The sequence below is a fragment of the Natrix helvetica genome (genome assembly GCF_964273705.1).
Source record: "Natrix helvetica genome assembly, chromosome: 1".
Lineage (NCBI taxonomy): Eukaryota > Metazoa > Chordata > Lepidosauria > Squamata > Natricidae > Natrix > Natrix helvetica.
Genome location: NC_138548.1, coordinates 62,191,196 through 62,335,374, shown reverse-complemented (window position 1 = coordinate 62,335,374; position 144,179 = coordinate 62,191,196). Strand labels below are relative to the sequence as shown.

Here is a 144,179-nt window from a genome sequence, read left to right as displayed (position 1 = left end):
TAAGATTAGTCTGGCATGATCTGTTTTTGACAAACCCATGTTGGCTTTTGGCTATTACTTTGTTTGCTTCTAGGTGTTCGCAAATTCGTTGCTTGATTATTTTTTCCAGAATCTTTCCTGGTATTGAGGTCAGGCTGATAGGTCTGTAGTTTCCTGAATCTAATTTTTTCCCTTTTTTGAAGATGGGAACCACATCAGCTCTTTTCTAGTCCTCTGGTAGTTCCCCGGTGTTCCAGGATCTCTGAAAGATATAATTCAATGGTTCTGAGATCTCGTCTGCTAGTTCCTTCAGAACCCTGGGGTGTAATCCATCCGGTCCTGGTGATTTGAACTTGTCTAGGGTAGACAGGTGCTCACTTACCATTTTCTTCCCTATTTCAATTTGTGTTCCTAATCTGATTTTTGTGGTGCTGCTTTTGATAGGTTGGACTGTTTTATCCCTTTGTGTAAAGACAGATGCAAAACATGAGTTAAATAGTTCTGCTTTCTCCCTGTTGCTAGTCACCTTCTTGCCACTTTCTCCTAGCAATGGACCAATTGTTTCCTTAACTTTTTTCTTGTTTTTAACATGTTGGAAGAAGCTTTTTTTGTTAATTTTTACTTTTGTGGCAAGCCTTTCTTCATTGTGAGCCTTAGCTTTCCTCACTTCATCTTTACAGGCTCGGGCTATTTGCTGATATTCTGTCTTAGTTATATCCCCCTCCTTCCACTTTTTATACTTACCTTTTTTGTCTTTCAGTTTGTCAGATAGTTCTTTATGCAGCCATGCTGGTTTCTTTTGGGAGCTGTTATTTTTCTTCTTTATTGGTATTGTGCTAGACTGGGCTTTTGTAATCTCATTTTTCAAAATTTCCCAAGCTTCTTGAGTTGTTTTCCCCTTGAGGATTCTCATCCATGGAATTTTTCCCAAGCTCTCTCTAAGTTTATTGAAATTAGCTTTCTTAAAGTCCAAGACTCTAGTTTGACTTTGTTCTACTACTTGTGTTTGGATAATGTTGAATTCCAATATTGCATGGTCACTTGCCCCCAGTAATGTACTTGATGTACAATATGTATTGATGTACATGTTCTAACAACTCAATTTATTTGTATCAGAGTAGACCTAAGTCTCTACATCTCTACATTAATTTGCTTACACTTCCTCTGTTTTCCTATTTGGCCAGTATTTTTAGCAAGGGGCTATATTTAAGGGTATAAGATAGCCATATTTTGATCTTTTTTTTAATATGCTTGGGAACAAAGGAGGTTTTTTTTATTCTTGTTGTTTTGTTTATTGGTAGAGCTCCAGTTATAGAATATCATCCTCAGATAAAAGGCTTTTGTTCAGCAAGGCAAAGCCCATTTGAAGTGAAACACAATGGTTCTGACTGCATATTAGCAGACCGTCAGAAAGTGGATCTTCTAGTTACAACAGCTCAAATGATTCCCAGTACATACAGTTACAAAAATATATGAACGCCATGTTTTGTATAATTATACAAAGCATGAAAATAAATATGCCATGCTAGGAATTTCTTTATAATGTCTAAAGGTATTGTGAGACTATACTGAGTACTGTGTATTCAACATCTTAGAAAGGTATTATGGAGCTGTCAAAGTTGCAGAAAACAAAAGCAAACAACCCTACAATATGGTAATCCCTAACAAATGGTTTCCTTAAAATTAGTTGTGGTCATGCTGTATTTTAAGCCTTATTAGGATTTGCTTAATGTCATATAAATCACGTGAGGGCCCAGATTGTGACTGAAGTGGAGCAATTTGACTGTTGTTTATAATTAGGTCATATTCTTAAGTAATGTACTGTAAGCAAGGTATGCTGGGTCATCTGAACCCAGATAGCCAACAGTGAATTCAAAGTCTATCCAACCATCCTTGAGTACAGGAGTGGTCTTCAAAAATTTCAGCAATGGGTTCTCTGCCCAGTTGCTGGGTGGGCGTGGCCATGGTGGACGTGGCCTAGTCGGCCTCCTGTACCGGGGGGGGGATGCGTTTTCGCCTTCCCCAGTTTCTGAAGGCTCTTCTCAAGCCTCTAGGAGGGCAAAATCGTCTTCCCCCGGACTCCGAAGGCCCTCCAGAGGCCAGAAATGGACTCGTTTCTGGTCTTCCACAACATCCATTTTTCCCCTCCCTGAGCCTCCGCGCAGGCCCTGCACCTACCTTGCATCCAAAATCGGCCGACTGGAAACTCCTGGGAGGGGTGGGGGGAGGGGCCAGCCAGGGGTGGGATTTGGAGGTTCTCCAAACCCGCCATAACATTAGCTACGGGTTCTCCCGAACCCAGGCAAACCCATAGCAGCCCACCCGTGCTGGAATAGGTATAGAAAAATAGCAGGAAAACATTGGCTATGCTCATTGCGAACCTTTCCTATATCTGTTCCAAATCACTACTAAATAGTATTGCCCTCATTTTTTTATGTGCCAGTCCCTATAATAAGCAAAGTCATTTGTCTTCTCTGCTGGCATTTCCTTTCCACACAGCACCAGCCAATAGGGAAAACATCCATCAAAAAGGCACTACCACCAGAATGAGGAGAATCTGACTTTGGAACTCTGCCTGGGCTTCTCTAAGCTGCTAGGTTGTCTTCCCCTTTCCCCACATCCCACATGGGTATCTCCCAAGTTAAAATGCTGAAAAGTAAAGAAACATATGGAAAGAGACAAGCGCAGAAATAACCTCAGAGTGGAAATCACCTCAGAGTAGAAAGAAGGAGAGGCTGCAATGATTGTACAACTAGCTAAGTCCTATAGAACTGAAAGGGATTAGCTGCTAGAAAGCTTAGTTCTTATTTAAGAAAAGGGGATATGATTGAAGCTGACCAAAAAAAGGAAGAGAAACGGATAAATAAGCAGCTAAATAAGCAGCTCAACATAGTTTTCTAGTCACTACAGTGGGGAGAATGGGATTGCTATATGTAAAAATGAACTTTAAAACAATGCTAATAGAATTCAGAATAGAGTTATAATAAAATTCTCCCTCAACAATGGCTGAAATGTTTGTAAGCCACCTGGAATCATCTCTAGGCAAGTTGGGCACAGCAAACAAGTCAAACAAACAAACAAATCGCAGAGGGGAAACTCTCTGTACTACCCAAAACTTCAAAACATATGTCTGAAAATGAATGTCAGATTTTACACACCGAAGTGGCCTGGTGTCCGCTTCAAAAGAAAACTACGGTTAAAATCACAACACTTAAAAGTGATTTAAGGCTTTTTCTGTCAAGGCTTGGGGATGAGTTCAAGCTAATATTATGTGATTTAGTGAAAAGATTGGTATTGTCAGAGAAGAATTGTGTCATGTTAAAATGCAAGTAGGGGCAGGACCATAGAACCAAGTGTTAAGAGCAGTCCCAAAGAAGTGCTATTTCTACACCAGTGTATCCACTGCTCTTACTTTGCTTTCATACACACACATACACACACAATGAATCACAAACACAATAAGATAGAAAGGAAATTCAGTCTTCCCCATCCAATATATGGCAGGTGAAACCCAAAACAGGCTCTTTCATGATATGTGCTAGTTTATTTCTCACCTGCAGAAATCCACGTTCCTACTAGATGGGAATAAAGAAGTAGCACTGACTTTTTCCTCTACTTCATTTAGACTTTTGCAATCTAAATCTGGCAGCCATCATTTAATTACTTACCTGCCTTGTTTCAGTCCATAATATTCAAAAACTATTCACAGATCCATTCAGGATATTGGATGAAGAGGCTCAATACCCTGAATATTCAGTGTAATATCTTACCCATGGTTATCGCTTAGTTATATTGAAGATGATTTCATGCAATTTCCTTAGCCAGTTATTGAATTAATCCATTTTCTGGAGTTGCACAATATATTTACCATGAATGAATCAGGCTAATGAGAGAGAGGGAGGGAGGGAGGGAGGGAGGGAGGGAGGGAGGGAGGGAGGGAGGGAGGGAAATGTTCCCTGAAAATGGGCTTAGCATGAATCCAAAAGCTTGGAAGAAGAAGAAGAAATCTCTGGTCCCAGTGACCAACTTAGATTGGATTCTGCAACATTATCCTATATTCGGATAATTATATTGTATATTTGCCTTCATTTGTGAATCAGGTTCATGAATGGCTAAAGTCCATACAGTACATTAATCTATGCAGGTGCCCCAAACCAAATATGTAACAAGGACTTAAAACTAACCAAGCTAAGCATCTTCCGCATGTGTTAGATCTTTTTTTGATTAAGATGATTTTAAGAACACCACATTAGTGTTGTGCCCAAGCACTTCCATTATATGCCATGGTTAGAAATGTTGGAGGATGGTAGAGATAACTTACTACAAAGGCAATGTACACCTTACTAACACCACAAGAATTGTTCAGCGTGGTCCGAATTCAAATGTTTCAAACAGTTTCAGGGTGGCAGTTGTAATGTATAAAACTAACCTTGTAAGAGAAAAACAGGGCAATATAACACTGCTGTCTCCCATTAAGATGCTTTAGTTTAAAATACAAATATTTTAAACAAAGCATGCAATCTGCCTTAAAGGTATTAACAAAACTCAGGATATTAACCAAACATACAGAATATGATGAAAGTCATGGAGACTTTAGGCAACTGTTTTTCCTATGTTTAAATTTTAAGAGCTGTTACTATAGCAACTGCAAGATACAGCATATGGTATGTCTACTACCTCTGAAATAACAGAACAATTTCTAAAGAATTTACTTTACAATATGGTGTGAACACTTGTACTTTTTACCAATTTTTCAGAGTGTTATGTAAGGTACTTTTGTTCCCTGACATACTTTTCATGTTGAATGCTCTTTTTTCTTTTGATTTCTTTTCTCATGGTAAATAAACATTTCCCTTTTTTGTCTTTCCTAATCTTACAGGTAAAAAGTTAGAAAGCAAAGAATTTCAGTCCAGAAAAAAAATATTCCTACAGAAATTCCTATGGAGGGAGAGAGGGCAGGGCAGGGGAGCAGCATCGCAAGTAAGAAAGAACAGGGTTTGCTAGCCTTTTTGTAAAAGTTCCTTTTATATTTCACATAATGGGACATAATAAATTTAGAACAGTTCTCAAACCATTACATTTACTCTGGGAATACAGAAGGGGAATGGGAGGTGGAGGCTTTGCTCCAGCAAATTCTCAACCCATCTCCTTTTTTTTTTTTTTTTGAGATTTGAGATTGTTAACCTTTTAAAGAGTTGGCCTCAAATGCTAGCAGGCAGGTGGGAGGAGAATTGTTCTCCAAGGTTAAGAGAAAGGTAAATATTTTTTTTCTTGTACTGCATTCTTCCAGGCTGTTTCTCAACTATCCAGTTAGGCTTAAATGTAATCTGATGTTACATATTCTGAAAGTCACAAGGCAATTCCCCAAAATAACAAAGCTGTACTGATTTCTCTTGTCAGATTCATAATGTATATTATGAATTTTACATGCTTTTTCACCACTATACCCTTTTTTCTGTTCTAATTACATATTATCACCTGGGTAGATAAAAACATTCACCTAAATGGCATCAGGGGACAGAGGTTTAATTACAGTGACCATTCTTCCATAGGAAAAGCAAGAAAAAAAAACTTCTGTTGTTATATCCTCGACATATGACCTGACAGCCGGCAACAGCCAAGTGGTGCCTGATTGGCTAAGATGCAGCTTGGCTGAGCGCGGGCTGTTCGGGCCGTTCCTATTGGCTGCCCTGCTTGACAGCTCCATATAGATAGCTGTCAAGCAGGGAAGGTGCTGAAGTTGCTGTAAATAGTTCTGACTGTTGTCTGTTGTTAATAAACCTCGTTTAAATCACCTCCGCGCCGCCGCGCCTCATTCCTTCGACTAATACACAAAATCTGTAAAAACAGGTCACGACATAAAGCTATGGTAAGCATACAGTGAAGGATTTATCTGATTAGCCAAGGAGAAAGCTCAATTCGCTGTAATGTTTTAACTGCTCCTTAATCTGGAATAGCTCTTACCTAAACTAGTCTTAAATATGGAACAAGTCTCAGGGATGGGAGAAAAACAGAAAAAAAGAAAAACACGGATTAAAGGAAAGGATGATCTTAGTGATTTAGGGGGCTTTCAATCCAGTCAGCTCCAGATGAGAAATAAGGCAAGGGATAGCTATAGATTTTCGGATCCTGTGGCTTGACCAATCAAAATGCATGTGTCTTAGAATTAAAAGTAGTATATGAAGAACAGCATATCCAGGGAAAATGTAATTATGTTGCAATAAAAATTCAAGACATCATCACTACTTGTGCAACAGAAGATTTTCCATTTACAATTATTTAGAAAATGCAACTTTCTTCTGGGGAATTTGTGTACTTATGAAATCAGAGATTCCCACAATATGTGTTTATCAGCCCTTTGAGCTTTTCCAGATCAAGAAACTAATTACAGAAGGTTAGAACTATGCTTTATTGATATACGCTACATTAACAAAATCTCGCAAATTTTATGTTTTTTTCTCTTTCTCATTCTTACACCTCAGGAAGTCAGAGAAGAACAAACCTGTCTCTTTTTAATACGTTTTACTTTCCCAGAGCTTTTGTAAAAGTTCAAACAGTACTTCTGAATGTTTGCCATAAGATTATCTCTGTGGCTCCCTGTAGTACTTAAGCAGTAGAAGTCTTCTCATTTCAACAGAAAGCTAGATTAAGAACAAAGCTTTCTAATTTGTACAATCTAGCAGACAGAAGTTCTCCATTATGCTGGAGGCCACTTAGGAGCAAATAATGTGTTGGCTAAGAGACATAATGCTTTTCCTATGTCAACAGTGAAAGCCCAGCAAACATTATCAGGTCTAAAAAGTATAGAAGACAAATTCAATATCTTGGCAATGCTATTTACTAAATCACAAAATCTTTGCACTGTTTGCCAGACAGAAATAACTTTTACCCAATTTCCTATACAAAAAATAAAGGTGTTAAGGAAACTGGATAATTGAAGTGGCTGTAAGAAGTAGTGGAGGCCACTGAATCATTTCCTCCCCGCATGCAAACTTCTGAATTACCTTTAAACTGAATAAGACAATAAGTGACTATAATATATAGTTTAAGTACTCTGGATGCTTTGCAAGAGAAGAAGATGGAGATAAAACCTGAAGCAGTTGACTCTGCCAACCATTTAACAACCTGTCCTCTGCTCTACCATTCAGAAATGTTTCTGAAAGATTTTAGCCCACGGAGTGGAGTGGGCTTAGATTCTTTTTTTTTCCTTCCCCACACACAGAAATTCAAAGACGAAAAGCTTACCATAAATTCCTCCTTCATTTTTAAATTCAAGAGGAAATACTAACTTTATTAAAGATAGAAGGCATTAAACTACAGGTGAGTTGTTCCTCCGAACTGCTGTTATCCTAAAATTGCACATATAATATTCAGGTTACATTCCATATATGCAAATATAAATAAAGTAGTCTACAAGCTGTATGAAAGTTATGTGACAATACATAGATAGACATTAAGGTACTATACAATTCTTTGTTGCATATGCTTCAAAGACCAACGTTTTGTTGAATGCTTTCCTATATGTCTATGATCCTTCATGAAATGAAATTTTTTTGCAGAAAGATTGCAATTATAAATGCAGAAAGATTGCAATTATAAATTCTTCAACTCTATTGTTTCCATTCTTTTTACTCTTAAGTTAGGATTCTAAAACATTCTGTGACATGAATGTCTTTTAAAATCATTTCCATCAGTTCTTATAGCTCTGCTTCATTGGAATACGATACATAAATCTGCTTTTACACAAGATTTATGCATTTAAGTATATGTATAAATGGAGGAGACGTGGAGCCATGTTGTTTTGTAAGCTAGTTATTTGATTTCAAGATACTAGGGTACCATCTTTTGTGAGGCATTAAAACTCCATTTTACTCCCTGTTTTTCAATATGTTTCATACAATGATCACCTTTTCAATTCACTGATGCCTTTAGAATAGAAAGGGGAGAATGTTCAACTTTTAATGATATCATTCCACCAAAAATAATTTGTAAACGTTTATAGGCTATTAGCAGATAGGATTAAAGCCAGAGGGACAGGGCTTGAACCAAAAGTGAGTGCATTATTTTTTCCCCATCATCCCTTCTCTGTTTCCAATTCTTTCCTTCCCTCCCATCTTTACCCAGAGAGATGATAGGGGAGAAAATTATTGTTCTTGTTTAAAGAAAAAGTTTGGACTTACTGCCTTCAAACAACTGTTGGAATTAAGCCAAGAGCTGTTTCCTGGCCATCTCTGCCCTTTCATAATGTTGCATCATACATGTCATTTTAATAGTTATCCTATGTGGGAACTTTGGCCTTATGAAAGGCACAAACCTTCAGGTTTACAGCCCCATTTAAATCCCAGTCCACATGGTGAAGTCTCAACTACCCAATAGTTGAAATTTCCGTTTGTATTTTTTTTCTTGGCCCTTTTTAAAGATCCAAACAAAATAGTTATCCCCTCTGTTACAATGGAATATTTTCAGCGTTATCTTTCTTATTCAGTTCCAGGAAGGTTGAATTATACCCCTAGATCACCAATGATTTGCAGTAAATTAGCTGAGCATTCTGAACTATAAATAATTGAGCCATTTTAGTGTGGAGGCTGTAGTAATAAGGGATAGATTAATGGGTGCTCAAAAAGATTTGTGCACAAGCTGCACCGTTGACAATGAAAATGAAGAGAAACCAAATAATGATAATACCTTTGTGTTATAGAATTATTCATGACACATTTATGTTGAAACGGAATATAAAGTTCATTACTATAGTGGACAGAATGGAAGTATTAAGCTAATATTTAAGCGTGGTTTTAATGGCAAAGAGCTTCTGAACTGCTTTTTGCTTTCTGTGAAGTTTAAATTACTATTGTATTTAACGTGTTACTGCAAGGTGCCATTCGTACTGAAGGTCTGGCAGTGTATAAATTCATTATTCAACAAAAAAAATAAGGTAAACTCTCTATCATCAAAGCCTGTGAAAGGGAAGTCTAGAAAGGGCTGTTGATTGTTAAATTGATTGAATAATTTTAATTGAGAACTGAGAACTGAGGTTGTGATTGTGTTCAATGAGAGACTAAGTATTTCTCTGGGCTGCTTTCGTTCTGGTTCCTACACTGAGTTGGAAATTGGACTCAGTGTATACGGTCCTTGCCAATGCTATGATTACGTTTTTTTTGCTCCCTATAGTTGAAATTCCTAGTCCTATTGATCTGCATACTTTTCACTTCGTTTCCTTCAACTTTAGGTGCTGAGCCTCTTTCACTTCAGGACACATAAGTGCGCTCTCAGTCAGTGAACCAGTTGTTAAACTGATAGGATCCCACCCCTGGGTATAGGGTCTCCTGCTTGAGCAAGAGATTGGACTAGAAGACCTCGAAGGCCCCTTCCAGCTCTATTCTGGCTAAATAAATATAGAACTATAATATAACAGAATGAATTAAACTTCTTCCAAACCATTGTGACATTTTAAATGAAATATAGTAAAAATATTAATAACATCATATACTTTTACATGCATGAACTAATATAATTTTTGTTTTGTTCCATTTTTTTTAAAAAAAAATCTTTTCTTCCCCAACCTGTAATATGTCACTCCCTTTCTAGCGGGTTGATCCCAGGAGGTCCTGTAACTGCAATTACCACATTTAAATATTCCACGTATCTGTCAAGATTCAAAAGTATTCTGTGGTGTCAGTTTAAATATAAATATCTATAATTCTAGTTAATCGCCATCACTTTTAGTCAGTTTTGAAAACTCACTTGATGTCTGTTTTGTGCTTGTGGCCACATGCTGTTTAGACTGCAGCATTTGACATTGATTTATTGGTTAAGATGTTACCCAAAGCAGGTCTGGCACACAACAGGGTTCTGATAGAGAAGAGGCTGAGCCTCTCACAGAAGTAAACTTGTCAATAACCACTTTCCCCTAATTGTTCAAGAAGTTGTCCTGCTTTTCATACCAAACTGTAAATGAGTTTAGAGTTGTTACACAAACCCTGTACACCGGGCTCTACTTACAAAATACAAGACCTTCTTTCTAAAGAAATCCCATCTATTTACCGGCGACTCGCAGGCTATCGATATTCCTCAATGATTTTTTTTCTTTCTGTAGCAAGCACGGATTCTGTATAGCCTGTAATGACATCTTGTAAACAGCCTGAATGACCATTCAACAGAAAACAAGCATTTTAGAGGTTTCTGAAAACTGCAGACACTTCATTTTGACCAGCGATGTGTCAGAAAGCCAGCATGTTTATCTTTAAACTTAGATGTGTCCGTGTGTCGACATGTATTTATCCTACTTCAATAACTCTTATAGTGCAGATAAAAGTGCAATTATTTTTACAATGCAAGATTCAGGGTGCCAGAACTAATATCCTCATGCCCAGCACTAGAACTAGTACCAAAGAAAAGCACTTCAAAGCTTTTAATCTCCATGACAACCTACATCCCATTCTTCAATAAATGCCACTGTACATAAACATATTATTTATGCATACTTACTATCTATTCATATATATTACTTGTCAGTAGTATAAATACAATCAAGGCAGGGGTGGCAGCTACCCTCGGGCACCAGTATAGTGTGGCTCAGAGAGGGCTTCACTCTTTCAAAAATCAAATCTTGTCATAGGCTGCCAGAAAGCAGCACCTGCCCATAAAATGGGCAGCAAAGGGGAAAGCAAAAGTAGTGGCAGGCAAAAATGACCACAAGTCTCATGTGCATTGACTGGGATGACCTTTGGGTGGTAGCAAAAAATTGCAAAACATTGTCATTTTTTGTTAAGTATTCAGAGCAAAGCAAACAGGCTTCGCAAATAACTTCAGTCCAGTCTCTTCCATTCACCCCATCTAACATTTTTGCTATGTAATAACATGTTACCTGTGGAACCGCCTTTGCCCATTACATCAGCCTATCCTACTTAGTCAGGCAGGAAAGGGTATGTTGCTGCCTGATCAGTTAAAGAATTCTGTCTGGTGGGAATCAGGAAGAAGGCCTTTTCTTCACAGTGGAGATGATGGAGTAGAAATCAGGCCTGTCAAACTGGCAGCCTGCAGGCTGGTGGCATCACGTGCAGGCCACACCCTCCCCGACGCTGCAAAAGCAAAAAACATTGTAATACATCATAATATGTCACGTGACACGATCGAGTTTGACACCCGTGGAGTAGATGGATGATAAATTGAGCTTCTTAGGAAAGCTGAAGATTGAGTAGACTCATTATATGCAGTCAGAAGATAATAGCTGGGGAATGTGATTTGTGGGAAACCTTACTGAACAACAATTGCTGCAGAGATTGTCTCAACCAAGGCTTATGACTTTGGGGAGTGAGGTGCAACCGTTGGAAAGATCCCAGTTATACTTTCAAGCAAAAGTTTTATTATCAAGAATCAATCGAGGATATTTGATCCTGGACGGATCAGAAATAATGATTGCAGTGGGTTTATTAGAAGCCGTTTGTGGACTTTCTGTGAGTTATACCGTAATATAATAATAGATCATTAGCAGAGGGCTCCAAACTTAATCTTTTTGTTGGGATTACCTGTTAGCTGCTTTCTTTTACAGTAGATAGACGGTAGGTCAAATTCATTGAGTGATAATAGATTTTCATATTGAGAGAGATGGGTGGTTTCCATATTTGATAAATAAATATCAAATCAGTATTTGCAATCCAAATTTGGGGTCACTAATACTGGCCCAACACGTACCATTAATGCCGTTCTGCCCCTAAGAGTTCTTTTTTTATAAAAGTTTTTTTTTATTTTTATTTTCAAAACAAACACAACACATAAACTCTTCCTTCTTTACATACTGTAGAAAGTGTATCAGTTGGTTACACAGGACTTTCGTGCATCTCTTCCACAGTCATCAAGCATAATTCATATTAACTCAAGTATTTTAACTCAGATATTTATACATGTTATCGTCATCATACCTCCATTTTCATTTGACTATAATTGTTTAAACGTCCTTCATCATAAAATATACCAAGATTTAATACATAACCACATACTGGCATTTCATTTACTATTTCTAAAATCCTCCAATGACACTAAATCCTTATGTCCTATTCTAGCTAAACATCCATAATATTTAATAACAAAGTTTTCTATCCTTCTTTCCAAATCACTGTTTACAATTTACATCCCATTTCCTTATGTTGTACCCATACATATGTATACATTGTTATCATTATCCCTCCTTTATTTGACTATATCCTGCATCATATCATTTTCCCCCTAATAATCTAGACTTAACTGAATCTAACTTAATTCTTTTTTTTTATTAACCTTTATATATAATCCAAAAGGGTTTCTAATCTTCCTTTCATGGATACCATTCAATATTCATATCCAGTTATTACTTATCATAACACTACACATTGTATACATTATTATCATTATCAATTGTTTATTTATCTATATCTATTATCACTAAATTTCACTAAGTTTAGCTAGTTTTAAATTATACTCTTCCATCTGTCAACCTGTATCTTTCCAGTAGCAAAACAGTCTCATATCTTCTGCCATTTGTGGTGTCAGTCCTCTAACCATCTCCTTAATCAACTTTGTATGGACTCCTCTTAGCAACTCTTTGCTTATAAAATCTCTCATGTAATTTCGATGCCCTTCTTCTGTTTCCTTAATCAGCTTATATTTGATTGTCGGTAGTGTTATCAATGATATTGCTAATAAAATTTCTCTCTTTAAATCCATAAATTCTTTTGTTTTCTCTTCTTCTGTATCTTGCCATGTGAGGTAGATTTCCCCTCCATTTAATTCCTCTTTCAGTATTCCACTCTTTCCCTTTTCAGAGACAAGCCAATCACCATAAATATCAGCAATTTTAATTTCTTTTTATTCATTTTCCTCTTTGATTTTTAGGATTTTAACCACCACTTTTTCCATTTGATTAGCATCTTCAACTTCTTCATCATATTTTGCTGTTAGGTGCACTAAAACTTCCAACTTCTTCTCTATCCTCTCACGTGTATCTGATAATTTCTGTATTTCTGAGAGTATCTTTTGCAGACTTAAAACTTCTTTGTGCTGTTGAAATTATGCCATTATCTCCAGCTAACATACACTGCTGCTCTAGCTTAGAAGGTTTTAACAGGATTAAGCATCACAATAACATTTCACCTTTCTCTGGTTAAAAATATACTTCAAAGGAACATCTGTGTGCTTTTCTTCTTATCACTCTCTATAAACAAGCTGTGAGACCTTGAAGTGCCAAGCCAGGATAATCAGTGAAAAAAGTGTTTCGTTTCCAATGCACAAACCTCCAGCGTCCGAGTAGCAGTGTTACAATGTTAATTTCTTTGATTCTTTTTGCATCTTTTTTTGTATTTCAAGTTTTAAAAAAGTCTGATTCTTAAATGAGTTAGAAAAACATCCACAGTAATGAAAGAGGAGAATTTTAGTCCATAGATTACAGAGAATAGTAAAAGAAAAAAAAATAGAAGAAGGAAACTTAATCCATTCGTTTTAAAAGGCTTGCATAAATTCCATCAGTGAAGATAGCATTTAAAAAGTAAGATAACACACTGCCCAAAATCAGTCCAAATTTAATTCCGCTGCTTATTTCTTCTGTTCTCCAATTTAAATTAATTTTAAGTTTTTTTTATAGGCAGTCACTTTTAAAACAGTAAAAATTCCTCACCAGCTGGAAACACTTTTTCTTTCCATATCCTTCCATTTTGGAGCCACCTCAACTTCATCAGCCAAATGGCTGGATTTTTTGTCACCGGTTTGAAGAACTTCTCTTGGATCAATCAGGGACTTTGCGATGTCCCTGAGATCAGCAAAATGTATTCTTCCTGTTCACCGTCTCTGCGGGATGGTTTAGGTCTGTTTGGACCACCGAGTGGCAAAAGTATCATCTGCAATCTCAGAGCATTGAGATCACACGTTGTCTCGTCGCGACTTCGACTCCTCCCTCCCCTAAGAGTTATCTTGCTGCCATTCCTCTTCTATAGCAGCCTGGGTGTGGCAGCCTGAGGCTCCAGAACAGGTTTCTACCACTGTTTAAATGGTGCAAAATTGTCAAAACCTCTTTACTGTAATTCAATATCATTGTCTTCCCTGGTTTATTTGCAAATTGCAAAGCAATTTTTTGGCTTTACATAATTTATTTTTACTTCTATTTATCTTACTCTTAACACAGACTGTTGTCATTGCAAAAGCTTGATTTGTTGAGAAATACTTCTCTGAAAATTTCTTTAATTATTCTTTTTTTCTCTTTATTTCATTCAAAATAGCATGTGTTTTCATTTGACTTTCCTTTTTAAGTTCACTATTATGTTCTATAAAATAACTTCTAATAAAACTTAATTTGTATCCCAAACCATTCTTAAATAGTGCCTTCGCTTAAATTATTTTTTAAAATGTTCTGTTATTTTTAGAAACCTTAATTTTACAAATGTTCACTATTTCTTTTTTGTAACATTATCTTTGATCTGGCCAGGATCAAATATCATCAACTGATTCTTGATAATAAAACTTTTCCTTGAATTTATCTTTCTTCTGTCTAACATTTCATTTGGAAGAATTTAAACCATTTAAATCCATTTAAAAGAATTGGATTTTTTTTTATAAACCAAACCCCCAAAAAGTCTACTTTAGAAACCTTAGTAGCCAAGTTCCTAGAGCTCTTTATTAGATCTTAAAGTTTGAGCCTACTAATATTGTCTTTTTCTTTGGTTACAGACATATTAACAAACAATTGAGTACCAACCAAAGTAGGAGTCTCCAATCTTGGCAACTTTAAGACTTACGGACTTCAATTCTCAGAATTCCCCACCCAGCAATGCTGAACAATGCAGGCAAAATGTATTCAATTAATGGCCTTGGTTCATAATCTGGTGAGTAATAAAGTTTGTCTCCGTGTGAAATCTCCTTCTCTTGATCAGACATATCTTCCTTGGTTCTTAAGCATTCAAAGGCGTTTGTGCATGGATATCAAAATACTTTTAACATATAGCACTGAATTTTCAGCATAACATTTTAACTACTCTGTGCTGCAACCAAACCTCATAGTCTCAAGCTGAGCCTGACTTTCAGTGACAATACGGACACATGCCTTGAGTTTCCATGGAATTTGTTTGCCACTGATTTTGTTTTGCTTTGTTTTGTTCTATTTTCCAATCTACCCTACAGTTTGAGGATTTATCAGTCATTTTGCATTCACATACTAGTCAGCTTTTTTTTTAATCAGCCAAGGTTAGCTAAATGCTGCCATCTACCTGGCTCTGAATCTAAACAAAAGCTTATACATAATCTCCGTATCATTTTTTGAAAATGGCACAAAAAATCATTCTAAAATAAATGAACAACTTCTTTTTCACTTTTTTCAGAAGAACAGAGGTGGAGAACAGTGTTTCTCCCCCCCCCCTTGTTGTTGAATTAAAACTCTTATTATCCTTTTTTTTTAACTGACTAATGCTAAAGAGAGGTTGGAATCAGTAATAAAAGTGTTTAAAGACATAGACTTTAAGGTCAGTTTTAGCAAATCATCAAATTCATTATGAGGAAAAAATATTCCTAAAGAGAGCATACAAATCTGTTGAGGTAGTCCCGCATAATTACCAGTCAGACTAATCATTCCATTCCAAAATAACAACACAATTAAATGTAAGATCTAGACTAGGAACGTCAAACTGGCGGCCCACAGGCCAGAAGCATCATACGCAGACCACGCCCACCACAGCTGCATGAAGGAGGAAAGGTTGCGATATATCACGTGACAGCAATGTGATGCCGCGGGTATGACACCCGTGGCCTAGACCATGGGCTTGTGTAGATTACACATTTGTTATTTGCATGATGATGTCATTATGCCTGTGACATCCTCATGGCTCATACTGAACACCTGCAGCCTAGACTGAATTTAGAAACAAATATATTTCTATGGAGTGTCTTTAGTAGAATATGAACTTTTGTTTCAAAATTGAGTGTTCATGCATATGCGTCCATGTACATATATTACTTAACTATACTTCATTATGGAAATGGTCTCTGAATCAAAGAGCAGGTTTGCAGAAATTCACTGCTGACGTTTACAGGACCTTCAATTAACTAATCAAATCAAATCTTGCCTCCTTTTTGGCCATATTATATTTCTGTGAAAAAAAATTACATACTTTGCTGTTCAGAAATGGTCTTATTCTTTTTCTAGCAAACTGCTTAAGGAGAACAAAAAGTTTTAGATATGGGGTGAAGGTAATACTTTAAGCTATGGTTTTTTGCCATATGTAATTATTTTCAATGGAGCAAAATCATAGTAAGAAAAGATTTATTGTCATTTTTTTTTCACCAGTGGGAGTGAAGAATGATTTCAGTTATAGGTACTGATTATGCAATTATGCCTACTCTGCCTTGTGAATCATCTAGACTGACATGAGAACTCCCCACATAACTTGGGCTTCACAAAAGGAGAAAGGTGCATTCTTGGGGAGCCATTACATAAAGGTGAATATGTCATTGCCATATGGAACCATTATGGAAGTGAATGGATAAAATAAACCACGGCAAACACGTAGCTCTCTGAAAGTAAACTTGTGAACATAGCACTTTAAAGGAGATCTTCATATCACCTTAGTCTTGTAGGCATCTTCTACTGTCCTTTGAAATAAACATATACAAATTACTAGCTCACTAGTAATGTTTTACTGGTTTGCTTTCTAATCTGCTGAACAATCACTAATCTGCAAGCAGGCAAGGAAATGGAAAAGAGTGCAGAGAAGAGTAACAAAAATGATTAGGGGGCTGGAGGCTAAAACAAATGAAGAACAGTTGCAGGAAGTGCTTAGTAAAAAGAAAGACTAGGGGTGACATAATAGCAGTGTTCCAATATCTAAGGAGCTGCCACAAAGAAGAAAGGGTCAACCTATTTTCCAAAGCACCAGAAGGCAAGTCAAGAAGCAATACATGGAAACTAACCAAGAAGGGAAGTAACCCAGAGCTAAGGAGAAACTTCCTGACATGAGAATAATCAATAGTGGAATGGCTTATGTTCAAAAATTATGAGTGCACCATCACTAGAGGCTTTTAAGAAGAGACTGGACAGGCATGTATCTGAAATGGGATAGGGTCTCCTGCTTGAGCAGGGGGTTAGACTCGAAGACCTCCAAGATCTTTTCCAACTCTGATGTTAAACACTCCATATTCTTTCTATGATCCATGAAAGAATGGATCTATTTTAATTTACATTTTTTGAAATTACATCATGGCCCATTGTGACTTTTTAATGTTATTGTTTAACAATATATCCATTCCTAAAGAATTGAGGACAGATTAACTTTCTACTTAGTCCTAATAAACCCATTATCTTGTAAATATTTTCATGTGTTTATTTTAAAAAATTAGTTCATCAGCCAGCATTTTATAAATAGATCTATTTACACTAAAGCTTTATTTTTCCTGGCAAAATAATCGTTTTCTCTGCAAAATAATTTCATTTGCAAGTTCACCCTCAAGAGGTAAAATCATTAAGTAGCTTATCCATTCTTCCACCATAAATAGACCATGTATTTATAGTCAGATGTGGCCGTAAGAAATGTTAGTGAACAGATTAGCTAAACATCTAGGTTGTGTCCTAGACACATTTGGGAATAAGCCTCATAGTACAAGTTTAAGTATAGGAAAACAAATGTTACAGAGTTTTCAGCTTAAAAGTTGTTTCCAAAATGCTTTGAATTAGGTAAAACAGTCAAAAGACTCTAGTAAACATGGCACTATCTTAATATATAGTAGTACAGAGAATAAAAACAGTCGTCCTAGTACCAAATATTGAGTTGCCAGATTTTTTTTTATTTTTTTTTGAAAGAATGACTATTTTCAACATTTAGACTTCATTCATTCAAGCAAATGTCTAGGTAGATTCTCAGGCCATCGACATCACGGTTATACATTTAGCTATGCATTTTGGGATGAACACACTTCAGGATTTCGAGGAAAAAAATGGCAGACCACAGGATTCAGGTAACCATGAGGACACAGATAAACCTCCAAGTGGCCTCAATGACTCAGAAAGAAGACTAACAACCACGTAACTGCAAGGAATGTAAATCCTTCCATTCTCCACCATTCAGTCAGAACTGAAGAAGCTTCTTGGATGAGAAGCAAAACATCTCCTAGCAAAACAATAAAGTCCAGTTGCCTTTTGAAAGAAACCACTTTTGGGACAAGTGTTAGTATTAACAGTAAGAGCAACCTAAAGTTCTTAATGGAAGTAATTTTTACTGAGTTAAATCATTGCATCAAGGTAATGTGATAATCTCATCAAGCTAATCAATGGAACAGCTTGCCCCTGGATGTTATGAGTGCTCCATCATTGGAGGTTATTAAGAAGAGATTGGGCAGGGGTGTCAAACTCATGTCGTCACATCATTGTCGTCACATGATGTACCGAGATTTTTCCCCCTTTGCTAAACCGGGGGTGGGGGTGGCCAGCACATGAGACATCTGGCCCTTGGGCCACGAGTTTGCCACCCCTGGTGTAGGGTCTCCTACTTGAGCAGGTTGGACTAGAAGACTTTCAAGGTACCTTTCAAATCTGTTATTCTGTATGACCAGTGTATCTGAAGAGAAGGACTAGGAGTGACATGATAGCTGTCTTCCGATATTTGAGGGGCTGCCACAGAGAAGAGGGGGTCAATATTTTATTCAAAGCATCTGGCAGTAGGACAAGAAGTAATGGGTGTTTTAAAGCTTGTTTTAAAGTGAGATCCAACCTAGAAGTAAGGAGAAAATTCCTGACAATTAATCAGTGGAATGGCTTGCTTCCAGAAGTTGTGGGTGCCCATCACTGGAGGTTTTTAAGAAGAGATCAGACAGCCATTTGTCTGGAATAGTATAGGGTCTCCTGCTTGAGCAGGGGAGTGGACTAGAAGACCTTCAAGATCACTTCCAGTCCTAGTATTCCATGATTCTATGAATTAGAAAACAGTATCTAAAATAGTATGTCTTTTAAGATCAATTGCATATATAATTATTCAGAAATAAAATCACTATGTTCAGTTGTAAATGTAAACATGCAAATATGCAAAGGATTGTACATATATATCTATATGCTAGCATTAAAAAGTGTTTAGAAAAGCTAGCTGAAGCTCCAAGTACTGTAAATCTACTGATATAGCATGAAATAAAAAGAAAGATAAATCAGAAAAGTATAAGAACTACACCATAGAAATTCTTCAAAGTTAGCCAAGGAATTAGCCTGCAGAATAAATTTTGAAAACGTAGAAGAGAATATTTGCTAGTTTGAATGATGGCTTGGAAAAATCCTTGTGTCTGATAATCTATCACATCAAACAAAATATTATAAAATGATTAATTTTAATTTATAATTAAATTTTATTTCTGCTTTTTTTAAAAAAAATTGCAACTCTTCAAGCATAGTCAACTAAGAAATTCTTATATAATTGATTATAATATGTAGTTCTTTTCTGAAAATTTATTTCAATTCATTTAATAATGAAATGATTATTTTAATTATTTTCATCTTTCATAATCTGCTCCAGAATTTTCTTCGGCACTGAAGTTAGTGTTAATAATAATAATAATAATAAATTTGAATTTATTAGCCGCTCCCTTTCCAGGCAGGACTCGGGGCGGCGTACAATGGGCATATAGAACATAGAAACATGTGTACAAACACATAAACATACAAAAATACAAAGACACACATGCACGGAGGAGGTAACCAATTACAACATTTAGACAGTTAAAAATCACCATTAAAATACCCCAATTGTAAAAGACCCAATGTACAATTAAAATTTAAAATTTAAAAAGACAGTCAGGAGGAGTGAGAAAAATTACGGTTGAGCCAGGCCAGATAATTGAAAGAGGTGGGTCTTCAGCTGTACACGGAAGGAGCGGAGATCGGAAGTAATCCTGATGTCACGGGGGAGGTCATTCCACAGGGCTGGGCCCATCACAGAGAAGGCTCTGCTCCTGGGTGTCGCCCCCCGACACTGTTTGGCGGACGGCACCCGGAGAAGTCCCTCTCTGTGTGAGCGAATTGGTCGTAGGGATGTGTGGGGCAGGATGCGATCCTGCATGTAACTAGGCCCTGTGCCATGAAGCGCTTTAAAGATCATAATCAAAACCTTGAAACGCACTCGGTAGACCACAGGAAGCCAGTGCAGCTTGCGCAGGAGAGGTGTTACAGGGGAGTATCTAGTCCTCCCCATAATCACCCGCGCGGCCGCGTTCTGGACCAACTGTAGTCTCCGAGTGCATCTCAAGGGAAGCCCCATGTAGAGAGCATTGCAGTAGTCCAGGCGAGACGTCACTAGCGCATGGGTGACTGTGCGTAGGGCATCCCGGTCCAATAAGGGGCGCAATTGGCGCATCAGGCGGACCTGATGGAACGCCCCCCTTGCCACGGCTGTTACATGGTCATCCATGGACAGCCGGGCATCTAGGAGGACGCCCAAATTGCGCACCTGTTCCATGGGGGCTAGTTGCACGCCCCCGATGGCCAGAGATGGAAGCACCTGGTTGAACCGGGAGGCCGGAAGCCACAGCCACTCCGTCTTGGAAGGGTTGAGTTTTAGTCGGTTGCCATCCATCCAGACCCGTACGGCCTCCAAACACCGGGACATCATTTCGACGGCCTCATTGGGGTGGTTCGGGGTGGAAATGTATAGCTGAGTATCATCAGCATACAGATGATATCCCACCCCAAAACCACGGATGATCTCGCCCAGCGGTTTCATGTATGTGTTGAACAGGAGAGGCGAGAGCACCGATCCCTGTGGCACTCCACATGTGAGTGGCCTCCGGGTCGATCTCTGTTCCCCTGCCAACACACGTTGCGTCCGGTCAGAGAGGTAGGAGCCAAACCACCGTAAAACGGTGCCCCTGACTCCCAACCCCTCTAGCCGGTGCAACAGGATACCATGGTCGATGGTATCGAACGCCGCCGAGAGATCTAATAGGACCAGGATAGAGGAACAACCCCTATCTCTGGCCCTCCAGAGATCATCAACCAATGCGACCAAGGCCGTCTCGGTGCTGTGCCTGGGACGGAAGCCGGACTGGCGCGGGTCTAGATAATCATTTTCCTCCAGGTGACGTGGGAACTGCTGTACCACCACACTCTCTACAACCTTCGCTAAGAAAGGAAGGTTGGAGACTGGACGATAATTGACTGGGTCCGTTGGGTCCAGGGAAGGCTTCTTGAGCAGGGGCCTCACCACCGCCTCTTTCAAGGCGGCCAGTAGAGACCCCTCACCCAACGAGGCGTTCACTAGGCCCAGGAGCCAGTCGCGCGTAACCTCCCAGGATGCCAGTACAAGCCAGGAGGGACACGGGTCCAATAAACATGTGGTGGGTCGCAGACGTCCACGCAACCTGTCCAAATCCTCGATGGCAACCGAGTCAAACTCCTCCCAAAGCAGTCCCTCAAGACTCGCCACGGGCGTCTCTACTGAACTACTGAAAGGGGCCCATCCCATCCGGATTTGAGCGACTTTGTCCTGTAGATATTTCCCAAACTCCTCTGCTCTGCCCTGTAAAGGGGCTTCCCACGGTCTCTCAAACAAGAGGGAGCGAGTCACCCGAAACAGGGCGGCAGGGCGGTTATCTGCGGACGCAATAAGAGCGGTGCAATGTTGACGTTTGGCCGCTCTTAATGCCACGAGGTACGTCCTCAAATAGGCTCGTGCCTGTGCTCGGTCAAATTCGGAACGGGAGGATCTCCAACGACTCTCTAGGCGTCTCTTGTGGCGTTTCATCACCCTTAGCTCCTCGGTAAACCAAGGGGCCAGGGTGGTTCGTTGCCGCAGGAGAGGCCGCAAAGGCGCCACCCGGTCTAGGGCCCCGGTAGTCGCACTATTCCATGCGTCTACCAGGTCCTCCACTCGGGGGCGGGTCAGGTTATGCATTTTTAATTACTGGATTGTTCTTCTACTTTTGAAAATACATATTTTCTATTGTACAAGACTAAGACAAAATAAGAGTTGAGTAATTTCACCTTTTCTTCATTACCTGCAACTTTTTTGCATTTTTGCTAAACATATTCATTCTTTTCATCTGAACCTTATTCTTAAAAGCCATTTTTTTTCTTTCAACCCCAACAGAATGTTGGAAAGTAACTATGTAGAGTGTGTCAGAACTCTGCCCATCTATCCCTTAGCAGGTTACCTACCTGAAATTAGAAACAAATGGGACCATAGCGGTGTGGTAGAAGAAACTAGCAAAATAAATATTTATTCCATAAAATTTGAAGTTTTTTATAGATTTATAGATTTTGTTCAATAAATATTTTTTGTTATAACCTTATAATGTGCCTGGAAACATTTTAGTGAGATAGGCGGCACTATAAATTATTTAAATAGATAAGTAAACAAATCTATAACTGAAATGTATGTATATACCGTATTTTTCAGTGTATAAGATGCATCGGAGTATAAGACGCACCAAGATTTTGAAGAGATAATTTTTTTAAAAAAGTTTTTGCACTCTGCAGACCTCCCAAACCCTCTGCACGTCTCAGTTTTTGTGAAAAACGGGGCATGCAGAGAGTTTGAGAGGCCTGTAAAGTGCTCCTGGGGATTGGGGGGGGGGGGAATGAGCAAAAAACTTCCCATTTTTTTTGAAAAATGAGCCCATTTTTGCCATAAAAAAGGGCATGCATAGCCTTTAGGAGGCTTGTAGAGTGCTCCTGGGGGCTGGGGGCAAAAATGAGCAAAAACGGCCCATTTTTCTTCTCTCCAGCTCCCAGGAGCATTTGCAGGCCTCCCAAACCCTATGCACATCCATTTTTGTGAAGGGGTGGGTTTCGGGAGGCCAAAAATGCTAGATTCAGTGTACAAGACGCACCAAGTTTTTAATCCTCTTTTTTTGGGGGGGGGGGGGAAAGGTGCATCTTATCATCTGAAAAATACAGTCTACAACAAGACTCAGTAATTGTTTACCCAATACATTTTATTACTGTCTATGAAAGTTGTTTCTTAAGGCAAGGCAAGCACCATCAGCATACATATTTATTCTTTTTTCCTGTTTCACTTTACAATTAATACCAGTTGCCAGTTGTTCTCGTGGGCTCTCTTGGAGGATTTCCAGCGTGGATGGTGCTTCTGCTTGCTGGTGTGGAAGGGGTTGGGGGGCCCTTGATATCCTAAGTCTGCGGGTACCCCCTTGCCACCAGATAGTTGGTCCCCACTTGTCTAGCCAGGAAAGTCCCAGTATGACTGCATCTGTCATTTTGGGGGCTATTATGAATCGAATTACTTCCCAGTAATCCGCTAGCTCTAGCCTCACTGGTTCAGTCAGGTTGGTGGCATAGGCTCCTCCCATTAGGGACCCGTAGACCTGCTCGAACCGGATCGGGTGGGCCAGTCTTTTTGCTAGGATCCCCAGTTTCAGGACTGTGGTTAGATTGATCAAGCACCTTGTGCAGCCTGAGTCTATTAGGGCTTGAAAATCCCCCTGGTTTCTCTTTTTGGGGCTGTGAGGCGTATTGGAAAAAGGAAAGGGTGAATTGATTCACTCACCATTGGGTCATTTTCTCCCTCGTCCTCGCTGTCATATGATTCAGGCGACTGGTTGTCGTTGCCTGGGGTCCATCACTTTCGCCTGAGGGGGAAGGGGCCTTTGCAGACTGGAGGGCTTTCCTGGACATGTTGGTGGTCCATTTGGGCCCTCGTTCTGGTCGTGCCCTGGGCAGTGGGTCTGGCCTTGGTTTTGGGGCTGGGGTTGGGCATGCAGCTGCCATGTGGCCCATCCCCCCACATCTGTAGCATTTCAACGGAGTTTGAGGGAGGGCTGGTCTCAGAGCCTGCTGTGGTGCTGTGGTTCCCTGCCGGCTGGGTGGTTTCAGGTCGGGTTGACCTCTCTCTTGTGTGTCGGTTGCTTTGTCATGTCATTGGTGCACAGCCCGCTGTTGACTTTTGTTGCTACTCGGAACCACTCAGAGAGTTGATTTGGGATGTCGCAGTATGCAGTTACTTGGGCAATTTGCTTGTCCAGGCTTGTCCTGAAAAAATGCACCAGCAGCCGCTCTGGTAAAGGAGGTAGCCTTCCTATAACCCTCCTAAATTCATGGATGTGCTCTTTGATGGGGCGGCCCCTCTTCTTTAAGTTGCTGAGTTCCTCTTCTGTATATGGGTCCTCCTCCTCCACCTCCTGAAATCTGGCCTCTAGCAGTTTCAGGAAGTCATCTATGTCTTGCAGTTGGGGGGCTCTCTTCTTGGGAGGGCTGCTAGCCATTCCCTTGCTTCTCCCTCTAGACCCTCTGCAATGGCATTCACCATGGCTCTGGGGGATGGGTAGAGGTGTCCATAGCATTCTAGGTGGATATCAGCTGAATCAAGGAATAGGGCTAGCTGGTCTGAGTCTCCATCAAACTTTCCCCTGAATTGGGGTGGGTCATTCAGCCCTAATCCCCCAGCCTCCTGTCAGCCTTGGTATGCTTGCACCTCATATGGCTGGTCATCTTCTTCACTCCTAGTTCGGAGAGAGGGAGGGGGTTGCCTGCTCTTGGCAGCCTGCCTGCTGCGTGGGAGGGGCACTGGTTGCCATTTTGGGCTCCTTCTCCTTCTATCGGGTGGGGGAGGGGGCTGTGTCTCCTCCCTTCAACAGGATCAGATGTCCCTCCCCTCTCTTTTGGGCGGCATGATGGCCCCTCCTCCTGAAGGGTGGCCCGGTCAAACTCCTCCCTCAGTTGCTCTATTTCACTCCCCAAGGGTTCCCTCTGGGGCTTTGGGAGCCTGGCCTGTGCCCAGTCCCACATCCAGTCCACCTTTGCCAGTTCACTTGAGACCCTTCCCTTTATTTGGGAATTGGGGTAAGGAAACTAAAGTTCAGCTGCTTTAGGGGCTAATTTCCACCAGTACTCATCTTTTCTTGCTTCTGCCACTGGAAAAGGAATCGCAGGTTGAAAGTCTGGAGCCCTGATGTCGAGGACTGGTTGAACTCCTCCAGCTGAAATCAGGCTTTCTTCCGATAATCCACCTTCTGCCATGGTTGCCTGATTTTCCCTCCAAGCACTCCAAATATTGGAGAGTGACTGGAGAGCCTGGGATTCAGGAAGCCCGGAAATCTTGATAGATGTTTAAAAGTGAGTTTCAGCTATCTGTGAAGTTTCCAAGAGTTGGCCTAATTAATTTACGAGCCCCAAGACAAAGTTTTTAAAAAATCCCATTCATTTATTAGGACTAACATCTTGGCATGGACTTCTGTGTAGCCGAAACTAAATCACACTTAATGGCGTCTGAACTTTACCCCTGTGCCCCCTCCCCTCTGCCTGAGGTCATCAATCACATTCTCCAACAGGACGTTATGGCAGAGTTCTGGACATGCACATTCAAATCCCAGTACAGAAATATGAGACTTTTACTCTGGCCAAAAGTATGCATGGCATTCCCTCCGCCCTTCTCAAGTTGATAGTAGTCATGGAAACGCCTTAGGCGTTGACACTGGTTTCCATCTTTTTTATTTTTCTCACCTCTACAAAATGGACTGATCAACCCAACTGTGAACAGTTTTTTTCAATGGTCAGCCTAGCTATAATTTTGTTCTTGCAAAAACAAACTTTTATAGTAGGCAATGCAGCGCCTGCAAAATAGATATAACAAGGCTGATTTTTACCCATCAGCAAACCACTGTATTGCATCAGTTTTGCAGTCATCAAAGGTAACCAATGAAAAGTATATTGCAATAACCTAGTCTCAAGGGGATGAAGCCTATGCCAGAACGCACAACGTTCCCAGGGAGGTACACATTAAATTTCTTAGAAAAAGTACAAGAGATGAAATTCTGAGTGCGCAAAGGGGGCAAGCCCTGACATACAAAGATAAGGAGATAACCATTCTGAAACAGATCCCCAAGAAAGTGAGGGAAAAAAGAAAAAGCTATTCGCAATTAGCAAATAAATTATACCAGAAGGGGGTGTGGTTTAGATGGTTGATGCCTGAAGGTATGCTAATATTCTGGGAGGAGACAAGAGTTAGAATCAATACACCCATAGAGGCACAGGCCTTTATGGAAAAAAACAAAGTACTCCTAGAAAAACCAGATGATTCTTCAACAGACACACAGGACACGGGAGGGCCGGAGCTCTGTCGGCGGGGGGAGATGGGGCAATACCAAGAAAGCTCAGATCACAAAAATGAGTAAGAAAATCCACCTGATATAAACTGACCGAAATTATTAACTGAATTTATATGCTGACTATATGTTACTACTTAATAATGAATTTTGTGTAAATGTATACTATGAGTATGGAGGGGGGGTGCACCCACCGCACATCGCAACTGCCAAAATTTGTAACCTTTCCCTTACCTTTTCCCTTTGTAAAATATTAAAAAAACCAATAAAACTTTGTTTAAAAAAGCGGGGGGGGGGGGGATGAGGGCATGAATTACTGTTACTGTTAGTTCTCTCATCTCAGAGACGGCTGTGACTGACCTAGCAGCCAAAAATAGGCCAAAACGTCTCTGGATATAGACATTATCTGCTAATAAAGCAGTAGCTGTGAGTTCAAAAGAATTTCTCCCAGTCTTAAGTTATTGATTTGACCTTTGTTCAGGGATAATGCAGCCCTATATAAAGCCAATACCGCAGTGGTAGGATCCAAAAAAATTTACTACTTGTTTTGTGGGCGTGGCTTAGTGTGCATGGTATGGCTTGGTGTGCATGGTTTGGTGGACGTGGTAGGGGAAGGATACTGTAAAATCTCCATTCCCTGCCCACTCCAGGGGAAGGTTACTGCAAAATCCCCATTTCCTCCCAACTTGGGAGGCAGAGAATAGATGGGGGCAGGGACAGTCAGAGGTGGTATTTACCGGTTCTCCGAACTACTCAAAATTTCTGCTAGCAGTTCTCCAGAACTGTTCAGAACCTGCTGAATACCACCTCTGCAACACTGGAACCAGCAGCAAACCATGCTTATACCTTGCAGGAGTTGTTTTAATTTTTTTTCTTCCCATCCAATCCCCTAGTGTCTCTAGGGACCACATCTCCAGCTTAGTCCAGGGTAGAGTTGTAGAACTAGTTTTTATTAACATATTAGAATAGAATAACCGTTGGAAGAGACCTTGGAGGTCTTCTAATCCAACCCCCTGCTCAGGCAGGAAACCCTATACCATTTCAGACAAATGGTTGTCCAATCTCTTCTTAGAAATTTCCAGTGTTGGGGCATTCAGAATTTCTGGAGCTAATATCTCATCTCAAACCTTTGGAAAAATTTCTCCAATAGCTTCATATTGATTTTGAGCAGTGGTTTGATTATTTTTCCTAAACCACTGGCTGTTCAAGAAGATACAACTACTACTGCAAAACTGTCACACCACCCACATCCAGGTCCCAGTGTAAGTTGTCCATCAGAAAAACCAATTGATTTCTGCCTGCCTCATACTCAGGACCCCTGCTGAAAGAGGTCCAAGTAATATATTTTATCTGGGATACTCTGCAACTGATAGGCCATTTTCCCAGAAGAAAAGGTTGAAGATTAGGCACCAGTTGTCTGATATGGTTAGATTGAGAAATGATTTCTTCTGCATTGCTTTCTTAAAGGCAGTTAAAGACAGCCCTCGTGTGGCAAAACTCATTCTAGATTGGTTTTTAACTACCTCTTTATAAACCACAGGCTCAAACAGAACTCAAATGAAAACACCAAACATTACAATTTAATATTTGTAAAGCCAAAGCAAAGATATCTTGTTTACTAAATGCTACACATTTATTCCAACAGATTAGGGTCTTTAGCATTATTGTGTAATTATTGTAAATTGTGCTTTTGTGATTATAGTGTTAATACCACTTTATAATGCCTTGGTAAGACCACACTTGGAATACTGTATTCAGTTCTGGTCGCCAGGATGTAAAAAAGATGTGGAGATTCTAGAAAGAGTGCAGAGAAGAGCAACAAAGATGATTAGGGGACTGGAGACTAAAACATATGAAGAACGGTTGCAGGAACTAGGTATGTTTAGCTTAAGAGAAAGAAGGACTAGGGGAGACATGATAGCATTGTTCCAATATCTCAGGGGTTGCCACAAAGAAGAGGGAGTCAAACTATTCTCCAAGGCACCTGCGGGTAGAACAAGAAGCAATGGGTGGAAACTAATCAAGGAGAGAAGCAACTTAGAACTGAGGAGAAATTTCCTGACAATTAGAACAATTAATCAGTGGAACAGCTTGCCTCCAGAAGTTGTGAATGCCCCAACACTGGAAGTCTTTAAGAAGATGTTGGATAGCTATTTGTCTGAAACGGTATAGGGTTTCCTGCCTAGGCAGGGGGTTGGACTAGAAGACCTCCAAGGTCCCTTCCAACTCTACTATTGTATTGTATTGTATTGATTCTTGTTTTAATGGCTATGCTGCCTGCATTTAGGATACTTGCAGAACTACTTTATTCATCTAGGTCATAACCAGGTCATAACTTCCTTTTTTCAGGTAGATAATAACTTTCAATGATCACTAAATGATCGGTCATAAACTGAGGACTAACTACACATCAAGTTAATGATATAATGGCTGTGTCTAGATGGCACTCCACACTCATGCAGTGTCAAATGCAAACATCTATTGCCCAGACATCCTATCAATAACATAGCACATTTCAAATATTGGTTAAAATGTGGCATGCAGTGAGGAGTAAAATGGTGAAATGCATTGTTTATTAACTGGCTGTGGCATGCAAACATTGTCATGATTTATTTTGGTCAGTGTATTGTATGAACATACACATTAGGATTTGTGAACCATGGTTTATTGCTCAGTATATTATATAAATCCAGCCAGTTATTCAGTAAACCATAGTTAAATAAATCATTGTTTAGCATGATGTATGAGCTAAGGTGAAAATCACTCAGTAATGAGCCAAGAAAGATAAAGTCTTTAGCTCTGAAAAACACCTTAGCAGAATGTATACACACTGTAACTGAACTATTTCTTGCAGTTGGCCCTTTTTAAAACAAAGTAGAAGTCCCAAGAGAACATACATATTGTATTGTGACAGAATCCTTATCCAAATATCCTAGAGGAAAAATATTTGGTTTTTTTCTACCAAATATTATCCTTTTATGGGGAAATTGTCTACCTAAGAGAAAAGAAACATTTTCTTCAGCTATATATTTCTTTTCATTGTTCAAAACTCATTATATTATTATTTTTTCTTGATATACTTAGAATTCTTTATTGGCCAAATGTGATTAGAAACACAAGGAATTTGTCTCCAGTGCATAAGTACATACATACAACAAAGTGATAGGTCATATATCATAAATCATAGTTACAATCATTAATCAGAAGATTTTATCTAGCTGCACCTGCTGCTTCCTATCTGTTAGAAAGCTCATAATCCATCTGTAAGTGTGGTCAGGCACAGCTAGCTGAGTCAGTTTAGAGCAAGGGTGTCAAACTTGGGGGTCCAGATGCATCACGTGCTGGCCATGCCCACCCCGTTTAGCGAAGGGAGGGAAAGTCGTGATACGTCATGTGATGACAATGTGATATTGCAAGTTTGACACCCATGGTTTAGAGAGAGGGATTTCTGGAATGATGGTGTTGAATGCTGAGCTGAAGTCTTCAAAAAGGATCCTTGCATAAGTTTTGGGGGATTCGTGTTGTAAGATGTAGTTCAGTGTCATACTGACTGCATCAGCTGATCTATTTGCACATTAGGCAAATTGCAAGGGGTCTAGCAACAGATACAATACAATACAATAGTAGAGTTGGAAGGGACCTTGGAGGTCTTCTAGTCCAACCCCCTGCCTAGGCAGGAAACCCTATACCGTTTCAGACAGATGGCTATCCAACATCCGTTCTTCATATGTTTTAGTCTCCAGTCCCCTAATCATCTTTGTTGCTGTTCTCTGCACTCTTTCTAGAGTCTCCACATCTTTTTTACATCGTGGCGACCAGAACTGAATGCAGTATTCCAAGTGTGGCCTTACCAAGGCATTATAAAGTGGTATTAACACTTCACGTGATCTTGATTCTATCCCTCTGTTGATGCAGCCTACAACTGTGTTGGCTTTTTTGGCAGCTGCTGCACACTGCTGGCTCATATTTAAATGGTTGTCCACCAGGACTCCAAGATCCCTTTCACAGTTACTACTACTGAGCAAGGTATCATCTATACTGTACCTGTGCATTCCGTTTTTGTTGCCTAAATGTAGAACCTTACTCTTTTCACCATTGGATTTCATTTTATTAGATAGTGCCCAATGTTCAAGTTTGTCAAGATCCTTCTGTATCTTAAGCCTATCTTCATTATGGTTCTCAGGTGGGCCAGCACTTTCTATGCCATTACATATTTTGTGCTGCTCAATTTATATTGTAATTTGTGATTACAATTACGTTTGCATGAGACACTATGCAAAAAAGGGGGGGAGCAGGAACATTGCCATTCTCTTCCATCCCAGTTGTGCATAACCTGTTAATCAGGCAACCTGCATTGATTACTAATAGACTTCCAGATATAATTCAATGTGCCAAGTATCACCTACATTATCACCAATAAATCTCTTCATGATATAGTGACCATTTATTTGCATAGCCACCTATTTCTAATCAAAAGTACCCATCCCACGAGATCCAACAGACTGGGCATGCTTCCATAAAACTATGTCTTTTTTTTTTTTTTAATTTAAATTTATTAGCCGCTCCCTTTCCGAATAGGACTCGGGGCGGCGTACAATGGAGTAAAAAACACATAACATTTACATAAACCCATGACATACATAAGTACAAAGACACACATGTTCGGAGGAGGTTAACAGATGCAATACATAGACAATTAAAAACCATTAAAATACCCTAATTATAAAACCCCATGTACAATCCAAATTCAAAATGTTAAAAACAGACAGTCAGGAGGGGTACGAGAAAATTACGGTTGAGCCAGGCCAGATAGTTGAAAGAGGTGGGTCTTCAGTTGTACACGGAAGGAGCGGAGATCGGAAGTAATCCTGATGTCCCGGGGGAGGTCATTCCACAGGGCTGGGCCCATCACAGAGAAGGCTCTGCTCCTGGGTGTCGCCCCCCGGCACTGTTTGGCGGACGGCACCCGGAGAAGTCCCTCTCTGTGAGAGCGGATTGGTCGTAGGGATGTGTGGGGCAGGATGCGATCCTGCATGTAACTAGGCCCTGTGCCATGAAGCGCTTTAAAGATCATAATCAAGACCTTGAAACGCACTCGGTAGACCACAGGAAGCCAGTGCAGCTCGCGCAGGAGAGGTGTTACAGGTCTTCTGTTGGTGTCAGCCCTATAGTTCAGACTTAGGAAACAGACTTAGGAAACAGACTTAGGAAACACATAGACTTAAAACCACTTGTATTATGTTAGCTATAGTTACTGATTCTTGTAAGTCTGAATGTGTTTTCCTCCTCCCTCGGTCTGAGACTAGTCTCAAATTAGTTTCTTGGCATGGACTTAAGCCTAGTTTGTCTGATAACCCCTCCCCACACTTCAAGTGGAATATACTAGTATATACTAGTTACACGGAGAACTCCTTACCGCAATGGTTTATTACAATAATATCCACTAAATTTAGTTAACTTGAATTTGGGCCAGTCATTCTCTGTCAGACCACCTCACAGTTGTTGATATGGGAGAAACAGGAGAAAGGTGTGTTGGCTATGTTCGCCAATTTGTATGTAAAAATAATAAAAAATAAAACACAAATAAATGTTGATAACACTGGAATAAAGATTCAGGGTTAATAATGGAAAGCTGCAATTCTTTGCTAATTAAAATAAGCCTCACTAAAATCTATGGTTTTTTTTTTAATGGGTGGCTGGGTAGACAGGACTTTGCTGAATAAACCCTTACAATCTATGCACCTCTTCCAACAAACATGGGCTGGGTTCATACAAGGCGGCTACTCCCAAGCAGGAACTAGGTATGTCTAGCTTAAGAGAAAGAAGGACTAGGGGAGACATGATAGCAGTGTTCCAATATCTCAGGGGTTGCCACAAAGAAGAGGGAGTCAAGCTATTCTCCAAGGCACCTGAGGACAGAACAAGAAGCAATGGGTGGAAACTAATCAAGGAGAGAAGCAACTTAGAACTGAGGAGAAACTTCCTGACAGTTAGAACAATTAATCAGTGGAACAGCTTGCCTCCAGAAGTTGTGAATGCCCCAACACTGGAAGTCTTTAAGAAGATGTTGGATAGCCATTTGTCTGGAACGGTATAGGGTTTCCTGCCTAGGCAGGGGGTTGGACTAGAAGACCTCCAAGGTCCCTTCCAACTCTACTATTGTATTGTATTGTATTGTAAATGTTTTCTATACTGTATACGTTTTGTTTGTTTGTTTATTTGTCAACAAGTACAAGGAGACAAGTATCAGTATAGACATAGATATGGACATATGAAAAAAAAATGGCACAAATAAATGAATATAAATAAGCAAAACATAGCCATAAACACATGAGTACATATAAATGGGGACGGTAGGCACTCTGGTGCGCTTCTGCACGCCCCCTTAGGGATCTTTTAAGAAACGCGTAAGGTCCACGTTAGACAGTTTAAGGTAAAAGGTATGGGGGGGGGGAGTTCTCCTGCTTCAGCAGGGGGTTGGGCTAGAAGACCTCCAAGGTCCCTTGGAGCTCATTCTATTTTATTCATTGCGTTGAGGGTTGCTTATTTAAAGGTCCCGAAGCGATGAGGATTTGAATCACGGACGATTCTGCCAACTTCACGTACTGAGAACCGTTCCTTTGTGGAGGCAAGGCTCAAACTCTGGCAAGACCAACTGGTTTTCCCTGCTGACAAATTCACATGGCTGAAAAAGTCCACCCCCCCCCCCCCGGAAAACCTAATGGAGAGAGACGGAAAATTAGCCCAGCCTCTTTCGCCCTCCCGACATAGTTAGCCAATAGCAGCTAATCATCCAATCAAAGACTTCCTCACTACCAGCCCCTCCCTCCGCTCTAAGGATTCTATTCAGACCTTCGCAGTAGAAAATCGGTTCAATGGATGTAGCTTACAACGGAGAAAGGGGGAGGGGCTCTTTTCTTCCATTCGTGCCTCTATTTGTGACGCAAGCGGATGTCGGAGTTTGAATACTGCGGCGGTTATTTTCGAGCGGACGTGGGCGTGTTACGCGTCTTTGAGGTGAAGCTTCCAGATCGGGCTCTGTGTGCTGGGAGAAGGATCTGCGGCGGGGCGGCTGGGGCGAACTGCTAGGGCACAGAGAGGGTGAAGGGTTTTTCTGCGTAGGGATTGGTTGATTGATTTTATTGTACGGCGCTTCTTTGCACTCCGAATTATCCCTCGTGGCTTCGGAGGAGCTGCTCCGCGCGACTCCTTGGCTACTTTCCCTGGTTATACTAAGTTAGGGAGCTGCTCTCTATGGAGTAAGCCCGTCAAACTCGGCGAGATATACTCCCCGAAAGGTGAATGCTAGGATTAAAACAGGAGCAGTACAAAAGGAGAAATGGAGAAAAAAAGGGCTGCAGTTTGTTGAGACTCGGTCGCCTTAAAAGAAGAAATCCCGGAATCGAGGGTTTTTACTGTTTTGTTGCAGCGAAGCCAAAGACTGAGAATTTTTATGGGTAAGCGAGATTCCCCATCCCATCACCTTTTCCTTTCTTTTTTTGCCTCTTTGGGCAGTTGTTTACTCGCGTGTTGGTGCGTTCAAATCGGTCCTACTTCCCAAGTAACTTGAGTGAGAATTGCAGAAATAGGATGTATTTCTTTCCATTCTTGTTTGCAAGGATAAACATAAATAAGATTTAAAACTCTCTTAATCGATTATCTGCACTACTGAAAAATTTTGTTACAATCTGCCATAATAATCTAGATTCTATGATATCTGGTAGGGTTGGGTGTTTTTCCAGCTTTGGAGTGATGTGTTATTTTAGTTTTTAACTAGTTTAATTGTTGAATTATATGATTATCTTGTACTTTAATTGTTTATTGGGCCAGAGTCACATATGAGGTGGACAGCTATGCAAATAAATGTCTTGAATGTGTCACTAAAATCCAAAAACAATTGGCAGCTTTGAATATTAAGTTAGATAATAGATGAGAATGAAGAAGCTGAAATTAAAGCCCGATAACAGTGCTTTTGGTCAATACAAAAGCTGGACTGGAAGTAGTGATGCACAGTATTTGGATCTGAACAAAGCAAAGAGGTTGGGATCCATCATGAACACCTTTGTATCTGTTGGCTGCTCCTTAAGTAAATTGTGCAACTCTATAGTACCCATGTAATCTCAGGAAAATTGATACTCCTTCCTCGGTATGTTTAATCTTAAAGTAACTAAAGTGGGGGGAGGAGGTTCATTTACTCCCAGCACTGCATAGCCTATCTACCTGCTCATTATTTTCTCAGTATCTTTCCTCTCTTCACAGAGCTTTTGCTAATACTCAAATGTAACATATCTTAGCTTGTCCATCTCCCTGAAAATCTTCCCAGGACTTTCTCTGCCTCCCTAGAGCAGTGTTCCATAATTAGGGCAATTTCTTGCAATAAGTATATAACATGTCTGGTTTAAATATTAAAAACTATAAACTATTTTACTCGAAGTGTTGCTGATCTTTTCATGCATTCGTCTGAATGTTGACATCTGTGGTATTGGACTTGAATGGAGGTATTTTAATATACCAGGAAAAGGCTTTCTCCCTCCCCTGTTTTATTGTATAATATAATAATTCTTTGAATTTCAAGATAAATTCCTGCAGTGATTACCATTGTTTCAGTTATATTTTTGAATTATTTTTGTAAACATGTAAGAATTTGTATTGTAGGGTTTTTTTTTAATAGTAGCCTAAAATATTTTTCTCAAAGACATGGTCTTTGGTTAGAAAATGAGACAAAGGGCAGAGTAATTGCAAAAGACTTATTTTAAAGCAAGTTGCCATTTTTAAGAAGAATGACAAAAGTGGATTGACTGTTGTGGTTCTGAGATCTGATAGTGTTGGCTATATGGTGGTTCTGTCAAAAAAGTATTTACTTAAGAACATCTGGGCATCTAATATTACTGTATAGCCGTGATGGCGAACCTATGGCACGCGTGCCACAGGTGGCACGTGGAGCCATTTGTCGAGGCACGTGAGGCGTTGCTCTGTCAGCTGGCCAGCGTGCATGTGCACACTGGCCAGCTGACTTCAGCCTTCCTTTTTTTTTTTTGAATTTTTTTATTGTTTTAATTAAACAAAAACACAAAAAAGAATCATTCTTCATTACATCTTGTAGAAAGCGTGTTGATTGGTTACAAATAGATTTCGTGCGTTACTACCACAATCATTATTTATACTTCCTTCATATTGAATTGTACATTTTAAATCAAAAATCTTTATGTATTTTACTATCAATGTACCACCATTCTCATTGAACTAGAATTATTTAAACATGCTTTTATCTGGAATCATTTGTATTTAAAGACACAACCACCTACTGGCATTCATTAGCTATTTCAATAAACCTCCAATAGGTACCCTTTTATAACATATTCTAAAAAAAATCAATGATATCTAAATATTTCCCCCCCTTTCACCCCCCAACACTATTTAAGTCTTATATCCAATTGCTTTTACCAATGCCAACACATGTAGAAATCGTTAAACATTATCCATTAACATTTCCTTGTTATTGTAGTTAGCTAAAAATTATTTACTATTTATATCACATCTCCTCTCCTCACACCCAAGAAAGATTACATCTTTATAACAAAATCTAAACAAGAATTTATTAGTAAAATTAATAAATCTTTTTCCCAGGTCCCGATTTGTAGTTTATATCCAAGTTGCTTTTACTAGTTAAGATTATTATGTCATTATTATTATCATAATGAATTATTTGTTAACGAATAAACATTTAAAGAAACATTCTAAAAGCATCTACAAGGTCCTACTTATTAATCACCAAAAATTAACTAAGTTTTTTATTATCAACATTCATTATCAGCCTGTATCTTTCCAGTAACAAAACAATCTTATCTCTTTTGCCAGTTGTGTCAATTCTCTTATTAACTTCTTTATAAGGTTTTTGAAAAATTCTCTCCGCACTTTTTTGCTTAAAATAGTCTTGTTGCCCTTGAACTGGTATTGAAATTAGCATGTCTTTAATTATCAGACGTATTTCTGAAACTGTTTCTCTTCTTAATTCCATCATCAATTCCATATCTTGACACGAGGGATAGAGCTCCAGATTATCAAATTCACTTTTCCATATTCCCTTCTTTCAGCTTTCATTCATGAATGCTCCATTAGTAAGTTCATCTATTATCTTATCTTTATCTTTTATATCTTCATTCTCTTCTTTAATTTTCGGAACTCCAACCCCTTCATCTTTTGCTGTACAGACAATAGTCTACCCAACTTCTCAAATATCCCAAATCCTTCCAATATGTTTTGAATTCCAAACAAGAAAATCTTGAAAACGTAAGGTTTCCTCATCCGCATATTGATACATATTTCCAAAAAGGAAAAGAGAGGAGAAAGAAGAAGAAAAAAGTCTAAAATCCACTGCCACTCTAGCCTTCAATGTCTCTTATATATATAAAAGTACATTTATTTTAAATTGACTTAAACACAAGTTCTTTTAATTTTTTTCAAAAAGGAAGAGTTATATCTTTTTCTTTTCTTTTTCTTCCCTTACCAAAATATTTCACAAAGGCACCTGCAAAATGAACAATCCGTGTCCTTGGCTCCTTATCAGTCTCCACAAATAAGCTGCAAACCCTCCAGTTACAAAGTCAGTAAAATCAAAGGAAAAAGAACAAAGGATACATTGTTTCAAAAAAGGGGGAAAAACCCAAGTTCTGGCTTCCAAATGCAGATTCAACTTTCTCCTGTTTGTTTCAAGCTTATGGAAAACAAAGGTCTTTAAATGTCTTTAATAAAGTTTAATAAGCAATAGAAGGAAGGATTATTAGAATAAAAAAAGGTTTTAGTTCAACCCAAAAATAAGGTAGCAAAGAATAGGAGAAAAAATCAATTCACTCACTTGAGAAGAAATGGGAAGCATTACAATCAGTTCAATCCACATTGCTACAAAGAAAAAGGAAAAAAAAACTTTTTAAGGCAGTCCAATAAAAATAAATTTCACCGCTTTATTCTTTTGCTTAAAGGACTAATTTATCTTTTTAAAAAATTTTCTTTGGGCAATCATTCTCAAAGAAAAAAATCTCACCAGATGGACTCACTTTCACTGCCTTCTTTCCGGAGCCGCCTCTGACTTTGTCAGCCTTGGGCTGTCTGTTCACCGCCGGCTTGGAGAGCTTCCCTTGGGTCAATCAGGGACTTTGTGATATCCCTGAGACCAGCAAGGATTTGTCCCCGTTCACCGTTTCTTTGGGACGGTTTAGGTCCATATGGACCATGCAGCGGTAAAAGAATCAACGGTGGTCTCGGACTGTCGAGACCGCACATTGTGTCGTCGCGACATTGGCTTTTCTCTCTCCTGACTTCTTTTGAGGCTGTTTATCGCCCTCCGGAGGCTTCCCTGAAGCCTCCAAAGCGCAAAAAACTGGCCCTATGGGCAAACCCAAAGTTCAGGAAGGGACTTCCGGTTTGCTCGTAGGACCGTTTTTTGCTCTCCGGAGCCTTCAGGAGGCTTCCCTGAAGGCTCCGGAAGTCGAAAATTGGCCCTACGGACAAACCGGAAGTCACCATTCCCAAACTTCCGGCTTCCCAGTAAGTCCATTTTTGCCCTCTGGAGGGTGTCCAGGGAGGCAGGGAGGCTGTTTTCGCCCTCCCCAGGCTCCTAGAAAGCCTCTGGAGCCTGGGGAAGGCAGAAAAACTGCGGCAAAAGCAGAAGGGGTCGCTGATTGCGTGCATGTGTGCATATTGGGGAGGCACGTGCACATAGCATGGGTGTGGCACGCCGGCACACAACCCCCCTGTGCTCCCCCCGCTTTTGGCACGGCCAAAAAAGGTTTGCCATTTAATAGGTTATCTGATCTAGCTGGGCTGCTCCAGTATTTTGCCTATTTAATTGCTACCCAGGTATTAAAAGCAAATAATCCTATGCAGAAAAAAAGCCACTCTGGGAATAGGATAATCTTCTCATACCATTTGTACATAGAAAGGAGATGACATTTCCACCTTCCTAACATTTTTCAATGTCAAGAATATAAATGCTATAATAAAGCAGCAGAAAAGTTTGTCTAAATATAACATACTTCCTACAATAATCAACACTAAGGCAAACTCCTATGCAGAGCATAAGCATACTGATACTCTGCTATTTATATTCCTCAATATTTGATATTATGTATAGCACATTGCTTTGGATCATAGAAGTAATATGTCATCCCCATTATTTTGAATTTTTATAGTTGATCACATGATTACTTGGTCTAGCACAGTGGTTTCCAAACTTTTTCAGTCCACCGCCCCCTTAGTGCTACAAACTGATCCTCAGTACCCCCCACCCTGTGGTGGAATTCAAATTTTTTACTACTGATTCTGTGGGTGTGGCTTGGTGGGCAAGGCTGGGCGGAGACATGTGACTGGGCGGGTTGCACGACGAAAGGAAGATAGTAACAGTAAAATTCAAAACTGTAACAATTAATTGCACATTCAAAATCCAATTTAAAAACCCTTTTAGTTAATGTTAATTCAACAAAATTGAACATGATCCAGTGATACTAGGTTTTCAAAGTCTGATAGTCATTTTTCAAGAACCTTAGTATGTAACTTAGTAAACTGTAACATTTAGTAACTATTTCACTGTTCAGTAAATTCTGTGTAATACAGTACATGCCTGATCATTTACACACACACTGCTGCCTTTGGGGTTTTTTTTCAAAATAACAGGGTGGGGTGGGGGTAGAGAAGGAAGAAGACTTTGTTCTGTGGTATCTGCCATTTTAGAAATGCTCATTAGACTGCCCCACGTGATCTGTCTTTCCGTATTTCTCAATATATTGATGCCCAGTAGCTGGTCAAAATCCTAGTAGTACTTATGGAGCGATAGATGATACTATGACAAAATACAAGCCTTGCAGCTCATGTATACTCACACAACATAAGAATGATGCCATTATCCAGATTTATCTGTGACAAAGGTCTCACTGTGCATAAATATCAAGATAGGAAGGCACTTTATTAAAAAAAAACCTGCAGTGTTTTGACTCCATTTGGTTATAAAACATCTTGTTTGGCATACTGGGAACATTTGGACCGCATTTTCTTCTAATATGGGACGTTGTTCTATCATAATTTTGTTTTGCTTTGTTTTTTCATGTATGTGACAATATCCAACTTTAGACAGTATTTAGACTACTTTTTAATTTACTTTTTATTAAACAGTATATGTTGGAAATACTTATCCTTTTTCCACAATCTCCCCTATATTTCAGCCTTCAATGAGATTACTTTGCAACTCAAAGTTTGAGAAACCACCCCAAGTGCCCTTCCTCCCGCTCCTCACTTTTTAAGGCCACCTCTACGAATGGAGTGAAGAGGCAGAGGGGGGGCTAGCCTCTTCCCCCCCCCGCATGTTTATTTGTGTTGCATTTCTAAGGTGGGAGGGGTAGCGGCAGGCGAGAGTGGCATGTCCGTGTGGAGCAGGTGCAACAGGGATTTGGGGGTGGCTCCGTTGCAAACGCGTACTACGGCGCAATCCTCATGGAGGCAGCTCACAACACAGTCCCAAAAAGGGAGTCAGAAGTAAAGTCATTTATAAAAGCGCAAGAGAGGCAGGCAAGCAGGCAGGCAAGCGCTCTTGTGCAGTGACATCAGACTCGCTGAGTAATGCAGCACCAATTCCCAATCTGAAATGCAGGCCCAAGGACAGCCCCGTTCAATCCCGCAACTCTTCTCCGTGCACAGCACACGCAGAGTCGTATCGGAGAAATGCAAGCAAAAGGCTCTTCTCTTCTTTCTCTGCCCCCTCTTTGCCGCCCCCGGCCTGACATGCTTGTATGCCTCCTGAGCGAGCGAGCAAAAAATCCTTCCAGTCTTTGGGACATTAGACTGAATTTCCCCCCTGCCGGAAGTACTCAGATGACTGGCGGCCAACAGAGCCCCAGGCAGAATTGCACCCTGCGAGGGGGCGATCTCCAGCATTCCTCTGCCACCTCCTTTGCCTCTTAGCGTCCCCCTGCCGCCGCCTTGCCTCTTAGCGCCCCCCCCCCCCCCCCAAAGTCATCCCACTGCCCATTTTGGAAACCACTGGTCTAACACATTACATGGTGCAGTAGTAATTCTATATCAGGAATGGAGAAAAGCTTTTGTTTTCTGTATTTTATGAATAACCATAGTTATTAATATGTTTTGCCTACTTTTTCTACACTATACTAAGATCGTAATTATTCTTTTTGGTCAATTAAAATTAAGATTATTCTCTGGAAATTGCTCCAGGTTCTTTCGTTTTGATTGCTGTTGTCAGAGAAAAGGGGCAACAGCTTTTTTTCAACTCTACAACAGCCTTTTTAGATCTGCAGTTATCTGTGCATAATTTGCCAGGTATAGGTTTTGCCCCGTAAAACTACACAGAATATTAATCTAGTTTTTAGTTCTGAAAATCTTTAAGAAGGAGTTTGTGTTTTTTTATGGCATCCATGTACAGGAGTGTTGAAAATACGGTGTATAATATGTTATACCATCAAAACCATGTGCTTCATACTGCAGACTCCCATCAACCTAAGGCTGGATTTACATGGTTAATCAAGACTGAACTTTGGTTTTAATTCAATATTTTATCTGAACAAAACTATTGTGGTCTGTAAATCATGGTTTGTTGTTTATCCTTCCAGTTTATTTGCCAAAACTTATATGTTTAAATAGAAGAGAACGTGAGTTTTATAGTTCTGCTTTAGGCATGAAGTCAGCTAGGTGACCTTGGGCCAGTCACCTTTTGTCAGCTATAGGAAAATGGCAATGGCAAACCACTTCTAAAAAACCTTGCCAAGGGAACATTAGGAACTTGCCCAGGCAGTCCTTAAGAATTGGACACAATTGAACAGAAAAACACCGCTTCGAAGCTAGAACTCTGAATCCAAATTACTAATTGTTAGGAAATATCCAGTGCAAGTGGGATTTAATTCTGAATGAAGTTGAGCATTAGGAGGAAATATTTTGGTACTTTCGAAGTTCAAAAATTGGATATTTTCTAACTTGCAGAACATAATACTATATACTCTAGATAATTTTTCTTGGACACTGCTGTTCATCTCCCCAAAGCTTTTTGCTGAAAGATAAAAAGGTAACATTAGCCTGTCAGAAGCTACAATGTAAACTTAAGACCCTTTCTTATTTAAATGCAAAGCACATACTGTGAACTGAGATGGCATTTGTAAAAACAGCTGAAGCACACATGCTGTCTTTGTTGCTCCTTAATGAAATGGAAAACATGCATCTAAAATTCTGCTGCCTCTTGTTTTGTGTGTTACAAATAGTTTATTTAAAATTGACAAACTTGGAAATGTTTTGTTCACGGCAGTGTAAACTTGATTTTTAACACCGCTTATGTTCACTACCTTAGATTGTCTTTTTGATTTTTATGATTATAATGTACAGCTTTATTTTCTTGATACTGTTAAAGCTGCAATGAGCAGGTGTTGAATTGCTTTATTTGATGCTATAACAATATTTCATTTAGAATGTAATTAAAGCATGAATTGAGAAGATAGGTGTCAAATATTAAAAGCTATTTAATATAGAAAATAAAAAAAGGAAATCTACCTTTCAAAAATTGCTGTCTGATTTATTGTTCAAATCTGGAATTATTCCAAGAATTTAGTGGAAGTAAAATACTATCTTAACTTCATTTTAGTAAATTAATTTGATGCCATTATTTCCAGATGATTATTTAATTGAAAAGTAGGTCAGTTGCAATAATTTGTTTCATTTGCAAAATTTTAAATTTTTTGGTAAATGATATTTGTTTAGTCACATTGTGACACAAATGTAATTAATCTTTGTGGAACATTTCTTCTCATGTAAAATCCATCGATCAGGTAAATTGAATTATATGTGCAAAAGGTTCCAGAGAGATGCTTTGTAAAGCACATCAGCAACAACTTGCTTTGTAAGGCTTCCTGGTTAATCTTTGTCTGATGGTCTGTGTGTACAGCATTGGAAGCAATAATGGTCAGCTGATGAAACAAGAACATGAGGCTCGCAAGGGATATGGTCACTTTAACACTTTGACAAAGTTTTGCTCATGTTAAAGCACTGTTGTGCTGGCTTCTATTACAGCCCTAATACCGAAATCACATTTACCAGTTCAGTTTTCCATATCTTTGCACATAGAAATGTTGGAAGGTCATAGTGTAACAGAATCCTACAATATTTCTTCTTTGAGAGAAGTGATTAAAGATAAGAGTGCAATTTCTTCACTCCATGATATTCCAAAATGAGTTAGAATTCTACATTCCTTCATTGTCTGTCCAGGAAATTTTATCTGTACAAATGGTACACTGTTCAAGTACTTGGAACTTGTCGATCCTGAATACCAGAGAACCTTACTGGGAAAAGAATCTCTGTTTAGGGGCACCAGAAAAAGTAAGGTTACTTGTAATTTGAAATCATCCAGCAAAGAAGAAATAGTTAAATACCTGAATTGCCCAGACGTGTATTATTTAATATTCTGTTTATTTGCTATTGGAATGAAATTCTTCTTTTTCTAATCTGAGGTTGGTATAACATGTTGCAAGCATATTTCACTGGATAATTCCTTAGTTCTTCAGAAAGGGTTGTCCAAACCCTTTTCTCATCAATGAAATATATTTAATGTAATAAATATGTCAAGTTGGTCTTATACATATAAGAGCAGCTGCGGTTTTATGAAATACAGCCACCACATTTATTTATTTATATTTCAACGTATATGACTGCCCATCTCAAATATGTGACTCTGGACAATTGATTGATTGAATATATTCCATCGTTGTTGACTCTTAGGAACCATATAGATTTTCTTCGTGAATTGTCAATCATTTTCTATCCATGTGTTGTTTAGTAAAAATATAAGAATAGTTTGCCATTGCCTTCTCGCACAGTATGAAAAAAATGTCTTTGCCATTGCTGATAAAGTGATAATCTGCATCCAGCATCTTCCTATTTTGTTATTAGCACAGGTACCTGTTTGCTTTTGCTGGATAGCTGGAATGACCTCTACATCTTGGGTCATCAAACTGAGAATATATATTTTTGGCATACATTTGCAATGTTCTTAACATATTTTTGCCAGGAATACCCCCCCCCCCCCCATGAAGGAGGCAACATAGTATGGCTTGTAGGCAACTAACAGCAGTTAAAAACACAACAGAACAACTTCAATTGTGTGTGGACGTCTAAAATTTCCAACCAGCTTGGTAACTGCTAAAAATTATAAAAATTGATGTCCAAACATCTGAAGACTGCTCAGGTGATAGAAGGCTGACATACCCTAGAATCAGATTCTTTTGAGTATTATTTTTGATTCATGGGGGTACTAACATTTCACTTTGTAAGATTTTTACTACTAATAAAGAATATGCTTTTCAGATAAAAAATAATTGTCATTGTGTTTTTCTAATCCTTAAATAGTGCAGATGGAGCAAGATTGATGATCAGACTTACTCAAGGCGGACAACATAAGACCCCTATCATTTACACAAGTTTATAAGAAAACATTTTAAGTTCTGTGAGTACTTTGAAAAGTCATATTCAGTTATTGTTGAGCTGATTTGTCTTGGAGATCATAAACAAATAAAATCTGTACTTTTTTTTATAATGTATGCAAAAAAGCAGACCAGACTATATCCCCTCGTGAATGAACAAGGAAGAAGGAAACATCCTAGAATTCATATATATAGATATATGTATGTGTATGCATGTATTATGCAAACTTTTAAAATTTGTTCATTCTTGCTCATTCATTAAGTTATTGTATAGACCCAATAATTAACTTTCCAAAACCTCTTATTTTATTTGAAAGACTTACAAACTAAATACAAATTGCATGTTCATCAGTAGTGCACTAGTATTGTATTCAAAATAATCATGGGAAAACCGATCATTAATTATTTTTCTCAAACACCAATTTCGTATGTTACTTTTTACTAGTGGAATACTGACTGATAACAAGATACTTATTTTGAAAGTGTGAGAGGGGATTGTATTTTTTTTTTTTTTGTTATTCTGTATTTCTAGAAAAGGTGCTCTGGGAATTGGGGGTTAATCCTCAAATGTGGGACTGGGAATGATTTGAAATGCTGAGATAGGCTTTTGCCTGTTTCTGTAGGCACCTCTGTATTCCTCTATTTTCAAGAAGAATACAGGTTCCATCTGATTTACAGTTTTAACCAAAATAAAAGCCTTACATATGTTCCATGAACAAATATTGAAGTTGTTGCATGTATATTATATTCCTAAACCAATAGCAGTTGTATTATTTTCTCACGTTAAAAGTATTTAAGGTGGTGAAAGATATTACTGCAAATTCATTTGTTTTATTTTCAGTTGACAAGAATAAATTGTTTTGTCTCCGCTTGTTAGTTTTGCCTTTAAAACTCTTATCTCCAAACACATAGCATAAATGTAGCATAAGTTAACATTGCTAGGTTTAAAAAAAAAAACCAAGCAGAATAGTATAATTTAACTTCATAATTTTGTAAATTTTCCTTTGTTCACTTAATTATTTTCCAGTTCTTTGGATCCTTTTAAAAGCATAGTTTGGATTTGACGCTTAGCATTGTATCCCTATAGGGTTTGCTACTCTGCTTTATATAACTGTATTGACTTATGAGATCCCTGACTTGAGTGGTTGGGTGACAACAGTAATGCCTCAGAGAAACACCTTTATGACCTAATTAAGCCAGAGTAGTAGCCTTTATGATCTATTTTCTCACCTGCCTCCTTGCTTGTTCATTTGATATAAAACATTTAACTCCCCTCTACTCTACTCCCCTCCCCTACCCCTCCTTCCCTTTCTTTTTTACTCTGTCTTTTTCTTCTTTTGCTCCTCATCATCTTTCTTATCTGGATGAAGACTGAATGCAGGACTGTCCACAAATTTGCAGAGACAAAAGAACAGCAAAGAATACCTTATTTTTTTTTCCAGGTAATTTTATGTAGTCAAAAAGAGACTTTATTTGCATTTCTGACTTTCAGGTTTATGCTAAATTGTACTGCTGCTCTCAATCATTAGCTGTAATGAAAAAGTTTTGTAAGTTACCGATCAAAAACAAAGCTACACTTCATGTTGCTGTCTCTGTGCATGCGTGCCTGTGCGCACGCAGTTCTTTGTTTTTCTTACCATATAATTTGCTTTTAATTAAAACTGTAGAGAATTAGATAATTCACAGACTAAACGTTTAATATTACATAGCAACTGATTTCTTTCTCTCATATGACTTAGTTGAATGGAGAACACTAGAATGAGTAAGAACATTATTGGATGCTTCCAGAATCTATGTAAGTATTTCTAACTATGTTTGATTTAATTAATGTAGCTACTAGCCTGGTGCCTTCAATTAGTGGGTCTGCAATAGCCATGCTGGTTGGGTTTTGTGGAAATTCTATGATTCCCACTTTGGAGAACACAACTCTTTCTGTCCTTTCCTGTACTTAGTAACCTTGGTGACAAAAGAACTGATACTAATTTAAACATGTGCTTTGGGGTGTTTTTACAATCAAGCCCAGTAGTAATTATTACTAATCATCATTGCATTTTAATGACTATACAAACACTAAAAAGTTAAATGTTTTGAATTCTAATTGGATTAATAAAGTTTAATATTAATACTAAGTTCTCCAGATCAGTAACTATGCCTTGTTCTTGATCAAAGATAATACAGTCCTAGTAGTTTTACAAGCTGCTCTTTCTTGAGGAGATGGTGGTAGAGTTGGGGCTCCCAAGGTTTCTGGAGGAAATAAATTTATTTAGATCTGTTTCAGTTGGACTTCATGTCAGGTTACAGCGGTAGGATGGCATTAATCATTTTTATGGAAAGTTCATGACTGTGTTGTATCTGTTCTAGCCCTTCTTGGTTCCTTCAGCGGCTTTCACTACTGTAGATATGACATTCTTCTGGATCATCTAGGAGAATTGGGAGAGGATAGACAGACACAGCTTTTGTGGTTATTTTCCTTTCAGTCTGTGTTATGGGGGGGGGGGGGCATTGGTTGACAACTAGCCCTTCACCTTCTATCTACTCCTATTCACATCTACAAAAAGCCATTGGTATAGGATAAAGTATCAGAATGCTGATGATACTCAGTTATGGATTCCTGCCCAATTGTCTTTTGAAAAATCTGGATGGGGAAGAAGAGGGCTTTTTCCCCTCAATTCTAGCAAGACTAAATGGCAGGGGGTTCAAAAGCTCCCTTCAGTTGGACATCTATTGTTTGTATGAAATAGCATGCCCACAGACAGAGTGGATGTGCAGCCTGAGAGTTCTGTTGGAGCCACATATCTCTCTAGAGCAGATGGCAGCTGTGCCCAGGAGGCCCCTTGCACAAAACCATGTTGTACACTAGATACATCCATTTCTAGATCTGGAGGCACTGTTCACAGTCATTAATGCCTTAGCACAGTGATGGGGAACCTTTTAGACACCGAGTGCCCAAACTACTCTCTTGCACATGCCCAAACTGAAAGGTGTGTGCACACTCGTGTGAATGTGTGCACATGCACGAACGTGCAAGGACATGTACACATGTACAAACTTTCACGGACATGCGTACATGGGCAGCAGAGACCCAAAGACGAGCTGGCCGGCGGGAGGCGGGGCATCCCAACACCGGCTGCACAGCAAGAGGTAAGATCTTTTTCTTTTGTGAGCTTCTGTTTCGGGTTTGCGGGGAAACAGAAGCTCATGAAAGAAACGCCATGGAGATCTGACCTAGGACAACGGCACGCATGCCAGCAGAGAAGGCTCTGCGTGCCACCTCTGGCACGCATGCCATAAGTTTGCCATCACGGCCTTAGCCATGTCCTGATGGATTATGTCAATCCACTCTGTATAGGGCTGGCCTTGAATTCATTTGGTAGCAGTGGAGAACATCCACATAACCCCACCGCTACATGAGCTGCGCTGGCTTCTGCTAAGTTTCTAAGTGTAATTCAAGATGCTGGTTGTCACCTTCAAAGCCATACATGATATGGAACCAAGTACTTGAGGGCCTGCCGGTCTCCAGTGGTTTCAGTCCATCACAACAGATCTGTATGGTGGGTACGTTCCACATACCTTCATGGGAAACATGCCTTTCAGAAGGCTTTTCCATCACCCACTGAACCAAGTTGCTCCTAGAGCCGAACATGAACTATTGCATGTTTTTTCTGGCTACCTTGTTATATGTGCAATAACAAGTAGAACTTCATAGTGTCCACATACCATTATTTTTATCTTTTAGCCTGTGAATTCTGTCAACGGGCTGATGACTCTCCTGAAAAATATGGGGAAAAAAGGACCTATGAGGACTGTAATCTCACTGTTCATTATTACTGTGTAGTAAGTACTTCTTGCTGCCCCCCAAAGAATTTTTGGAAATCTATTAGAAAGTTAGATTTCGTTGTATTTATTTTGTACAATGACAATAAATATTATACCATACTAGATAATTTACAAGCTGCTCTTATGATATCTTGTGTTATAATATATGTCTATTTAACAAAATCAAATAATAAATATGTGTTGAGCTCAGTTTCCTTTCAAATTAGTAACTAAAAGGAGTACAGATAGGTGCATAAATGTGATATAAGGTTTTGTTGTTCCTTGTTTCAATCTAGGAAATTCAAGAGAAGTGCAAATCTTGAAATACTCTCAAACTGTATGCATAGTCTATTTGTTTTTAACATCATTAAAAGCATGGAGCATCTGCCACTTTTGTTGAGAAATGTCACCCTTCACAATAGGCACCTCGGTTTTCTCTTAATTCAGTTTAAGGTTGCTATTCACATTCAGCCAATTACTGGCCATATGTAGTATTCAGCAAGCCACATTGTTACCTGAATACATGTTATTCTTGGCTGAAAAGATATCCTCAGACAAAAGGTGTCTTAAAGAAGAGGTCAAGGAATGACACAGGAAACTGAGCCTCAAATAAGAGCAAAGGATTATGTCAGGCATGGGAACAAAGGGGTACAACCCCACTACAGGAATAATGCCAAATGCCATGTGCAAATGTGCCATCTGAGGGTCAAAAAGGATGCAGGTTTATTCTGAATTCATTGAGAATGAGTCAGAACAGAACCATGCAAAGATTCTCGGCAACAAATACTGTGCAAAAGCAGAGAAAACTTATTTTTAGGATGGAACATTGCTAAAGATCTTTTATTTGTTTATTTATATGCTGGCCATCTCCCCGATAGTGTGAGTGGGCAGCTTACAGAACATAAAAAAGGATAAATAAAAAGCAATTGAAAATTAAAACCATGCACTTTAAAAATTCAAAACTATGCCACTAGAAGGAGATGTGATGGCTCAGTGGCTAAGATGCTGAAAGGCCGGCAGTTCAGCGGTTCGAATCCCTAGTGCCACGTAATGGAGTGAGCTCCCGTTACTTGTCCCAGCTTCTGCCAACCTAGCAGTTCAAAAGCAGGAAAAAAGTGCAAGTAGAAAAATAGGGACCACTTTGGTGAGAGGGTAACAGCGCTTGGTGCGCCTTCGGCATTGAGTCATGCCGGCCACATGATCATGGAGGCGTCTTTGGACAGCGCTAGCTCTTGGCTTAGAAACAGAGATCAGCACCACCCCTAGAGCCAGAAATGACTAGCACACATGTGCTGGGGAACCTTTACCTTTACTATGCCACTAGAAAGTGGCAAAAGGTCTGGATATCATTTTATACAATAAAGTTGCAATGCTAGCTTTATAAATGATAGTGAATCTCTTTGAAAACAATGGGAATTGTTATGAAATCATGTCTGTATTTCCTTAGAAGCAAGTGCTGCCATAACTATCTGAACTTGTTCTAATCCTTTATATATTTTTGGTTGGCTGGGAAATGTGGACCAAATACAAAAAGGTGTACTGGTAGTCCTTGCTTACTGGCCATTTATTCAGTGACTATTTGAACCTACAATGGTACTGGAAAGGAGATTTACAGTAGAAACAACCTTCAAAGCTACAGTTTTCATAGGTCCCCATGGTCACATGATCATGATTCAGGCATATACAACAGTCACAGCATCCCATGGTCACATAATTGCCATTGGCAACCTTCACAGTCATTTCTGACAAGCAAAGTAAATGGGGAATCCAAGCAGGAGTTGCAATCATGTGACATTGCACTTAACTAATTGCGGCGATTTGTGAAAACTAATACATTAAGTCACATGACTTTTCAGTTTACAACTGATGCATAATTAAGGCTCCCAAGTGTAGTTGCTAAGTGGGGACTACCTGTGCTGAATAAATGCCAACTTTTATTGCCATATTTGCGAGGACAAATATATTGCAAACATGATTCAATAATTTGCTGAAAATCACATATAATTATACTGCAGGTAAACCTCCGTAATGATTAAATTACATGCTTTCTTATTGTGAAAAGTTAATGCAGATATGTCTGGAATGTCACGATTTAATTCATCATTAAATTTATTATAGTTAATGTCAAGTGGGATTTGGCAGAGAGGTGAAGATGAAGAAGGCTTTTATGGTTTTTTACCTGAAGATATCCAAAAAGAAATTAATCGAGCTGCAAGACTGGTAAGAGATTTTGAATAATGAATCTGTTCCAAGGAGTTATAAATATTCATAAATTTAAATATATCCTAAGCTCACATTAGCAGTAACAGATGTAATTAAGCTATTTTGGTTGAAAAAGAAAAAAGTAAGATTTTGTTCTCAACTATACAACTGGAACTGTATTACTTTTGAATCAGCTGAGTTAATCACTTCTTTGCCTTAGATATGTCCAAAGCAAGTTTATAGTTTCCTGCAAAATGAACTTTTCATACAAGGGTTTAGAACAGCCTTTCTTAACTGGGTTTCCATGAAACCCAAGGGATTTCATGAGAGAGTGTGATTAAAAAAATAATAATTAAAGGTTGCATGCCACACAATGCAATCGGAATGTTTAGTACTGTGACTGTTGTCAACCTCTGCTTTGCTAATGTTATGAAGATGGTGAAACATAGAGTAGAGGAGAATTTTATTGTGAAATGTTTATATTTGTTGTGATTTTCGTATGGAAGTTCTGTAAGGCCTGAAAATTATTTCAAGGGTTCCTCCAGGATAAAAAGATTGCAAAAGACTGGTTGGAATAAGATTTAAATAGTGGTATATATCTCTTTCTTCCTGTATGTATCCTTGCTGTAATACACAGAACTGCCATACATTTGGGAACCCATTTGAAGAGGGAGAAGCAAATTGGGATTAGATTAAGCTAGACAGACTAACAACCATTAAGTACTAATTTAACTTCAATATTGTGGCTACGTTTTATAAAATCTGTTGATTAAAATTGGTGTTCAGAATAGCAACAACAATAGTCTTTGGCCCATTTACCAGATTTTGGGATTGCTTTCATCTACTTAACTACAAATTACCAAGTTGTGATTCCATGGGAGTTTGTTTATCAGTTGGTTTGCTGCAAAGCCTGATGTTGATTAGGGCTGAGAGGGAATAACAGACTAAAGGTTAATATAAAAGAGGAGATACTTTTTACTCTATGGGATCGCATTCTTGAAAACAAAACAGTGATATTCTGGATTGGCTTTGCAATAGAGTTTATAGGATTATTGTTTATAGGTGATGGAAACGAAAGAAAAAAAATATGCTTGCAAGTTATAGGAGTTGATAATAATGTATTAAACAATTTATATTAATATTAGAATGTATGCAAGTATATTACATTTATGAATTCAATAATTTATTAAAAATTGTCTTCTGCAAATAATAAAAAAATCTGGTTGAAATTTGACTTATCAGTGATGAATTATTTCACTATAAGTGTTTTTTCTTGTATAAGCTTTGATGCAAAATAACTTTTCTATAAATGGTAATAAAAAAGACTAAAATATAAATTAAGAAAATAAATTGTTCTTAAATATTAATTTTATTGGGTTTTTACAATTGGGGTATTTTAAAGCAGATTTTTAACTGTCTATTGATGTAATTTGCTTCCTCCTCCGTGTATGTATGTGTGTTGTGTGTGTATGTACGTTTGGTGTTGTTATATATGTTTCATGTTATATGCTCCATTGTACGCCGCCCCGAGTCCTACTTGGAAAGGGAGCGGCTAATAAATCTAAATTTATTATTATTATTATTATTATTATTATTATTATTATTATTATTATTATTATTATTATTATTATTATTATTATTATAGTGCTTAAAATATTTAAATTTATTACAGATTAGATCCATAAGTATTATGGTGAAGTCTACTTAGTTATAATGATTTAATGTATTTTTCTTTTAGAAATGTGCTATCTGTAAGAAAAAAGGTGCTTCAATTGGTTGTATAGCATCCAGATGCAAACGAAGCTACCATTTTCCTTGTGGAATAGAGAAAGGGTGCATTTTCCAATTCAGAGAAACTTTTCCGTAAGTTTATTTTGCTTCATTATTTCAAAACTATTTCAAAAGTACTAAAATTATTTTTTTCTAAATTTACAAAGTTCCACTTAATAATACCAGATTTACTTCAGTTAATATAAAAGCAAATTAGTCCTTACAAGCTTTATCTGAGAATATATATTTCTAAAGTACATGATTTACCTGAGTAACAATTGTAGTTTTTTTAAGTGATGTGATTGATTCTATGTAATTCTACCTCTCTGATTTAAGGTCATATTGTTGGAAGCACCGACCCACTCAAAAACGTCCTTCTAATTGTAAAGGATCATCACAATGTACAATATGTTTGGAGCTGGTTGAGCAAGCACCTACATACAACATTTTGACAAGTCCATGCTGTAAAAATGCTTGGTTTCATAGGGAATGCTTGCAGGTATGTCTGGATTGACATAGCAGAAGTTCCTTTTTATTACTAAAAACAAAATCTGTAAATTGTTATTGTTAAAAAGTATGTCTGCATTCAGAGTAGGTTGGAAATGAGATAGAAATTAGTGTATGGCTTGGTCCAGGCAACTCTTTAAAAACTTGATCTACAAGGTTGCAATGAAAAGTAATGCCTCCATCTATAACTTTAGTTCATATGAGGATATTTTAATTAATTAAATAGGAAAAATATCTTTGAAATGAGCTCTTTTGTTACCTATGTTTACTTATCCACATAATCACCACCATTCACTATAACCTTATGCCAACGATGGACAGGCTTCTGAAAGCTGTCATGAAAGAACTCCATACTTTATCTTCAACCAGGTCCTGACAGCTCTTTCCATTTTTTCATTTGACTCAAACAGATGCCCATAATGTTATTCCTTCAAATTGCATAATGCTAAGTCTGGACTGTATGGCAAATGGGGTAAGGTGGTAACATCCAGCTTCACAATTGTCTCTTGGGTGGCTCATGAGCTACGAGGCCTACCGTTTACAATGCAATAACATTTTCCAGTGACTCAGGTGGGAGGGGCTACAACAGGGTTTGTTACAGCCTGTTTGGTCCAAAGACTGAGGGATTTTTCTTAAGTATTCCTCCTTTCCCTCTTGGCTCCCAGTTCCCTCAGTCTTTGGTCCAAGCTATAGCTTTGGCTCCTATTGAGGTATTATTTAATAGATTTTTCTGCTATAATTCGACTAATTGGCTTTCTAAATTAATTCAGTGAATTTGGTCATCAAATTGATTTAAATTTCTAAGGATTTATTCCTATCCAAGCGTGGGGAGGCTTCCCTACGCTCTCAGGAGCGCTCTAGGGCTTCGGCTCCACGGAGCGTGTTATTTCCAAGCCGACAGAGAATTCTCCAGCCGGCAACAGCTTGCAGCTTCTCAGGGCGGTTACTTCTAGCAGCAAAAGCCCTGCATCGGCTCCACGCGGCGCCGCTTATCTCAAAAGCCGATCAGCGCGCGGCGCCGCTTATCTGAATTGCCAATCATTGCCGCTTGCTTCCAACGCGGGAGCCGGATCGCTGGCCAGCGATTGCCTGCCAGCAGCCCAGGAGGAAGAGGGCAGCAGGATGCGAGGCTAACCCCTCAGAGCCATTTTAGCAGCGAGGAGAAAGATTTGGGAGATTTGAGGCGCAGTGGCCATTTTGTCTTCACCCACGAGGCGCGGCGGCCATTTTGGTGCGACCTCGTGGGCAGCTGAGGCCTACTCATAGGCACAAGAGCAGAGAAGCTAAACTGAACTGCAGGCATTGCAAACTCAACATCCAAAGGACACGTGAGTTTTCCCCATGGCCACCACTAATCCAGAGGCTCCGATCCAAACAGAAGGGGTGGAGGAGGCCCAGGGCAGGCTTAGGCCTAGAACAGCGGCCTCCAAGCCTATGGCTGATCACCGGCCCTCACGGGCAGCCACCAGAGAGGAGTCCAGAAGACAACGAGCCATTGAAAAACAGGTGGCCAGGGCGGAAAAGCGTGCTCAAGCCTCTAGGCCTGGTTCTCCTGCCTGGTCCAGATCTCCTCATGATGCCAGATCACAGGCCTCTAATTCCCCTGCCAGGGGTTTTAGTCCTTCTTCCCCTTCTGTCTCCCCAGTCAGGCCCAGAAGGGAAGTCACCTCTCCCTCCCCTTCCATCTCACCCAGAGGTTACAGGGCGGGAGAAGAGGATCCTGGGGAAGGGGGTTCTAGGGATTTCCTGCCTCCTGCTCAATTAGCTCCTCGTGGGCCCCTTCCTGATCCCTCTGAAGAGGACCTGGAGGATTTAGAGAACTTACCTTCCAACATTAAGAGATTGATTTCAGCTGCGATTTACAAAGGTGTTTCTTCTGGTCTAGCACAGAGAGACATTCCCCAGGGCAGGTCTTCTCACTCTCAGGCTCCTAGGGGATACTCCCCTCCTGCAACCAGGCAACTCGATAGTCTCAGGCACCCTTCTCCTTCGGTGGTTAGCGAGGGTTCAGTTCTGGGGGAGCCTTCCCCTCTAGACCTGGGGTTCTCTGAAGATGAGTCTGCCTCTCCTGATGCTCCAGTTTTTCCCTCCTCCATGCTACGAAAGGCCAAGAGGACCACCCAAATTGGCACAGGGGCTCCTCCAGTTTTCCAGCGCAAGGACCCTAATTTGGCTATGTTCATTAACCCTAACATGGATAAAGAGGAGGTTCCTGCCCCCCCAAGTGGTTCAGAACCAATGGGCTAGGCCTTCTTCCTTGCCTAACCCTGGTGCCAATGACAAAAAGTATTATAATATGGAACATGCTTTTTCCCAGGCACTTCAGCTTCCTTCTGTGGATGCCCCAGTAGCCCTTCTCGCAAATGCTTCCTCTGTGGTCTTGGGTGACGTGGCTGATAAGCTCAAGCCGGAGGACAAACGATCAGAGTTAATCCTCCGAAAAAATTTCACAGCTTCTGCCTAGGCCATTAAAGCTGCAGCTGCAGCGTCCTACTTTAACCGCTCGGCGGTGATGTGGCTCAGGCAGTTGCAGGACCGTATCCCTATTCAGGATGAGCGTCTTCATCAAGACCTCACCAAAATCATTTCAGCCACTCAATTCTCAGCAGACGCCACCCTTGATTCCATTAAGTTCGCTTCCAGAGCCATGGCCACATCTGTCTCAGCCCGGAGACTCCTGTGGCTCCGGAATTGGCAAATGGACAATAAGTCCAAGTGGGGCCTGGTAGCGGCTCCTTTTTCAGGTCCCAATCTTTTCGGTGCCTCCTTGGATCCCATCCTTGTGGAGAACAAGGATAAGAAAAAGGTTCTCCCTACTAACACCAAAAACTCAGATAACCGATCTTCTTCCTATCATAGACCTTTCTCCTATAGGCCTCCAGAGCAGGATTCCAGGCAACAGAGGTACACCCCGTACAGGTATGACAGGCAAGGCCAGCGTTCCTTCTACCAGGACAGGAATAGATTTCAAAGTCAGTCCAAGCGGCCCTTTCGTGGGGGGGGCGGCCGTCCCTTCCACAGGGGGAAGTGACTCTCATCCAGATCTCCCCATTGGCGGCCGCCTGTCCTACTTTGAGCTTCACAATTGTCTCTTGGGTGGCTCATGAGCTACGAGGCCTACCGTTCACAATGCAATAACATTTTCTTCTTGTGCTTCCGAATTCTGGTTAAATCATTATTTCAAAATGTTGTGTATTGTAGTGAAGTACCATATTTTTCAGAGTATAAAACGCACCAGAATATAAGATGCACCAAGATTTTGAAGAGGCAAATTTAAAAAAAAAAAAGCTTTTGCACTCTACAGACCTCCCAAAAACAAGATCTTTCCTGTTCACCATTTTTTTTTATCCAGCAGCACACAGTAATGTCAAGGCAGTCATTGCATAAAAAAACCGTAGTCTACAATGAAAGCCTAAGAGGGACTACTTCTGTCAAAAATTAATCATGGAATGTTGCTTAAAGTTCACTGATGAGGAGTCACAGGCTTCCATTTCAAAGAATGAACAATATCAAGGCAACCTTTTCTCATAGCGATATTGTACCAACTGAAGTGAAAGGACATATGTTAAAGAACATGTTAGAGAAGCATTAGTATTGCCATCTGGTGACATTAAAGGCATTACTTTTCATTCATCCCTTGTTAGTATTTGTAAAATTTAAAGAAAATAGAAAAATGTTATACGTGCATCATTTATTTTTTCAGATATTATGCCTTAATTTTCAAAGTGATTTAGTTGTTTCTGTATGAGGTAAATAAGTTCTATTGATCATTCTTTATTTTTCTTTTGGGTTTAGTGTCAAGCTCTCAGTGCAGGAATATATTTCTTTCGATGTCCTGTATGTAATAATAAAGAAAAATTTCAGAACGAAATGTTAAGAATGGGTATCCATGTTCCAGAAAAGTAAGTAATTTAAATTACATTGAATACATTTAAATGTGTATTATCTTATATTGTGTGAGTGTATTTTTATGCTGTATTTTGCTGTTATATCTTGTTTAACAAGAAAAGAATTAAAGTATTCTAATAAATATTTAAATGATTCCAGAGATGCCTCCTGGGAACTAGAACAGAACGCCTATCAAGAACTTCTTCAACGTTACCAACATTGTGATATTAAAAGATGTCTTTGCAAAAACGGAAGAGATTACAATGAGCCTGATAGGTAGTAATATATCCTGTCTTTATCACTGTTCATGTCTAATTTCTTCATAGTTTTTCAAATGTACCAAACACAAAATTAGAATTAAAAAATTAAGGCAGGGAACATACTGTATATCATACTTATTCCTCCTCCTATTTTCTCCCCAATAACCATCTGGTGAAGTGAGTTGGACCGAGAAAAAATGACTGACCCAAGGTCACCCAGCTTACTTTGGTTCCTAAAATGGGACTAGAATTCTCAGTCTCCTGGTTTCTAGACCAGCTTATTAATCACTACATCAAATTTATTGTATTTGGCAAACTCTTCATTTCTTTGAAATGTTGAACAATACTTTTTATTATAATAAACTTTATTAAAAAGTTATATTTTAAAGGAAGTATAAGTATATGCCTATCTGCAACTGGATAAAGATGAAGGATCATCTATATACTACACTTTGAAGTTAATGGGAAGTCTGGGGAAGGCTTTTTTGTCACTTCCCATTGAAGCTTCATTATTAACAGCTTTCTGTCAAATGGTGAAAATTTGGCTTTTTCAGAAAGCTTTTAAGGATGACAGCGTAGATTATCTGTAGGACTGAGTTGCCCATAGATTAGACTCTAAAGGGTTTGTGATTGTTTGTTGCTGTAGCTTTTTCTGTGACAGTTCTTATTTGTAATGTATGCCAGCCTATTTCTTAGCAGTTATTCAATAATAGTGCATTGCAGAACAAAATGTAGTTGAACAGTTGCATTAAGTATCAATACATTCATTTCCTGATAGAAAGGCAGCCTAGAATAATTTAAAATGCTATTACTCTTTCACTCTCGTATTTTGTTACATCCCAATAAATGTGTAATCTCATTCATTTTAAGAAAGAATGATACTGCCTATGTAGCTTTGCTGAATTAAAGTTATTGTTATAATTAATAATACATTTTTCCTTCCTTTTAGCAAATGGGAAATAAAACGCTGTCAATATTGTGGTTCGAGTGGAACTCATTTGGCGTGTTCCTCACTAACAAGCTTGGAGCTAAACTGGGAATGCATTGAATGTAGGACCATCCTTGCCAAATCAAATGGTAAGAACCCACTGCTCGTAAAGCTTGAATTAAAAGCTGAAAGCTCTTAATAATTTATGGGAAAAAAACACCCCACATTTGATTACTTTGTTATACAGGAAGTACTCAGAAATGGCGAAAGCGTTCTTTGAGTATGCCAGAAAAAGCAGATGGAGACAATCTGATGGAAGATCCATCACCCAAATGCCCTAGACAGTCTCCAGGATCCCATCTTGGAATCCATATCAGGCACGTGATTTCCATCTTCTCACAAGCATGTGAAAAAGAGCCAGTGTGGTGTAGTAGTTAAGGTGCTGGACTAAAAACTAGGAGATCATGAGGTTCTCTAGTCCTCTCCTAGGCATAGCAACCAGCTGCATGACTTCGGCTGTCCAAAGCCCAACAATCTTGTTTCACAGGTTGGTGGTTGTGGGTAAAATAGATAGAAAAACGTGCATCATCTTAAAGCAAAGGTGTCAAACTCGCCACATCTCATTGCCGTTACATGACATTTTGCGACGTTTTCCCCCATTCTTAGGGGGGTGGTGGCCTGTGCATCCTGCCCGCGGGCCACCAGTTTGACACCCCTGCCTTAAAGTCTACAAAATAAAAGTAAGAATATAAGAACAACAATAATATTACCCATAAGTTGTGCTTATGCTAGTGAATATTATATAAATAAGCTGAAATGTGCTACAGTGAGTTCAGACTCATTCATTTCTTTTCATTTTCGTATATAACCCATAACAGCAACTTGATGCTTTTATTTTCTTAATTTATACTGTTATGTCACTCATACTGACAATCTATAGTAAATATTTCAAAATCCAAAAAAATGTTAAATTCAAACCATATATTATGAAATTGTCAAGTATAATAGATTAGCAGAAGTTTTGAGTTAAACAACACTGTACTGCATCAAAAGCTTCCAAAGATATGTGCTCAAGCTACAGTCTTGCATATCTGTATTTTGCTAAATTACAACTAATCAGAATGTATGTTGCAAGCTAAAAAAAAAACAAGTATTTTATGGTGAATTCTATGCGTCTCTTAGAAATTGTTTAAAGAAGCTTTTTTAACTATCAGAAAAGTTGCGCTCTCAGCAAGTGATGTACTCTTGTGTGTAAGGGAATCTGTAAACGTTTATGCAATATTAAGCTTTTCTATGAAACCAGCATAATTCATTTAATGTCTTTTTTTAAAAAAACCGCATTATATATTATGGATAGAACTATTAGGGGTATGAAGAACTGCCTTCAAAGTAGGTTTGGAATGAAATATGCTTGAAGTTGTGTGTTTTCAGATTTTGATTTGTAAAAATAAATCTGTAACGTGAGTAAAAATTAAATTATTCTTGGGGATGTTTTTTTTCCTTTCAGGTCCCCAAAGATGGTGTGTTCCAATGGTTTTACTCCGTGTTCCCAACTTGATCTCCCCTCTTCTAATAACAGATTTTTATCCCCATCTGCCTTCATCAGTCCTTCAGTAAGGAATTTGTCTTTAAAAAAAATGTAAGTTAACAAAAGAGTTAATGACTGAGTTTTAGAAAACAAGGAGAGTTGGGTACTTTGCATAACTTTTTTTAGATCATATTGCAAATAGCTTTTGAATTCTTTTATCCCCCAAGATTCCTTCCATTCATACAGAGATCAATCAAGTTGACAAATAAAAATTTATTCAGTATTTTAAGAGAGAACGTCCTCCAACCATACCTCAGAATTGGCCCCAGGAAAACTGAGTGGGTATATGGAAGCACTCATTGAATGCCACTCTCCCTTGCAACAGTTTCCCATTACTTTTGGTTGGACTCAACGGGCTCAACTAGTTTGGTTTTTAAAAATAGTTTGCCTTTTATGGGTACCATAAAATAATAATAAATATAATTTTAGCTTTTATAATCCTACACATTGTTTCAAAATTAGTGATGTAGGCTTGGAATCTAAATGGACATGCAGATAGACTGGGTCTTCCATTACGAGACAGGATTACGATCCAATGATCTCAGTTGTAGAAGGGAAGTACTTCACCCACACAAATATTTGGAAGTGACTACACTGTTCCAAGAAGATTACTCTCCAGTGCACATTTTCAAGAAGTACTATATTTCTATTGATAGAAGTATTACTTAATCAGAATTCCATTCAAGACTTTCTGTTACAACAATACCACAACCCACATTTGCTATCTCAATAGAAATGTGATTTTAGATACTTCTTTAATAAGACTAAACTGGTCTCAGATTAGAATGCAGAATAATCTTTTTGTTTCCCTATCTAAAATTAGGCTATTATAACGATTAAATAATTTTAGACATAATTTTATACAAAATACTCTTGGTACTTGCTTGCCATCAGAATTATTGCTGAGGTACCTAAATAGATGCTTTGCTATTCATATAGGCAACTTGGAATGCAGAAAAGAGAAGTCTCCAAAATTCTGAGAGAATTAAGATTACAGATTAATACCAAACCAACAAGACTGAATATCATCAGACAAAATATCTGGGGTAGTGCTCTAAAAGGATTTCAGAAGCGGAACTTCAATCCTGCTAACACTATTGAAGTAAAGTATATAAACTGCAGGAATAAAATAGAGGTGGATCTCTGTTGCTCATCAAAGGAAGATTTTTTTCAATTGCTGATGCTTCATCTTCAGAATTCATCATTATTTGAAGGGGGCCACTCAAAGAATTTGTCCTTTGATTCTCAAGGTAAGCTTGACCTGGTAAATATTTGGAATTTACACCATGAGGGGATGCAGCTTTGATTGCTAGCTATGTTCAGACATAAATAATGATGGCAGAGCCTTTATTCTAATATTAACTATTAGAATATATTAAAATTGTTATTTCAGATGTTTGGCCTAACTACAAAACAAAACCGAGTTTATTTTAAGTTTTCTCTCGGGTTCAAGGTAAAAGTTTCATATTATTTTAATTATTCCAGATACTCTGGAATTGGTATAGCTCATTTTAAAAATTATTTCATACAATTCAGAACAATTGCAAAAAAAGCACACACACACACACCAAAAAAGCTGGATTGAGCCTTTTTACTGTTCAAAAAGTAATGGTAGCTAGGTTTCTAGGTAGAAGGCTAGTGAACACAATGTTTTTGAATAGTAGAAAGACTGGAAAGTCTTCCCAGTGAGGGGAGGGGAGAAATTCAGTGCTGGGCCTGAAGAAGGTTTGCATCCCAAAGATTATTGTTTATCCAGCACCCACAGGAGTTCCCCTCCTTCACAGAATGTCCACATTCACAAACAAATTGTATCTTATATCTAGTTCTCAGAAGAAATAAAAGTCTTTTTTTTTTTTGGCCTAATAGGCTTCTAATTCTAACTAATGATGTAGAAAAAAGAAGACTATGTTTTGGTCTAAATGTCCATGCAGATTCGCAATCATCCAAGACATGGTTGTCCCAACGTGGTTTTCAAAAGGCAACCATACTTTTTTAGTTTTTCTTTGAAGACGTTTTGCTTCTCATCCAAGAAATGTCTTCAGTTCTGACTGAATGGTGGGGAATGGAATGGATTTTGGTCTAACCTTTTTCTCATATTAAAACAAGTTTCTGTCAGTTGTATTCAGTAAGTGTAATATACCATTTGTATTTGCAGCTCTTAAAGATAATTTATACTATGAAGCAGGAAAAATGATTGCAGTTTCTCTGGTTCATGGAGGCTCATCTCCTAGCTTCTTTTCTAAAACCTTGTTTCACTGCCTCGTCTATGGCACAGAGAATGTGAAGCCAACAGTAGAAGACGTTGCTGATATAGGCGTTTTGCAGGCAATAGAGAAGGTGAGCAATTGCTCTGTAAGACAGTAGGATATATAAATTTCCAGTAAGAAAGAGGAGAGAGAGTCACAGACGGGCTCATGATTGCGTGTTATTGTGTGTTGAAGGATGTTTTTGAGTGAGATGGCACTTGCTTAAGTGGAAGGTGGACTTGTAGACCTGCTTGGACTATTTTTGGACTTGTTCAGACTGAAGGAGCACATTGCAGGAGGAACCACTCTGCTCACTAGTCTTGCCTACCAAGCTGAGATGCATCTGTGGATCTGGCCACAGTTTTTTCAACATGACAATGTTTTTTTTACACCAGTTCAGTCTGCTCCTCAGGGACCTGTTTGCACTGGGTTGAATTTGTTCTGGTCTACGGCCATACTTCTTATACCAACTGCGCTTGTGAACAATGGTTGTGGGCATGGCTCCTTCCTGCACCATCTATTTAGCACTGATGGATGCTGAGACTTTGAAGGTATGAGGGTGGCAGAGAGATGTTACAATACAGTAGAAGACTATTGTTTACCCCTCTACTATTGAGATCATTTTGCTTATTTTTCTGGTAGCCCCAAGGAGGAAGAAAGTAACTAGATCATGTCAATGTAGATTCCATCTGATGGCCAAGTGCCTTGACTGCTGGCCTATTGGTTTCCCAGTGTGGACTGAGGACTGATTTCCCTTGGTTTCTGGTGAGAGCCAGAAGAGGACTTGATGGGGAATGAATGAGAAGGAAGCTCTCTACCAATTGGTGAGAGCAGCGGGACCAGGATCACCCTGTCAGTGCTAGCGGTGGAATGGGAGGTGGTTACTGAATATCATTGTGACACAGAACTAGTGAAGCTAAAGTGACTCAGTGTACCTTGCTTCCCCTCCCATGGATGGTTGTAGAAAACAGTGGGTGATATTTGGCCTTGAGAATTGGAGGGCCTACATTTGGGGATGGGGTTGCCATTGGGGTGATGGGATGAAGCAGAGTATAATGGTGGTGACAGGCCTGGGGAGATATGGTGGGAGAAAGGGAACAGGTTGTTCCCAGGGAATGTATTACCTTGAATGGTTCATTGATGGTGCAAATATGCTTGGTTTTCTTCTCTAGATAAAATCTGCCACAACACTGAGCAACTTAGAATCAGCAATAAGTGATTGCTCTGACTATCTTGCTTCTATTGGATGTTTAAAACCTGTAACAGCACTACGTGATAAGAACATATTGGTGAATGAGATTCTGAATCACCATGTCATCAAAAGAACTCTTTTACCATTTGAAAGGTTTGCTTGCTGTGGAAATCATTCCTATCGTTTTTGAATTTTTAACTAATTAAGAATCATTTTAACTGTTTTTCAAGAGAATATTATGTGATGTCCTGTGGGTGCCCATTAAAATATGATTGCTCATTATGTCTTAGTTATTTTCACCAAATTGTTTTTTCTCTTTAACCAAGTAGTATTGGCAAATTAATAATTTTGGTAAAATGTGAAGTGGGTTAAAAAAAAAAAGCTCAACACTTGGAAATCCTTTGAGGATCATTTCAACAATCATAAGTTGTTCAAGCAAAAGGTTATGAAGCTTTCTAATATATTTCAAGAGATTTTAGTCGATTTGAAACATATGGGTGGTATGATAAAGAACCAATACAAGCTAAGAGTATGTGAGTTTGCCTTTCTAGTTGAAGCAATCACAGGAATCATTTTAGTAAGCATAATTTTAAATACTCTTGCTAATAGAGATTATCTAGTATGTTTTTGCTTTAAAATAAGAGGAATCTGTAATAAAAATAAATAAATTTGGTAGTGTTGACAAGGTTCTTTTTATTTAAAAAAAACAGCACTAAAGACTCATAGCAGTTTCTTTCCTTGCATCTCTCTCTCTCTTCCCCCAAAAGCTTTAGACAAGGTTTGAAAACACTTGGTGTTTTGGAAAAAATACAAATGAATCCCGATGCATTCTGTAGCATATTATGTCACAAACCCGAGAAACTTTCAGCAAAACTTCTTGGTGATCTCTTTACAATTCAATGTACATCAGGAGCAGACAAGGCCAGATGCCTTGATTTTTGGATGGGTTACTTACAGGAGACAGAAGGTAAGAAAATGGGCTATTGCCTACTTCTGGAATTTTGAACTTTTGAAATATATTTGTACCTGTAAGATAAAACATCAGATTGCACTATTGGTGGAGAAAGGCTTGTTTTTGAACTTTTATTTAATATTATATTTGCAGTTACAATTTCCTGAAGTCAAAATGTTATTCCATTTCATCTGTAACTTCTTCACTAATGTAATGTTTTGATTAACTACAATAGCTTTTTCAAAACAATCTTCATATTTCTTGGTGTAGGTGGTGAGTCATCTGTAACTCTAGAGGATATTTTAGTATTTGCAACTGGCATCCGCAGTATTCCACCCATTGGCTTTGAACCTGACCCTTCAGTTATATTTCTGCATATAAAATATCCCATCGGAAAGAGAGACCTTAACTGTTTACAGCTTCCAATAACAAAATCTTATGAGAATTTTAAAAAAGTTCTGGATATTGCCATCCAACGTGCCCTATTACAGTCAAGAGTATGTTAGTTGCTACAATGGATACTGAAAACTGAATGACGAAGCACACAAGAAGCTTGCTACTTGCCTACTGGAAAACAGACATATTCATCCTCACAGGTTTAAAACTTGATCATGGAAATGCATAATTTCAGTCTTTACATTTTGAACAGTGCTTCAAAATGATGAGCAAACAAAGCTTTTAAATCAATTTTGCATTATATTTGTTCTGGTTTTTTGGTTTTTGGTTTTTTTGAGCCAAAGCAGCAAGTAACTGGTGGTTTGAGATTGTGGTGTACCCTCCTTTTTATATCATAAATGTTATACTTCAAAACTTCTGCATATACATTCAGGTGAGGTAGGACCAAATTGTAATATATCAACTTTTATATATTGCCTTTTTGTGTAAAGATTTGAAGCATGGGTTTATTTATGTGGATTCCTGATTCAGGAGAGGTTAATTTCACACACAGATTCCTTTAAAGCATTCGAGCTATTAATTATAAGCATGAAAAAGAAACCTAAATATTACCTCATGTTATCTTCTCTTAAATATTCATAATGCCTTGAACATTTGTGGGATTATGCCCAAATAACTGTGTTTCCGTTCTGTAATCATTCTTTTTTTTAAAAAAAAAAAAAGGTTTGAATATAAAAGGATTTTTAAAAACTGCATTGTAGGAATTCTATATTCAGAAAAGCTATAACTGGTGTCTGTTTGTTAACTCAGTTTCATTATTTCAGTTAGAGATAGAAATATGGACATAGAAGTGCTTTTATCCTTGAAATAACAGTTCTACCCTCGCCAGAGGAGTTCTAGCATTATTCTGACTATATTGGGAAAGGTCTAAACTTCAGTCTGTTTTAGACTAAAGCAGCTACTTCAAACCTGGAATAGGATATTTCATTCTGAAACTGTCTTCTATAAGACTATGCATACTATAGAAAATGTATGTAGATGTTTTAAGAATTATCCATACATTTATGCAAATTGAAGCAAATATCATTTGATTTAAATGAGACTTTTAGAAGAAGGCTGACGTGAGTTAGCTTCGTATATGTCTCAGAAATACCAAAGTTAGAAATGGCATTCCCTACTCGGTATTTAACTAGAAAGATTATGCATTTGATTTCATTTTTCTAAAATCTATTCTGTTGGATGCATTATAGATACACCATGTAGAGTATTGAATCGTATGAAATAGGTGATGAAATAATTTATGCACACATAACATTTTCATACACATGTATGGATACACCAACCGCTTTAATTCAAATTGATATGACATTACTTTTACTAAGAGGAGAAAAAAGCAAATTTATGTTTTCCCCTGGGCCACATTTCCCTCTTGGTTTTGTTGGGTTGTGCTGAGCTGAAAGATTAATCACAGTAGTTTATCATTTAAAAGTAATTTCTATCATCACTTATTAAATTGCACAATAAAAACTTCTGGAGCTTATCCATGCTATACTAAATTGTTTGAATTTCAATTATTGAAAATTGTGTGGGTGAAAAGTATACAGTGTGCACTATTCTGAAATGTTAGGCAAAATATATATCAGAATATAGTAATAAGGTTACTTCATTAGTAGAGTTTCACCCTTGGCAAGCATGTATATTAGTGATTTGAAATAAAGCTTACAGTAGGTATAGAATATGTAGTTCAACAACTTGAATTCATCTGTAGAGAAAGCACTCGGCATGATGGAGTTAATATTTCAGCAGAATGGATGGAATGTTTCTACTCCCACAGTTTCTAACCGCAAATTTCAATTTCTCATATTAAAGAATTAAAAAATGTGTCTGAAAGGACACATTTATATCCTGGCTTTTAGAATTCTACTTGTACTTAGATCTGAAGATTCTCCTATTTCAGTCTTAAACATACACATTCAGTCCTCTTCTGTAAGCAAGCAGTTTGGTGGGCCTTATTTTTGGTGTGGTTGAGATAATATTTCATTCAAATTCTTTCCTCAGTGTGAATTAGTTAAATTCTGGCTACCCAACCAGATAAAGCTTGTGGATCAATGACAGAAACTATATTACAAGTTTACTGATTTACAGGTAGTCCTCAGCTTAGGACAATAATTGGTGCTGGAATTTCCATTGCTAAGGTGTAAAGCACAACTGCATTGCTTAGCAAAGACAATTCCTGAAACCCTATTGTTATTAAATGAATCCCACAATTGTTAGATGAGGTAACTCCCTGGCAGCTTCCTACAACTAAAGGGAAAGTGCAAGTCCCCAACTGGCAGGCGGGTAAGTAGCTGCTGCCAGGTGGGGAGGGTCCATGAGAGGTGCTGTGCAAGGTCGGGTGTGGGGTGATGCAGTGACTTACTCCAACAACTTGCAACCTTCCCTGCAGCTTTCCCATTGATGTTTGATCACAGGATTGCAAGTGCTCAGATTACAATCATGTTACTGCAGGATTGCTGAGATAGCCAAAGCTGCAAGGACCAGTCATCATTTGTGCAAGATCAGTGTAACTGAACAGTTGCTGAACAAATGGCTGCTAGTTGAGGATTGCCTGTATGTGGTATTTTGTAATTATTTTGTGTGTTTTTTTTAAAAAAAAACTGGTTATTATACATACTTTTGAATACACAAGTACTATGCTTATGTAAATACCTTGGAGGTAATTTTTAAATATACTTTTTTCCCCCTTCCATTCAATCATGTTGGATTCTCAGAGACTATCTGGACAAATCCCTGCAGGGTCGTTCCCCCCCTCTTCCTCCCCTCCCCAGGAGGATTTTCAGTATTTTCCATTGCCTATTTCCTAGGGAAAGTGGCTAACCCATTGTTACCCAGCCTAAGGCAGAACTAGAACACATATTCTTATATGTGTTGCCTAGAAGGTGTTTCATGTTAATATAGGGTTATTTACATTTTCATTTGAAAAGTTGAGATTTTTTTATCTTGGCATTTTTGCAGAAATTTGACAGATATAGTTTACTACTTTAGGGTTTATTGATTTCCACTGAGGTTTTGATTGTATGCTGGTATGAATTAGAATATTTTAATTTAGTTTTCCAGTGGAATTAATATAAGTTACAAAATTCCATTTGATGTTTATGTGTGACAATTGAATAGGGAAACTTTCTAGGGGTGATTAGATAATTCTTGCATACTGCTTAGAAAAAATGCTTATTAACATTTCAGAAACATTTTCAGAAGTAAATAGTGGTAATTCTCACATTTCATATCTTTATAAATGTTTTACAGGATCTACAGATAGCTGTAGACAAATAGTTTTCAGTGAACTTTATACTTTCATTGTTTTGTCACATAAAAATAGCCTTTTGGTGTGAGTGAATAACATATGGTTATATCTCTAGTTTTTTTAAAGACCTTTCAACGTGACTAATGAGAAATTATAGCTTTTTAAATCACAAATCACCATGCCTTTACTAGAACATGTTTTAATGTGCTTTTCAGTATTCATGTGCTTTAAACGAAGATATATTTGCGAAATATCTTACAAATGTATAGAATTTGTAGTTTTGTTCCTGGTCATGCTTTTTCTAGATAAGGATCATATTTTGCCTAATTTCTGATTGGTTCTAGTGGAAACAAGGTAGTAATATAAATCAGAACTATCAATAATGCTAGCATATGGATGAGTATTGTTCTGTCCCGTGATTCTAATAAATATGCAGACACAGGTTTGACTATCTGCCACGACTAATTACAGAGATAAAACCACCCCTTGGCTAGGAGCCTAGAACACTATCTTCAAGAAACCAAGATTAGATTTATGGAATGCTTTCTCAACAGCTAGTAAAATGGTCTGTTGTTTTCTGCAAAGATTCCCCTCCAGTTGCTCCACCTATAAACTCCTTGGGAGGGGCCACAACCTTAGCCAGCTGTCCCTACTTCCTTCCATGACGTCTTCTCCACAGCTGTTCCTTTCTCCTCTCGGCTCTATGCACAGGCACATCAGGGACAACCTCCCTCTGTTCCTCTTCACTGCTCCCTGGCTCAGATGTCACCTGGTGGCCAACAGGCCTCTCTAGTTCCTGCTCTGATTCCAAACACCCTCCAGTCTTTCTCATCCTCCAGAGCAGTCCCACAATGGTCTTGAGCTGTCAGAGTCCAACAGCTCAGCCAGCCGCTGCTGGGCCACAACAGGTATGGTTATGAAAAAGCCATTTTTGTTTTATTATTGCTTCAGTCACAAATTATTTTACAATGAAATTGGTGCAATATCATCCTATTTCTTTGTAACAGTCATAATATATAAATATTGAGATTCCCTTTGTTGCCCAGAGTCAATGGTGCTTATGTGTCATGATTGATATTGGATGTTCTTATTATCCATGCGGATAGACTGTAAGGAAATAAGATATGCCTTAATCATCCCTCAATGTAATTTATCTGTACAGAGTATCACACATTCTTCCAATTATGATTATAGTACTTGAATTTGAACTTTGCTAGACTGTATGATACGCTATCTACTGATTAAAACAGAGAAGTATGAAACACTGTAAATCGGATTTATATGTGTGTGTTAGTCCAGTGCAACTATTCCTTTTGAGTTCAGGTACTTGAAATAAGATTCATGAATTCACTATTATTTCTTCTAACATAAGTATTGAGAAAAATACATGTGAAAAGAAATACATACAATTGAAAGATGAAACTTAGCATTAAGAAAAAGTGGAATATGAATCTTGTGTATATAGTTACACATTTGTAAATTATGGTTTGTGTAAAACTATTATTTCAAGAAGCCTTTTGTAACTTTCAATGTCTTTTGTACTTTGCTTTTAAGTTACTTGTAGCAATATATGGAACTGTCTTGTATGTATGTATGTGTGTGTATATATATATCCATGTAAAGTGCAATAAATCAAGGATTTCTAGTTAAAAGTGTTACATGTTTATTTCTTAAGTTGGTCCAAATTCTTTAGAGAATAATTAAACACTGTGAGTCTAATGATAAAATTAAATGTGGGATAAATATATAAAGGATGGATGGATGGAGATATAACACAACTTGATCAAATGTTACCGGTGTACTTCCCATGTCCAAATAAAAACTTCAGGAGGATATTAATTATAGTTCCTCTGGAATGCATGAAAATAATTATATATAACTATTGTTCCAAAGATTGTTTAATAAAGGTTGTTTGAAGTTGCCACTGTCTCACCAAAAGGAATTTAACCTGAAAGTGAAAACTTAACCATACTAACAATTCACTTTTCTGTGAAATGCAGGGATAATTAACCAATGCTAGAAAAAAAAGAGTGGTACTTAAATCATTCTTGGTATTTGGGGAGACAAATGCAATCTTGTACAGTATTTTTCGTTTTATTCCTGAAGCAATTGCGTTCAATGCCTGTCTGGAGATAGATATGCGAGTTCCAGTCGGCCCTCAGCCACCCTGAAAAATCAAGAGGTAAAGGGATTTAATTAGCATGCGAAAAAGTTGTGGTTTTGTTTCCCTTTTAAGGTGCAATAATAAGTGAGGCTAAAGTTTAAAGAACAAGTGTACTTTTTCAGTTGTAAGAATGTCGTCATCACAATCATCCTAGCATTTTTCCCGCAAGTTACCCTGGAACCTGCGGGGAAAATGCTAGGAAGGAGGATAGCTGTAAGAATGCATTGAAGAACAAACGATAACTAAAAGTCCCCTAAAAGCATCGAAGCCATAGGTTTGGTCAGAAATGAAAGCTTAAATGCGCCGATCCGCTTTCACACGCATAAAGTCCCATAAAAACAGTGCCGAGGATTATCAATCCAGCCATGCGACGAACTGTCGCCCACAAAGTGAATAATGTTCAGAACGAGGCGCAGGAACGCAACAGGAAAATGCCAAATCCCAACTCCCGTTCCTCAAGAAGCAGGACGGGGGCGGCGGTCTACTACGACGCGGGATCCCTCCCTTTCTCAAAGGAAGCCGCTCTCGGGGCAGCAGCAGCAGCGCCGACAGGTCGTCCAAGAGTTCGGCAGACTCCGCCCTCCGCGCTCCCGCAAGAACCCACGTAGTCCTCTGGCGCGCCACGTCTGCCGGGCTGGTGATGGCGCGGCGGTGAGGGGGGCGGAGTCGGCCCGAACACCAGGGGAAGATGGCGGCCAGCATCCGGGAGAAGCAGACCGGTGAGTGCCCGGCGTTAGGTCGCTCGCAGGATTGTTTGGTCTGGTCGCCTTGCCTTCTTCGGCACGCCTGAAGCCGGGACTGGCTCCAAGGAGAAGGCGAGGGCCTCCTCCTTCGTCTCTGTCCGGTGTGGCATTGCGAACCACTCTTAGTCGCTGTAGCTTGCCTCGGTGCTTTTAATGTGAGAGGACTGTTTTCTGCCCCGTCGTGGGAGCGAGCGGGCGGGCATGCCAAGTCTCGGCTGGGATGATAGAGCTCCCACTTCTGGGTTGCTTTCTTTGTGCCTCCCGCTTAGGGTGCTTCTGGAGGCCTTCGTTTATTTTCGTTTTCGCTTAGTCTTGGCGATTACCTGCTAGGAAGGATTTCGTGGGATAAAGTTTAAGGGCATGGTGCAAAACGGGAAGCTGGCTTTCCACCAGTACAGGTAGTCCTCGACTTATGACAGTTCACTTACACCAGCACTGAAAAAAGTGACATGTCCATTTTTCACACTTATGACCGTTGCAGCGTCCCCCCCCATGGTCGTATGATTTGTATTTGGATGCTTGGCGACTGATTCACATTCAAAACAGAAGAGTGTTACAATTCGTTTAACAACAGTGTTACTAATTGAAAAACTGCAGTGATTCATTTAACAAATGTGGTAAGAAAAGTCATAAAATGGGACAAACTTAACATGTTTCACATAGCAACATAAATTTTGGGTTCAATAGCAATATCATTTACACTTATATACCACATTACAGTGCTTTACAGCCCTCTCTAAGCAGTTTACAGAGTCAGCCTATTGCCCCCAACAATCTACGTCCTCATTTTACCGACCTCGGAAGGATTGGAAGGCTGAGTCAACCTTGAGCCTAGTGAGTTTTGAACTGCCAAATTGCAGGCAGCAAATAGCAAAAGTAGCCTGCAGTACTGCATTCTAACCACTGTGCCATAACTCGAGGACTACCTGTGCTGCCTTGCAAAAGAAATTGTTTCAGAGAAAGGAATACCTGAATTAATTTTTAGGCTGGTCAATCAAAAAGACAAATTAAAAATATAAGAGTGAATAGTTTATAAAAACGATGGCTAACCTTTTTAGCACAAGTGCCAAAAGTGTGTGCACACACCCATAATGTAATGCGCACATGACCCACCCCACCTGGCCTGCGTATGCGTGCACACCTTCCTCTGCGTGCAACACCCCCACGCATGCATGTGTCTCCTACATATACTCCCCCCCAGTGCATGCGTGGCAGAGACTTGAAAACCAGCTGGAGACACCGCGGAGCTGAGCTGGGGTGACAGCTCGCATGTTTGCAGAGGACACTGCATGCCATCTGTGGCACGCATGCCATAGGTTCACCATCACAGGTTTATAAGAAACATGTACTTGGAGTTTGTAAAACAGAGGGTCCTTTAACGGGGCATTCCCCAATCAGGTGTCCTCAGAGTTGATGGATGGCTTCATCTATCCCACCCGACAGTGATTATGCTGATTGGGATTATGGGGATTGTCATCTAAGCCATCTGGAAATCACTTGGGTGAGGGAAGTTGCATTCGAGTCAGTTTTTTTTTCCAATATAGACAATGCCATCTCTACTTCTACTATTAAATTATGAGACGTTGAGTTTATAGTTTGGTTTATAGCCCAATATTGTAGGTAAAATATTTTTTTCCAGATAAACTTCATGTCAGGTATGCTCTCAGGTTGAGTTTAGACGTAAACATTACTTGCTCTCATACTGACAAGAAGGAAGAATGTGTCCAGTTCAGAACAGTTAAATTATATATGGAGTTAACATATAACTTTAAACTAATCTCATTTTGCACTAATCCATATCAAACTTGTTTTGTCAATTTGTTTCAATATGTTTTATTTGGAGGGATCCTTTGGCAGGTTTCCTTGGTGTGCTTTGATTTTTTAGGATTTACCTTTCTTGCTCTCATCAATTTAGTAACCTGTAGAGAATTATACATTTACAAAGTTTAAATATTTAACTGTTTGGGACAAAAGAAGACTAATAAAGATATTTAATAAATTTACAAAGTAGATACAGAAAGTGTATTTTCTAACATTCAGATTGTTTTTAGAGATCATATATTCCTAAAAGGTAAGATGTTGACCTATTGGCAAAATGCCAGAGAGGGTGCTACCCTAACCTCCCAAGATACAATATTCCAACGCTTAGATGTGACCATCAGAGGTTATTTTTCTTGCCCCAACCGGGACATAGACAAGAACTTTTTGTCATGTCTTAGTAAGATGACAGTATGGAAGGAGACAAATCCTAAGGTATCAAGAAATTAAGCTTTGAAAAATGTCATCTAAATCTTGAATCATTCATAGAAACAAACTGGCAGTCTGTGTATTCTCTATAGGACTGGTATAATTTGTCCATTTCTATTCATCAATATTCCCAGAGATCCATTTTTGTTAGCAACCTTCATTCCAGAAGTTGCTCCAAAATGCAAGCATAACTAGAAATATTAAACTTATGTGGATTTAAATATACCAAGAAATTTTACATATAGAGGAATACAAGTCTAGTAAATAGGCTCTATTTTGTAATAAAGAAAATAAGAATGTTGAGCTTTTTACATCAAAAAAAGAGGTAATATCCAAAAACAAGCAAGATTTCTAAAGACCTATTATCCCAAGACATAATGGACATAGACTTCTTCTTGATTCATATTCATATATATTAGTTCTTGAAATAAGTCAGGGTCCTCCTTTTATGCACTACATCTAACAGGTGCTTCGTGTAATCTGATATCTTCTAGGTGTGTTTGATCACAGCTCCCATAACTCCTTGCCACTGCATCCAAAGATGGCAATTACCTATGGTAGAAATGTAATAGGTGGCAGGTTGAAAGAACACTCTTAAAGCTTTGGGAAGCATGAAGGCCACAGCCTGCCAAAAACGGACTTCGCTGAAGCCAAACAGAAAAATTTGGGCAGTCCTTCTGTCATAGTAATTGGGTAAATGGAAGAGAGAAGCACCATAAAAATAGATACCATAAATAATAAACTAAACATTAAAAATGGGGGTGTCAGGATAGGGAAGAGAGTAGAAAATATAATACCAACTTGTCTGATGGTATGAAAGAGGTTATGCTAAAAGTAGACCTCGGTTACTCATACGTTTCTCTGTAAAAGTACCAGATGGGTTTGCCTTCCTGTTCATTGAAAACTCACTGCCAAGAATCAAGGTTGAGCACCCAACCACACTGTTAGATGCAGTGGGATCACTGTTCCAAGACTTATAACTTGTTGAGTAAACCATTTTCCTATCCTAGAAGTACTCCATGAACTATGTCCTTAGCACACTCAGAGGCCTGATAAAACATGGCAGGTCTACTATACATTGTCAATTTTTGATTCCTGGGAAGCCTGAGTGGACTTTATTGGAAAAGTCCAAGACAGGCCTGTTAAAAATTTCTCCTGACCAGTTTTATTTTGGTAACAGTTTCTTGCTATATTCTACCCTAATTATTCTATTATATAATAATGTGAAGGAGGCATACTTTTTAATTGCTCTCCCTTAATTATTGATTGAAAAAAAGGTATCAATGGCACTTTCTGCATGATTAGTGCTTACCATGAAATGGAAGGTTTACACATAAACAGGTTTTTATAAATGTCTCCTCCAATATGAGGAGAGCAGTAGAAGATAACAGCGTTCTTATTTCTTTCCATATAATTATAATAAAAAACCCAAGTTTGTAAACAAATCCCCCTTTTTCTTTAGCTTTTTACATTGCTATGAGGACCCAGATTGTTGGGGGCAATATGCTGACTCTGTAAACTCCGTAGAGATGGCTTTAAAAGTACTATGAAGCGGTATATAAGTCTAAGTGCTATTGGTATTGTTATGAAAAACTGTGACTATAAATTACATGTGCCCTGTTTTCTTCTTTTTTTAAAATAAAGTTTTTTATTAGATAAATATTAAAAACATTGGACATAGTACAATATTGCTGGCATAAACCTTTCCATATAGTGATTAGATCTTACAACAATTATGTTTTATATCCATTACATAGGTAGATGTAGTCAGTCAGATTATCGGTCTGTTGATCCTTTCTTTTATATAATTACTAATCATACAAATATATCCAATTTCTACATATCACACATTCTTAATACCATATTTTCCAATTCTTAACTTGTCTGTGTTTCTCTGTCCCGGCCTTTTCCCCTTATTTCTAACCATCGGTACCACTTGTCCTAGATTTTGTGATATTCCATCTCACCCTTGTCTTTGAGTTTTAGAGTCAGTCTGTCCATCTCTGCGCACGTCAGTATCTTATTTATTATTTCTTGTTCTGAGGGAGTCCCCTTATTTTTCCATTTCTGTGCAAAAACCAGTCTTGCCACCGTTAAAATATGCAGCATTAAATATAGCCCACCTTTGCCATGTTTTTCTTTTGTAATCCCTAGCAGAAATAATTCTGGCCTCACCTCCATCCTTTGATTAGCATCTCTTCCAAATACTTTCTTATCTGGTGCCAAAAAGCCCTAGCTTTCGTTCACTCCCACCACATATGGTAGAAGGTCCCTAGTGCAGCATTACATTTCCAACATCGTGGTGATACATTTTTGTTAATTTTAGCTAATCTTGTGGGTGGGATGTGCCACTTGTAGAACATCTTGTGTAAGTTTTCTTGATATGAGGTGGCTAAAGTTAACTTTCTGTTTCTTTCCCATAAGTCTTGCCAATTGTCCAAATCTATGCTGTAACCAAAGTTCCTACTCCATGCTAACATGGTTTCCTTTACCTGCTCTTCCGCCAATGTATAATCCAATAGATAATGGTGTAATTTTTTAATCATTTTATCCTCTTCACCTAGTAAAATTTTATCTAATTCTGTAGGTTCTTGCCTAAAACCCCATTCTTTTTTGTCTTTTACATATCGAGATTGGACTTGTAAGTAAGCCCACCATTCCAGTTCTATTCCTTCCTCATATAATTCTCTTCTCGTTATAAGTAATTACTTTCCCTAAATTAATAAAATTCGGATGGACGAACATCTCCAAAGTCGATAACCAATTTGGGGCCCCTGTTTTCTTCTTGTTGGTTATCTTTTGAATAGTTGGTTTTTGCCTTTCCTTCAACTGAAATTTCTGAAAGACTTGATAAACATAATGACTGGTTAAATAAGATAATTGTCCTATTTATCAATACTGGAATTTAAGAGTATCACAGTCAAGATTTGTACAGTTAGAACTCATTTAATGTCCAGTCAAAGTTACAACGGTGCTGTAAAATTAACTGTACAACTAGTCCTCACATTTTTGACTGTCACAACATCCCTGCAGTCTTGCATTCGATATTCAGGCATGTTGTGGGTATTTATGATTGTTGCAATGCCGTGCAGTCAAATGATCTACATTTGCATGCTTCCCAACCCACTTCGAACAAGCAGAATAATTAGAAGTTGGCAGTAAAATCACAAGTAACAGTCATGTGATGTCTCACTTAATAACCCACTCTGATCTGCTTAATGATGGAAGTGAGGTTGTAAACCTGTTGCAGCAACATGATGTTTTGCTTAGCAAGTGCAATGGTTAACAACAGATTAGAGTTACCAGTCACAACTGTGGTCACAGCAAGGAGTGCACATAGAATAGATCTTCCAATTACATTTATTCTGTCTGCTGCATCTGATAAAGATGGTGTCAAGGGCTTACCAAGACATTTGTATAAATGTGTTGGGTACCTAGAGATTTGCGCAAGTTTTTATTTCCTTTATAGTTCTCTGTTTTAGATGTTAATATCCATAAACAAGAATTTCTCTAGTCTAGGTCTTTAGTTTAAAAGAAGCATTTTGGTCGCATATTCAAAAGATTGCAGCCCGTTCTCTGCAGTGCCCCCCAAATAAAAATATTTTAAGATTGTGATCATTATAATTATTAACAAATAAAATTGAATTCTTTCTTTTTTCAGGGGCTTTAAAACGCATGTTGAATTTTAATGTGCCACCTGTTAAAAACAGTACAGGTGAACCAGTATGGAAAGTAAGTCAAGTTATAAATTGATCTTTTATCCAAGATAATTGATATTGTCAAATTAACCTCCATGTCATATTTTTGAAAAAAACATTTTTATAATTCTAGCTAATAAGGTGACATAGTCCAGCAATTGTTATTTGTGAAAAACAAAGAAGTAAATAGAAAAAAATGACAATTGAAAATTAGTTGGCCTGAAATTTTGATGGAGGCTGTATAAAAAAAACTATTGTAAACTCTGAAGAATGTTTATTTTCAAAACTATTCTTAATATTGCAACTAAAACTGTTTAACTTACTGTTTTATCCTTTCTGTAAATTCATCCTTTCCTTTGTTTAAATCAAAGGTGTCCTTACTTTTTGAACGAGAGAGATATATAATGCCATATTTTGAGGTACAATATTAACTATAAAGGAAGTAGTGAGAAAAGAGCTTACAAAGAGTGTATTAAGATTATATGCATTGTGTATGCCTTAATATTATTTGTGTTTCCATTTTAGGTTCTTATTTATGACAGATTCGGCCAGGACATAATATCTCCATTACTCTCTGTGAAAGAATTAAGAGATATGGGCATTACTTTACATCTGTATGTATTGTGTATGTTTATGTCTGTGCATATATTGTAATGCATAGTATTTGAAATATTGTATGTAATTGAAAGTTTATCAGATTAAGTTGCAAATCGGATATCCTGCCAATGAGTCAATAGATGAGAAATTATAAGGGCCCAATACTAATCAGGGGCATTGCCCTGTCAAAAGCAGACTTGAAGCACTAGCATGCCAGTTAGTATGAAGTTAAACTAATTTGATGACATTGATGACAAAATTATTAGTTTGGAAAATATTGAAATGAACAAAGAGAAAAATATAAAAATATATGTTTTAATCATATGTCAAAAGAGTCTCAGTAGAGTTCAAAAGTGTTAACAGAGGTTGCTGATAGGAGAAAATATATTTCATTGAATAGTATATCTTATTTCTTTCCTGGCCATGATACAATCTCTTAGAGATTGTCATGGAATAAATAAAATGCTTTCTTATTAATTAATTAGTCCCTATTCTTGGATTTTTGAGTAGAACTTAAAAGTATCAATTTGATTTTACACATTAGTGTGCTCAATGTTGGTTTAACTTTTTAGAAAGTTTTTGTTATAGATTGTTCTGTTTGCATTTTTTGTATAATTAATTATAAACCATCATTTATGGAGAGATGATAAAAAATAATAAATAATACTCAGCTTTTTGTGATGCTTAATCCTAAGTAAATTCATAGGATCAAGTGACGTCTTTGTTCTTTAAATGACTGTTTAGTTTGTTTGCTTGGTATTAAATAACTTAAGTTTCTTTTCTTTTCAGTCTTCTTCATTCTGATCGAGACCCTATTCCTGATGTTCCAGCAATATATTTTGTAATGCCAACAGAAGAAAATATTGATAGGCTGTGCCAGGTAGATATATATTTAATGTTTTCTATAAATAGTAACAAAATTGTAATATAGAATTCAAGGGGATAGAAATAAGATGAGAAAGTGACAGCTGTATTTTCTGAGGACTTGTTAAGAGGTAGACATTTCATTTTAGTATTAAATGTGAGGGAAACATTCTGAGAAAGTGAACATCCAATGCTGGATTTCATGGTTTTCAAATGAGATAAACTTGACTATAATCAAACTTGTGACTTGAACTTTTGGATGATGAAAGTTATCTTCTTTAGATGGGGAGATAAAGGCTGAACTAAACAGCTGGCTACAATATGGTACTAGTAAAAACAGTTTGGATTCCTTGATAATGGACACATTTCCAAAAATGATGGAGTCCTTGCTAGTGCCACGTAATGGAGTGAGCGCCCATTACTTGTGCCAGCTTCTGCCAACCTAGCAGTTTGAAAGCACATAAAAATGCAAGTAGAAAAATAGGGACCACTTTGGTGGGAAGGTAACAGCATTCCGTGCGCCTTCAGCATTTAGTCATGCTGGCCATATGACCACGGAGACGTCTTCGGACAGCGCTGGCTCTTCTGCTTTGAAACGGAGATGAGCATCTCTCCCTAGAGTCGGGAATGACTATCACATATGTGCGAGGGGAACCTTTACCTTTACCTAAAAGAACAAACTTATTGTGAGGAGATGTTACAGATTTTAGACACAGTACATAAGTAATTGCATCCAAAATTTGAACAGAATCAAGTATCTTGAAAGCTTGTCTATCATGAGTTTTCAAAGGTTTTGTAGGGGCATAATCCAAAGATCTCAGTGTCTTGGGTAGGTCATCAGTTGTATCCACAACAACAAGAGTTTCCATAGTCAGGAATTTAGGGTACAAACAAGCAGAGTTTTCAGTAAACAGTGGTATTTCCACTGAAGGAAGCCAGGCTAGCAGTTGCCCTTAAATAGAACGGACTTGGTAACAGATGAGAATTTCCCTGGCATGTAAACTGCTGCTCTATTCTCTAATATTCATTGCATATGGCACACACTGGAGCTTGATGGTCTTTCCAGTTCCAGTGATTTCCCAATGAATGTGCCTCAGGCATTGGAATGTTAGATGCTTCTTTAGGATGAGGTCCAACCAACTCTTCTGGATCAAGTTGTGTCAGAGTTGGACCTGATCCTGACACTCCCGGACCAGACTATTAGGTCGAATCATTATTCATCATATACTGTATTCTTCACAGGAACTTTGGCTAGTATTCCAAGCTTTCACCCAAGCCCCCTTCAGATCTTCACTGCAGTTCCTCATACAGAAAATGGCATTTGTGAATATCTAAGCTATGATTTCAGCCAGGCATATAGCAGAAATTGGGGTCATTCTCTATCAAGTAAGACTTTTGTATCATCTAGCCAGGAGCTATCACTCTGAACTTAGACCCAGCCATGCAGTCTTTCATCAGAGCCAGAAATGGATCTTCCCATCTATCTGCTGCCTCAGTTCCAACAAAGAGACATATATTGACATATATTGAATGTCAGGAGACCATCAAGATTTATTAGCAAAGAAGAGGAATTCAGAACCTTGAACATTGACTTGTATCCCTCAAATAGTCATATCTTATCATTTTAGAATGTCATTATTCCATTGTAGGAAAATGGTACTTAAGACTTCCTTTGCGAGTATATTTTCTATAGCAGACAAAAGACATTCAAACCTTCCGTTTCAGCAATCAGTTGTATTTAATATACCTATTTCTCAATAATGCTGCTTTGAGCTCTCCAAATAGCTTTTTATTCAGAAACTGCGGACGGAGCTGTTTGTAGAACTGAAGCACTGACTGAATCTTATATCCCTCTTAGGAGCAAATGGGATGGAAACATCCACTGCATAATGTCTCTTCAGTAGAAAATGCTTCCTAGCCATAATGCAAATTATTTAATCAGCAAACAAGGTGGCCTAGTATATCCAGATTTTAAGAACTAGTCACATCACAGAATTTTGATCGATTATCCCATTTCTGTAACCCAGGTGACATTCATTTTAAAATAAGCACTTTTTCACTTAGAAGCATTTTTTAAAATTATATTAATGAATGCCAATCTTACCAATAAGGAACTAAAAATATTGTGTATCAAGTGAAATTTCAATAGTGATAGATGACTCAGCAAGGGACTAAAAAAATGCATCTAATCATGATGCAGGACATCCCAAATTTAATTAAACATACCTCCTTGGTTTGTTTTACAAAATGTCATACAACCACATCTGCTCAGCTCTTCAGTTTTATGCATCCACTTTCAACTTCTCATGGGATATGTTAAAGATAATTTCTATATGTTTAAATTAATAAGAAATTAAAATTGTACTCCTAAATAAGGCAAGTTCCTGACAGTTAATTTGTCCAATGGAGAATTGCATAAAATAATTGCATCTTTACTGTCCTGTTTGCTAAATATTTTAATCTTAAAGCACTCTTGTTCACTAAAAGCCCACTTATTTAACATTATTTGGTTTGGTCTTTTTTTCTTTCAGGATCTTAGAAATCAACTTTATGAATCGTATTATTTAAATTTTATTTCTGCCATTTCAAGAAGTAAATTGGAAGATATAGCAAATGCTGCTCTTGGTGCCAATGCAGTTACACAAGTTGCTAAGGTACAAAGAATAATTTAAGTTATATTGATACAGGCGAACATGACACACATGCTTATGTATTTCCAAAGCATGCATCTGGCACAAATCTATAATTAATTTAAAAATACATCTTTGAAAATACATTGCTTGCAGAGTGATTGGTATTGTATATCTTTAATTCCAAAAGGTACAGTAGTTTCAGCATTGGAATCTCTTAACACATACAGTACATGGATTTGTCATTACCTGATGCTGTATAAGACAACAAGACACTCAAGTTTTGTTCGTCAAGAACTCAATGGGACTGTGGAAAACAACACTGGAAGTCAACTCAAAACATCTCACACAAGTGGCCATCAAGTATGGCACATACCAACTGATGCACGTGCATATTGCTGTTCTGCATAGGCCAGATAATTCAAAGTACTGGATATGGATATGCAGACATAGAGGCCAGTTACAAATATCTTGGTATCTCACAGTTACATGAGCGCCATAATGAGGCAAGAAAGATAGCAATGTCCAAGTATCACCAAAGGATAAGCAGGTTCTGAAGAGCCATCTCAATGGCTTGCTAGTCATCAGATACCCTGCCAGTATAGTGAGCTGGCCACCATAATGTGGGCATGCAAACTGTTGATGTGAAGACGCAGAAGCTCCTCACAATGTATAAAGATTTCCACGCCAAAACAAAAACCCAGGAACTGTATACCAGCTGGAAACTGGCAGGTGGGATCTGGTGAATGTTAAAGCCACTGTCTTGGACAAACCCAGAACATCCAGGAATATATCAGAAGATGGCACTCTGTGATATGTTGCTGAAGCAGCGGCAGCAGCAGATATGAGAGGAAGATCAACCAGAGAAAGTGCCATGGCAAGACATGGGATATACTAGTGACAGATAGCTGATGTGGCAAACATTGGAGAACCTTAGCAATGACTGGAAAGGGCTGGATTAAGAAACAGTGCTGAGGCACTGATCATATCAGCACAAGAAGCACTAAGCACCAGTTCATAGAAACAGGCATCTATCACACTAGATAGCAGCTGAGGTGCAGACTATGCAGAAAAGCCTCCAAGACAATCAAACATACATAGTGACAGGATGTAAGATGCCGGCAACAACAGCATACACTAAATGGCACAACCAGGTATACCCAAAGTTCACAGGATATGGGCTCAACAGAAGATCATAGAGAACAATGGGACTAAGATCCTATGAGACTTCCAGATACAGATAAGCAGGTACTGGCCTATCAACCAGACATCATGGTGTAAATAAGGACAAGAAAACAGCAGTGGTATTAGAGGTAGCGGTGCCAAGTACTAACAGCATCAGGAAGGAGTATGAGAAGCTGGAGAAAGTACCAGGGCCTGAAGGAATAACTGGACAGAAAGAAGAAAATAAAGGCCGAAATTATTCCAGTGGTGGTAGGAGCACTCGGGGCTGTGACTTCTAAATTGGGAGAGTGACTCCAATTAGATCCTAGGAACAATATCAGAGTCCAGAAGAAAACAGTACTAGGAACAGCTAAAATGCAGCACATAACTCTCAATCTCCTAGACCTCTGATAGAGGACCCGAGATTGAGACTCAGCCCATCCATTGGGGTAAGAAGGGGATTTTTTCATAGAGAAAAAAATGCATAAAGATGTATAGCCAGTTGCAAACTTAGTTGAGATAACTGTTACATTTTATCATTTTCTAATTTATTTATTAAACAAATTTGTGTGGCCAACCAACGTTTCCACGTGGTGACTCTTGATGGCTTACAAAATTAAAAATCACAATACAGAAACCCATACAATACACACACCCTGCAATCAAACAGAATCAAACCAACGCTTGAGCATCTCCATATCAACATGGGATTCCCCATGCCCACTAACAGAAACACTCTTCCGGGCCTTCTGGAAAAGTATCAAGTTGGGGACTAATCTTATTTCGGGGATGTGGGGGGGGGGGTGATATTCCATAGGGAGGGAGTCACCCCAGAGTTGCATAATGCATGCAGGCATTAATTGTATCCTGTGATGGTTTTGTTTTATTGGAAGTTCTTTGCACAATTTGGAATGCCTATATTTTTATGAATCCTTAAATACTGTAATTGTCTGCATCATATCTTTTTGTAGGATTGCTAAAAAATAGTAAAAATGAGATAATAAAATAATGTTAAAGTAGAAAAGTAAAGGTCCTTTGGATTCAGCACTCATACTGTGGCTTCTGAAAGATATTCTGCTTTTACCATTTTACTGCCCTGTGATTGTGTCAAATATGTTAATTAAATATGTGCAATATCTACAAAGATGTTTCTGTAGTGATGATAATTTTGTCTTGATGTATAGGTTTTTGACCAATACCTCAATTTCATTACCTTGGAAGATGACATGTTTGTGTTATGCAATCAAAATAAGGAGCTTGTTTCATATCATGGTAGGTAATTCTTTTATTTAATGTAATGTGTGGCATTTTAAATCAATATTTGTTAGACTTTTTTTCAGCCTATTCTTTAAACCACATTATTGAGGCTGTAGTACAATTAAACCGTATAAGATCTTAATGCTGTAATTCTTTGCATGCATACAAATTTTCAATCACTGATACTGAATTTTGCTATTAAACACGTAAGACCACATCATTAAACATGCATTTGTTGTTAAGATAAAAATGGATCTTAATGAGGCAAAAAATTTAAAAAATAAACAACTGCAGTCTTAGTTTCTGAAAGAATGTTCCAGGATCTTAGGAGTTTTGAGTCTTCCTTACAAAAAACAAAAGGATGTTAGCATTTGTTGGTGGGATCATCCTGAGAATTTGGGGAAAAAATAATCCCTTTTGATGGCTTATATACTTTCTTTCCAATATGGGTAGATGGAGGAGAAATAATGATAGTAAAACCTGGTTTACACAAGGCGGGGTTGGGTTGCCTGATCCAAATCAAGAAAACAAGAAAGAAAAAACTCATGTTTATTAAATCTTCTTCCTTTCATGTATTTGCCTATCAGTAGACTGATGCTCTCTATATTAATAGCATCAAGGTATCTTTTTTTATTATGGAATGAAGAAGAATAAGTATTTTTCTAGTTGTATGTGTTGCGTATGTGTGTGTTTTATTTTTCAGTGTAGGATTTGTTATATAGAATTCTACATTAGAAATAAAGTCACTCTGTGATGATTTTTCTTCCTTCTTGATACTATAGCCATTAACAAACCAGACATAACAGATACAGAAATGGAGACCATTATGGATACTATTGTTGACAGCCTTTTCTGTTTCTTTGTTACACTCGGTAAGTGTAAACTTCTTTTTTCATTGTTGTACAATTATTAGTAAAGATGATTTCTACTTCAATATATTATCTGGAGTAAAATAATAAGAAAACAGGATTTGTCATCTATTATGTGCACTTCTATATTTTTTTCTCAGTTTTTCATTAGTTGTGTTATAACATTAAAGTTTATCCTACCCAAAATAGCATTTTCTCAAAAGATTCCTCATCAGTTTGAACCTTGAATTTTAACTTTTTTTAATATCATGTTTCCTAAAGATACGACATTGTAAGCTTGAATTAGGCAGAAATGAGAATGTTCATTTGTATGAAATTATTTCTTTTTAATTATTTTACAATTAATATCAAGTTTCAGATCATATCAGGATTTTTGAAATACATTCTGCATTGGAAGTCCTGAACTCATGTTAAAAGGGACTTATATATAGTGAACTTATGATTAGATATTTGAAAATTAGCAGTAGTCGCCAATTTATTTTTGGACTCTATGCTAATGTTAAATAGTTATTAGTTACTAATGTTAAATGCCAGAATGGTTGAAAACAGAATATTTGAAGAACTTCCTTTTGCAGTATATACTGGGTCACTGATTAAAATTAACTTTCGAATTCTCTTTTGTATGGTAATAAATTTTTGGGACTATCTTTTTAGAACTAGTAAGACTGGGGTTTTGGTGTCTTTGGCCAGTGCTTGGAAAGTCTATTCCAGGAGAATGCTAATGTAAAGGCCTTGTTTTTAGCAGAGCCTCCAATATATAATATTCTTGTTGCTTTATCTGCTGTTTTATTTTATGAAAGGTGCTATAAACTTTGTCTACTTTTTAAATATGTATGTATGTGTCTATATACAGTATGTTTCATCAAAGTTGTGACCCACCTGTGTCTTTAACTTAAAAAATGTACAATGCAGCATTGCAAACAATATGTAATCTAGCTTAAATATATGCTAGACTTGATCAAAGGATATTTATTGAACATTATTTTTACAGGAGCAATTCCAATAATTAGATGCTCAAGAGGAACAGCAGCAGAAATGGTGGCAGTGGTAAGTTATGAAATATCACAACTTAATTTGCAGGAACTGCGGAACAGCATAAATTGGTTAGAGCTACGCGCAGTTCATCTAGCCCTAATCGAATTTCGAGACTTGGTGAGGGCTCAACACGTATTAGTCTTCACAGACAATGTAGCCACCAAAGCCCATGTAAATCGGCAGGGGGACACTCGATCGAGGGCATTAATGCTAGAAGCAGAGAGACTCCATCTGTGGGCAGAGGCTCACACACTCGATCCACGCGGAGCACATTTCGGGCTCCACAAACATTCAAGCAGACTGGCTGAGCAGGGCCACACGACCATGCAGAATGGCACCTGCACCCGGCCCTGTTTCATGACCTATCTCACCAGTTCGGCCACCCCATGGTGGACTTATTTGCTCAGTCCAACAGATTCTTTGCCAGATTCCAGGAACCAGGGGCGGAAGCCATCGAAGCCCTTCACAGCCCTTGGCCACCAGGCCTCCTCTATGCCTTCCCGCCCATACCGATCTTTCCACAGGTGATTTGGAAACTACTGGCGGAGAGAGCGGAGGTCCTTCTGATCGCACCAATGTGGCCAAGGCGCCCCTGGTACGCAGATTTCGTCTATCTGTCTGTATCTCGACCGTGGCGGATACCGGACGACAGGATATCCCTTTCACGGGGGGCTCTCACCCCTCCGAACCCCCAGTGGATGCAACTTGCCATGTGGCACTTGAAAGGGATATCCTAGCCCGTTTTTCAGACAAAGTCATAAGGACGATTCAAGCAGCCAGACGCCCGTCAACCACACACATCTATGATGCCACCTGGCTCGCCTTCTGCAGGTGGTACACCAGTTCCAACATAGACACCACTTTGGCTTCAGTACCTCAGGTACTTGAATTTCTGCAGATGAGCATGGACAAGGAACTCACATTGAGCACTCTCAAGCACCACAGCACTGCCCTGGTAACAGTGCTCGATGACGGTCAAGGTCGCTCCCTAACTTTCCACCCACAGTTGTGAACCTTCCTCCAGGGGGCTACAAACCTCAAGCCACCCGTAGTCCATCGCTATCCCACCTGGGATTTGACTGTGGTACTCCAGGCTCTCACTAAAACATCATTTGAGCCCATTCGTACCATAAGCCTTAGATTGTTGACCCTTAAGACAGTTTTTCTTGTAGCTATTACATCTGCTAGGAGGGTGTCGGACCTGGCTGCATTGTCGGTACGCCAGGACCTCTGTATATTTCATCCAGACAGAGTTGTCCTCCGAATGGATCCGGCATTCCTCCCCAAGATCAATACTTGGTTCCATTGGGCGCAGGAACTTATCCTTCCTGACTTCTGTCCGCACCCCGTGCATCCGCGGGAGAGACAATGGCATCATGTGGACGTTCGCAGGACTCCGTCGTTATGTGAAACAGACAGCTTCCTTCAGGAAATTGGAAGCTTTATTTGTGTCCTTTCAGCTATGGGCCAGAAGGCGTCTTCCAACACCATCTATTGCTGGCTGGAGGCATGCATCTCTCTGGCCTACGAGAGTCAATCCAAACTAGTTCCCAGATGCATTACTCCGCATTCCACCCAAAGTGCGGCCACATCAGCGGCTTGGGTGATGCAAACCTCTATTGAGGACATTTTCAGGGCGGCAACCTGGTCATCCCTGTCACCCTTTGTCAAACATTATAAACTGGACGTATTTGCCTCTACTGAGGCATCATTTGGGCGGCGGATTTTACAAAGGGTTTTTCCAACCTCCAGGACCCTCTACCAGCCTAGGTCCCGCCCTTAGCTTTCATTGCTTTGGCATGTCCCATGCTTGGATTCTCCAAGCAGCGCACAGGAGAACGACCATTGACTTACCTTAATGGTCCTTCTATGTGTGCTGCGGTAGAATCCTACCCCACCCTTGGTACCAGCCAGTCCATGGGCTCTTGGGACACACTTAGACTTCATTCCACGACTTCATTGACCTTAACATCCAGGTCCTCTTATCATATTTCCATCTCTTGATTGGCTGAGCCTTTGTACAAAACTGAACTCTTCCAGTCAGAGGAGGCGTGGTCAACAATTTCATAACTCAGTTCTAGGCTAATGGACAAAGTTAACCCATGCTTGGATTCTCCCGCAGCACACATAGAAGGACCGTTCAGGTAAGTCAACGGTCGTTCTCTCTAGTGTCCAAAATTTAAAGTTCTCGTGTTTTTTTAAGAATTCAAAACAGCATTTTTCAATGGGAAGGATTCTTATTAATCTTACTTTAAATTTATCTGGATCATTGTAACTTTCTAAAATCAAAGTTTTAATCACCCTTTTGTTATTTATTCAAAAAAACAGTCTGTAAACTTGTATTTAAAACTAATTTTGTTAAGGACTGAAGGAAACTCACCCAATACTGTCAAACTAGTCTATCCAAAGGCTCCTAATAGCTGAAAAGCAGTTAACCAGCAGTTTCCAAAAGTTATTAGAAAAAAAGTCCGTAAACCCAAAGAAACAGACCATGGTTTGAGCAAGAGAGCTGTTTTGCTCATCTCCCAGAGCTCTAAACCCACTGGGGACTGCTGTCTAAAGCACTTGTGAGCCATCTTTCTTATCCGGAGAAGAATTATGACGAGTCTGTCTACTTGCCAGCTCTTCATTCCCCGCAGTTGCAAGCTCCACTTTTTGCAGAGCTATCTTCAGTTCACCATTTTTTCACGGCAACTCGATCACAAAGAAAATATTCTGAAATGATACAGGATTGCTCTGGAGAAAACAATATTTTCAATAGAATGATCTGTTGTTAATAGTATCTAGAAAAATAGGAATGATGTGAAGGGTTTTGGATGTATCTTATTAATTATTGAGAAATTCATGACCTAATTATTTTCTGTCTTTGTTCCAGTTTTGCAAGAAATCTACAGCTGCTCTCCTCCCCCTCCCTCCAATATAGCACCAACTTTATAGGTTTTTGAAAATTCAATTTTGTTTCCACAGAAATTGGATAAGAAACTCCGAGAGAACCTTAGAGATGCCAGAAATAGCCTTTTCACCGGCGACACACTTGGGTCTGGGCAATTTAGGTAACATTTTCACTTTTTGGCAATATATATATATATATTTAAGATTATTTTATTTATTTATTTGTCAAACATGTACAAGATAACAAATATAGGTATGAACATAAACATGAACAAAGGAAGTAAAGAAAGATAAATGGGAACATCAAGACAGGGACAGTGGCACGCTGGTGCACTTATGCACGCCCCCTTTACGGACCTCTTAAGAATGGGGGTGAGGTCCATGGTAGACAGTTTAAGATAGAAGCTGTGAGGGTTTGAGGCTATAACAACGGAGTTGGGTAGAGCATTTCAGGCGTTGACCACTCTGTTGCTGAATCTGCATTTTCTGCAATCAAGTTTGAAGCGGTTTACTTTGAATTTGTATCGATTGTTTGCCCATGTATTATTGTGGTTGAAGTTGAAGAAGTCATTGACAGGCAAGATGTAGCAGACAATTTTGTGTACTATACTTAAATCGGACCGCAGGCAGCACAGTTCCAGATTATTCAAGCCCAAAATTTCAAGACTGGTGGCATAGGGAATTCTATTGTGAGTAGAGGAGTGGAGTACTCTTCTTGTGAAATATTCTGAACCCGCTCAATCGTGTTAATGTCCGATATACAGTGTGGGTTCCAGGTGGATGACCTGAATTCAAGAATTGGTCTTGCAAGGGTTTTGTATGCCCTAGTTAGCAATTCAATGTTACTGGAGAAGTGCTTCACAAAATTAGGTTAACAACTCTTAAGCCTTTTTGGCAATGCTGTTACAGTGGGTTCTGGGGCTTAGTTCATTTGAGATGAGTACTCCTAGGTCAGTGATGGCGAACCTTTTCAACACTGAATGCCGAAAAAGGAGCATGAGCGCACGGGGCACCAAGTGCCAAAAAGGGAGCACTTTGTGTGCATACTTGTCTGGGATTGCCCAGGGGGCATGCGCATGCCGGCAAATGAACTTCTGGTTCTTTCGGTTACTGTCGCGCATATGCACGTGCTGATCAGCTGGTCGGAGTGCATGTTCATGCCAGAAAATGGAAGACCAGTTCTTCCAATTTCCAGCACTGTCGCACGCAAAAAAGCCAGCTGATCATCGTGTGCCCATGCACAGCAGAAAACTGGAAGAGGAACGGGTGACACCGCATGTGCCAGGCGACATGGCTCCACGTGCCACTTTGGGTACCCGTGCCATAAGTTTGCCATCACTGTCTAGGTTCTTGACAGAGTGAGGGTCATCTATGAAATCATTTCCGCCCAACTTATATTTGGTGTTCTGATTTTTATTGCCAATGTGTAGGACAGAACATTTATTAGTTGAAATTTGGAGTTGCCAATTGCGTGACCATTCTGACACATAGTCAAGGTTGCTTTGTAGGGCAGCAGTGGTGTTAAATAATTTTACGTCATTTTATTAGTGCTTTATAGAATTTATTTATTTATTTATTTATTAAACTTCTAAACCGCCCCCTCTCCCCGAAGGGACTCGGGGCGGTGTACAGGTACAAATTTAAAAACCATAAACTCGACAATATACATAACTAAAATTGAATTAAATATCCCCTGTACAAATTTATAAAAATTAAAAACTTAAACCTTAAAACCAAGCCATAAAATTTAAAAATGCAAACTGAGGTGGGAAAGCTGGAATTAGGCCAGGCCGGCTAGGTGAAACAGGTGAGTTTTGAGTATGTCACTGCTTCTCCATAGCTTACTTGTAGTAAATAAAAGCAATATTTAAAAATGTTCCTTGAAAAAAATTGATGATTTGAGAAGATAGTTTTAGACAGACTCTTGTTAACTTTTAATGTAATTTTATACACAAATGTTTCATTTTATTAAAAAAAACCTCTTTATTCAATGAAACAGTGCTTCATGTTCATTATAACTCCTACAATGTTCCAATATAGTTGTAATCATTAAAATGTTCTAAGTATACAGTTAGCAATAGAGATTCTAAACAGATGTTTTTTTATAGTTTTCAGAGACCTCTTTTAGTACTTGTTGACAGAAATATAGATTTGGCAACTCCTCTACATCATACTTGGACCTACCAAGCCTTAGTACATGATGTACTGGTAAGTACTTTGTGTATTATCTTTTTTCTCTCTTCTTTTTACTCCCACCTCCATAATATAAAAGTATAATGCAATGCATGCACCTCACCCACTATTCTTACTTGACACCAATAATTTAAAAATCAGTTTCTTTCCAAATAGCTGATATCCCAAGAGATATGCAAGTCTATCAGTTAATGCCAGCTTTACTTTTGCTATATAGACTTAGGAATGTAAGTAATCCAAAGTATGTTGTATAGTTTTGCTACATATGGTATGATTTATTTTGACATAATAGATTGCCCAGATTTTGGCTGAGCTTGGTCACTAGTCATTATTTTTAGTCGGTGAAATTGCATTTTTCTCATTTGTGCCTACACAGTGATGAAGTGTCTGTATCAATTGCCTGTCAAAAGGATTTTATCTAACAAAACTGTCCTGTGGAGGAACATACAGTCTGATGCCATGGGGGAGAGGAATAATCTTGCTTCCCTAATTTGCTTTCAAAACCTCTTGAAATTGTATTCTTCCATTGGCCTATAATAAAGGTTTACTATACTAATTATCAGAATATGATAGAATCATGGTATCATGTAAGGAGAGTCACCACTGTTTCATATATATTGTTGGTATAGTAAAAATTTAGTTTCTGAACTTGGAAAGGATTGTGGAAAATGTACTGAAAATAGGACAAGCATATAAAGCAGTGGCTCCCAACCTTTGGGGCATCAAGGTCTGGTTTTATAGAGAGAGGTTTTCCACGGACCAGAGCGGGCATGGTTTTGTGTGCTGCCTGCATCACGCGAATGGGGCTTCACTTGTTTCTACAGTCCAGTTTCTGGTATGCTGTGGCCTGGTGCCACATATAAAAGATTCATATGTCAAAACAATTGGAAAGGATTGAAAAAATGGTTGTATCTTTGATTAATAAAAGGAAATAGAAGTTTAGAAGATGGATTGTGTAGGAGGTCTAGAGAAAAAGTGCTTGCCTTTCATTGCTTAAAATTGGTTTAATTACTTTAAATACTTTACTATTATTTTAATTACTTTAAATAAAGTTACTGCCAGTCCCAAATAATGTAAATGAAATTTCTTTAAAATGATGTTGTTCTGTCTAAAGTCGTATTTCATAGATCAGTGATGGCGAACCTATGGCACGCGTGCCACAGATGGCACACAGAGTCATTTGTCAGGGCACACGAGGCGCTGCCCTGTCAGCTGGCCAGCGCGCATGCGCACGCTGGCCAACTGAATTCATCCTTTTTTAAAGCCATTTTACGCCCTCCCCAGGCTCCAGGGGCTTTATAGGAGCCTGGGGAGGGCGAAAATAGCCTCCCCCGCCCCGCTCCCCGGAGGCCCTCCGGAGTCTTCATGAATTTCCCTGAAGCCTCCGGAGTGCAAAAAACCGGCCCTATGGGCAAACCGGAAGTTCGGGAATTGACTTCCTATTTGTTCGGAGGATCGTTTTGAGCCCTCCAGAGGCTTCAGGGAAGCCTCTTGAAGGTCCCTGAGGCCTTTGGAGGGCTCAAAACGACCCTCCGAGCAAACCGGAAGTGACTTCCGGTTTGCTTGGAGGGTCCTTTTGAGCCCTCCGGAGGCTTCAGGGAAGCCTCTTGAAGGTCCCTGAAGCCTTCGAAGCGCTTAAAACAACCCTCCGAGCAAACCGGAAGTGACTTCCGGTTTGCTTGGAGGGTCCTTTTGAGCCCTCCGGAGGCTTCAGGGAAGCCTCTTGAAGGTCCCTGAAGCCTTCGAAGCGCTTAAAACAACCCTCCGAGCAAACCGGAAGTGACTTCCGGTTTGCTCGGAGGGTCGTTTTGAGCCCTCCAAAGGCTTCAGGGAAGCCTCTTGAAGGTCCCTAAAGCCTTTGGAGCGCTTAAAACAACCCTCCGAGCAAAACGGTTTGTTCGGAGGGTCATTTTGACTGCTTCGGAGGCTTCAGGGAAGCCTCCTGAAGGTCCCTGAAGCTTCCGGAGGGCTTCCCGGGGGGCGGGGGAAGCTGTTTTCACCCTCCCCATGCTCCTATAAAGCCTCTGGAGCCTGGGGAGGGCAAAAAAGCATTTAAAAGTAGGGGGGCGCCTGTAGTGCGCGCATGCACACTGGGGGGGTTGTGCATTGCATTATGGGTGCGGCACGCCTGCACATGACCCCCCTGCGCTCCCCCCAGTTATGGCACGCGAGCCAAAAAAGGTTCGCCATTGCTGTCATAGATTGTGTCCTACCAAAATATAAAACGTTTTATATTTTATATATACTAGTATTTTGTCTATTTAGATTTTTTCTGAAGTATGTTCATAAAATATGTTTTGATCTCTTTAGTATTTATTTGTTTCTCAAAGCTGCACATTAAATATTAAAATATCATTCATCACCACAAGATGGTGTAGATGTTACATATTAATAACTTCAATAACTACTGGAAAAGTAGTTTTTCGTAGTTATGAATTTGATCCAATAAAAAGAATCTTAAATGTGCAATTTTATAGAAAGAATTGATCCCAGCAACTGAATAAAATTTTTAATCAAGAAAGATTCTTTAATCAAGAAATAAAGTATTTCATTGTATTAATTACTTGACTTGTCACAATAATACATATTTTGTAGTCTCTATAATTGGCTTCATGGTGATGCATAAACTTTTTTAATAGGTTAAATTAAATTCAATTTTAAGGTTTGTATTCTAAATACAAAGTTATTTTTTACATTGACCCATATTCTCACGGCATAGTCCACAGTTCTTTTAAATAAGGAATTATGTGCAATTTCCATAAAGAACTATATGGTATTCTACCAGCTGTTATCATTTACAAGCCAACTCCATATACTTTTCACATTCATATAAGATTGAGTAATGCTTAATGGAAAAACAGCTGGTAAGAATTAAATTTAATATTTTAAATTTGTATCATTCTATGATGAATCATCTTCCAGGGTTATTGAGCTTTATGGCTACTAAGTATGAAAAAATGATTAAACCAATTGTCATTTAGAGCAGTTATATAATTTGAATTACCAGTTTTAGTAATCAACATTGGTGTAATACAAAATCTTTGTTCCAAGCTATAAAATAGACTAACAGAAATATTGAGTAACTTTCAGAATTACTCAGAATTTCAAAATTTATAATTATTAACTCAAAACTACTATATGTTGTGGCATATATTAAACAGAAAAAATACATATTCTTATTTGTATATAATATATACAGAGAAATTTAAAAGAAAAATTCAAATGTTACCTTTAATTGAAAAACTGTCCTACTTTATTTACAAGAGCAAAACATCAAATATCAGTTTAGTGTTTTTATTAACTTATTTTGAATTTAAAATGGTCTATTGAAATACTAGGTAATAGGCAATAATCTCTAATTAAAGTAATCTTTTCTAGGATTTTCATTTGAACAGAGTTGTTTTGGAAGAAGCTTCAGGAATGGAAAATTCTGTAGCAGGTGCTAGACCAAAGAAAAAAAATAAAAAAACATATGATTTAACTGCAGCTGATAAATTTTGGCAGAAACATAAAGGAAGGTAAGTGGAGTATTTTATACCACCAGTTCACCATTTATGCTTCATTTATATTACTGTTTTCTCAGTAAGTTAAACAAAGTTTATAATATAGTATGAAGAAAGCTATAAGTAACATTTTAAAAATGTTTAAAATACAGATTATGAATTTTAAAAAGAGTTTACACAATATTTATTAGTCCTTTTCCAGAGGTAGCAGAGTCTGTCCAGCAAGAGTTAGAATCCTACAGAACTCAAGAGGATGAAGTGAAGCGGCTTAAGTGTATAATGGTAAGATTTATTGATATAATAGAAATACTCTTTTGGGACTTCGTGGGGTTCTTTAAATACATTGACATTTTAAAAATACGCTGAAAGTGCAATGCTGATTAATTTAGAATTCTAAACTTTAAAAAAAGATTTAAATCAATTCCACAGCCTTGTAAACAGTTTCACTATCTATATTGTATACATTGAGGTCAATCGTTATAACTAATTACAAATGGATTACAAGTAGATATGAGAACAAGGAATGTTCTTTACTCTTCTAGGGGAGAAAAATTGAATCTTTGCATCTTCTAAGAGGAAAAACTAGAGATGAGAAAATACTACAGAAAAATAGATGAAGCAATGTATACGTTTTTATTTTTTATTTATTTCTCAATCAGCCAACTTTGCCTGCTTCTGTATACGTAAAATAATATAGACTATCCTTGTGCTAGGTAAATTAAATCCATTTACATTACATAAAGTTAGCTTTTTGCTCATTTTGGTTGCAGTTTAATTTCAGTTTAATGTTGCAGCTATTTATTTACTTATTGAATTAACGTGACCATCCAAACTCACTTACATGTGACCCTGGGCAGTGTACACAATTAAAAGACAGATTAATAACCAAAAAGTTCAACCATTAAAACCAGTTAAAACAAAAATTACAGTGACGAAAAAAGTTTTGGGGGATGCTGTCTAAACTTATACACAGTGCAACCATTTAATGGCCTCCCCACTTCCATGGGATTCCCAAGCCGAAGGGCACATCCAAGTTTTGAAGCCTTTCCTCAGTTGTGGGCTGTTGCATGGTTGCACAGGTTCCGGCGAACCCTTAGCTGTGATCACTGGCTGGGCCCGCCCACCTGCCCTTGTGCTATGCTTTCCATATATAATTAACTTTCTGGCTCATTCCCCCCACCCTGCCCAGCTGAGTTCTGCACTGCCCCTGCTGTACTCACCGTAGCTGCCTGAGTTAATTAGTGGCATGTTTGAAGCTCTATTTCGGTCCCAAAGAGGCGTATGTGTGTGCTCAGAACCAGTGAATGTGTTGTGAACATAAATACAGCCCACCTCTACCTTTCCTGAAGGCCAGTAGGGTCGGGGCCAATCCAACCTATGCCTGGTTTCCCCTCTGCTGTACCTCCAGTTTCCTTCCTTGTTCCACAAAGATCATTATCTGTTCTGCCGTGAACAGTTTGTTTGTTTTATTTGTATTCTGCCTTTATTAGTCTACAAATAACTTAAGGAAGTGAACATAACCAATTCAAGACAGAGAGCATAACCAACGGTTAGGATGTCATATAAAGACGGAACCTCTGTGGTTGTCATGATGGCTATTCTTTTTGCTTCCAGATAACTTTCAATGGAAATAGGATTTTCCATCTATATCTAATCCTTCATTGCCCTGCCTCTCATAATATGCTAATGTCATGTAACATGGATTTCTTATTGTATGTCTAAAACATTATTCAGAGAATCATTTTTCTGATAAACTGCAAGTCAGGTCTACAATACGTTGTGTGCATATAATCAATAAGATTTCATTGTGACCTTTCTTAATTGCTTTAACTGCCTCTTCAAAGTTATGTAAAACAAGAATTCCATTCTGTGTAAATTAAATGAACCATTTAGTTTTTAAGCATACCCATATGAATAAAAATAAATAAAAATACAATTTTTCTTCTTAGGGGCTGGAAGGTGAAGATGAAGGAGCAATAAGTATGCTGTCTGATAATACAGCTAAACTAACTTCAGCTGTTAGGTAAGTATGAAAGACTTTTAATGGGCAAGAAGTTCACCATTTAATCAGTTTTCTTCCTTATTGTTTAATTCGATTTTATGGGAATTTAAGGGTATTTATTTTTGTATGCGGTTTTTTATTGAGATGTCTGTACACCACCCCGAGTCTCTTCGGGGAGAGGGGGCGGTCTATAAATCTAATAAATCCAAATCTAAATCTTATTCTAATATTAGACTATATTTCATATTGTGCAATGTTCTTCTTTAAATATCTCATGAAATATTAAAACAGTATAATGATGTAAAACCATATGTTCCAAATCTATATTTTGGGGAAAATAGGAGCTCTTTAAATATTGAAAACAATTTTATGGATTATTATATGTTGCAAAATTAATGTTAATTCCTGTACTGTAACCTCATCTGACTTAATGGATAACTAAGTTATTAAAATGTATTTGAATCATTAACTATTTTATGGCTACCAATCAGAAATATGATGAGGTAGAATAGCTAGTTTACAACAAAGCTGGACAGTTGTATTATCTGCAAAATCATACTGGTAAAAGAAGAGGATGTCAAAGTCTTAAGATTTCAGAGCATATAGAGAAAGATTTGGACAGTAAATTATCCAGGTTCCTATTTTCTTCTTGTGCAGTACATTTTATGGCTAGCAAATAAGGACAAAACAGGATCTAAATATTATTTCGTTCTGAATACTTTTAATATTTTCCTGAGGCCCAATTCTGAGATGCACCTTCATGGATTCTCCCTTTCTCTGCTTTTATTTGATACATTTGTACTATTTGAGATTGATTCCCAAATTGCATGTTTGTATAGACTAATTATGTTATTAAAATAGAATAAACAGAAAGTTAATTTGAATGAAATCTTTTTCAGTTCTCTTCCAGAGCTTCTAGAAAAGAAAAGACTCATAGATCTTCATACAAATGTAGCAACAGCTGTTCTGGAACATATAAAGGTACAAAACATTGCCATTTTAAAGGTTATCAGATTCATAGTTAATCAGTCCTTTTCATTAAAAGGAATATTAAAAGGAATGTTCAGCCATATGTTTTATTTCTTTCAAAAATAATGTGCAACAAAAAACACAGACAGATACTGTATACTATGAAATTTGATTCCAAGTTTTAGCTGTGACTGAATCAACACAGAAGAAATGGCGAGGACAGAGGTTTTTGGCAAGAGAGTATGCAGCAGTAGTTATAATGAACAATTGGTTGCATTGTGTTTCTCTTATATGTAATGGTTTGAACACAATTGGCACTCTGCAAGATAGCTTACATTCATCAGATAATAAAAGACTTTGATTTTCAGCCATTACTAATTTTCACTGTTTGGTTTTCTTAGTCTTGTCTCCCAGATCTATTTTATAAAATTAGGCTACCATTTAGATCAGTATTTATTTATACTTTATTATCATTTGGGGGCACTTGTAGAGCAGAAAAGGGAAAAAAATTAAACTTAGAAATAAAATTGCATTCTATTATGTGGTTAGTAAAATAGCTCCAGTTCCTAGTTACTGCAACTTTAATCTGCTCATTGTGGTTTGTGAATTTTTAACAACAGTTTGAGTCCCAAGAGTTCCTGTGGGACTTAAGACTCATTTTTTTCTTTCTCTACATAAAGTAATCATTTAAAAAAGGAAAGAATCTCAGAAGGATACAATAGTACCACGTTGAAGAGTTCTTGACATGGTTTAAAACAGGGGTTCCTAAACCCCAGGTGGTGGACTGGCACTGGTCCACAGCCCACCAGGAACTGATCCATGCAAGCGAGTGAAGTCCCATCTACACATACATGGGTTTGAACCAGTGTGTGAAACCATGTCCCCCAGTCTACAGAAAAGCCATCATCCGTTCCCTGGCATCCAAAAAGGTGGGGGCCACTGGTTTAAAGTACAGCCAATATGTATATGAATTTCTAGCATCCATGCTTGAAAATTCTGGTTTTGATCTCTTTCTTCAGAGCGCCAATAAATTACAAAATATTGTCTTGTGTCGTCCATGCCAAGAAGAAATAAATCCCCTTCATCATTCACAAGAATGCCATAATGGGTTAGATAAGTAGCATTTTAGATTCTGTGCAAATACAGTTGCTCTCGAAACAAAGTGTTCTTTTCAGTCAAAGTATCCTTGTCATGTGAGATTGGATGGCAGGGTATTTTATAATTGTATTTGTTATTAAGCCAAACAAAATAGCTGGTTTTAAACAAGCATAGTGCGGGTTTTTCATTATTTAAAAAAATGATTTGGCATAATTCAATCCCTTCATAACAGTTTAGCTTGCCTGGATTTTTCATTTCATACCCAGAAAAGCAAACTTCTTTTATATAGTCCTATATTTTAATAATTGTTTTAAATGTATGAAAACTTTCGTTTATTCCAGAGGCTTTATACTCAAGCTGTTGTTCTGCCAGACTGAATTCTCACTTTTGTCTGGTTTTTTTTTTAAATAGGCAGAATTACAGTCTACTTTCTCATGCAGCTGCAAAAAAAGAAGTTTATAAAAGAAAATTAAACAATCCAGTCTTTTTTTTTTCTTCCATGACTTTTCTGGGTACAATGTCTTGAGAATACACACTTATTGAATAAGAATTGAGTTTTGGAAATTGGTAATCAAACCAACAATTCAATTATTACAATTAAAATATAGTAGTACAGATTTTTTTTAAATGAGTTTGAATGAAAATTTATTATAGCCAAAGGCCAGAAAGATACAACTGAAATTTTAATTAGTTTTTTGTGGTGATATTGGATTTTAGAAAATTTGCCTATTATTGAGAATATTTTTCCCCCTGCATTGAATAAGTACAATCATTTTTTCTACTTTTTTGCATAAAATGTTTTTCATAATTGTCTTCAATAACTGAAGCTTAATTCACTGACAATCTGTTTCCATAGAAAGTAATTTTGAAAATAAAGTTAGTTTATTTTTTTCTTCAGTGTTTTACATTGGACCGCTGTCAAAATCCAAGGCAGGATGTGGTTTGGAAATACTTCCATAGTTGACACTCTTTTCCTCCCAAGGCATAGAAATCAGATGGCCTTACTGAATTAGATGCTTTTGACACTGCAGAGGTGGAATAAATTATTAGCATGCTTCCTTTCTGCTTCAGGAAGTTTCTTAGAGAAAAATAAGAGGAGAGGAAGGCTAGCTAACTTTCCTGTAAGTTTTTATCAGTTGGAGCCAAAATGGAGGAGAAATATTATTTTCTAGGATCCTTAATTATTATCTCATATCTCCATTATTTGCATTACAGTAAGAGGTAGTATTTTATATCATTAATTTTGTAAAAGAATGATTTATTTTGGAATACATTGGCTGTTCCTAAAGCTGTATTTCAAAAAATTCTTGTACATGCCCATATATACAGACATGCACATATATATGGAAGGATGTGTCAGTGAATATATACACATCTGCATATGGACACAGAGGTGCTGTCCCCCTTTATGGCCTGTTGGAAGACTGCTTGATTCAGTGAAGTCTTCTATGAACGGAAAAGAGAAACACGATTCACAAAATGTGAAATAAGTGAACATTGGCCTTCTCCCATTTCCATCCATAGAAGCCACTCATCATAGAATCTAGACTTTGCCATTTATGGAGGTAAAAAATTGAGTATTAGCCATACCATATATCTTTGACTTCAGAGTAATTTACTAAAGTTTTATGGAAGTGTAATATATCAAGGCCAAAATAGTTGATATGCTAATTTATATTTTCTACAATGAATCTTAAATGATACTTTTGTAGTAGTACACTTTGCGGCTTATTTTCAGATTGCCTTAGATTATTTTTTAAGGCATAGCAAAAGGAACTCTGAGATTAATCACCTTTCAGAAATTCTGGCAGTTTTTTGGCATATTTCAGTGTTTAAGCAAGAAGCTGGAAAGAAACATCAGTATTTCCCAAGATGGATTACCAAATATTTATCGGAAAAGCTTAGAAGAAGAAAAACCTTGTTTTAGGTTATTATTTAACCTAGTAAGATTTTGGCAACTCAGAAATATAATCAGAATTTAATAGATGCAAGGAAAATATCTGTTTTTATTGGAAACATTTTTATACTACTATTTTGGACATCTTTATTCATTTTTCTTTTCATTGGTATTTAGTATGACTTAAATATCAGAAAAAGAGCAATTGTACTTTCAGAGGCAATCCTTTTTTACCCCTTCCATAGGTCTCTGGTTTTTGTTGAGTATTTTCATGGTTTAATAGTAATTTCCAGTAAATATAAGGCAAAGTATTGCCTTTATTTTGTGAGTTAAATTTTATGAAGTTAAATCTAAGAAATACAAAAAAATGTTAAGACTTCTATATTTACCATTTATTAATATCATGTAAAGGATACTGAATTATTGTAGACTGTTTTATAGAAAGCTCTAATCTTTATTGCATTAGAAAAATGCCTTAAGCATGAACCTCCTACTAAACCATTGATTTGAGATGTATAATATAATTTTACCAGACCCATTGAACAAGTTCGTTTGCAATGGGTCGGAAATTGTTGCAAACAATTAGTACTTTACCATACGTTCTGCGATTGGCTTTGTTTTGTTTTAGGTGGCTAAACTGAGCTACTTACTCACTACTTATTTATTTGTATCCCGCCTTTATTATTTTTACAAATAACTTAAAATGGCAAGTATATATCTTCCTCCTATTTTTCCCACAATGACAAGTTTGTGAGGTGAGTTGAGCTGAGAGAAAATGATTGGCCCAAGGTCACCCAACTGTCTTTCATAGCTAAGGTGAGATTAGAATTAGATTAGATTAGGCAGTGGTGAGGCCCTTACTCAAGAGGCCTTCACTTGACCCGACGGAGCTAGTTAATTACCGTCCAGTCTCCAACCTTCCCTTTCTAGCGAAGGTTGTTGAGAATGTGGTGGCACAGCAATTTCCGCGACACCTTGACGAATCCGAATATCTAGACCCACGCCAGTCCGGCTTCCGACCCGGGCACAGCACGGAGACGGCCTTGGTCTCGTTGGTTGATGATCTCTGGAGGGCCAGAGATAGAGGTTGTTCCTCTATCCTGCTCCTATTAGATCTCTCGGCGGCTTTTGATACCATCGACCATGGTATCTTATTGCGCCGGCTGGAGGGGATGGGAGTTGGAGGCACCGTTTTGCGGTGGTTCGGCTCCTACCTCTCTGACCGGACGCAATGTGTGTTGACAGGAGGGCAGAGGTCGACCCTGAGGCCACTCACTTGTGGGGTGCCACAGGGGTCGGTCCTCTCGCCTCTTCTGTTCAACACATATGTGAAGCCACTGGGTGAGATCATCCGTGGTTTTGGGGTTGAGTACCATCTGTACGCTGATGATACCCAGCTGTACATTTCAACCCCAAACCACCCCAACGAGGCTGTCGAAGTGATGTCCCGGTGTTTAGAAGCCGTCGGGGTCTGGATGGGGGACAACAGACTCAAACTCAACCCCTCCAAGACTGAGTGGCTGTGGTTACCAGCACCTCGGTTCAGCCAGCTGACTCCATCGCTGGCCATAGGGGGCGAACAATTGCCCCCCGTGGAACGGGCGCGCAATTTGGCCGTCCTTCTAGATGCCCAGCTGTCAATGGACAATCATGTGGCAGCCGTGGCAAGGGGGGCGTTCCACCAGGTTCGCCTGGTGCGCCAATTGCGCCCCCTACTGGACCGGGATGCCCTACGCACGGTCACTCACGCACTGGTGACGTCTCGCCTAGACTACTGCAATGCTCTCTACATGGGGCTTTCCTTGGGACGCGCCCGGAGACTGCAGCTAGTCCAGAACGCAGCCGCGCGGGCTGTCAGTACTCCCACGTAACACCTCTCCTGCGCGAGCTGCACTGGCTGCCTGTGGTTTTTCGGGTGCGTTTCAAGGTTTTAATTACCATCTTCAAAGCGCTCCATGGCACAGGACCTAACTACCTGCGGGATCGCATCCTGCCACACACATCCCTGCGGCCAATCCGCTCTCACAGGGAGGGACTTATCCTGGTGCCGTCCACTAGGCAATGCCAACGGGCGACGCCAAGGAGTAGGGCGTTCTCTGTGATGGGCCCAACCCTCTGGAATGACCTCCCCCCCGACATTAGAACCACCACCGACTTCCGCTCCTTCCGACAAAAATTGAAGACTCACCTGTTCCGATTAGCTGGCCTGGCACATGCATAACTTCTACCTCCTGGCAGATATATTTTTAACTGGTATTTTAGGGGAACTGTTTTTAAATTTAACTTATGGGATTTTTTAGGGGTTTTTTAAAATTATATTTTAGATACTTTACTTAGACGTACAGTTCTTTTTTAACCTCCTCCATATCCATCTATTTAACAATGTAATTATTTAATTATTTAATTATTTATGTGATGTATTTTCTGTATGGACTGTACACCGCCCCGAGTCCCTTTTGGGAGAGGGGGCGGTCTATAAGCGCAAATAAAAGTAAAGTAAAGTAAAAGAACTCACAGTCTCCTGCTTTCTACAACCCTGGTACCTTTACCACTAGACCTAATTGGAAGTAGTTTTAAGTTTATTTTCAGATGATTTGGCTGTAACCTGTTTGATGTAGACCATTTCTGGATAGGCAGAGTTATCCTCTGCTTAAAACCTTGGGGGTTTTTTACCTAATAATTTAATCAGTAAACAATATAATTAAATACTTTTAAAGTATATAATAAAATAGTAAGGAAAGATTTTGTGCTGCAGTTGCTTTGAAGGCAATGGATATAGCAACTGAATCTGATTAACCCCCAGATGAATGATCTGTAAATCCTTTGAGTTTGAGGAGCTATGGAAGAAAAATATAATAATTTATGTATTCTATTATTTTCTGTATTCTATGAAAATACATTTTATTCATACATATATGTATTATATGTATTTACTGTACATATGTATTCATATGTATAATACATGTTATATATATTTACAAATATTGTATTTATTCTATGAACTTACTACTGATTCAAAGAAACTATGCGATTGTTTTCAGTTTTTTACTATGCAAAAATGTATTTAAAATATGGAAACATTTCTTACTTTCTAAAAGAAATGGGTGTGTGGCTACGTGCGTATACAAAAACACTTTCCAATGGCAACTTCTTTTCATTCAGACTCGGAAACTAGATGTGTATTTTGAATATGAAGAAAAAATTATGAGCAAGTCCACATTGGATAAATCACTTTTGGATATGATTTCTGATCCTGATGGTAAGTGTATAATTTGGATTTATTGCAAAGTTCCTTTCTGTTAATTTATGTTCTGCAGTTGAATTAATTAACTTGCTTGTATAGCAACAAGAACTTTGACCTGAAAATTTGAAAAACTACTGTCACTGGTGAAATAGCAGAGTTAGAAAAACCAAAGGTCTTGTACCATATAAAGTAGATATAAACTTTACTATAAGTCCGTGATGGCGAACCTATGGCACGCGTGCCGGAAGTGGCACGCGGAGCCATTTGTCAGGGCACGCGAGGCTCTGCCCTGTCAGCTGGCCAGTGCGCATGTGCGCGCTGGCCAGCTGAGTTCACCTTTTTAAAAGTTATTTTTCGCCTTCCCCAGGCTCCAGAGGCTTTATAGGAGCCTGGGGAGGGCGAAAAGAGCCTCCCCCGCCCCCCCGCAGGCTTCAGGGACCGTCCCTGAAACCTTTGGAACGCTTAAAACCACCCTCCGAGCAAGCCGGAAGTGACTTCCGGGTTGCTCGGAGTGTCATTTTAAGCATTCCAAAGGCTTCAGGGACCGTCTGGACGGCTGAGGGAGGGGGGACTCTATGGCCTTCCTGCCATGTGTCCCGCACAGGAATCCGTCCCCTCGGGGCTTTGCGCGGGTGTCGCAAGGATTAAGCCGAAAGGGGGGGGGAAGCGAAGGGGGCTTTGTTGTCCTCCTTCTCCTTCTCCTCCTTTCCCCCTCCGGCCCAAACGCGGCGCCAGGGCCTGGCAGGCAGCAAATGAATCGGAGCCTGCCGACTGGAGGAAGAGGGTGAGACGCGGGTCCTGTGAACAGCGGTAGCAGCGGCGGCAATAGTCGCAACTCGGCGGCGGGCCGCCCCGGCTGGGAGACAAAGGAGGGGAAAAGCGGCAGGCAGCTGAGTTGCGACTATTGAGCGTGGCGCGGCGCCGCCTAAGGCTGGGATCGAGGCGGCTGCGCGGCCTGCCTGGCGTGGCGCAGCTAGAGGAGGAGGAGGAGGAGGCGAGGGCGGCGCGACTTCCGGGTGACTCGGATGGTCGTTTTAAGAGCTCTGAAGGCTTCAGGGAAGCCTCGGGACGGTCCCTGAACAGGCACGAGACGTGCGTCTCGATCGGCCGGGCTCGGATCGCCTCCGCCGCGCGGCGCCTCGGGCCTGGCGTCCTTGTACCGCTCCGCCCAGCCTCTGCGCACTCGCCAGCCGCCTCGATCCCTTGCGCCGCTCCGCCCAGCCTCTGCGCGCTCGTCCGGCCTTCACATCGCTGCTGCCGCCGCCGCCAGGACGGGCTCGGCCAAAGGGAAGTCCGTCAGGCCTCCGCGGCGGCGATGCCTGACGGACTTCCCTTCGGCTGAGCCCGTCCTGGCGGCAGCGGCAGCAATGTGAAGGCCGGGCGGGCGTGCAGAGGCTGGGCAGAGCGGCGCAAGGGATCGAGGCGGCTGGCGAGTGCGCAGAGGCTGGGCGGAGCGGCGCAAGGGATCGAGGCGGCTGGCGAGTGCGCAGAGGCTGGGCGGAGCGGCGCAAGGGATCGAGGCAGCTGGCGAGTGCGCAGAGGCTGGGCGGAGCGGCGCAAGGGATCGAGGCGGCTGGCGAGTGCGCAGAGGCTGGGCGGAGCGGCGCAAGGGATTGAGGCGGCTGGCGAGTGTGCAGAGGCTGGGCGGAGCGGCGCAAGGGATCGAGGCGGCTGGCGAGTGCGCAGAGGCTGGGCGGAGCGGTACAAGGACGCTGGGCCCGAGGCGCCACGCGGCGGAGGCGATCCGAGCCCGGCCGATCGAGACGCACGTCTCGTGCCTGTTCAGGGACTGTCCCGAGGCTTCCCTGAAGCCTTCAGAGCTCTTAAAACGACCATCCGAGCAACCCGGAAGTCACTTCCGGGTTGCTCGGAGGGTGGTTTTAAGTGTTCCGAAGGCTTCAGGGAAGCCTCCGGACGTTCCCTGAAGCCTCCGGGGGCCGGGGGAGGCTCTTTTCGCCCTCCCCAGGCTCCTATAAAGCCTCTGGAGCCTGGGGAGGGCAAAAAAAGCATGCAAAAATGGGCGCATGGTGCGTGCATGCGCACTGGGGGGCGCGTTGCATTATGGGTGCGGCACGTCCGCACACGATCCCCCCCGCGCTCCCCCCACTTATGGCACGCGAGCCAAAAAAGGTTCGCCATCGCTGCTATAAGTAAAGGAATCTCCATTAATTTTGTTTACAACATTAGAGGACTCAGTTTGGTGCTAAAAGTCTGCATTTATAATTGTACAAATTGTTTATTTTAAGAGATGTAATACATTTCAGGGTAGTGGTCTCAATATTCTCAATAGAAATAAGTGACACTAATAGTCATGCCACTGCATATCCCCTATCCCAGGTGACCCTGGTGTTTCCCATTGTTTTTTTCTGTTATCCATTTTGCTATATGAATAGGCTTTTTTTCAATTGGTGTGTTAACACACACACACAGTTGCTCCATCTATTATGCAAATTGAGGGATAATATTATCTCCACTCTGAAGCAAGTATCTCAGGAGAATCACAGATGGAGTGGGTTCAAGATGAGCAAATGCTGAATAAGTAGTTACCAAATTGATTCTTGTTCTATGTCATGACTGCTAATTTGTCGGTACTTTTCCTACTGGTGTAAATGCCAAAAGTGAAGTGATAAACTATTTGTTATGATGATTTTTATAGTGAAATGTATTTTATAATAATTTAAAGAAAGATTTTTAAAAGTAAACCTTTTTTCTGAACAGCGGGAACTGCAGAAGACAAGATGCGACTCTTTCTTATCTATTTCATAAGTTCTGTACAGTTACCTTCTGAGGTATGTTTGAAGCAAGTATCTACATATAGATAATTCTAATGTTATTTTTGTCAGTAACGTAGGTAAATTTATGGTTTAGGTCAGTGGTAGGTTTCAATTAATTTTACTACTGGTTCTCACGTGCAACGCTTCTGCGCATCCACAGAAGCTTCTGCGCATGCACAGAAGCATCCGGGTGGGTGGGTGGAGCCTCCCGCCACTGCCACTACCGGTTTGCCTGATCCCGGCGAACCAGCAGAAACCCACCTCTGGTTTAGGTTTTTTGGTCATTTCCTGTTGCACTCTGTTTCAAACCTATGACCAATAGAAAAGTACATAGATCCAGGCAGACATAATGAATTGTTTATGTGTTGCATTAAACTTTTTTTAAAAAAACTGTTGAATAAAAATATGTGTTCAGGTTTAGGTTTATATCTATCCATTATGATAGAATTCACATAATATGCTATGTCATAGCCAAATAGGCCACATAGTGATTTAGCAATATGTATTAGCAACAAGTATTTTAGTATTTATTATGTGACCATGTTTAAAAGATCAAAATATTTTGTGGATGTCAGGGAACACAGGAAAGGTGTTTATGTCAGCAAAAAAGCTGTAGAAGTTAACGACGAAAGCTAGCTTTTCTGAGCAACTTTAAAGAACAAAAATTCCATTTAGCTTAACAGAGTTTAGTGTTTTCTTTTTTTTTTTGTTGAAAATTCTTTTTTATTGGTTTTACAAAATTTTAAGGAAAGGGGTAATAGGTATGGGTACAAATTTTGACAGCTACATCGTGCAGGAAATGGTATTCCCCCCAAGTCTCATAACTTTTACAAAATGATAAACAAAATGTTATTGCTTAACTAGATCTTGACAGCTTATTTTTACATTATATCTTTCAATAATTTCAATCATTTACTTTGTATCTAACAAAAGGATTCATTGTATCAGCAATTGTAATGTTTTTTCTAACTTACTTTTGTGATCTGAGTTTTCTCATTGTTGCCTCCTCCCCCTCGCCTGCCAGCAAAGCCTCGGCCCCTCCCTCCTCCACTTTGTCTAGGAGAGCTTTGTTTTTTTCCATGAAGGCCTCCGCCTCCATAATTGTATTAATTTTAACTCTGGTGCCCTCCCAGAAAATCAACATACCTTCTGGCAAAAGCCACCAGAACCAAAATCCCTTATCAAATAATTTTTTTTGCTAGTAGTGAATATTTTTTCCTCTTATCTCTTACTTTCTTCGGGATTTGTTTCAGGATGGCTATCTCTTTGTCCTTATATTTTAATGTTTGCCCCCTTTGTGCCCCCAGAATCTCATCTCTTGTAGCCTTTCTAAGAAATTTAATATGAACCTCTCTTGGAACATTGTGTGTTCTAGCATAAGCTGAGTTAACTCTATAAACCGTCAATATCCCATCCTAATTGCTGTTTGTCTTTTTTAATATATTCAGCTAACATTGTTGTCATGATCTCCTTAAAGTCTTCATGTGTATTTTTATCCGTTTTGATTGTACGCCGCCCCGAGTCCTTCGGGAGAGGGTTGCGGCTAATCAAATAAAATTATTATTAAAAAATTATTAAATTATTATTCATTGTTAGTCTCAATTACGTTTTGAAATCTAAGGAAAAAAGACATCCTTTCCAATTCCATTTTTATCATGTGGTTCTCAAGTTCTAAATTTCCTCTCTGGACCACCCTCACCTCCCCCCTCATCTCAGTTGTCCCCTCCTCCAGAACGTCTAATCTTTGTTTGTTTTGTGCAGTTTGGTTTTGATTTTCTCTGAGTTGTTCATTCATTTCTCTCAATTGATTTTTCAGTTCATCCTGCCCTTTTAGAATCTTTTGGAGCAGCTGATGAGTTATTGATTCCTCTTTGGGGGCTTTAGGTTGTAGAAACGATGTTAGTGACTGCTGTCCAATTGGGCTGGATGTTGAAGATGCTGGGGCAGATCCTGGTTTCCCAGGTGGTGGTTTCTTCGGAGGCATCATAAAAAAAAAAAAGCTCAGAGATATTCTATGTCCATACAAAGAAATGGCGACTGTGGAAAAGCACATCCAAGAGAGACCACGAGGCAGGCAGTCCAGACAGGAATAGACACCTTCTGTAGTCCAGTCAATTAGTTCAGTTATTCCAAATCCAAGATATTATGTAGCAAGAGATGTTTCTGAGAGTCACTGAGGCAAAAGTATAATGCCAGGAATTTTCATAGGAGGAGTCTAATTTCAAAGAGCATAAAGACGGAGGAAGTATGCCATCTTGCTTCGCCAGCCCCGGAGATCAGGAAGCAACAAGTCAAAAGTTTTTAAAGTCAGATCATCACTTTTCTTTCACAATTGCATTAAGAAAGTCATTTTGCCATTGCTTATAACGAGTGTGATTCCTTTTATAACTCACTCTCCTCCGAGAGAGAGGAGATAAATCCAAAGCCGCTTTTCCGAGGGGGGGGAAATCCCCCTCCCTCCAATCACACTTCCCAGGAGAAGATTGAAAGTCTTTTAAAAAGTTGATGATCTTTCATTTAAATATTAAAAGGAGAATTGGGGAGGATTCCCATCTCACCGCACTTCAGCTGTAGCCTTCAAATTGTCGATCATCCAGCTGCCTCGAAACGAAAGCGCGTGGGAGCATAGAAGCTCCGTTGCGCACCCCCTCTCGCCTCTCAGCTCCTGGGGCAATGCCGGAGGCCCCCCCCGCGGCCACCGCCAATCCAGGGGACCCCCAGCGAGCAGCCCCTACGGCAGGGCGCCCCTTCAAGGCACCCTGTGCCCCCCCCAAGCCGAGGGGAGCCCACCAAGAGAGCGCAGGGCGGACGAACACATCCGTCGTTCTCAACAACCGGAAGCAGATTGGAGAGTTTAGTGTTTTCTAACTTGTTTAGTATACAATTTACATTATAATCATTTGAAATATTAATACTAATAAAAATTCCAAGTGATTAATTGTTTGATTATAGGCCCTCAAGCTATACAGATCAATTTTCTCCATGACAGTCTAACTTGGTTTTTCAGGCCCTCCAAAGGGAAGAGGTTAAATCACTATAAATACAACTTGATTGATACAAATAGAAGTTCAGTAAAAAAGAAAAAGAAATACAAAGGATAGTGTGTAACATATCTCAAACTCAGAAAATATTATAGATACCCCTCATTTAGCAATAGTAAATAGGGCTGGAATTTCTATCACTAAATGATGTCATAAAATACTCTAGTTTTTACTTTTTCACCCTTTTCTGTACTAAATAAATCAAAACAAATATAGGTGTTTTATAAGCAGATAGACTATTTAAGAATATACTGTTTATACTATTTATGCAGATACACTATTTAAAGAAAAGTATACAGATAATATCTGTTATAGTTATCTATTACCGTTATCTATTTACATTTGTTAAATGAGTGTTACCTGTAATATTTTCTGACTTCTAGATCTGTAAATACCATCTTTTGCATTTCTTCATTACTGAACTTTTATATTGTACCAATCAAGTTGTATTTACAGTGATTTAAGCTCTTGCCTATATTTCCTGAAATGGAAATATATCTTAATCCTCAAAATTTGAATTCGAGAAAGTTGATCTATATTATATTCGATCTTATGTTCCCCAAATATTTGGACTGTAACTTTCTTCACAGCCAGCCAGCATGACAACTAGTCTGATAGGATGAGATTGTCATGGACCATCACACATACTAAAATTCTTAGTAAAATAATTTAATTTTATAGGAGCACTTCCTTTCATTTCCTCAAATAGACTCTTCTTCAAAAAGAAACAAAAGTAACTGCTATCAATCATTTCTTGCAGTGATCTTGTTTTCTTGATTAGCAATTTCACAGCAGTGGTGGGGTGAGGACATTTGCCTTTATGTGTAATAGCTCATTCTTTTTATATTTATATATATATATATATATATATATATATATATATATATATATATATATATATATATATATATATATATATATATATATATATATATATATATATATATATATATATATATATATTTTGGAAGATGAATATTAGCTTATTTCTTGTCATACTAGTGTATTTATTATTAATACATTGTAAATTGTCACAAATTTCAAATATCCATTTCATTTCAGGCAGATTTGGAACAGTACAAAAAAGCACTAACTGATGCTGGATGTAACCTTAATCCTTTAAACTACATTAAGCAATGGAAGTAAGTAACTTTTGCTTTCATCATATAAGAAAGTAGTACACTGCTAAAATTTAGGTCAGAATTTTGCTTCAGATTGAACGTAGAATTCCTCCAGGACTGTAAGGAGAAATATTTTAACCCCAAAGGGAGGTATATATAGGTAGTCCTCAATTTAAAACTGAATTGAGCGGAAATTTTTTGTCGCTAAGTGAAACAGTTGCTAAATGAGTTTTGTCCCATTTTACAAACTTTCTTGCTACAGCTGTTAAGTAAATCACTGCAGTTGTTAAGTTAGTAACATGGTTGTTAAGTGAATCTGGCTTCCCCATTGACCCTTCTTGTCAGAAGGTTACCAAAGGTATCACATGATCCCGGGACAGTACAAATGTCATAAATACATGCCAGTTGCCAAGCAGTCAAATTTTAATCACATGACCAGAGGGAGACTGCATTGTAAGTGTGAAAAACGGTCATAAATCATTTTTCTCAGTGCCATTGTAATGTTGAATGATCACTAAATGAATGACCATTCGTTTGTAAGAGGACTACCGATAACAGGAGAGGAAGGATGATAGGTGATGAAACATGGGTTGCAATATTCAGATGCAAACTCTGCCTCTGTTATACGTACATGCAATGTCACAGCACAAGTATGAGAACAGAGCTTGTACCATGATGTCACAACTTATATTTCATTCAGGCATCATTGTTGTTAGAATAACCACCTATGGTTTCATTGCCATATGTTCATAGTGCTTAAAATAAGAGCAGTAACTGCTTTTAGCTGTTAGGAAAAGACTTAACAGCGTGTAATGAATGGATGATTTTAATTCTTCATTCACATTGTTTATAAAATTTATAAAATGATGTTCATAATATACAAGACTTTGGAAATGTTGTTTCTTATCCTTGCTAGAATTCTTCCCTTCCTCCCCATATCATGGTGCATGCTTGCCTGAAGTGTTCCCCAATTCTGTGGAATAACATATACATGGCAAAAGATATAATCAATAGTAATACTGTTGCTTGCACAAACATAAGTTCTTCTCATCCACAGCTACCTATATTCTCACACAGCTTGCATTTCTCTTCTTACCATTTCCCATCTACCATTGTATTTGCTAAAGATTCAGAGTCTTGCTAGCGTTCATATCCAATAGTATATCAATAAAATTTGGCTCCATTGTCTACTTCATTTATTGGGGCATGTCTGGAACAGATGAGGTTTGTTATTATTAGAGCATATTTTTACTCAACTGCAAATAAAATAATAATAGTCTTTTTCAAATCTTCCCAGCCGTATATGTAATAATATATCTGTGATCTAACAAGTGATTTCCGGATAGAATGTGGAGTCCTATGTGAACAAAAATGATTTGACTGCCATTTTCTTTACCTGAAATAGGGAAACTCTGTTCTGTATAAATAAATTCATCTGCCAAATGTATTATTACAGGAACCCTCCCTTTATTATTTTCAATAATATGTTTTATAGTCTTATAGTGTGTTTGTGTGATTAGTTATGATAGTGCTGTCATTTATGTTAAAGGAGCAATTTTATCTTCAAAATGACTAGGACGTTTATAATACAATAGCAGAGTTGGAAGGGACCTTGGAGGTCTTCTAGTCCAACCCCGTGCTTAGGCAGGAAACCCTACACCACTTCAGACAAATGATTATCCAATCTCTTCTTAAAAACTTCCAGTGTTGGAGCATTCACAACAGATTAATTGTTCTAACTGTCAGGAAAATTCTCCTTAGTTCTAGGTTGCTTCTCGCCTTGATTAGTTTCCACCCATTACTTCTTGTTCTACCCTCAGGTGCTCTGGAGACTAGTTTGACTCCCTCTTCTTTGTGGCAATCCCTGAGATATTGGAACACTGCTATCATGTCTCCCCTAGTCCTTCTTTTCATTAAACTAGACATACCCAGTTCCTGCAACCGTTCCTCATATGTTTTAGCCTCCAGTCTCCTAATCATCTTTGTTGCTCTTCTCTGTACTCTTTCTAGAATGTCAACATCTTTTTTATATTGTGGAACCAAAACTGAATGCAGTATTGCAAGTGTGGCCTTACCAAGGCATTATAAAGTGGTATTAACACTTCATGTGATCTTGATTCTATCCCCCTGTTTATGCAGCATAGAACTGTGTTGGCTTATTGGTATGTACAGTATACCATCTTCATCAATTGCTCTGGAAAACAAATAGGAAGCTGTTTTTGATCATCAAGTTAACAACCTGCCTTGCAGCAAAGGCTTTGATTTAATCCAGCACATTTCATTCTTTTGAATGCAGCATCTGGTTTGTATAATGCTCTTCAAAATTGCATCCATTTTTTATATTTAGTCAAAATTAGACCCTTACACTAAATAGACAGTTTCATTTATATTTTTGAGGTAAAAAAAGTAAGCATTAATAATAAAAGGGTATGCTATTTAGGGAGAATACCCCTCTCTCCAACTCTAATCATCTTTATCTGTCTTGACACATTTCTGTATGAAATGATGCTGATGTAATCTAAACAGTAAAAACAAAACAAAACAAAAAAGCTGTCTGCTTTCTCTTGTTTATCTTTTCATAGGAATCAGAACAATATTCAGATATAGACAGGAAACACTGCAAACAATATCCCTTCAATTTGCAGTGTATTTCTCTTTGCATGTTTTCATATTAAATCTTTAAACAGCACTGATTCCCTATGATAAGTGTTTCTTTATTCTACTTTATTTCTGCATACTAGTGCCTGCTGAGTTGCACTAATTTTTTCCCCCAATATATCCTTGTGGCCTTACCAAGGCATTATAAAGTGGCATTAACACTTCACGTGATCTTGATTCTATCCCTCCGTTTATGCAGCCAGAACTGTGTTGGCTTTTTTGGCAGCTGCTGCACACTGCTGGCTCATATTTAAATGGTTGTCCACTAGGATTCCAAGATCCCTCTCACAGTTACTACTATTGAGCAAGGTACCATCTATACTGTACCTGTGCATTTTGTTTTTCTTGCCTAAATGTAGAACCTTACTTTTTTCATCATTGATTTCATTTTGTTAGATAGTGCCCAATGTTCAAGTTTATCAAGATCCTTCTGTATCTTAAGCCTATCTGTTGGCTATTCCTGCCATCTTGGTGTCATCTGCAAATTTGATGAGTTCCACATTTATCCCCTCATCCAGATCATTGATGAAGATGTTGAAGAGTACTGGGCCTAAAACAGAGCCTTGGGGTACTTCACTGCATACCTCCCTCCATGTAGATGCAGTTCCATTGAGGACTACACGTTGAGTATAGTTGGTCAGCCAGTTACGAATCCATCTGGTAGTGATGCTGTCTAACCCAATTTTTCTACTTTATCTAGTAGTAGGTTATAGTCTATTTTATCAAATGCCTTGCTGAAGTCCCAAGTAAATTATATCTACGGCATTCCTCTGGTGCACTAATTTTGTCACTTTGTCGAAGAATGCAATAAGATTAGTCTGGCATGATTTGTTTTTGACAAACCCATGTTGGCTTTTGGCTATTACTTTGTTTACTTCTAGATGTTCGCTAATTCGTTGCTTGATTATCTTTTCCAGAATCTTCCCTGGTATTGAGGCCAGGCTGATAGGTCTACAGTTTCCAGGATCTATTTTTTTCCTTTTTTGAAGATGGGAACCACATCAGCTCTTTTCCAGTCCTCTGGCAGTTCCCCGGTGCTCCAGGATCTCTGAAAAATATAATTCAGTGGTTCTGAGATCTCGTCTGCCAGTTCCTTCAGAACCCTGGGGTGTAGTCCATCCGGTCCTGATGATTTGAACTCGTATAGGGTAGATAGGTGCTCACTTACCATTTTCTTCCCTATTTCAACTTGTGTTCCTAATCTGATTTTTGTGGTGCTGTTTTTGGTAGGTTGGACTGTTTTTTCCCTTTATGTAAAGACAGATGCAAAAAAATGAGTTAAATAGTTCTGCTTTCTCCCTGTTGCTTGTCACCTTCTTGCCACTTTCTCCCAGCAATGGACCAATTGTTTCCTTGACTTTTTTCTTGTTTTTAACATGTTGGAAGAAGCTTTTTTGTTATTTTTTACTTTTGTGGCAAGCCTTTCTTCATTGTGAGCCTTAGCTTTCCTCACTTCATCTTTACAGGCTCGGGCTATTTGCTGATATTCTGCCTTAGTTATGTCCCCCTCTTTCCACTTTTTATATTTATCCTTTTTGTCTTTCAATTTGTCAAAGAGTTCTTTATGCAGCCATGCTGGTTTCTTTTGGGAGCTGTTATTTTTCTTATTCATTGGTATTGTGCTAGACTGGGCTTTTATAATCTCATTTTTCAAAATTTCCCAAGCTTCTTGAGTTGCTTTCCCCTTGAGGATTCTCATCCATGGAATCCTTCCCAAGCTCTCTCTAAGTTTATTGAAATTAGCTCTCTTAAAGTCCAATACTCTAGTTTGACTTTGTTTTACTACTTGTGTTTGCATAATGTTGAATTCCAGTATTGCATGATCACTTGCCCCCAAGGTACCTGTAGCTTCAACACCTTCTATCATTTCCTCTCTGTGTTTTGTTAATGAACAATTTATTCATAATCTTTTGCTGAAAACTATTTTTTTTTTACATTTTACAGAGCTTTTGCCAAGATGGCTTCAGGTCCAGCTATGCATGGAAATAGTGCAGCAAAGTCATTGGGGTGAGTTCCAAATGTGTTTTGTTGCTTTTGGCATCCTATGTTGTAGTTTCAGTCTAAAACATTCCCCACATAGGTTAAATCAGAAAAAATGCAATAAAACAATGGAAAGAAGCTGACTGATATTCTTATATCCATGCTTGGGTAATAGAAACTATTAATATGATTGCCACACCACTAGACTACTTCAAGACATTCTACATACATTTGGAAACAAGTTGCGTGCAGCAAATTTCTAGAATTCACAGCCAAGTTCCCAGCAGGACAATCCTTCCATTGCAAAATAAACCTAAAGTCACCACACTGCTTACCAGTAGGCTTCCAGGCCCATTTCAAAGAGCTGGTTGCCATCTATAAAATCCTAGTTGGTATAGGACTGGGATAGATTAGATACCACCTTGCCAACATTAAATTAGCCCATCCAGTCTAAACTTCTTAAGCAGGTCTGCTGAGAACCGCATATGGTAGGCACTTGGGAGTGAGTTTTGCAGCAGGCCTTCTCTGTAGCAGCCCCCTATTTTGAAACAGACTTTCCTCTGAAATTCCCTATTAGAATTTTGTAAGTTGGTGAAAACAGGAATTTTCAGTTTGTCTTTGACCTAAGTTGATTGTGGATGTTCATGGATATGCATTGATGCTACTATTTTTCATTATTTTGTTTCTGCCATGCTGTTTTATTTTTATCTGTTAACTGCTCAGCGTTTTAGTTGATTGGGGCAATTTACAGATATTGCCAAATCAATGAAAAAATGCATAACAGCAATATATTTTGACATGCAGACTCAGCACTAAAGGTTTGTTACTTAAGTATGTGGACACAAACCAAATCTTTATGATGTACATTTTGTTTCAGTCTTTTTTCACGCGTTATGAATACTGGATCCCAGTTTGTGATGGAAGGAGTCAAAAATTTAGTACTAAAGCAGCAGGTATGTTTTTACATTAAGTACATTCATTATTTTTGAATAAACATATACCCAAGACTACAAACTTTTCAGACTGGGATAAACACTTCAGCGTTTCATAAATTGCTTAACAAAGTGAATAGAATTAAATTGACCGGATCAGAATTGAACTGAATTACCCCGTGTGGAAAGATTCCATTTCAGTGTTTGCTTTGTGTGACGTTCTCTGTCTCTCTGAAATAATATGGATATTAATGTATGATAATTTAATTGCATTTTCATAAACTCCATTTTTTTTCTAGAGAAGTTTGATTTGCTACTAGTTCCAAAATCCAAATTATGTAACTCAAGATGTCCACTTTTTCATTTTGCTGCTACTTTGACAGCATGCAGAATATCAAAGCAGAGTAACAGGGCAGATTTCTTACTATTCCAGAAATTGTCTTCATTAAAGCTAATGCAACTTCATATTTTAAAAGATGGGGGGGGGGGAGAGAAACAAATTAGTGTTATCCTATCTTTGAATTAGAAGCAGCATACTACTTAGTGATTATAGATATTTTATCTATTCAATAACTAATACTTTCTACAGATTACAAGATGTGCTTTGGTTTTACAAGTACCCTTGATTGCACAAGAGGCTAAATCAGTAATCATAAAATTTACACTATCTGAAGTTGCATTTGTTGAAGCATAGCCGGCTGCATCCATAAAGAAAGATTAGAAATGTGTGGCTATTGTTACATGTATTAGTGGTGAATAGCATACTTGAATTATGCACTTCATTAAAAAAAGTACTTTTTTATTTGGCCTATGTTATATTTCTGCTTCATTAATAACACAGGATGTTGCAAAATTGTATACATTTCTTAATTTCAGTATTACCCATCAAGCTTCATTTTAAAAAGCAATGCCCTTTTTAAAAAATACATAAGAGTACATCTCCATTATCTGTTATGTTTGTTCTGTCATAAAGTCTGAAATGGTCAAATGCTTTTTTTAGGGGGGCAAGCATGAAGGAATTGTATTCAAACCACATGATGATTCAAAAAGAATTATCTAATGATAATAGAACCGAATAATGATCTGAGTATGTATTACTGTTTTAAACAACTTGCAACTCACTTAAATTAAGCTACTTTTTTAATAGAATCTTCCAGCAACCCGCATTTTGGATAACCTTATGGAGATGAAGTCAAATCCTGTAAGTATAGATAATGAAAAATTACAGTAGAATTAATATATTCCCAAAAATTATGGTGTTCTTTCAAATACTATCCATGTAATAAAATAGAAATAAAATCATGGAAGTCCTTATATGAACCACTTCAGACTCTCACAGAGTTAACAGATGCAAAATGCTAAATAATAAGTAATCTTCAGCAATCCATTGTTTTCCAGAATAATTTCAGTTCTCTTCTTGGTTGTTATGTTCAGACTTTAAAGGTACCAAAACCTATCCAAGGTGGTTGAATTATTTATTTATCAGATAGAATGTTATAATGTTTACTAATGCCTACGGGCATTAGAGTGCACTATAGATATAGGTTTTGAAATCAAAGGTGAATCCCCCAAAGATCATTTGACTTGTTATGCACCTTACAATTTTTTAAAAATATAGTATGTGGTGGAATTAATATTTTCTTCTTAAAAGGCCCTAAACAAAATTGATCTATTTCTTTTTTTTTCTTGCTTTGCAAAATATTGAGTATAGAAGCAGAAAAATGCCTTGTAGTCATCAGTGCTAATATTGAATTGATTTTTTTAAAGAAACAAATATTTTTATATAACAAAGTTAAATCCAAAAGTGTCCTAGTATTCACATCTTATAAACAAATTTCATTTTGTTTTAAATATAGAATGAAAGAAGAAAGATTTTGATTGCTGTATTATTTGAGCATTAGCTATAAATGTATTTTGAAAATAGAATGGATTATGAGCACAAAATGTACTTTGGGGAAATACAGCAACATGAAGCTTGAAAACTAGGACTATTTATCATTTTATATTAACAGACAAACAGATTAACAGAGTTGGAAAGGACCTTATCAGTCATCTATATTACTTCAAATAAATATAAATAGTATGTTTTGAAAGATTTAGCAACTACGAATGTCATGTCTCACCTTGAGTGGCAGCTACGATAGAAATTTTAGTTATTTGAATAATATTTTCAAAATATTTTAATAAAATGTAAATATATTGGGAAATTAAAAATAAGATAATGAAAATGTGTTCCAACCAATTTTCTCTTTTAATAGGAGACAGATGACTATAGGTATTTTGACCCTAAAATGTTGCGAGGTAGTGACAGGTGAGTTTGTTACAAAGTTACGTAAAGTTTGAAAAATGGCAATGTGCAGACACTAATTCGTGTAAAAATATGCAATACATTAAAATGTGATATTCCATTTCCCAGTTTTTTATGAAATATTTGAATATCTATTGTTTAGGCATATTTTATCTAGTTTACTTATTTGTTCTTTTAGTTACACTCTTGTTGAACAGCTTGCTAAATATCCCAAAAAAACCACGACTCTGAAATGTACTACAGGTAGTCCTCAACTTACAACAGTTCATTTGAAGTTAACCGTGGCAATGAAAAAAGTGATTTGCAACCATTTTTCACACTGCATCCCCAAGATCACATGATCAAAATTCAGATACTTGGCAATTGGCTCATATTTATGACAGTTGCAGTGTGGCATGGTCATGTGATCACTTTTTAATTACCTTCTGACAAAGTCAATGGGAAAATTAGATTCACTTAACAGTCGTGTTACTACCCTGATAACTGCAGTAATTCACTTAACATATGTGGCAAGAAAGGATGTAAAATGGGGCAAAATTCACTTAACAAATATCTCAGTTTGCTACAGAAATGTTGGGCTCAATTGTGGTTGTAAGTCAAGGACTACCCGTATAGGCAGAAAGCCTGCTGGGCCAGTCATTCTCTCTCAGCTCTCGCAAGCAATGGCAAATCACATCCCAAAACGCTACCAAAGAAATTGCACAAACTTGTTCAGGCAGTGACTACAGATAGACTTGACTCAAAAGCACCCTTTAAAAAAGTAATCTAAGAAATTACCTAATTTTAATGTGAAAGAACTAGACCAAGAGCAGTTAATTTAAACTTAGTATATATTTAGAAAGGGACATAAAGGAAGAAACAGAAGAAGAATGTACAGATAGAAAATTTGTCCAGTAAAACTGGAGTAAATAATCTATTGGGGAAGGATAGCACATTTGGAATGCGGTATGCATACTAAGACATGTACAGTCAACAAATTGACGTTTACCAACAAAAAAAGTGCTTAGGATGTTGTCTGACATTCCAGTGTGATGTCTGTATGATGTTGAATGCTAATAGTTTCCTTTGCAGAATTTCAGCTTTCTATTAATTAATTATTAGAATTATTTTTTTTAAAGTTGGGCGTAATAGGAATCTTAGGGGAATTTGATATTTTATGCTTAGTATAATTCAGGTTATTTTTCATTTTTGTTTATAAATGCTTTGTTTGATTTGGTTTAAATTACAGCTCAGTTCCACGAAACAAAAATCCATTTCAGGAGGTAAGACTTGTTCATGTTTTTTTCACACAATTGGTGACAAAAATTGGCTTTAAGTATTTATTTAAGAAAATTTATATGACTACCCAACTCACTCTCAGTGACCAACTCCGGGTGGCTTACAAGGATAAAATGTAATATTAGTTATTTTTAAGAGAAAAATCAAATCCCATTATTTGAAATTATTAGTTTGATTACAGTTTATTAGTTACCTAAGAATGTACAATCCTTCTAACTTCAAAAAGTTAAGTCCTAATCCTTTTTCTTTCCTTAATTCGTAAGGATTTCATGACAAAATCTTAACACAATACCGTTCTTAAATTTATTTTCTTAAGACTCGCTTATCTTCAGAAATGTGCTTATGAACAGGTATATCTTAATGAGTAGTACAAATAATAATTACCAAAAATAACACCATTACTTTCCAAAAAAGTGGATGACACACACACCCCTTAAAACATTCAAACTGTGGCTTTATGCTTTTCTCTTCACTTCAACTAAGTTCTGCTATAATACCCATGTATAAGATAATCAGGAAGTTAGCAAAAGTTGAAGATTGAAGCCAAAAATAAAAAAAAATCATTGTTGCTCATTTAGGGGTTTTATATCTTAATGAAGTATATCAAGAAGATTTTCAATTTGAGATATAGTTGAAAGTTATCTCACAAAAGTGTTAGGGTATCCCTGCAGGGTAGTCCACAGAAGAAGCACATCCAATGGTATGCTAGTTCTATCTTTATTGTAAGGTTACACTAACAAAATCTTGCAAAACTAAAAGTATTTCTTTCCTCCTTTCCTTTTCATCTTTAGAAAATTTGGGAGGGTCCCTTTCTGAAATATTTCCCTTGCCATCCCCCCCTCCTTTGGGCTGAGACATCTTTTATATGCCAATAGTTCCCTCTGGGCAATCTTTGCTGTCTCCCAAGGTCATTTACAATAACCATTATGGAAAGCTATCTTAATGTTATTACCAAAGAAATAGTAATCTCTTCTCTAATAGCCTGAATTTTATCAAGGTATCAAAATCCTTTCTTCCATTAGGCTAGTAGTTACTCTAGGGTGTACTAATCCCTATGGTAAACATTTTTTTTTCCTTTGAATCTTAGGCAATTGTATTTGTAGTTGGAGGTGGCAATTATATCGAATACCAAAACCTTGCTGATTACATAAAGGTACGTACATGCCTTTTCTTCAGATAGTTCCTTAGGATTACATTTCTGTTTTTGTTTTTTTTCTTGACATAATATCTCCAATAGTAGGTGGGCTGTGTGAAGCTCTGTTCTTTTCAATTGAAGATGGAAAAAAATATGTGCAGAGTTTTTTTCCCTTTACTGAACTGAACAAAAATTTAAAATGTCCATATTAATACATACAAATAGAAATAATGGGGTGGCTAAGTAGAGAATTTACAGATTTCTAAATATCATAGATCATCTCAGTCATCCAGGTCATGATTGTCCCAAAGGTGTCAAAGGAGCAACTGGACTTTCTGGGTTTTCTTTGAAGACATTTCGTTTCTCATCCAAGAAGCTTCTTCAGCTCTCCAAAAAGAAGCTTCTTGGATGAGAAGCGAAACGTCTTCAAAGAAAACCAGAAAGTCCAGTTACCTCTTTAAAAAGCACCTTTTAGTTAGAGACTTCTAATAGCATCCTTTTCCAGCAAAACATTCCATTATGGTTTTACTGCGATCTAGAATATAAGTAATATATGTTCCTATTATTAAGTAGTAATCTGCAAATAGGCAAATAAAACTGCCTGTAGAATTATCATTGCTTGCTTTAGCCACCCTTATTGTTTATCAAAGATAAAATATTAAGCAAATTAAAATAAATGCTACTATAAAATTGCTTTTATATAACAAGTTTTTTCCCCTTCAAGCCTCTTTAATATTTCTATACTATGCATAACAGTTATTTTTCCTATATATTTATAAAATACAGCATATCATCAAAGCTTTTTTTATTGTAAAATAGACCTTTAACATTTATGATACCTCTGATTTTTGTAATTACCTTCAGTTTTTCTTTCCAATTTCTGTATTTCATTAATGTCCTGTTCGTTTTCATTATCATTTTTATAAAGATAATGTAATGTTCATGATAGTTTTTATGAATTGTACCATTGATAATAACCAGCTTATAATTTCATAATATATGTAATAATTGTGTTGATAATATAAACCAATATACTAACTACAGGCTCTCAGGGGAAGGTATTATCAAAGACACCAAAGACTTCGTTATATTAGTGTTCATTTTTAAATTCCAACTCCTAGCATAAACTTCACATTCAGCCACTCTTTAATGGTTTTTAATGTTTTTGCATTTAACAATTGTAATTAAAATTAAATTCAATAGGCTCAGAAAATTCCCTAAAGCATTCCACTCTTCATTCCCCTCTGAAAACATATTACTCATTGCTAGAACTTACCTCTTCATTTACCCAAGTGTTTAATGAATTATAAGTTTCTAGACATCTCATTTATTTCTGCTTTACATTTTATATTGTCCATGTGTTGTCTGATAGTGCTGTGGATGATGTGATGAGCTATATGCCATATTACAGTGATGGTGAACCTTTTTTGGCTCCCGTGCCAAAATCAGGGGGAGCGCAGGGGGGCTGTGCACGGCATGCCATACCCATAATGCTATGCATGCGACCCCCCCCCCCACGTGCATGCACGCACGACCAGCAACACACACACCAGCGCGTTTTGGGCACAGTTTTTTCACCCTCCCCAGACTCCAGAGGCTTTTTAGGAGCCTGGGGACGGCAAAAAGAGCCTCTCCCCCCCCCGCTCCCCGGATGCCCTCCGGAGGCCTTAGGAGCTTCCCTAAAGGCTCTGGAGGGAAAAAAATGGATCTTCGGACAAACCCGGAGTTCGGGAATTGTAACTTCCGGTTTGTCCGTAAGGCCGTTTTTCGGCCTCCGGGGCCTTCAGCAGGCTTCCCTGAAGGCTCCGGGGGGCAAAAAATGGCCCTACGAGCAAACCAGAAGTGACTTCCAGTTCGTCCATATGGCCAGTTTTTGCCCTCCATAGCCTTCAGGGAACCCTCCTGAAGGCTGCGGAGGGTGAAAAACGGCCCTATGGCTAAACTGGAAGTGCGTTCTTGAACTTCCAGTTTGCCTATATGGCCGGTTTTTCGCACTCCAGAGACTTGGCCTCCGGGGGGCAAAAAATGGCCTCAAAAGAAGGCCAAAGTTAGCTGGCCAGCGGGCACATGTTAGCTGGCCAGCTGACAGGGCAGCGCCTTGCGTGCCCTAACAAATGGCTCCGTGTGCCATCTGTGGCACATGTGCCATAGGTTCGCCATCACGGCATATAACAAGTAGACATATTTATTTTACATAGATACATTAACTTAATCCCCTCCCCCATTAACAATGGCTTATTGCTTGTTGTAACTAAAACAAATGAAATTACAAATTGTATATGCACTGAGGTTCTTCAATAGCCGGTTTGCTGAAGTTGTGGAATTGATATTGTATCTTATTCCCTTTTAGCTTAAAGTAATTAACAATGTCTTAATAAAATTATGTTTTTCATAGGGCAAACAAGGTAAACATGTCTTATATGGCTGCAGTGAACTCTTTAATGCTGCAGAGTTTTTAAAACAGGTAAGATTTAAATTAAGACATAATTTTAAAGTAGATTAATATGTAGACATATAAAATATGTTAGTGAATGTATTCAAGCAGTTAATATGTTTTATCTTAGACTCATTCCTAGAAGATTTAAGGTTGACAACAAGGTGCTCAACACTGATATAAAGGAAGCAAGAAGCATATTCCTATTTTATTATAGGGCCATGTGTTGTGTTCAAATCGGTAATTAATCTCTTGTGAAAACCTGTTCAGGAAGAGGCGCAATGGCTCAGTGACTTAATGAGGCTGGAGAGAGTTTCTGCTCCAGTGGTTCAAGTCTTAGAATTGTGTATCGGGGTGAGTTCATGTCACTCGCCTCAGCTTCTCTCCACCTAACAGTTCAAAAGCATGTACTATTGTGAGTAGATAAAATAGGTACAACTTCAGGGAGAGGAGGGGTGAGCTGGTGCTCCGTGCAAGCAGTCAGATACCTGTCCCGGTTGCGGCACTTGGCGAGGTGGGTCCGGGGAGGGAGGGAGCCTTGGATGATGCTGCAGGAAGACCTGCTTGTCTTCCTATCTGGTACGAAGCCAGCTCATCCTGTTGTGGTGCATCATAGGAAGTGCACAAGCATTTTCTACAGCAAAGCTGGTGCCTTGTCAGCCAAGCTACTACTCTGCAATAGTATTGTGGTCTCCTGGTTAATGTGATAATATTATATAATAGTAGTAGTAGTAGTAGTAGTAGTAGTAGTAGTAGTAATAATAATAATAATACCATCACCACCACCACCTATTCAGGTAACCAGACGTTTAGCACAAAAGTCTCATACTTGGTTATAAGATACTTGGTTGATAAATGATTGATACCTAGGATGCTGGCAGCAACTCATATCTACCACCAGTGCCAATCAGTGATATTGTGAAACATTTTTAAATGTTCAGTTGACTTGAGTTTCATGTTTAATGAATAAAAGAGATAACAACAACAACAACAACAACAACAACACCTATTCAGGTAACCAGGCATTTAACACAAAAGTCTCATACTGCTTCTGTTTGCTTTTCATGCACAGCAGTCTGTGTGCGTTCAGAGCAATAGGGAAAGTCCTTGACAAAGTGAAGCACCTTAGTATTTCTAAACCTTAATTCTGATGAATTTGTCAAAGTGACCTTACATGTAGTACAAATAAATCAGTAACAGAAGTACAATATTTTTTTCTCCTGGTGCCCAAAATGTTTAACTGTTCAATTTACCTAATATTGCTGAATCTGTTATTTTTGGTGTATACTAAATCTGCATAGAGTAGTATCAGGGCGCAGTGATTCATTTATATGTAGATTCAAAATTCATTTGCAAACACATAAAATATGGTATCATTTTTCCATATACTATTTAATTGTTCAGTGGAGCAGCCCTTTCTTGTGTGGGTTTTTAACCTATAATCAAGAGGCATCTCATAGGATTTGACAGAATCCTATTTATCACAGAGTGTATGCGTGGATGCAGTATATACCTGATAAGTCCTGAAAATAAGGATTTGTCCCAGGTAGTTTGACCTGGTGGAATAAATAAAAAGTGTATGTAGAAGTGTATGTATAAATAAAAAAAATGTAGAACAGATTTTGCTGCCTGGGTGCACCATTGAATAAATGAATTAAAAAGGAAACTGTTATGTTTTGTGTAAGTACTTCTCTCATGCTTTTCCTCCCATGGGAAAGGATCTTTAACCATGAGAAAAATCATATGCCTTGAATTTTAATCATTTCTGTTTGTTCCTTTTTTAGTAATAATCAAGCATTGGGGTTTAGTCAAATGTCCTTTTTGTGTTAGAAAGTAATCAGCAAACTCATTTTATTCTTTTTCTTTATATTTAGCTTTCCCAACTTGGACAGAAATAGGACAGAAAAGGAACATTTTGACGACATTTGAGAAAGAGATCATGGTAGCTGATGACATCTTTACCTGTGCATATATTTACATTTCAACTCATTTATTTGTAATTTTTATGAAATAATACTCTGTACTTATATATAATGCATTCCACATGCAAAACATATACTTCAAATAAATTACCAAACTTGAATTATGCTTATCTATCTGTGCCTGTTTCTTGTGTTCATTTGCTGGCAGTTACATTTGGAATGTACATTTGGAGTATCTTTTTGGGAGAATTTTTTTTTCTTAACTATTAATAGGGACTTTCCCGACTTTAGACTTGGGCATAATTGCACTAAATATATTTCAAATATATTTTTAATTTAGCTTATTTACATTAATAGAAAGCACATACACCTAAAATTAATTTACTTTAGCCAAATTTCTACTAGCTAAATGTATCCAGTAATTTGGGCAAAGGCTTGTTTGTTTTTGCAATTTACAGGCCACCCAACTTCGTTTACTTTTTACATATTATATTCAAAGTGCTTTTTGGCTCAGATTCTACCCACATTGTCCCAAGCTTTTGATATTGGCAGGTCATTTTATTTCACTATTGTAGAACAGGCAAATGCTGTAGATTTCATAACTGAGATTGTGACTGATCTGACTAGCTATCACTATTATGTAGTTCAAATTTATGTCATTATCTTTTTTTCTGATTTTACATGGCATAAATTGTATGCCTAATGATTAGTAGCATAACTCATCATGTGGTGGTGTGTTTTATATACGGTCTGTCCTTCAAAAACTGTCTCCAAATAGAAATTGTCCATAGTAACATAATATTTCAATTTTTTTGCTGATTGAATTAATTCTTTTAATCTTGAAGTGATGAACTCATACCTAAGCAGTTGGTTCCCATCTTTACAGCATTTCTCTCATCTAGTCATAGATTTGATTGTTTCTTCTTTAATTATAAAATGATGATTAGGATTGTGCTGCCTGTACATCAGAATTAGGTTGCCCTTCCTCCAGCATGAAAAATAGGAGTGTGGAAATCTTATGCTGCATGGGGGAAAAGTCCTTTACTACACCATCATTTCATCCAACTTTGTTTCCAGGCTAAGAGGGCAAGAGAAGAAAGGTGGGAGAGTGGATAAAACTGATTTGGTTACATAACTCTAATTCTTTGGAGGTTGGAAAAAGTATCTTAGCAAACATTTTGATGACGCAATGTGCTGTGTATTTGAAATTTAGGGAATTTATTGGTTATCAAAAGTTCTATTTCCAAAAATCACTTTGAAAGATGCAAACAAGAAACAACTATAGAATGCTGCTGCAAAGAGTCGCAATGGATTGTCCCCATTTTAGTCCTGAACAGATGAGACTTCTTGAACTGCTTCCATTTATGACGTTAGGTTTGACAGGCCTGGCTAATTTCTGGATGGGATTCTTCCTAATAATCCTCAGACATGCCATTCTAAAGTCTATGGTGGAATAGAAACATTGAAAAAAGGCCTAATAATCTATATTTGGCTAAAACATGCAGAAAACGGGAAAACTCTTTCTATTAGGGGAAAAACAAGATGCCCATCATAGATCATTGACATTGTTAGGTGATGATTAGTAGGGCATATAAATGAATCAAAGAAAAAGTGGTTTCCTTCATATTTTTTATGTAATGTTGCTAAACTGAGAAAGGGAATACAAAATCTGCCTTTAATTTGATAATTAATCCATACAGACTGTAGAAAAGCAGCTTTCTAAGAAATAAAACATTTCCATAATTATGAAACTGAAATTTTCTTGTAAAAGTTGCATTAATTCTATAACTGCTGCATTATTTTAAATGAAGGGTATTATTTACAGATTTGGTGCCATCAAATTATTTTCTGTTCCTCCAGGTAATTATATCTTGTTCTGTCTTTCCCTTAGCATATGGCCATATCTCTGTTGATCATGTAAATTTTAGGTGCTGCACTCCCCAAAATATCATTCTTTTCACCAAATTGCCAGATTTTATAGTCTAGTCATCCATACTGGCATGAGTTTTAAATCCCATTACAATATTATACATTTTGTCCTTGCAGCAAAATGAGCAAGGATTCATCCATACAAATACCAACAACACTGGTGCTACCCAAAACAAGTAAGTCAGCAGCCAGTGACAAAAATACTCAAGTGTCCTAGGTTTCTGAGAAGCACCAGATGTCAAAATTATTCTAGTAACCAAAGACTATCCTTTAGCTGCAGCAAGAACTACATTCTGTTCTTCTGTTTCTAATAAACGTATTGATTGTTAGAACAGTTCTAAAGTGTGACAGTCTGATTAACTACAGGAGAAGATAGAAATACTTTTATTCAATTAAATCTCAATAGAAAACAAATAAGTTTCTCAATAATAGTAGCAGATACACAGATCCCTGTGTATGATATCATTCTAACTTGAACCTTAAACTTATCTTTTGCCTCCCAAGAATTGGTGGAAGCCGCATCTCTAAGGGTGGGGAGCAGAGGTGGTATTCTGCCGGTTCACCCAGGTTCAGGTGAACTGGTAGTGGCGGTGGCAGGAGGCTCCGCCCACCCACCCAGACATCATCACGGATGCTCTGCCCACAAGGTCCCGAATCAATAGTAAAGGTAAGAGGTTTTCATGCCTGGTAGAGAGGACTTTGATATTGAATATTAAATTCATGTTAATTTTTCAGTGTAACATTTGTCACTAATAACAAATGGGTAAATCTTATTACCGTATTTTTTAGAGTATAAGACGCACCTTTTTTCCTCAAAAAAAAGGCTGAAAACCTTATATATCTAATACAGCATTTTTTTGCCTGCTGAAGCCCCGCCCCTTCACCGAAATGGCCTTGCATAGCCTTATGAAGGCTTTCAGAGAGCACCTGAGGGCTGGGAAGGGCCAAAATGAGCAAAAAATGGGCCGTTTTCCACCCCCACCCCCCAGCCCTCAGCAGCACTCTATAAGCCTCCATAAGGCTATGCATGCAGTTTTTTTGACAGAAAGCGGGCCCGTTTTCGTGAAAAACGGGCTGTTTTTTGCTCCTTCCCCCCCCCCCCCGAGCACTCTGCAAGCCCCTCCAAGGCTTTTCATGCCTTTTATTTGAAAAAAAAGGGTCAGTTTTCACAAAAACTGGGCCGTTTTGGGGAGGTTTGCATAGTGCAAAAACTTTTTTTTCCCTTTTGGAAAGTTTTTAAACTGATTGATGAGAATTACATTGACCAAGTGCTGTGCCAGCAGGAACAAAGTCTTAGGTGCTGTAGATTGTCAGCGATTTCCTTCTCCAGCACATGGATAAATATACCTGAAAACATCCACCTACCTACCTACTCTCTCTCTCCCTACCTACCTACTGTATTTCTTCCTCCCTCCCTCTCTCTATCCCTCTATCTACCTACCTACCTACTCTCTCTCCCTATCTATCTACTGTATTTCTCTCTATTTCTCTCTCTATTCCTCTACCACCTACCTACCTACACTTTCTCTCTCTCTTCCTACCTACCTATTGTATTTCTCCCTCTCTCTCCCTCTATCTACCTACCTACCTACTCACTCTCCCTACCTACCTACTGTATTTCTTTCTATTTCTCTCTCTAACCACCTACCTACCTACCTACACACACATTCTCTCTTCCTACCTACCTACTGTATTTATCTATCTATCTATCTATCTATCTATCTATCTATCTATCTATCTATCTATCTATCTATCTATCTATCTATCTATCTATCTATCCCTTTATCTACCTACCTAACTAACTATTCTCTCTCTTTCCCTACCTACCTACTGTATTTCTCTCTCTTTCTCTCCCTCTCTATCCCTCTATCTAACTATCTACCTTTTTTTAATTTGCCTCTTCAAAACCTTGGTGCGTCTTATACGCCAGTGTATCTTATACTCCGAAAAATGCAGTAATTCAGGTATCTTCCCTCTAAGTGCAAGATACTAATCAGATACCTGGACTATCATGGATTTTGTATCATTCCACCTCCATCTTTATTTACTTTGGAATAAGTGCACAGTGCATAAAGACAGCAGCATGTAGGGGATAAAGAGAGTAGCCCAGTCTTCCTGCCCTATCTTAGTTTAGAAAATTGCATACTTGTGTGCAGTGGAAAGGCTTTTTTAAAAAGAAAAATACATTGTCACCAAGTGTTTGAATGAATGTTTCCCTCCCCTTCTGTGCTGTGGTCCTACTCAATCAGACTATTTACATTGGATTCAGATAAAAACCTGGAAGTTGAGCTGCACAGTGAATATTGCATAATTTGGCCTTTAAATAAAAACATCATTTTTGGAGAAAGAAAGAGGGAGCACCTGGAGAGAACAGCAAGAAGAGACCTATTGGTCAGTAATGAAATAATAAGCTATTTAAGAACAATCCAAGAATAAAATAAACATTACAATTTTATTTTTAGCAGATGCTTTGAAGTGACTGAGCTACTGAACAGCAATGGGTTCCATATCCTAAGTCCTGCTAAGAGCCATTTCAGCTTTGAATGTTGAATACAGGTAGTCCTCGACTTACAACAGTTCATTTAATGATCGTTCAAAGTTACAACAGCACTGAAAAAAGTGATTTATGACAGTTTTTCACACAACCATTGCAGCATCTCTATGGTCACATGATCAAAATTCAGGTGCTTGGCAAGTGGTTCATACTCATGATGGTTGCAGTGTCCCAGGGTCATGTGATCACCTTTTGTGACTTTCGGACAAGCAAAGTCAATGGGGAATCCAGATTCACTTAACAACCATGTTACTAATTCAATAAACGTAATGATTCATTGTGGCAAGAAAAGTCGTAAAATGGAACAAACTCACTTAACAAACGTTTCACTTAGCAACATAAATTTCAGATTCCATTGTGATTGTAACTTGAGGACTGCCTGTGAGTGGCTTAAAAGAGGGAGACACATGCAAACCCCTCTCCTATACCCTTACTTTATGCATTTCAAATAGTTTTTAATGAAGGAAAATATCCTTCTTACAAAACAAAACAAAAACACTTTATATTATGTCTTATACAGTTCCAGCTTTGCAGCTTTGAGATCTGATCTAGTTCTTTTGAACTCCAAAACAGCAGGACACAGAATATGTCTCTTTGATTTCTGGAAATGTTTTTGTAATGATCAGATGCCTGAATGGACTTCCCATAGCCCTGGCACTCAGTACTTAGGATGCTCTGAACTATCTCTGACCTCCAGCAATTGGAGACCAATTGAATAATGCCAACACTGAAACAATAGCACAGTTTGTCATTTAAAAATGACCTAATGTATACCACGAGACCATCTGAGAAAACTGAACTATATAGCAGCAAGCTAAAGGACCAGTCCCAAACTAAAAAGGCGGTAAAACCAAATAAAATTTTGTTCTGATCTATAACTTCTTTGTGGCCAGCTCCAGCTATAACTCTACATGTATTCCTCCAAAGAGATTAAGGTAAAAAATAATAATACTATATTTGTATGCTGAACACAGAAACACACATGCCCTTAGAATTCTAAAGGGATTTATTGACGCTCATGGCTTGAAAGTCTTTTAACAGCAATAACAAAAACCAATATAAATTAAAATAGAACAGTAAGAAAAAAGAAATAACAAAAAAGCGAAAAATGCAATTCAAAAAAAATAGAAATAGAAGACAATTACAAGAGAATAAAAAAAAGAAAGTTATAACAATATGACGGCCAGGTGCCGTCCTTTCCTGCGCGAGCTGCACTGGCTTCCTGTGGTCTATCGGGTGCGTTTCAAGGTCTTGATTACGATCTTTAAAGCGCTCCATGGCTCAGGACCTAGTTACCTGCGGGATCGTATTCTGCCCCATACATCCCTACGACCCATCCGCTCGCACAGAGAGGGACTTCTCCAGGTGCCGTCCACCAGACAGTGTCATGGGGCGGCGCCTAGGAGCAGAGCCTTCTCTATGGCGGGCCCAGCCCTGTGGAATGACCTCCCTCCGGATATTAGGACCACTACTGACCTCCGCTCCTTCCGTGTAAAGCTCAAGACCCACCTATTCCAAATAGCTGGCCTGGCTCAATCATAACTTCATAACGCTCCTGATGGATTTTTTAATTCAGTAATTTTATTTAATGGGATTTTAAATTGTGTTTTTTAATTGTCTTTCACTTATGAGTCTACCTCCTCCATTCACATGTATATGTCTTTGTTCTTTATGTATGTATGTTTGTCTTTATTTGTATTTTATCTGTTTTGATTGTACGCCGCCCCGAGTCCTTCGGGAGAGGGTTGCGGCTAATCAAATAAAATTATTATTATTATTATGAAGAAATAGCTTTCAATATTTTTATCTCTCTAAAGTTACATGATTCTTCCCTTCTTTCTATAATGTATCCTGTCTATTAATCAAAAAACCAAGTTTTTAAAAAAATTTATTCAAAAAGTCTATAAAGGGTTTCCAATCACCCATAAATGTAGATATTTTCCTTTCTCTAAATCAAAGAAGTTAAGTTTGTCTATCTCATCAAGTCTTGTCAATTTCATCAACCATTCCACTATGGTGGGTGATGCCAAATCTTTCCCTCTTTGTACATATAATACTATAGCAATAATCTTATATTGAAATAGTCTTGCAGGGCTTTTTTTTCCTGTTTATTTATCAATCCCAAAAAGAAAAGTTCTGGCTTCAATTGAATATTTATCTTTAAAATTCTCTTTATCAATGTATCTTAAAGTGTCATATCCAGCTTATATTTCTTATTATTTCCTAACTTGGTCAAGAAATTAATGTTATACAGTATATTACAATGTTTTCATACTATGATGATTTCCAAAACAAATACAGAGCATACAGAGATTAATAATTTTCCAAAAGCAACAATAATTGGAATACTGTTCCGTTTTCTGGAAAATTATGGTCCAATTGAATGTATTGAGTTTTCAATGAATATGTACCTACATGCATCTCCCTTTTGAAAAACTGTTGTTTTATCATTGGGTTTGTCCAATTTGGCAAACAGACCACACATACAGGCCAGCTGAGTGACTTTGGGTCAGTCACGCTCTCTCAGCAAAACCCACTTCACAGGATTGTTATTGTGGAGAAAATTAGGATGAGGAAGATGTATTAGTATATTGCTGCCTTGAGTTATTTCTAAAGTATCGCAGTGGGATTTTAAAAAACTAAGACATACATAAGCATATCCTCATAATTTCAAGTATACCAACGGTCAAGCAAAAACTCCAATCTAAACAAATATGCGTAGTTACACTTAAAGAACACATTTCCAGCATTTATCTCAACAAAGCCTGTTATAGACTAGAGACAAATTGATTTCTGCCACGTCCATCGTGAGCCCTGTTGATTATTTTTCTGGGTTTTATCTGTTAGCTGTCTATTTATTTGAACCCTCAGAACATGGTATATTGACAGCTGTTTTAATTTCTTTGAAATTATTCTGAATGATTTACTTTTTTTAAAAAAAATCATTGTTCGTTACTGTTCAATAAAGAAATGTTTAGAAAACATTCTCATATGCACCGAAACTACAGTACAGTGGCAATATGGTTGCACGATCAAAATATTCAGACAGCAATGTATTGTTCTACTGCCATTCCTTTAAAAATGCAGCAGGGTCTCACTTTCTCTGTCCATTCCTAACCATCTACTTCAATAATGGTCCTGGAAGAAGGTGAGGGCGTGACTAGAGATTTATCTTTGCCTTGAAAATACTTCAGAAATGATTACTTGTGGTCCTCTGATCAATACATTTGTTTGTACATATCTATGTGTGTGTGTGGCTCAGTGGCTAAGATGCTGAGCTTGTCGATCGGAAGGTCAGCAGTTCCACGGTTCTAATCCCTAGCGCCACATAACGGAGTTAGCTCTCGTTACTTGTCCCAGCTTCTGCCAACCTAGCAGTTCGAAAACATGTAAAAATGCAAGTAGAAAAAATAGTAACCAGATTAGTGGGAAGGAAACAGCGCTCCATGCACCTTCAGCATTTAGTCATGCTGGCCTCCATGACCATGGAGACATTTTCGGACAGCGCTGGCTCTTCAACTTTGAAATGGAGATGAGCATCGCCCCGTAGAGTCGGGAATGACTAGCACATATGTGCAAGAGGAACCTTTACCTTTACCTAAGGTAAGAGAGAGAGAGAGAAAATCCGTTTTAGAAAGATTGTAATTTTTTTAATTTAAAAAGAAAGAAATATTATATTAGAACTATAATAGCGTGTCAAATCAGCTGAATTGTTTTTATGCTGACTTAACATTTTAAGGAGTAGTAATATTGTCTTGGCAAATTATAAAAAGAGACAGAAGCCAGTGATAAAATGTAACTGTGCAGCAAGCCAAGAGAAAATAGCAAGTTTTAAAGTGTTTTCTTTTAAAGATGGGATATTTAAAAATACAAAATAAAATCAGTTCCCAAATTGTGTTTAATATCCCCAAGATGATTAGGGGACTGGAGACTAAAACATATGAAGAACGGTTGCAGGAACTGGGTATGTCTAGCTTAAGAGAAAGAAGGACTAGGGGAGACATGATAGCAGTGTTCCAATATCTCAGGGGTTGCCACAAAGAAGAGGGAGTCAAACTATTTTCCAAGGCACCTGAGGGTAGAACAAGAAGCAATGGGTGGAAACTAATCAAGGAGAGAAGCAACTTAGAACTGAGGAGAAATTTCCTGACAGTTAGAACAATTAATCAGTGGAACAGCTTGCCTCCAGAAGTTGTGAATGCCCCAACACTGGAAGTCTTTAAGAAGATGTTGGATAGCCATCTGCCTGAAACGGTATAGGGTTTCCTGCCTAGGCAGGGGGTTGGACTAGAAGACCTCCAAGGTCCCTTCCAACTCTACTATTGTATTGTATTATATTGTGAGATGTTTATGGTCTCCAGAAATCACACTGCCAAAAGTTAATGACAACACAATTGTCTACCAATTTCCAAAAGGAAACAACTAAATAAGTTGTTTATTATTTTGATTAATGACTTAAAAGTAACAAAGAGAAGACTTTAGCATTTTAGTTTCACATCACAATAAAAATGCCAGTACATGATCTTAATTACTGGCAAATATGCTCATAAAAAGCATTTGAATTTACCCTATAACTCTCAATACATTTTTTCAAGAATCCAGTGATATTTGTGTGAAGCAGTTGCTAGCAGTGAAAGAGATATTTTATTAGCCACTATAAACAACAACAGGAAGAGATGCCTAAGTAAACAAAAACAGATACTCTATTCTTCCTGCCATTTCTCAACAGTTTAAGGAAAAATCTCAATTGCCAGTTATTTTGACTCTTTAATAGATGCCTTAGCAAACACTGAAACTCTTTTCAAACCACCATATTAATATTTAAAGCACGCCACTATGTGTTCTAAAACATAAATCAAATTCCAAATAGTTTGTGTGGTACAAACAGAAATTGTATACCCCAGTCCAGTATTCAGTCAGAACAGACTTCTTATTTTTCTGGAGCCAGTAATCCTGTTCATTTTATAAAACCACATATCTTATGCAGCAGTTTAAAAGAAAGAGTTTGCAGCGGTCCTTTAGATTTCATGAAGTGTCTGGTCAAAAATGAAATGCTAACAAAAGAGCATTTTTAGTTCAGGTTCCTTAGCTTAAAAGCATTAATATTTTCAGTGTGACACTAGAGAAAAGCAGGAGTTTACATAACTCAATCTCTAATCTTCATGACTCATGCATTTAATTGAAATTTGTATACTGTACTATAAAATTTGTAATTTATTAACTTCAGTTATTTTACTGAATTCCACTCTTTTTTCTTTGTTATTTTTAATTTATTTTAATGGATGTTTTATTTTGTACTATTTTGCTATCTGGACACTTTGTTCTTATATGTTACTTTAAATAGCAAAATTTCAATAGTTTGGTTGGAAAAAAAGAGGGTCAAGATAGCGCCTCTCTAGAAATTCTCAGAATACGCCTTTAATGATGCAAGTAATTGCTTTAGTTCGACAAGATTTCTGTCCATAGGTGAGGAGCAATAAAGGAGCTCATTTAGCAGTATTTACCCAATAGAAGAGAATATTTGTAGCTCAGGGTTGAACTATGGCATCTGTGGTGCTCTCTGAACTTGGTTGTTTTCTTGCAAACATTTCATTACCAATGCTCCCCACTGCTCCAAGACATGACATCAGGAGCACACTCCCTTTGGCTTTCACCACTGCTCAATGCCTCAGGCGCCTCCTGGTGGCCAACCAGCCTCTCTGATCCCTGCTCGGAGTCGGAACCCTGTCCAGGGTCCTCCACATCTTCCAAAGCCAACTCAGAAGGCCCCCCTCACTGTCGGAGTCTGGTTGCCGCTCCAACGCTCCTGCTGGGTCACAACAGGGTGGGACCAGTCAGATGTGGTATTTACCGGTTTTCCGAACTACTCAAAATTTCGGCTACCGGTTCTCCAGAACTGGTCAGAACCTGCTGAATACCATCTCTGTTCCACTGCTTCTCCAAAACTACCACACCCACAACCATGACCAACATGAGCTGCCCTCCCACACCATCTCTTCCAAAAACTCACCCCTACAACCTGATGTTCCTCCACCATTTTATCTCTCACTATTCAACAGAGATTTACAGGTTGTAGATTAGTGACTAGAACTGCAGAATCTGAAAAGGCTATAGAGATAGGTTTAGCTTTCACTCCTTGGTCCAAACCTGAGCCAAAATAAGAAACCTTGTTCATTCTCCTGCCCTTCCAATGAAAAAAAAACCTCAGGCTAGCCATGACTTGAGGTAAACTCTCTTTCACTGGTTATGTTCATGTGACAGCTAGACAACTATATTTTGGGGGTGATATAATTTGAATTCTTGTACGGAGCTTCAGTCAGTGGCCTAAATAAGCCTTTCCATATCTATGATTTTATGAAATGTAAAAAAAACATAATTTGGGATTCCTAGGCAAGCACAATTTTTTCTGACACCTAATGTCTAACCTGATTTATAATAAAAATACATATTTTCTATGAGTAAAAAGCATAGGTCAGCAGCTAATTGTTTAGAATATTGCATCTTCTCTGCTAAGGCTATTTCAGATTCATTCTATAAAATTTCATAGATAGAAGGAAATGAGCATGAGAAATAATTCAACCATTATCTATAATTTTATTTTATTTCTTCCTGGACAGTAACAGCAGTCTTGCATGGGTAAGCACTTTATTTTCCCTTTCGTTTTTCCATTCTCTGTTCTACAACCAGATTACAACTGCCCTTTTGACATGGAATTCCAATGTGAAAAATTAATATACATGTATTATTTAAAATGTAAATAAATACATACTTTTTATAAATGAATACATAAAATTTCTTCCCTTCTCAACTTGATTTATCATTTATTATCTTGACTTTCAAGAAGACTAAAGAGAATAATGCAATAATTATTAAATGCACTTTTTGCATTTTTGTGTATCTTTCTATTTCAGTTTAAATTACTATTATCCTCTCTTCACATTTCTTTCACTATCGTGGCATCCAATGCCATTTTATTATCATGTTAATTTTAATTTATTTTAAATGTACTGTTTCTTTTTTTAAAAAAAAATTGGTTTGGTCTTTTTGGAATTGGGTTTAATCTTTTTTTAACCTTTGTGATGTGTGTTTTTAATGTTGTACGCCGCCCTGAGTCCTTTGGAGAAGGGCGGCATATAAATCCAAATAAACCTTAAACCTTAAATCTTATGTTCCTTTCAATGCTATGTATTCCCAGCCAAAATGAGTGCCTTCTATGATGCGAGTGGAAAACATTATTGCAAAATTTCCAATTCTAATGCTATAAAAATATTATGTCTTTTCAAATATTTTTTTTTAAAAAAGAAAACCTCAAAAGAATTATTTAAAATAGAATCAGATTGGCTAGGAATAATGTGTGTAAATTGTTGAGAGGCTCTGATTACATTCCTGGAAAAAAATTCATTGGGTTGGGTCCAGCTTCTTTTCTACCCATGAAATCGTTATCTGCAGAGTTTGATCAGAACGTCCTGTATTGAGAAAGGAGAAGAGAAACTTTATTGTTATGCCATACTCTGCAACCTGCGGTGACATTTCCTCCACTGTTTCAGGTGGGCTCCATAAAATTTTACAAATGTAAGGCTACTTGCTGTGACCCAAGAAATAACAAGAAAACAAACCTTGGATAACTCAGTGGCACTGAACTTGTTTATAGGAGGAACTTTTCAGAAAGGCTTTTTAAAAAAGTGATATCAGTCTTCCTAAATAAAAAGTTTTTATTGTTTGGGTTCATTGTTTATTACAGCCAATGATGAATCAGTGGCACAAATAGGAATGTAAAGACATGAGACAAACAAACAAACAAACAAAAACCAATAAAACATACAAGATATAATTGAATTAGAACTGTGAGGATCATATAGATATTTTCTTTAAAAACATCACTTGACTACAATCAAATTAACTCAATAAAAACAAATTGTTATCAATTATTGTAAAACTATATAAAATGAGACATCTTTCTAAGCATCAAGAGTATACTTAGGGATGAATGTGTGATTTAAAAATGAGTACATTTAACTTTTATTGTCATTATGAGAGGAAAAAGGAACACAATTGGTGTTCTGGAAGCTATTGAAGATTTGGTGTGCCAAATATCAATTGCAAGCAATTTTTCACAATTGTGACTTTGAATTGTTTAGCTAATATTGGTTCAAAAATCTGTCAAAAGAAGTGAGATATGGACTTACATTGGTAGAGCCTTAAGGAGAGCAGAGATTTGGTGGTGTGCAGATCAGAGGTAGTATTTAGCAGGTTCTAACTAGTTCTGGAGAACCAGTAGCAGAAATTTTGAGTAGTTCAGAGAACCAGTAAATACCACCTCTGATTGGCCCCACTCCCATCAATTCTCTGCCTCCTGAGTCCCAGCTGATCGGGAAGAAATGTGGATTTTGCAGTAACCTTCTCCTGGAGTGGGGAGGGAATGGAGATTTTACAGTATCCTTCTCCTGCCACACCCGCCATGCCACGCCCACCAAGCCATGCCATGCTCACCAAGCTACACCCACAAAACTTGTAGTAAAATTTTTTGAATCCCACCACTGATGCACATCCCTATAAATAAGACATAGTCTACATCCTCAATTTCCTGAGAACCACAGGGGGGAAATACCACAATTTCAGGATCTTGGTATCTGCCTTCAGTAACAACTGGGGAAAGAACAACTAGCCACACAGGTGCGTTGATGTTTAGAGCTCATCAGAAATTGGCAATAATTGAGTGAAGCTATAGGGAACCCTCCACAGTTTAAATCATCTTAGGTGAAAACTGATATTGTCTATGTCAAGAATTCTGTTTTATGGTCTTGCTAGCTTGGTCAAATTCCAGTATTTGCAGGGTTTTCCACAATAACACTGTCTCCAGTGTTTGACTACTTCTTATTATTCAGGAAGTCAACCCAGTAGCTATTTTGCCGAAACTGTGTTGTTTTAAAATACATTCTTTGCTTTCAAGCTATTTTAACTGTTGTTCAATATCCAATGTGATGTCCAACAAGCTCAAAATACTTCTGTCTAATAATATTCAGATTACATTATGTCATTAGAAGGCAATGGTGCTGAACTTAATTCAAATGTAGTTTTACACTGTCTGACCACCAAAAATACATTTTCTGGCTCACACAGAAAGTCCCTTTTTAATCAATCATTTTGTTCTGAAAATTCATCATCAGTTGGGAGTAATTCATAGCCACCCCATTTCAATTTTATTTTCTTTAGGGCTCTACACAGTAAAATAATGGATTTACCTTGAGCTATTAATTTGTAATAGCATTGCTATTTCTAACAGAAATGCCAAAAAAAGATAAAATTTTGTGTATCTGACAAGTGAGCCTTGAACTAAAATAATTTGACACAATAATTTCTTCAGCCTTTAAAAATGCTACCAGGCTATAGCTCTAACACATCCAAAACACAATCTCTCTGGAATGTTAAATTTATCAATTATTTTGTTCTTGCAGGAAAGAACTGGCATTGTTAAGTAACACTGTGAGGAAGTAGTCAAAAGTGTGACTGCAGTTATACTTTTGTGATATTTTTGGCTATATTTTTTAATAACTTTGAAGTCTAATCCTTTTACTTTAAACCTGATTCCCCATCCCCATATGAAGATTTAAATGCTATTTTTGTATGTGAGGATGAAATCAGTGGACATGATCCCATCCTATATTACAGGGCTAAACGTTTTTTAAAGGCATGCATTTCAGCTTTGAGTATAATGCATTTGGTGAATACACTGTTGCAGATTTTTAAGTTGCATTTTATAAAGTGACTCTGCATTTTGAAAGTATTATTATTGTAGTAGCCTTAAGTGCTACTTTACTTTCTCCAAAAATCAGTGCCTAAATTTAACAAACTAAAAATAAAGCATACATTTAAAAAGCCAATTATTTCTGGGGTATTTTGTAAAGACACAACAGGCATAAGCACTAAGTGAGAGTTCATAGCTTTTGTTCAAGTTGGAATAGGATGTACACAGATGACTTATCTTGTAAACATGAACCATAAATAAAGTATACTTATACACCGAATGTAGCCCTGCCCATCCCCGGCTCCCACCCTTTGGCCTCTGCCTCCCAGCAAATCACCTCCTTGCAACAAACGGAAAAAAATGGGTCTTGCAAAGGCGGCAATAGGCTATGGCAATCCCTGCAGCCTGGAACAGCTGATCATTGGGAGGCCCATGCTTAAACTGTTGCTGTTTGCTGCAAAGAGGCAAATTGCTGGGAGGCAGAGGCAGATTTTTTTTCTTCTAATCAGGCTAAACTGAAACAGGCTGTTTGCTGTTTGCTGCAAGGAGGTAGGTCAATAACTATAAATGCCTATAGAATATTCAAATTATTAGACTTATTTTTTAAAGACTGGTTTATTATTGTTCTAGACAACATAACAAAATTAAAAAGCTTTTTAAAATAAATGCTTGACCTAAAGAGGCTCAGTGCTATTGTATCTTCTTTTAAATAGCAGAGAATAATATATACTTCCAGAACGCCACATCAATTTTAACAGCATCTGTACAAGTGGGTCTGAAATGTAACACCACAAATAGTGTATATCTTCTGTACTGTTTGCTGTTTGCTGCAAGTAGGCAAATTGCTGGGAGGCAGAGGCAGATTTTCCCCCCTTCTTTTCCTTCCTAAAAACTCAGTGTGTCTTATATTTCGGAGCGTCTTATACTCTGAAAAATATGGTGATGGTAAAAGTTTTTTTTTTCAATTCAATTGAAATTCAGAGTTGTGTGTCTTCTTAAATATTAATAGATTCACCATAAATAAAGTATACTGAATCTTTTCTTCATGTCACTCCAGGGAAAAGAAGCCCTGATACATCCTGAAATAAATATTGAGAGAAATTTAACTTTCTTCAAGCAGAGAATGGTTCATCATCTAAATCTAGCAGGAACACCCATAATTGTGCTTAATTATTATCTTCCTGTTATTCCGGAGAGAAAGAGAAGTTCCTCTTAGACTTATTCAATACTATATTTACATTCAGAAATCTGTTTCTTTTAAAAAGGAAAAAAATTAAAGAAACCTTTTCATCTTAATCCATTTATTTATTCAGGAGTGGAAGTTGTGATGATTGAATTACTTATGCCAAATAAAGAGCCACTCCAGGCTTCTATTCATTTCCATGTCTTGCAGGAAAGCCTTAGAATATTTTAAAATACAGAAATATGCAGAGTTCTAAAATATCCCTTCCTTTTGGCAGTTTTTTACCCTTCATATTTCAACTGTAATATCACTCTTCTTTCTTCTGTCAAGTCAAAAACTGATCTATTAAATAAAACCTGTGTATTGGGGTAGCAACTTTTTCCATTCATACCTCCTCCTTATCCTTTCCTTTTTTCATTAGCTAGAATAAAAAGGAACTGTTTGTTAAATTAAAGCAAGAACATACTCGACCTACTGGTGGGAGTGAGTAGTGCACTGTCATTTGCATCGTGACTGCAGAGAAATGTTCTTTTTACATTTGTTATTTTTGAGTTCATTCCTCTAAGCCAGGGGTGTGAAACTCACATCATCTTGGTGGCATAATGTGACATATCGGAACTTTTTCCCCCTTCGCTAAACTGGGTGTGGGTGTGGCCAGCGCATGAGGCATCCAGCCCATGGGCCAGGAATTTAACAGCCCTGCTCTAAGCTATCATTGTTTGGGGTTAATTCTGTCTTCAAAGATATTAGCTATCCAGCCAGATTTTGCACCAACTATTATACTGAAAGATACTCTTTCTGCCTCTTCATATAACTCAATCATTAAAATATAGAATATATAGGATATTTTAATATAAAATATAAACTATAGAAGTCAGGAATGAATCTTGTGGGACTGCACTCAATATCCTACTGTGTTTTTATACAAAGCTGATGCTGAGCATTATTTTACTACAATGCCCAAACCAGCTATATATCCACATAATTATTACATTTCTTGTTTGTCATGCTACTTTCACTGTCAGCCCAAATTTAAAAAGGTGACTAATCAAAATATAGTGATGTGCTTTCCTGAAATCAAGATATACTATGTCCATAGCATTCCCACAATCTACTAAGAAAGATACTCAAACCAAAATTGAGATAGATTTTGTGCTGTTTTGAAAAAAGCCAAAAAAAAGTCTCTTGCTTGAATATATACTGCATTTTTTGGAGTTTAAGATGCACCTTCTCCCCCCTAAAAGAGGGTGAAAATTTGGGTGCATCTTATACACTGAATGTAGTCCTGCCCACCCCCAGCTCCCACCCTTTGGCCTCTGCCTCCCAGCAAATCACCTCCTTGCAGCAAATGGAGAAAATGGGGCTTGCAAAGGCGGCAATAGGCTATGGCAATCCCTGCAGCCTGGAACAGCTGATCATTGGGAGGCCCATGCTTAAACTGTTGCTGTTTGCTGCAAAGAAGCAAATTGCTGGGAGGCAGAGGCAGATTTTTTTTCTTCTAATCAGGCTAAACTGAAACAGGCTGTTTGCTGTTTGCTGCAAGGAGGTAGGTCAATAACTATAAATGCCTATTGAATATTCAAATTATTAGACTTATTTTTTAAAGACTGATTTATTATTGTTCTAGACAACATAACAAAATTAAAAAGCTTTTTAAAATAAATGCTTGACCTAAAGAGACTCAGTGTTATTGTATCTTCTTTTAAATAGCAGAGAATAATGTATACTTCCAGAACGCCACATCAATTTTAACAGTATCTGTACAAATGGGTCTGAAATGTAACACCACAAATAGTGTATATCTTCTGTACTGTTTGCTGTTTGCTGCAAAGAGGCAAATTGCTGGGAGGCAGAGGCAGATTTTTTCCCCCTTCTTTTCCTCCCTAAAAACTCAGTCCATCTTATATTTCGGAGCGTCTTATACTCTGAAAAATATGGTAATGGTAAAAGGTTTTTTTCAATTCAATTGAAATTCAGAGTTGTGTGTCTTCTTAAATATTAATAGATTTATTGTGAAATAAATATTTTCTTCACAATAACTTAACTAGCCTAATACGGTATGTCATCTTCATTTAACAGGTACATACACAAAAAAAGTGAAAAGGAAATTATTAGCAAATTTGACTTGATTTAGAGCTCATTCAGGAATGAGCAGTCTCTTGCCTCAGTTGCTAAATTATTTACCAGTTAAAACCAGATCTGTTCTAGACAACTTTTCATGGCTGATAGGGAGACACTCTTTTGTTATGTAGAATGCTCTAGTGTTTTAATGAATAGCTTGTTTGGAGGTTCTAGCAGGGGAGCGCAACTATCGTATCCTCTTGACTGAAGATCGGTACACTCCTTCTATCTGGGATGGTCATCCTCTTCCACCAGCATGCAGCTTCGGGAGGGACACACATAGAGCGGTGAGGGAGGAAGGGGACACCCGCCTAGCCAGCCAGATCAGCCGAATCAACCCTGGCGATCAATGGGGTGACACAGCCAGATCGCCCTCACATCCCTGCAAGAAACCGTACAAACCAAATTCCCGCGAGCCATCTTAGCTGCACCCAATGGAACTCCAAATGCTCAGTTAAGAATTGAGACAGGCATGCCTCAAATTCAGTAAGAGCCTGGAAGATGATGATCATTGGCTTAAAATGCATTTCTTTCCAGAGGGACTGTCCCCACTAGTGTTGACTGATAATTTTCCCTCCCCCTGAAAACAGGCAATTGATCACAAACTGGGCTCTTATGGGCTCTCACCATTATTCTTAATGTCCCTAGGCTTTAATTAAGCAAAGCAAGTAATAATTAATAGAATGAAGGACATGGAGTTCCAAGAAGAACTAAATAGGTTGCCTCTCCACAATAGGGACAGAATCAAACAGGGTGTGTAGGAATCAGCAAGATACCTAAATGACCTGATCTTCCCAAAACAAAGAATAGCTTTCTTCAGAGCCAGATTTAACATTCTTCCTTCAGCACTCCTCCAGGGCAGGTATAAGAGAACACCTATAGATATGTGGTAAAGGATTCACATGTTCCATTATACTGTGATCTATACAGAGCTTGTAGGTCTGCACATATTCTCCCCTTATTAGAGAGATTGCCAGGGAGGGCAGACAATTTTTATCTAGGCTTTCTCCTCCAGGACACTAACCCGGTTACCACGTATGCAGTGGCAAAGTTCTGTGCTGCTGCAATGTCCATAACAAAAAAATTGGCTACAGAAGTATAGTTGTCATCTTGTACCAATTATCTGGACATATCTCTAACAATCTTTGGACCATTGTATTTACTCCTATGCTTAACAGCTTTGCACCCAGGTAAACCAGGGAATGACCTGAACAATCTGAGAACATGTATGTTATTTTCCACTTTTAATGTCAATACTTTTTAATTATATCTTAATGTCAGTACTTTTTAACATATTGTAAAAACTAATGTGTATTGCTGGTCTTTGACCGTATTAAAGATTTACTTACTTACTTTAATGAATAGTTTTAAATCATTATGCACACAGACACACACATTACATAGATTATATTCTTCAATAAACTAATACACACATTAATGCACTTTACATTGTGCATTAAACTATCACATTAAAACATAGCTGTTTGTTCACTATTAAAAATGTCCAGATTAAATAAATTCTAAAAATACAATGGACAACACTGCCTCTTAATTTCTACTGAAGTTACAATTAGAGAAACAATGGACACTTCAAATGTTGCACTTAAATACTTAAACATATAGATTAATTAGCTGAACAATTGTGAGAATAGTGTAAATGCATTGAACTGAATCATTTTCTAATAAGAAACTATTTGCAAAGTTGTACAAGTTACAGACTATTTTCCTAACATTATAATTGCTTTGTCAATTCAGTAAAATAAGTGCTTCCCATATGCTTGTTGAAATTATAGCTGCAAAATACATCATCCATGCAATTGCAAACAAGTATTAGTCCAGATGTACTATTTCCTAAAACAAAACTATGCCACTATTTATCTACATAAGGATTTAATCTAATTAGTAATTCTTATTGTAATGTAAAATCTTTATAATTTCCACTTAAATATCTGATAATGTAGAGTAGATGTGATGCAAACCAACAATTCAACTGGTGCCTAATCAAAAATACATGATGGAAAAATCAAACTGATGCTCACTATAGATTTAGTATGAAGGTTTCAGCTGCTGGAAAATGAACTAGGAAAAATTAGTCTGTGTTACAATGTATCAAATTTATCATGCTAATGTACATGTCTTGCAGGGTGTGGTTGTTTTTGAATCACCCTTTTTTTGTTGTCGTTAAAATATATTTGGAAGCGGACAAATAATTCACTTCTGATCCCTTCCACAAATCTTAAAGTTCCCAAGTTTGGACATCCCTGGTTTAGACCATGGGCCATTATTAATAGGATCATAAGCACACCACACAAATCTTAAAATATGGGTTGAAAATATTGCCCCATAATAGAATCTTGACCCAAAAATGTTACTTCCCAGTGGCAGCTGCGCAGAGGAAAACAAATTCCTGTGACCTGCTGTTTTCACTCAATCATATCATTAAGGTATCATCAGGGCCAGTGACACTCTTCAAGTTTCTGATCTGATAAAAAATAATGAAGTTTTTTTTGGGGGGGCGGGGAGACCGGAGAATGGAGCATTAGGTATGTTTGCCGCCTTGACTTATATTATAAAATTAATAAAGGTGGGAATAAATAAATGATAGATGATAGATGGATGGATGGATGGATGGATGGATGTGAGAGGGAGAGGGAGAGGGAGAGAGTGGGGGAGAGAGAGATGGCAGTTTCTTTACTGCATTTACTATATTTAAAGTATATGGGTAGGAAAAATTTGAGGAGGGAAAGAGGGAGGAAGATGATGAGGGAGAAGGAAACATGAAGGAAGCTAAAATCAAGGGTGGCCATCAGAAGAATGTAAATATGAGAAGACATATGTTATGTTCTGAATGACCCCAGGACAAAAATAGTTGAGACTTACGTCCTTGAAGTGCCTTGTTACAAGAATCAATGTACTGCAGATGCTGCATTGGGAGAACAAAATACTCTTTTATGGGACGGATCCTGTAGCCTCCCATTTGTCCACCACAAGGCTCCAATGAAAGCAAAGGCAGCTGTCCCAGGGGTCTAGATAGGTTGATGAAGCTAACTTCAATCTTTGGCTACGATAAATAAAAGGACATAAAAAAAAACCTCTTCTGAAATGTCGCGTCAGCCATAGGGACTACAAGCCTACAGTTAAGATGGACCAATTCTCTAAACTCCATTTAGTGCGTCGCCAATTCACGAGGGAGAATTTACGGAAGGGCCGAGACGGACCTTCGTTCCTTTATGCCAGGGGTGTCCAAACTTGAGAACTTTAAGACTTGTGGACTTCAATTCCCAGAATTCCCCAGCCAGCATGGGTGTTGAAGTCCACAAGTCTTAAAGTTCTCAAGTTTGGACACCCCTACTTTATGCCTTTCACCCGACCTTAAGCAAAAAAACGCGGCAAATAAACGCACAGGCCACGAGCAGCGTGGGTGGGGTGGGGGTGTTCCTCGCCCTCATTCAATGGAACGGGAGG

The 144,179-nt window shown here is 38.1% G+C and overlaps 2 protein-coding genes across 5 annotated transcripts; both read left to right on the top strand.

Moving 5' to 3' along the window:
• The first annotated feature begins 32,905 nt into the window (after positions 1–32,905).
• G2E3 (G2/M-phase specific E3 ubiquitin protein ligase) lies at positions 32,906–64,769 on the top strand. Of its 4 annotated transcripts, none has more exons than XM_081937131.1 (18): positions 32,906–33,039; positions 43,411–43,507; positions 44,855–44,926; positions 45,224–45,279; positions 47,221–47,318; positions 49,419–49,520; positions 51,241–51,365; positions 51,609–51,771; positions 55,575–55,681; positions 55,827–55,943; positions 56,877–57,004; positions 57,103–57,232; positions 58,363–58,494; positions 59,383–59,693; positions 60,599–60,780; positions 61,862–62,034; positions 62,649–62,848; positions 63,104–64,769. In XM_081937131.1, the coding sequence occupies exons 4-18, from the start codon at positions 45,228–45,230 to the stop codon at positions 63,337–63,339; spliced, it is 2,256 nt and encodes a 751-aa protein (XP_081793257.1). In that variant the 5' UTR covers positions 32,906–33,039; positions 43,411–43,507; positions 44,855–44,926; positions 45,224–45,227; the 3' UTR covers positions 63,340–64,769. The 4 variants fall into 4 exon arrangements, with proteins under 4 accessions (XP_081793257.1, XP_081793259.1, XP_081793256.1 ...); XM_081937130.1 differs by having other exon boundaries at positions 32,973–33,479; XM_081937133.1 differs by lacking the exon at positions 44,855–44,926.
• A 4,506-nt stretch (positions 64,770–69,275) lies between these two features.
• On the top strand, positions 69,276–123,352 carry SCFD1 (sec1 family domain containing 1). The gene is made up of 25 exons (XM_081938100.1): positions 69,276–69,416; positions 75,349–75,419; positions 75,911–75,999; positions 76,772–76,862; positions 79,378–79,500; positions 81,825–81,912; positions 82,680–82,769; positions 83,758–83,813; positions 86,769–86,854; positions 88,802–88,901; positions 92,265–92,404; positions 92,581–92,671; positions 94,339–94,412; positions 95,291–95,372; positions 101,518–101,614; positions 104,318–104,388; positions 108,477–108,556; positions 113,138–113,200; positions 114,051–114,126; positions 115,253–115,306; positions 116,364–116,416; positions 117,642–117,675; positions 118,779–118,844; positions 121,222–121,290; positions 123,135–123,352. Exons 1-25 carry the CDS (start codon positions 69,386–69,388, stop codon positions 123,156–123,158), a joined length of 1,899 nt encoding a protein of 632 aa, XP_081794226.1. The 5' UTR covers positions 69,276–69,385; the 3' UTR covers positions 123,159–123,352.
• The last annotated feature ends 20,827 nt before the right edge of the window (positions 123,353–144,179 follow it).

Excerpts from the sequence above, each read along its gene's own strand:
- SCFD1 (XM_081938100.1), top strand. The coding sequence starts at position 69,386 with ATGGCGGCCAGCATCCGGGAGAAGCAGACCG. Across the intron at positions 69,417-75,348 it reads CATCCGGGAGAAGCAGACCG|GGGCTTTAAAACGCATGTTG; the intron begins GTGAGTGCCCGG and ends TTCTTTTTTCAG. Across the intron at positions 82,770-83,757 it reads CTGTTTCTTTGTTACACTCG|GAGCAATTCCAATAATTAGA; the intron begins GTAAGTGTAAAC and ends TTATTTTTACAG.
- G2E3 (XM_081937133.1), top strand. The coding sequence starts at position 45,228 with ATGGAGAACACTAGAATGAGTAAGAACATTATTGGATGCTTCCAGAAT. Across the intron at positions 51,366-51,608 it reads CAATTCAGAGAAACTTTTCC|GTCATATTGTTGGAAGCACC; the intron begins GTAAGTTTATTT and ends CTCTGATTTAAG. Across the intron at positions 60,781-61,861 it reads TTTTGCAGGCAATAGAGAAG|ATAAAATCTGCCACAACACT; the intron begins GTGAGCAATTGC and ends TTTCTTCTCTAG.